General features: G+C 48.2%; 3 protein-coding genes across 11 annotated transcripts in view; 1 reads left to right on the forward strand and 2 right to left on the reverse strand.

Annotated features, from left to right (window-relative positions):
• The window catches only part of RNF123 (ring finger protein 123), a 157493-nt gene extending 143528 nt beyond the window's left edge, over positions 1–13965 (reverse strand). Inside the window, exons 1-3 of one of the 8 annotated variants that reach the window (XM_073352674.1) lie at positions 13042–13172; positions 8413–8530; positions 6671–6755 (exon numbers count right to left, since the gene is read on the reverse strand). In XM_073352674.1, coding sequence (XP_073208775.1) covers positions 6671–6755; positions 8413–8494 — 167 coding nt within the window. In that variant the 5' untranslated portion in view covers positions 8495–8530; positions 13042–13172. Of the gene's footprint in view, positions 1–6670; positions 6756–8412; positions 8554–13041; positions 13187–13873 lie in introns of those variants that run through there. The other 7 variants (XM_073352675.1, XM_073352677.1, XM_073352676.1 and 4 more) reach the window with 7 other exon arrangements.
• Positions 13966–37223: 23258 nt separating this feature from the next.
• On the reverse strand, positions 37224–39151 carry LOC140914580 (probable protein BRICK1). Its single transcript, XM_073352706.1, has 3 exons — positions 38940–39151; positions 38543–38625; positions 37224–37930 (listed from the first exon to the last, which is right to left on the reverse strand). Exons 1-3 carry the CDS (start codon positions 39055–39057, stop codon positions 37904–37906), a joined length of 228 nt encoding a protein of 75 aa, XP_073208807.1. The 5' UTR covers positions 39058–39151; the 3' UTR covers positions 37224–37903.
• Positions 39152–39512: 361 nt separating this feature from the next.
• RHOA (ras homolog family member A) lies at positions 39513–103853 on the forward strand. 2 transcript variants are annotated; one of them, XM_073352704.1, is made up of 5 exons: positions 39513–39635; positions 81714–81871; positions 91373–91493; positions 100799–100929; positions 102583–103853. In XM_073352704.1, exons 2-5 carry the CDS (start codon positions 81716–81718, stop codon positions 102754–102756), a joined length of 582 nt encoding a protein of 193 aa, XP_073208805.1. In that variant the 5' UTR covers positions 39513–39635; positions 81714–81715; the 3' UTR covers positions 102757–103853. The 2 variants fall into 2 exon arrangements, with proteins under 2 accessions (XP_073208805.1, XP_073208806.1); XM_073352705.1 differs by lacking the exon at positions 81714–81871.
• Positions 103854–143251: the final 39398 nt, after the last annotated feature.

Genomic DNA, 143251 nt, shown 5'->3' on the forward strand with positions numbered 1-143251 from the left:
AAGAAGGATGAATTCAAACTGGAACAGGTACAGAGAAGGGCTACTAGGATGATCCGAGGAATGGAAAACTTGTCTTATGAAAGGAGACTCAGGGAGCTTGGCTTGTTTAGCCTAACTAAAAGAAGGTTGAGGGGAGATATGATTGCTCTCTATAAATATATCAGAGGGATAAATACCAGAGAGGGAGAGGAATTATTTAAACTCAATACCAATGTGGACACAAGAACAAATGGATATAAACTGGCCACTAGGAAATTTAGATTAGAAATTAGACGAAGGTTTCTAACCATCAGAGGAGTGAAGTTTTGGAATAGCCTTCCGAGGGAAGTAGTGGGGGCAAAAGATCTATCTTGCTTTAAGATTAAACTCGATAAGTTTATGGAGGAGATGGTATGATGGGATAACATGGTTTTGGTAATTAAATATTCATGGTAAATAGGCCCAATGGCCTGTGATGGGTTTTTAGATGGGGTAAGATCCAAGTTACCCGGGAAAGAATTTTCTGTAGTATCTGGCTGATGAATCTTGCCCATATGCTCAGGGTTTAGCTGATCGCCATATTTGGGGTCGGGAAGGAATTTTCCTCCAGGGCAGATTGGAAGGCCCTGGAGGTTTTTCGCCTTCCTCTGTAGCATGGGGCACGGGTCACTTGCTGGAGGATTCTCTGCTCCTTGAGGTCTTCAAACTACAATTTGAGGACTTCAATAGCACAGATATAGGTGTGAGGTCTTTTTTAGGAGTGGTGGGTGAAATTCTGTGGCCTGCATTGTGCAGGAGGTCAGACTAGATGATCATAATGGTCCCTTCTGACCTAAATATCTATGAATCTATGAATCTATGAATCCATAAACCTAGAAATCCTGGACGGCCCATTATCTCAGGCACTGGCACTCTTACAGCAGGATTATCTGGCCATTTGGACTCTCTCCTCAGACCATACACTACCAGCACTCCTAGCTATCTTCTAGACACCACCGACTTCCTGAGGAAACTACAATACATTGGTGACCTTCCTGAAAACAACATCCTGGCCACCATGGATGTAGAAGTTCTACACACCAATATTCCACACAAGGATGGACTACAAGATGTCAGGAACAGTATCCGTGATGAGGTCATGGCACACCTGGTGGCTGAACTTTGTGACTTTGTCCTCACCCACAACCATTTCAGATTTGGGGACAACTTATACCTTCAAGTCAGCGGCACTGCTATGGGTACCCGCATGGTCCCACAGTATGCCAACATTTTTATGGCTGACTTAGAACAGTGCTTCCTTGGATCTTGTCCCCAAGCGCCCCTCCTCTACTTATGGTACATTGATGACATCTTCATCATATGGACCCACAGGAAGGAGGCCCTTGGAGAATTCCACCTGGATTTCAACAATTTCCACCCCACTATCAACCTCAGCCTGGACCAGTCCACACAAGCGATCCAATTCCTGGACACTACCGTGCAAGTAAGTGATGGTCACATAAATACCACCTTATACCGAAAACCTACTGACCGCTATACTTACCTACATGCCTCCAGCTTCCTTCCAGGACATATCACACGGTCCATTGTCTACAGCCAAGCCCTAAGATACAACCGCATTTGCTCCAATCCCTCAGACAGAGACAAACACCTACAAGATCTCTATCAAGCATTCTTAAAACTATAATACCCACCTGTTAAAGTGAAGAAACAGATTGACTGAGTGAGATGGGTACCCAGAAGTCACCTACTACAGGACAGGCCCAACAAGGAAAATAACAGAACACCAGTGGCCATCACGTACAGTCCCCAGCTAAAACCTCTCCAGAGCATTATCAATGATCGACTTCCTAGCCTGGAAAACGATCCCCCACTCTAACAGGCCTTGGGAGGCAGGCCCATCCTCACTTACAGACAGCCCCCCAACCTGAAGCAAATATTCACCAGCAACTACACATCACACCACATAAACGCTAACCCAAGAACCAATCCCTGTAACAAACCCTGTTGCCTTCTCTGTCTCCATATCTACTCTAGCGACACCGTCACAGGACCCAACAACACCAACCACGCCATCAGAGGCTCATTCACCTGCATATCTACAAATGTGATATATGCCATCATGTGCCAGCAATGCCCCTCTACCATGTACATTGGCCAAACCGGACAGTTATAGAACTGATCAATGAAATTGTTTTTAATTGTTCACTTTACTAATATAACTTCATAAGTAAAGTTTTATGAATGAATCGACATTCATTCATAAAACCAAGTACCCCAATAACTGGCTTACTGAGTTTCACTTTCAATCCTATTGCTGCTTAAATCGCTGAAACTTACACTGTTTCAACAGTTCAGAAGTGTGAGCAACAAGGGTGATGTCGTGGTGGGAGTCTGCTATAGACCAATGGACCAGGGGGATGAGGTGGATGAGGCTTTCTTCCGGCAACTCACATAAGTTACTAGATCGCAGGCCCTGGTTCTCATGGGAGACCTCAATCACCCTGATATCTGCTGGGAGAGCAATACAGCGGTGCACAGGCAATCCAGGAAGTTTTTGGAAAATGTAGGGGACAATTTCCTGGTGCAACTGCTGGAGGAACCAACTAGGGGCAGAGCTCTTCTTGACCTGCTGCTCACAAACTGGGAAGAATTAGTAGGGGAAGCTGAAGTGGATGGGAACCTGGGAGGCAGTGACCATGAGAGGGTCAAGTTCAGGATCCTGACAAAGGGAAGAAAGGAGAGCAGCAGAATATGGACCCTGGACTTCAGAAAAGCAGACTTTGACTCCCTCAGGGAACTGATGGGCAGGATCCCCTGGGAGAATAACATGAGGGGGAAAGGAGTCCAGGAGACCTGGCTGTATTTTAAAGAATCCTTATTGAGGTTACAGGGACAAACCATCCCGATGTGTAGAAACAATAGTAAATATGGCAGGCAACCAGCTTGGCTTAACAGTGAAATCCTTGCAGATCTTAAACACAAAAAAGAAGCTTACAAGAAGTGGAAGATTGGACAAATGACCAGGTAAGAGTATAAAAATATTGCTCGGGGATGCAGGAGTGAAATCAGGAAGGCCAAATCACACCTAGAGTTGCAGCTAACAAGAAATGTTAAGAGTAACGAGAAGGGTTTCTTCAGGTATGTTAGCAACAAGAAGGAAGTCAAAGAAAGTGTGGGCCCCTTACTGAATGAGGGAGGCAATCTACCGACAGAGGATGTGGAAAAAGCTAATGTACTCAATGCTTTTTTTGCCTCTGTCTTCACGAACAAGGTCAGCTCCCAGACTACTGCACTGGGCAGCACAGCATGGGGAGGAAGTGACCAGCTCCCTGTGGAGAAAGAAGTAGTTCGGGACTATTTAGAAAAGCTGGATGAGCACAAGTCCAAGGGGCCGGATGCGCTGCATTCAAGAGTGCTAAAAGAGTTGGCAGATGTGATTGCAGAGCCATTGGCCATGATCTTTGAAAACTCATGGCAATCCGGGGAAGTCCCGGACGACTGGAAAAAGGCTAATGTAGTGCCCATCTTTAAAAAAGGGAAGAAGGAGGATCCTGGGAACTACAGGCCAGTCAACCTCACCTCAGTCCCTGGCAAAATCATGGAGCAGGTCCTGAAGGAATCAATTCTGAAGCACTTAGAGGAGAAGAAAGCGATCAGAAACAGTCAGCATGGAATCACCGAGGGCAAGTCATGCCTGACTAATCTAATTGCCTTCTATGATGAGATAACTGGCTCTGTGGATGAGGGGAAAGTGGTGGACGTGTTGTTCCTTGACTTTAGCAAAGCTTTTGACACAGTCTCCCACAGTATTCTTGTCAGCAAGTTAAAGAAGTATGGGCTGGATGAATGGCCTATAGGGTGGATAGAAAGTTGGCTAGATTGTCGGGCTCAACAGGTAGTGATCAATGGCTCCATGTCTAGTTGGCAGCCGGTATCAAGTGGAGTGCCCCAAGGGTCGGACCTCAGGCCGGTTTTGTTCAATATCTTCATAAATGATCTGGAGAATGGCGTGGATTGCACCCTCAGCAAGTTTGCAGATGACACTAAACTGGGAGGAATGGTAGATACGCTGGAGGGTAGGGATAGGATACAGAAGGACCTAGACAAATTAGAGGATTGGGCCAAAAGAAATCTGATGGTTCAACAAGGACAAGTGCAGAGTTCTGCACTTAGGACGGAAGAATCCTATGCATTGCTACAGACTAGGGACCGAATGGCTAGGAAGCAATTCTGCAGAAAAGGACCTAGGGGTTACAGCGGACGAGAAGCTGGATATGAGTCAACAGTGTGCCGTTGTTGCCAAGAAGGCCAATGGCATTTTGGGATGTATACGTAGGGGTATTGCCAGCAGATCGATGGACGTGATCGTTCCCCTCTATTCGACATTGGTGAGGCCTCATCTGGAGTACTGTGTCCAGTTCTGGGCCCCACACTACAAGAAGGATGTGGAAAAATTGGAAAACATCCAGCGGAGGGCAACAAAAATCATTAAGGGACTGGAACACATGACTTATGAGGAGAGACTGAGGGAACTGGGATTGTTTAGTCTGCGGAAGAGAAGAATGAGGGGGGATTGGATAGCTGCTTTCAACTACCTGAAACTTCCAAAGAGGATGGATCTAGACTGTTCTCAGTGGTAGCTGATGATGGAACAAGGAGTAATGGTCTCAAGTTGCAGTGGGGGAGGTTTAGGTTGGATATTAGGAAAAACTTTTTCACTAGGAGGGTGGTGAAACACTGGAATGCATTACCTAGGGAGGTGGTGGAATCTCCTTCCTTAGATATTTTTAAGGTCAGGCTTGAGAAAGCCCTGGCTGGGATGATTTAGTTGGGGATTGGTCCTGCTTTGAGCAAGGGGTTGGACTAGATGACCTCCTGAGGTCCCTTCCAACCCTGATATTCTATGATTATAACTTCTGCTCACTGTTTGCCATTCCTTACACTTGTCCACATTGTAATTCAAACTCCATTTTAACTTGTCCCAAACTCTATTTTTAAATGCTCACTCCATTTTGTAAAAGCTTGCTGCAACCTTCATTTTTGCAAAACCCTGCTGTAATCTTATTAGTTTAGATGTGTGAATGAGGTATGTATGGATGATGGAATCAACCTCCATCTCCAGCCTTTCCTGATGAAATAAAGTGTAAACACCAACGGCTGAAGATGCAGACAACAGCCCTGACAAAGCAAGAAGAGTCCACCCTAAAAAGAAAAGAACAAAAATACAACTGAAGAAACATCAAAGCCAGGTCCTAGGCTGAAAGTCATGTCCGCTTTTGATGGGTGATCAATCACACCGAACCCAAAGGCAGTGTGACACAGTAAGAGCTATAGACTCTGGATTCAAACTGAAGCCTGCAAAAAAGGATGGAGCAGATATAAGATTTTGGAGGGTAACATTCTGCTGCCAACATGGAAGGGCATCGGTGCATGCCCAACAGAGACCCAGCTCTTCCTTGTGCCCGGCATTCCTGGCCAGTTAGCCGCCACAAGCTACGAACCCAAGCTACATTCAGGACTGGTAACTATACAGCAGGTGCAGAACATTTGGGGGTGTGTGTGGGTGTGTGTGATATTAGTTATTGGTCATAAATCAAATTGTGTTATAATAAACGTGACATTTTGTCTTGGCCCCTGTGTAGTTTTGTCTGTGTAACACAGTCTCTACATAAAAGGATAAATGGACACGAATCAGACATCAGGAATGGTAACATACAAAAGCCAGTAGGAGAACACTTCAACCTCCCTGGACACTCAGCAACAGATTTAAAAATAGCCATTCTTCAACAAAAAAACTCCAAAAACAGACTTCAAAGAGAAACTGCAGAGCTACAATTCATTTGCAAACTTTACACCGTCAATTTGGGCTTGAATAGGGACTTGGAGTGACTGGCTCACTGCAAAAGCAATTTTCCCTCTCTTGGTATTGACACCTCCTCATCAATTATTGGGAGTGGACCACATCCACCCTGACTAAATTGGCCATCAACATTGGTTCTCCACTTGTAAGATAACTCCATTCTCTTCATGTGCCAATATATATTTACGCCTATATCTGTAATTTTCACTCCATTCACTTGAAGAAGTGGGTTTTTTACCCACGAAAGCTTATGCCCAAATAAGTCTGTTAGTCTTTAAGGTGCCACCAGACTCTTCATTGTTTTAGTAATAAAGAGGTCAGCATACAGTGCTCAAGACTGAGACAACAGAAGGGATATTACTGTCATAGGAAGTGTCACTGTATTACATATGACAATAGCAGCATTGTGTCTAGTTTACAGGGCAATGACTGCCCAATTTTCACAAATGCTTACACAACATTTCTGCAGCACTTGTCACTGCATAAGCAAACTGAGCAACAGCGTGTATGACTGATCAGGTAGATGCATAGCTGGCCCTAAGTACATGCAATCACTACATTTACTGTACATCTCCAAGCAAGTGAGGACTACAATTACATGTGCACAATTCTATAAGTCAGGCAAATTGTGATAAGCCATGAAAGAGGAGACTTCTGCAATACAATGCACTTCCAACTGGCTTGTTTTTCCCTAATGCCAGGATCACAGAGAGGCTTTGTTACCGACTGACTCTGGAAATGGTGTCCCGGTCAGACCTGTCATGGCATGTTAGGAGGAAGGTAGGTGCAGCTTCACTCGCCATGTAAGAGTTAGAATGCAACCAGTACCTGTAAGCAGTTGCAGGCTGGATCCCATCAGCACTGGGGAAGATGCGGTGCAGATAGTCATTCAGCAGCTTGCTGTTCACTATCCCTGTAGTGAACAGCAAAAAGAAAGATAAGCAATGGGAAGTCAGGAAGATCACCCCAGAAATATCAACTTCACTTCCTTTGCTATGGGCAAGGTCTCCAACTCGTGGTGAAACAGTGGGGTGTAGGTCTCCAAGTCACTCTACCGTGCAGCAGAAAAGGCAGCTTCAGAAAGACATTAGCCTGCTGACCATCTTTAGTAGGGGCATCAGAAGTTCTCTTCGCAAGTCATGGACTTCACAGCAAGGGCCCATGTCGATCTGAGCAGCCTCACCACCATGAGAAGAGGACATAGTGCCCCATCTATTCTCTTGCAGCTACATTCTGTGGTAAACTGGAATTTCTATACACTCAGAATAGGAGGTTTTACCAAATTCAGTAGGAAAGTGAGTAATCTAATCAGTTGTAACTCCTGATGTCATGTTCATATTTTATTTAATGCTGCCCCTATGTTTTCAGCTTTTACTCCTTTCTGTACTGCAACAGAAGTACAGTGTACAAATTGCTGGGAGGGGAGGGTGCTGGCAACTGCAGCTCCCCCAGTCTAATCAAATCCTTGCCAGATCTCCCTGGAACGCTGAGTTTCAGCTCTTCCTTTAGAGACAAGCTGTCCTCACACCTTCCATTTCCTTCCCAAATCCCCCTAGGGGAATAGGAGTGGAAAGATCTGAAGCCATCCCTAATGAAAGCCCACTCGGCTGAAGCCACAGACTAACCAGCATTGCCAAGAACCAGCAGTGAAACTGACTTAAGGACAGTTTCTTTCTAGAGGAAGATGGAAATGAAGTCTGCCTGGCTCACTTACAATCCCATGGCCCTCCTTGGGCCCACTCAGGCCTTGTCTACATGGAACTTTTTGTGCATGGTAGCAGAGTCCACACAGCAAGTTAGCACATGGCAAACTAATTTGTGCTGTACATTCACAGCCCAGCTTGTTGCACATTAACTTGCCATATAGACAAGCCCTTATACTCTACTTCACCCAAGGAAAATCATCTGCATGACTCTGGCACAGCTTCTTACTTCAAGGCTTCTGAAACACTGGACTTATAAATGGGAAGACTAGTTCCTGGTGGACATTTAAGCTGCCCAGAAAAAGGTTCAGATGCAAACTGTAATCCCCTGCAGCTTCGAAGTACTGCACAAGCAGCTCCCCAAGTCAGAAGGGGTGAAGACAAGGGGTCTGAGGCATCACGCTTTTGCCTGAGGTAGAGGAGCTGCATGCAGAGGAAAACCACTGTAGCAAGGGAGTCTTGGACAGAGACAAGAGGGAGAAGCCCTTAGAGCAGTGAGAAAGGCCCCTCCCACAAGAGACAGAACCCCTCTGGGCTCTTAGGAAGAGTTTAAGTCTTGTCTGCCCTGGAGTCTTGCCCAACTGCAATCCCCAGTGCAGCTGCACTGGGGCAACAAGCAAGTTCACTGCCCTTGGCACCAGGACAGCTTGTCCCTGCCCAAAAGTGGAGTAAGATGCCCCAGTGCAAATTGCAGTTACTCGTGTCACACTGGGGGGTTGGCAGTGGTATGGCAGCACTAAAGGGTGGAAGTGTGGAAAATCCTCAGTGTCAACTAGAAACTGCTAACTGGCTCTTGCAAAGAACTCAGCCGAGGAAACAGGTGTGCCAGCCTACCCCTACATCTACACACTATGCAAGGGCACGTACCTGTGAGCTTGGGCTTCTCAGACTCAGTGCTCAGCCTGTAGTTCCTCCGGGAAAAGGCAGTCCCAGCACCTCTCGACGTCATTCTTCACAGCTGTATGAACCACCACGGAGGCTGAAGCTGAAACAGGAAGGCACACCAGTCTGTCATTAGGAGCAAGGAGACTTGGTGAGAAAGGTCCCTCCCTTAGCTCTTGCCCATCATTATGAATCAGAGGCAAGCACAGAATGTCACTTAGATTTCCCTGGCTTTAGAAGTGCCCAACACGGCACTGAACATGTACATGATGATGTCAGACAATTAACAGGTCCCTACCCCAAGAGCTTGCCATACAACCAGGGAAGTTAACTGGAATAGGCTGCCAGCCCCACTCACAGTCTCAACTGAGGCCTGGGAGAGTGGGAGACAAGGCAATCATAACACATTGTAATTCAGCCATTCCCAGCACCTGACCCAGGTCATGTGACTCAGCGCCTACTTGCACCAGACAGTGCCCTCCACCCCCATGGGCTTTACAGCCGCCGAAGAGCTTAGGCTGTCCCACACCTAGAGCCACTACATAGAAACCGGGCAGCAGCAGTACATCAGTGCCCAGCATAGACACGCCTCATTCAAGAAGGGGCTCAGGGACAGCCATGTGGTACAAATACCAACCTAGCAGTCCTCACACTCATCCTGACAATACCTCACATGCCCACGGATATAGGAATAGACTGACACCTCATTCTTCTATTTGACAGTTTGTACAAGAGGGAACTGCCTTGGTCAGCGATGGGGGAAGGTAGAGAGAGGCCTGAACCAGACAAAAGCAGAACCACATTGCTTACAAAGCAGAGCCATAGAGCATCCAAGGGGTTTTTACAGGGACAGCAACTAATTTGGCTGGAAGTGAATGAGCTACTGGTGAAGCAGTTTGCAAGGTGAAAACCTAGCATTAGCCTAAATATTTCTGATTGTTCCCAATATTACTAGAACTCACAGTACTACCTCAGAGCCACCCCCAGGTACCCAAGTTCTCAGCCGGAGCAGATCACTGGCAGAAAGCAGAGTTCTCTAGACATCACTCATGTTGTTTAAAGGCTGCTGCCATGACAGCAGATGTGTCATTTGCCAGCTGTGTTCTGGCTCACAAGTGCTGTGCATCTACTGTTTGTGAGCAAGCACTCTACTGAAAATCACTACAATCCTCCCACAAGTCCTTTGGAGAACAACTGTCTGATCAACTTCAGTGTGTTCCCTGCTCTGAAGAAAAAGAGCAGACAGGAAGCAGGCAGTGCAAAGCGAGTGCCTGAGCCTAGTGGAAACAGCACCAAGCAAGGTGCAGGGTGGAGACTGTACTTATTTTAACCTGCCAAAACACTTTAAAACAGCTAAAAAAACCCAGCAGAACAGGCACTACTGTATAGCACTTTGGATTTTCTAAAGAATTTTGACAGATTCCCCAACAAGTGTATTAAGGAAAAATGATATCAAGTGTGAAAGGTAAAGCACTGCCACTGCAATTAATTTAACAACCGCTTAAGGCAAAAGGAAACAAAGCACAGAAATAAAGGGCCAATTCTCAGTATGGAAAGACTAGAAGCTGAAGATTTATGGATTAGTGCTTGAGCTGGTGAGGTCCAAGATATTTGATAACTATCTGGGAGAGGATATGGAGTAATTTGTAGCCATCTACCAAAGGCACATGTTGATTTTGGTTAATATACACTAAGAAAACCAGTGAGGAGTGACACAAAGGCCACCAAACAGAATTAGCAGCACAAGAGAAGATGAAGTTCAGTGAAGGCATGTAAAAGGTTATGATGCACATAGGAAACAAACAAGTTCTGTAAAATCTGTAAATTCTGAAAGAAATCGGTGACTAGTGGAGACATCTGTTCAGTACACAACAGCATTCACAATACAGTAAATGTTTAGGCTCTTTTAAGAAATAAAGTATAATGATGCCCAAAGGAGTGTGTTCTTACCACAGCCTCTCTCACTACTATACCCCCCTCTTCTAGTGACCTCCACCGTGTGAGGAATGATCAGCTTGTCTTACCTCTATTTTGTCCCTCACTTCATCAACTAGGTAATCGGAGCAGGCAATTCTGAGATCAGCCCACTCTACTGTCCCTATTGCCACTTCTAATAGCCATAAACAAAAGCTTGTGTTTAAAAGGGACTAAGACATGGTACACATAATATCCGCTCTACCGCAAACCCTAAAAAGCAAGTTATGGAACAGCTCTTATCTGGACCCAACTACCCATGTAGCACCACTTTCAGAGAAAGCAACAGGCTCCACACCACACCGAACCTCCTACTGACGCCAAATAAGGAACCATGCTACACAGCACACTCACCTCCCTCACAGGTTACAGCAAAGCCTGGACTACACGGTCAGCAACAGCAGCAAACATTAAGGGTTGCCGTACTGTGCATTCTGTATTTATGGGGAATGGGAAGGCTGCAATTAAGGTTTTGCTCAATACTATTAGGGGTTCGTATGGGCCACAGGAGGACAGCATTTCTTTTTTCCAGTTCCCTCTTAAAACATGTTTATCTTTTCATACAGTAAGAAAATAGACTTAAAACCAGGTGCTACAGTGAAAAGCCACTCTAATCTACGTTCCAGTGGCTTTATCACACACAGGCTCTCAAGCTCCAAAACTGCCAGAGGCTTTAGGGAAACTGAAGACACTTCTCTTGACAACGGCCTGTAGCTTCAGTCCTCTTGGAAACAAAGGCCCCCACACCAGTTAAACTGCAGCCATTTTTACAAAGGGTATAAGTAATTTTAGTACATTGTAAGTGATACGAACTGACAGCCATTTCAAGGAAGGGAAAATTGTAAGATAATGGGCAAGACAGAAAGACAAACTTTGCTTACCTTACAATCTAACCTTTTCAGCGTATATCTGCATTATAAGCACTACACTGGCACAGCTGCTATTCCGCTGTTGCTCTGTAGACACTTATTACAGTGACTAAAAGGGTTTTTCTGTCCCTGTAGTACAGTCTCTCTCAACCTGGGGACTGCAGGACAGTTTTAGGGGGGTTACCAGCAGGGCCGGAGTTACACTTGTTGGGGATCAGAGCAGAAACTAAAGAGCGTGAGCCCACAAAGAAGGTATGTGCGATGGTCTCTGGGGACAGAACCAGCACTGGATGCGGAAGCATTGACACTGACCCACGGGCTGGGTGGCCCACTGAGGTGAGCCACACCACCCAGGGCCCACGCCCAAGCCTGAGCCCCGCCCAGGGCTGAAGCATGTAACTTAGCTTTGTGGGGCCCTGGCAATTGTCCTGCTTGCCAGCCCTAAGTATTAATCATGATTAACTTAGTGATATTTAAGGGGGAGGGTCACAATTGGGAGAGGGGTCGCCTGCACAAAAAGGTTGAGACACACTGCTGTAGCAGATCCACCCGTGGAGAGGTGTTCATCCATTGCCCTAGCTGCGACTACAGTGGAGGTTACCTCAACCTAAGTGCTGGCGCAAAATTTTTCACAGTCCTGAGTCATAGCTAGTTTGAAGTAAGTTTTAAGGTGTAGACCAGGCCTCAGCACATATTTGAGGAATGCTAGCAAGAAGCTTCAACTATACAGAAAGCCAGCCCTTTGTTAGCAAGAAAGAGAGGAACAACAGGTCAAACACTGGAGAAAGTTCTTAAAGATCCCACTTTTAATTAATTTTCACTAATAAACTCAGATTTAATTAATCTGTCAGAAAATTCATGTTTTACCTAAAGATCAGGTGCTGCACACTGGGGGAAGATATAACACACTTTTCATGCAGAACAATGTGAATGAATGCCTGAAGTGAAAGGGGAACCCCTGAGGTGCTACCACATGCATACTAGAGCCATCTCTTTGGGCCTGCAGCACAGCAACGCTGACTGGCCTTCAAGGCCCACGGGCTGCTTGCACTAGTTGCCAATAGATCTGTCCTAGCCCCCAGGCAAGCAACCCTTCGCCAAGCGCAGTGGGCACTTAGTTCCCATCACCTTGCTGGGCTTCCCTAGGCTTCGGCTGAGTGCAAAATTAACTCACTTGTCTCACTACTTTTATTATGAGGGAGCCCAGGGGCTTTTAGTCTAGGAACACCCACTTCCCATCGGGGCCCCCGCTCCCACCCCAACCAGCCCCAGACCCGTCCAGGGTCCCCCCCACCAGTCCTCGACCCATCCACTCCCATCCAGGGCCCCCTCCCACCAGTCCCAGCTCCCGACCACCCACTCCCGCCCAGGGACACCCCCCCTCACCCCGACCCACCCACTCCTGCCCAGGGACACCCTCCCCACCAGCCCCCCCCGACACGCCCTCTCCCACCAAGCGACACCCCACCAGCTCCAGCCCCAGCCCCTCCCACCGAGCCCACCCCCAACACCCGGACCCGCCCACTCCCACCCAGGGACACCCCACCACCACCAGCCGGCGACCCACCCAGGTTCTCCTCCCACCAGACCCAGCCCCCGACCCAACCGCTCCCGCCCAGGGACACACACGCCCCACCGGTCCCTGACCCCGACCCGACCCCGCCCCACCAGCCCCCGACCCGCCCAGGGGCCGCAGCGCAGCACCCACGGCCCCAGGCGCTCTGGAGCCGCAGCAGGGAGCCCGGATCGAGCAAGGCCCACGGACACTCACCCGCCAGAGCCCCTCAGTCGCAACAACCACCCGGCTACGGACGGAGTCCCAGCAGGGACACTGCGGCCGGGGCGGGGCTGCGCCGATAGCCTGATTGGCGGAACGGGCCGCTCTCCGCGGGCGGAGCGCTAGGCTGGGCTGGCGGCGCAGCGCCACCTGCTGGGGGAGTGCGTCAGTCCGTCCCAGCCCAGCCCTCGTGCCGGGTGTCTCACGCGCGGCTGGGAGCTGCGGGGTCTCGGCTGTGACGTGCCGAGCTCAACCTAGAGGGACCCCGCTCAGTACAGCGCGGAGCGCCCCTGCGGCAGGCCCGGAGCGGGGTCCGTGTCCATGTCCATCTGGGCGGGGCGCGCTGTCAGACCTGCGGGCCAGGGATGTGGAGATTGCAGGGTCCTTCATCTGCATATTGTGTTAGCTCATTTGCATAAAATACAGCCAGCTTTCCTGTGCTCCACCAATATTCAATAACATGGGCCTGGCTCCGCCAATGTTTGGGTTTATATTTAATCAGAGCCATCCCGTCCATAGGATGGACGGGGGCAACTGCCCCAGGAACTGCTCTTTCGGGGGGGGGCCACACCTCAGGGGGACATGGGGTCTAGGGCAGCCTGGGGGCTAGCAGGGGGCCTGACGACAGCAGCAGCAAGGGACCCGGCCCCAGACCGCTCCACCCCTTCCCCCAAGACCCCGACCGTGCCCCACCTCTTTCCGGCTTCTGCCCCCTCCCCCAAGCAACGCAGAGAGCGGGGCGGGCCGGGGCGGATTGCTTGCTGCTGCCAGCAAAAGCGGATAACTACCGCGCTGCAGAAGGGAGGGTAAGTCTGCTTGGGCTGACCTGCTGGCTGGAGCTTTCCCTCTTCCTCTCTGAGCTGTTGCTGCTAGGTAGAGCTCTCTTCTTTCTCGGAGGACTGCTGCTGAATGAGGGGGGCCTTGCTGGCCTGCCCCCCCACCTCTGGAGGAAGAAGCCAGGACCCCACTAATGCCACCTGTGTGGGGTCCTTCCTGCCTGGCCGCCAGCGCTGCTGCTGCATTTGTCCTGGGGAAGTGCTGGAGTAGAAGAGGACTAATAGGACCATCGGCTGCTGGGGAAGCGCACAGAGACTCTGGAGCCCACTCTGGAGGGGGCTATTGAGGACTGAGTGATTATCAAACTGTGCTTTTGTGGTGGGGGTCCTGACTGTGTTTGTGGGGATATGAGCCTGTCCCCTGTCCATCTGTGTCTCCCCCAACCCCCACCATCACCGTTGCCCCCTCCACCACGCCCACCAGCCACATACCATCTACCTCAAGCTCCTGCCTCTAGGACTCAACTGCTTGCCTGGCCTGCCACGCCCATTTCCACCATTTGGGCCTGCAGCAGCAGCCCAGTGACAGTGACTTTTTGCAAGCATACGTGGGTGCACGTGCCCCCTCTCCTATTTTGGACTGCGCCCCCTCCAATTAAAGCCCTTTGACCACCAGCTTTTTTGCCTAAGCCCTTTGCGAGCCCAGTTTGTTTGCCTGCCCTGCCCTTTTCCCTCCGTGGTTTGGTTTGTTTGCCCTGCCCCGGTCCTACAGCTAGCCCCTGGGTTGCCCTGCACCACCACCAGCCTGGTTGCTCCCTTTCCTTTGCGCGCCCCCCCCTTGCCCTAATTGGTCCTCCCTTCGTGTGCCCATACCCCCTCTCATGTGCTTGTGTCCCTCCCCGATTTTGGTTGATCACTGCACCCCCCTGATGTGCTTGTGACCTTCCCTCCCTTAGTGCAGCTAGAGGAGCCGGACTTCCATCCTAGGTCGGTGACTGACCCGACCCCCCACGCCCCCTGTCCTTGATAGCCCCCCTATCTGCCCCCCCCCATTTTGGCACCCTCTTCCCCTGCCTGCAGCCTAGCAGGGAGGAATGGTTGACCTGCTTCCCCTTTCAACCCCTTTCTTTGGTGTTTTTCCCCTTCCTTCCCCTTCTTTGTGGCTCATCATGGCAGGAGACACTGTGGGCGGTATCCCTGGGGCAGACCCCGCCCCCCGACATCCTCCCAGGCCCTACTTCAACCGCCGCTGCCTAACGACCGGCTATTGCCCCTGCTGGGGCGCCAGCAGCAGCGGGCAATGGGGTGACCTCCACTACTGCCACGTCTCTTGCCCCCTCCGATTCTGGGGGAGCTCCCCCTGCCAGTGGGAACGGCCAGGGCAAAAAGAAAGGAAAGAGCCCCACTAAAAAGACTAGGCCCTCCATGGTAGGGGCTGCCCGCACTGCTGCAGCCCCGCCTTTGTCTGCGGCGTCCCTCCCCACTGCTCCCTCCATTAGCACCGCAGGAGCCCCCCCAACGGCCCCCAGAGCGTATACCCCGCCAACTACTACGTCATTTCTCCCAGCCACCGCCGCTGTTACCATCCCTAGCGGCTGGGGCCCTTCCCCACCTTGACCAGGAAGCACGGCGTCCGTTGCCTCCTGGTGCCCGCCTTGTCCCATGTGGAGACCTACGTGGGGGCGTTGGCAAGGGTGGTGGGGCCCACGGCCATCGTGGTGGCCTCCAGAATGTATGGCAAGGTCATCTTTGTCCGCCACCCAGGAGGTGGTGGAGAAGGGCCTGGTGGTGGGGGGCATGTTTGTCCCCATGGAGCCTGTCATAAATATAAAGGGAAGGGTAAACCCCTTTGAAATCCCTCCTGGCCAGAGGAAAGCTCCTCTCACCTGTAAAGGGTTAAGAAGCTAAAGGTAACCTCGCTGGCACCTGACCAAAATGACCAATGAGGAGACAAGATACTTTCAAAAGTTGGGAGGAGGGAGAGAAACAAAGGGTCTCTGTCTGTCTATATGCTGTTTCTGCCGGGGATAGACCAGGAATGGAGTCTTAGAACTTTTAGTAAGTAATCTAGCTAGGTATGTGTTAGATTATGATTTCTTTAAATGGCTGAGAAAAGAATTGTGCTGAATAGAATAACTATTTCTGTCTGTGTATCTTTTTTGTAACTTAAGGTTTTGCCTAGAGGGGTTCTCTATGTTTTGAATCTAATTACCCTGTAAGGTATCTACCATCCTGATTTTACAGAGGTGATTTCTTTACTTCTATTTACTTCTATTTCTTTTAAAAGTCGTCTTGTAAGAAAACTGAATGTTTTTTCATTGTTCTCAGATCCAAGGGTTTGGGTCTGTGGTCACCTATGCAAATTGGTGAGGCTTTTTATCCAACATTTCCCAGGAAAGGGGGGGTGCAAGTGTTGGGAGGATTGTTCATTGTTCTTAAGATCCAAGGGTCTGAGTCTGTAGTCACCTAGGCAAATTGGTGAGGCTTTTTACCAAACCTTGTCCAGGAAGTGGGGTGCAAGGTTTTGAGAAGTATTTTGCGGGGAAAGACGTTTCCAAACAGCTCTTCCCCAGTAACCAGTATTTGTTTGGTGGTGGTAGCGGCCAATCCAAGGACAAAGGGTGGAATATTTTGTACCTTGGGGAAGTTTTGACCTAAGCTGGTAAAGATAAGCTTAGGAGGTTTTTCATGCAGGTCCCCACATCTGTACCCTAGCGTTCAGAGTGGGGAAGGAACCTTGACAGAGCCGCTGGAGGACCTGGGTGCCTGTGTAGTCCTGACCTCCTTTCCTCCCCAATGCTGCCCACCCTCTCGACCCTGGGGAAACCGATCTCTGTCATCAGCCCTCTCCCGCTGGGCTGCAAAGACCCCACCCTCTGTCACATCCTCTCGTTCCGCCAGCAGGTGCAGCTTCAACTGCTGCCAGCGGCGCATGGCGGAGAGGCGCTCGAGGGGTCTTTACTGGTCCCCTACCAGGGGACCCATTACTGGGTGCATTATTCCATGGGGGAGGCCTGGTCCTACCTCTGCCATGCGATGGGGCACATGCGGAGGGACTGCCCCTTGGCCCAGCATGGAGGAGCGCCTGAGACCCCTGAGCCCCAGCAGGGCGCCAGCCCCGTCATTGCCAGCACCCCTGGCTACCTGGCACCTGGAGCTGCCCCTTCTCCTTCTCAGTCCACCACTGCTCCCCCTCAGGCCCAAGGGGTATTCCCCCACAGTGTGCCCAGACAAGCAGGAGAGCCCCGCCTCTGCTGCATGCACTCTGGCGGGGCCTGTAGAGGCGGGTGCGGTGGGGGTATCGCCGGGCATGGGAAAGGGCCCACCCCAGGGGAATCTGCCCTCTCTCGTGCTGCTCCACCGTTGCCTTCCTGAGTCATCTTCCCTGTCCCCAGACCCAATCCCTGTTACTCAGCCTGCAGACAATGCCATGGAGGGCTGGACCCTAGTACAGGGAAAGCGGGGCAAGCGGAAGGCTCGAGTTCCACTCCCGCCATCTGATGCGGAGGACCCCTGGGAAACCAGGAAGGGGGGCACCGCTGCCGAACCTTCCGCCCTGCCCAGGGCTGTGTTCCATCTATGGGTGCCAGCTGGGGAAGACGTGGCAGTACCAGAGAGGAGTGGGGTGGTGTCATAGAGCCCCTCCTGCCTGCTTAACATCTAAAACCCCTGCGAGCCCCAAAGCGAGCATCGCTCCGGAGTCAGACCCAGAGCCTCGATCTCTTCAAATATGGATGTAAATTCTTTCTCAGATTAGACTCCTTCCTAGTCTGGGCCCAATCCTTTTCCTGGTACAGTCCTTGTTAGTTTGAGCAGGCATCTCAGGTGGTAAGCAGGGGCTTTCTCGGGACTGGCAGCCTCCTTTGTCCTGCTCCACCCCCTTTTATAGCTTTGGCACAAGACGGGAATCTTTTGTCTCTCTGGGTCCCCACCCCCACTTCTAAATGGAAAAGTACCAGATTTAAGATGGACTCCATGTCCTGTGAGACCCTAGGCTCCATTCTTCCTGGGCTGGCCCACACGTACACAGGAAGGTTTGCAAGTAAACAGAGCCATTTACAGTTCACAAAAAGAAAAGGAGGACATGTGGCACCTTAGAGACTAACCAATTTATTAGAGCATAAGCTTTCGTGAGCTACAGCTCACTTCATCAGATGCATATCGTGGAAACTGCAGCAGACTTTATATATACAGAGAGAATATGAACCAATACCTCCTCCCACCCCACTGTCCTGCTGGTAATAGCTTATCTAAAGTGATCATCAGGTGAAGCACCCTTAATGGCTTCTACTTAACATGTTTACGTCAGTAATACAAGTTTATATTCTCCTAACTCCAGACATAGAAATAATACATGCAAACAACTAGGATGACTGCAGGATTCATACAAGGTTTATGCGCTTGGCAACATTCAGGGCACACCCGGAGTGTTGTGCTGGACCTGTGCACACACAGCTCCTTTCAAGGGCATCAACCTTGGAATCTCGCCCAGTTGACATGAACCATGGGAAGCCTCCCAGGACTGGGCTCAAGGCCCAAGAGCAAGGAATGTGGTAGATAGAAACTGGTAAATAAGAATGTTAAACAAAGCCAGTGTATTCCTTTTATCTGTTGGAGAATGTAATACGCGGGGGGAGAGAAAAGAAAAAAGGAGAGAGTGGAAAGCTGACAGGCAGAAGCCCGTTAGCAGACCAGCTTGCTTGCTTGCTTAAAGCTCTGTGCTGTCTTGTCATTGAACTGCCACAACTGGCACCCAAACGTGGGGCCCTCAGCACTCACCTCGCCCGGCAAGGGTTTCAGATGCGTCACTCATCTGCTTCGCGGATCCTGGTGAGTATTTTTCATTGTGGTAAGTATGGGAAGCTCCCTCTCTGCTTTGCAAGTGCAACACCACAGTGAGCTACAGTATTTGCTGCGTAAGGCTCAGCATGACTGCCCCACTTGAGAACTCACTCTTCTGCTACAGGAGGTGAGTGCCCAGTGCCCGTGGTACTCTGAAGCTGGAACCCTTAAGCTAGCGGACTGGGAGCGGTTGGGCCAGACATTGCACAAAGAGCCTCGGGCTCCCGTGCAGGCTCTACATGCCTGGCACCTCTGCCATGATGCGATACATCGTGTCGCCTCGGACAGGCCCTCCTTCGTGAGGCTGGTGATCTCGCCACGCCCGTCCGCTCCTGCAGCCATCCCCGCTCCTGGCAATGCGACACAGCGTGTCGCCTCGGAAAGGCCCTCTCCCGCGCCAACAGAGGGGCTGCCGATCTCGCCACCCCCGTCTGCTCCTGCAACCATCCCTCCCCCTGCTTTGCCCCCAGTGCCTCTGTTACCACCGCCTCTCTGGCCTTCCTCACCGGAGCCGGTGTGTGATCACCCTCCCCGCGTGGGGCCCCATGCTCCGGAGCCCCCCGGAGGGTCGTCCGCGTCTGCTCAGCGGCTTTCGCTGGTGCAACAAATGGTTCACGCAGCGAAGACTCACTCAGATATTACAGCAGAGGAGCTGGCTGATCTGGTCTCAGTTTGTTCGGTGACCTGGCAGGATGATGGCCAGGGCAACCAGGTTGCAAACTGGGTCAGTTTGCCCTACTCGGTGATCAGAGACGTAAAGAAAGCGATTCGCGAGTTCGGCCTCACTAGCACGTATGTAAGTGGTCTCATTGAAGGGCTAGGTACTGGGTACACCCTGATCCCTGAAGATTGGAAGGCGCTGTTGCGCATGATGCTGACGCCCAGTCAGTATGTTATTTGGCTTAGTGAGAATTGGCAGATGGCGGAACGCCAAGCCCAGGTATATAGAGAGCAAGGTGTCATTTATGAGCATTTGGCAGGGGAGGGCCTGTTTGTTTCCGTTCAGATGCAGTCTCAATTCCCTCAGGCTGTCTTCCCCATTATTTCCACCTGCGCCCAGCATGCTTTCCGGAAGGTCCCGGATTCAGGCAAGCCTACCAAAAGCTTTGCCAGTATCCATCAGGGTGCATCAGAGTCCTTTGTGGATTTTATCAACAGATTGCAGGAGGCTATCCTCCGGCAGGTGGATAGCCCTGCGGCAGCCCAGGAGATCCTGTTAAAAATGGCCGTTGAAAATGCGAACGAGGATTGCCGCCGTGCTCTCCAGGCTGCACAAGCCTCTGGAATTCTAGAGCTGTCAGACATGCTGCGGGCGTGCCAAAACATCGGAACTCAAGCACATAAAGCTGGGGTTATGGCCGCCGTCCTGCAGAAAAGCGGGAAAGAGGGGAAGCGTTGTTACCACTGTGGTAAGGAGGGTCACTTTCAGCGGGAGTGCCGCTCATCGACGGCGCCCGCCTGCCCCTCAAAGAAGTGCCCCAAGTGTCGGAAGGGCTATCACTGGGCTAATCAGTGTCATAGCGGGTCGGGAAACCGCACGACGGGTTCCCCCCGAACCCAGGGCCAAAAGGGGGTGTTTCCCACTCAGACAACTGTTCCTCTGCCTTAAAATCTATAGACTCCATGAGGGCGGCGACTGCCGGAAGTGCAGGGCTTGATTTGATTATGCAGAAAGACGCTGATTTTCGGTTGCCGGGGGAGGTTTGCGCCATACCTACCCAGGTGATGGGACCTCTCCCTGTCGAGTTTGTGGGTCTGGTTCTCCCTCGCTCACACGCTGGGAAACAGGGTTTTTTTGTTATCCCAGGGGTCATTGACGCCGATTACACCGGCGTTATTAAGGTTCAGGTATGGACCCATCTTGCACAATCGCTCCCGTGTGGACAGTCAATTGAGCAATTGATTTTAGTCCCCTATCAGGTGCCAGCTGCAGAGGATCGAGCCCGGGGCAGAGGCGGCTTTGGATCGACGCTGGCTCAGTCGCCATCTCACAACACGTCCTCTCCACTTGTTGCTCTAACAATGTCGGTCCGCCCCTTGAAACCTCAGTTAACACTTCTTTTAAATAATGTTCCTTTTACAGGGCTGGTGGACACTGGAGCTGACATTACGGTGATTTGTGATCCAGAGTGGCTGGTCGGTTGGCCAACAGTTCCTTCTAAAGAGTTGTGGGGGATCGGGGGTAGCAAACCCGGGCGCCAAAGTTTGTCTTGGGTCACGGTCTCTAAACCAGGAGGCCATGCCCTTGCTACAATACGCCCTTTTGTACTCCCTGTCCACCTCAATATTTGGGGCCGTGACTTACTTGCAAAGCTGGACACCACCCTCGATATTAATATATAATGGCCCAAAATCCTCCCTCACCCATCTTGCCATCCGCGTTACCATTGGTATGGCAATCCTTAGAGCCTGTATGGATTGACCAGTGGCCCCTCCCCCTAGAAAAACTGAAAGCGCTTCATTCACTTGTACAACAATATTTGCATGCACAGCGCTTGGAGAGCTTTACTAGTCCTTGGAACTAGCTGCTGTTATTTTGGCCTTTCAACTTTTTGCTGATTGTCCCTTTAATTTGATCGTGGACACGCATTATGTTTATCAGGTAATTGATCATTTACCCCTTGCCCTTATTACCCCTCAGGTCGATGCGGACCTTCTTCGCCTGTTTTTGTCCTTACAGTATCTCATCACCACTCGTAATTTCCCTTATTTTGTTGCTCATATACCCCTCTGCCTGGGCTACTTACTGAAGGCAATGCGCGCGCATCACGCGTTACGTGGTCAGGAAAATTCCCTTTTTTCTGACCCCGTTGAAAGCCATTCCTTTTTTCATCAGTCTGCCTCTGGTTTGGCCAGACAGTTTTACATTCCTGCTGATCATGCATGTTCTATTATTCGTTCCTGCTCCCACTGTGCCGCTGCTGCCCCTACCTTTTTTTATGCCGTTAACCCCAGAGGTACCGCAGCGAATCAGCTGTGGCAAATGGATGTCACTCACGTGCCACAATTCCGCCCCTATTCGTTTTACTTTTTCTTTAATTAAAATTCTTCTTTTAAGAACCTGATTGCTTTTTTCATTGTTCTTAAGATCCAAGGGTTTGGGTCTGTGTTCACCTATGCAAATTAGTGAGGATTTTTATCAAGCCTTCCCCAGGAAAGGGGGTGTAGTGCTTGGGGGGATATTTTGGGGGGGAAGATGTTTCCAAGGGAGCACTTTCCCTGTTCTTTGTGTAACACTTCGGTGGTGGCAGCTTTTAACCTAAGCTGGTAAGAATAAGCTTAGGGGGTCTTTCATGCAGGTCCCCACATCTGTACCCTAGAGTTCAGAGTGGGGAAGGAACTTTGACATAGGTGTTCCACAGTTCCTTCACTTTGACCCTGCACTGCAATGTGTCCCGGTCATGGCCCTTTTCTGTCATGCATCTAGAAATCTGTCCGTTGGTATCATAATTCCGACGACTGGAGAGCAGCTGTGACTGCACTGTCTCCTTTCCCCAAATGCCAATGAGGTCCAGCAGGTCAGCATTGCTCCAAGCGGGGGATCACCTTGTGTGTGGAGTGGGCATGGCCACCTGGAAAGGTGCACTGAGACCACTGGACGCATCACCAAGCAAACAGGAAGGGGACCTTCAAATCTATAAAGGAATGTATGGGGTGGGACTGACAGTTGGTCACTTGAGGGCAGGGCAGTAGAGTTCAAATCGATGAACTCACCAGAGAGGTGAGAACAGGCATTGTTGGACACCTCCCGGAGGCCAATTGTAGCCCTCTAACCACCACGGTGCTGTAGCCCCGGCCCAGAAAGCTCTACGCCTCTTGTTGAGGTGGGTTTTTTTAGAGCACTGCATCTGTGCAGTTTCTGCACACTAAGCGGCTTGGCAGTGTGAACACCTCTGGACTTACAGCGCTCAAAGCTGCTTTACTGTGCACAAACTTGCCAGTGTAGATGGAACCTAAGAGTCACAGGCACTGTTTAACTTGCCTCTCTCCCCTATTTAAAGATAGATCTTATTAGGCTCCATAGAGAGTCTTTTGTTTTGTTAAGTGACGACTAGAGCTGAAATCACTAACAATCAGGTCTGAGTGCTTAGATCTGCCGCAGGACAGCATTTCTGTGGAAAATACAGCCCAGCCTGCACTCACTGTGAGGTTCCCACACTGAGAACTGAAATCACCGAGAGCTGAGTGGAACCTCAAAAGACCAACTCACAGAGGACCAGGTTCTGGAACAGCCTTCCACTAGTTGTGAGGCCAAACAACTTACTTCGTTTTAAGAGTGAGCTGGACAAATTTATGAGTGAGATTGTACGACAGGTTTGCTTGTGATCATAGGTGCTGACTTCCTTTCTTCTCTGGCAGGTGCTCAACCTGCCACAGGCCCACCCCCACTCTACCCCTGCCCTGCTTGTTCTCACCCTTGCTCTGCCTCTTCCTTCTCTCCCCCTCCCTCCCAGGGCCTCCTGCATGCCGCGGAACATGCAGGAGGCACTGGGAGGAGGGGGAGGAGTTGATCAGTGTGGCCACAAGGGCAGGAGGGGAGCTTGGCTGCCAGTGGGTGCTAAGCACCCACTAACTTTTTTCCTTGGGTGCTCCAGGGTAGGAGTCAGCCCTTATGCTTGTGATGGTAGGGGGCAGGGGTCAGCAGCACTGGAGGGTCCCTTCCAGTTATTATCTTATGTGCCTACAGCTCATGCTTCAGGGTTTCAGCCATCTTCTGGGGTTTTAAGGGGGATGAGGGTTGGTCTCCTTCCTCTGCATCAGGGATGGCCATGGATGGAGAATAGGGCATTGGGCAAGGTGGGCCAGGGCTCTGAGGTAGCACTGGGCATTCTCTTTCAGGTGCTTGGCTGATTGATTCTTGCTCATGTGCTCAGGATCTAAAATGATTACCATATGTAGGGTCAGGAAGAAATTTTCCCCCAGGTCAAATTGGCAAGGATCTTGGGGATTTTTTTGCCTTTCTTTGCAACGTGGGGTATGGGTCACCTGCCAGGATTAGCTGAGTCTCTCTCACTTAATCATTTCCCTGCCACTGCAGGAGCCTTCAGCACCCAGTCCCTCCTGTTCTCTGCCTATGGCACATAATAGTCTTGTCTCCTGTGTGCTGTAATACTTGGGCCTAATTTTGCTTGTTGGGTTTAGTGGGCAGGTGCTGGTGGTCTGTGGACTAGAGCAGCGGATCTCAACCAGGGGTATGCAGAGGTCTTCCAAGGGTACATTAACTCATCGAGATACATGCCTACTTTTACAACTGGCTACATTAAAATGCACTAGCGAAGTCAGTACAAACTAAAATTTCATACAATGACTTGTTTATACTGCTCTTTTTTTCCTAGACACTGAAATTAAGTACAATATTTATATTCCTGTTGATTTAGTTTATGATTATATGGTAAAAATGAGAACCGAAGCAATTTTTCAGTAATAGTGTGCTGTGATACTTTTGTATTTTTATGTCTGATTTTGTAAACAAGTAGTTTTTAAGTGAGGTGAAACTGGGGGTATTGAAGACAAATCAGACAACTGAAAGGGGTACAGTAGTCTGGAAAAGTTGAGAGGCCACTGGACTAGATTAACTGGTCCCTTCTGGCTTTGAACTCTGACTTTGCTGTCACACTTGTATTTCCCAACTGTGGTTCAGGAAGGGCACCCTCTCCCGGGCTTTCAAACTACCCAGCTGTTGCCTTTCTGGTTGGAGACCCATGTCTCTCTCCCTTCTGACTGGGTTACTTCCAGGCTGCCAGCTCTCTGCCTTCACTGTGTTATTCCCAGCAGAGGCTTGCTTTCTATTCAGAGAGGGATAAGAGTGACTGTCAGTAAATTACCCACACTGTCCTACTTATGCAAGCCTATCTTATTCTTAAGGTGAAAGCATTACAGAAAAAACAAAAACAATAAAATAACCTACATGCCTGCTAATACAGTTACCACAAGTCACCCCAGTCCTAACATGGGCTCTGGCAACAGCAGTCTTTCAACATACCATCCATGGGGTCTCCTGTGTGGCCACATGTTCCATCACAGATCAGTTCAGAACAAGCACCCAGTCTTATGGGGCTTCAGCAGGCCCAGTCCTTCCAAGGATGGGAGGGCCTCCATGTACCAGGAGTCCTGTGTTGGCTTGATCAGAAAGAAGGCCCTGGGCCAGTTTAAAACCAGGCTCTTTATCCAAAAATCCTCTTTGTCCATTGGTCCAAGGAGAATCTGGTTTGTACTAGTATACATGCATATCTCCAACGGGTGGCTTCAGAGGGCGGATAATGGAGGAAGTACATTAGCCTCCTCCTCCTACTAGAGAAAATACATACAATGCCACAATAACACATATTTTATTTCATTTTTAATACAATATACTTCAAAGGTATTAACCCTAACTCAGTAAGATTTAACTTAATTTGATAGAGTTTATTTTAATTCCATAAGGTTTGTTCAAGATCAGGTCAGTCTGTCAAGCTGATTTTTTAAAAAGGCTCCAGAGGCAATCCTGGCAATTACAGCCTGTTATGTCTAACTTCAGTACCATGCAAATTGGCTGAAACTATAGTAAAGAACAGAATTATCAGACACATAGATGAACATGATTTGTGGGGAAGAGTCAACATGGCTTTGGAAAGGGAAATCATGCCTCACCAATCTATTAGAATTCTTTTAGGGGGGTCAACAGAACATGTGGACAGGGGTGATCCGGTTGATATAGTGTACTTGGACTTTCAGAAAGCCTTTCACAAGGTCCCACATCAAAGGCTCGTAAGTAAGGAGTCATGGGATAAGAGGGAAGGTCCTCTCATGGATCAGTAACTGGTTAAAAGACAGGAAACAAAGGGTAGGAATAGATTGTCAGTTTTCGGAATGGAGAAAGGTAAATAGTGGTGTCTCTCCAGGATCTGTAATGGGACCAGTACCGTTCAACATATTCATAAATTTATCTGGAAAAATGGGTAAATGGTGAGCTGGCAAAGTTTGCAGATGACGCTAAATTACTCAAGATAGTTAAGTCCAAAGTTGACTGTGAAGAGTTTCAAAGGGCTGTCATATAACTGGGAAAAAAATTAGCAGATTAAATTCAATATTGATAAATGCAAAGTAATACATGTTGGAAAACATAATCCCAATTATGCATATGATATGATGTGGTCTAAATTGGCTGATGCCACTCAAGAAAGCGATCTTGGAGTCATTGTGGATAGTTCCCTGAAAACATCTGCTCAATGTGCAGGGGCAGTTAAAAAAGCTAACAATGTTAGGAACCACTAGGAAAGGGATAGATAATAAGACAGTAAATATCATGATGCCACTATATAACTCCATGGTACTCCGCCACCTTGAATACTGCATGAAGTTCTGGCTACCCCATCTCAAAAAAAATATTAGAATTGGGTAAAAATGTTATGCTTAAACAGAGCACATGAGATCTTTTTATAGGGGAAAAGGCAACACGCCGCATTTATTGAGAATACAGCAAATAGCATATGCTTTTCAGTCACACACACACAACATTCACGGAGTCCTGCCAGTTGATGTTTATAGCTACCAATCCAGCGCCTGGATCAATCTAGTGGCCAGCCAGATTGGTCGCAGAGGGTAGCTGGGCTCTGTCGGTCGCAATCCGATGCTCCTGGAGTAGTGGCAAGACGAACCCAAAGTCCCATGGCAAAGCTCCCTGTTCTTATAGTCTTTTTTCTCCGTTAAAGTCTGGATTTTTCTGTGTCAGTTTGTGACTGGTTACTCCTTAATTGGTGTTATCTTTTGATGGCCCAAAACACTTCCGAGGGGGTCATCCTGTCTGATTTTGATTTAATCAATTATCTTGTGTTTTAAGGGTGCCAGCCTTCACCTCAGGGTCATCAGTCTGCCCCTCCTCAACCATGAATGTGTGTTGATGGTTCTCTGGCGTCTCTGAGTCTCTTCACTCCTCCTCCCTTGGCCATCTGGCTTCAAAAATGGCCTTCACACCTTATCTTTCCCTGATGCATACATTCCTCATTCACACAAACAGTTCTTTGCAGAGACCTTCAAAAGGTAACAAACAGCAGTGTTTTATGTTGAACAAGAAGGGCATCATAAATTAGACCTTACTAAATCTTGTAACTGTCCTTTCCTACATTGGGGCCTGGGCCTCTGAAATTCCTCTAATCTAATTAACATAGACACAGACAAAATCCTGTCTGTTATTTACAAGGCATAAAAAGAAAATGGCTAATACTAGTATCCTAGTACTAATACTAGTATGAAAGACCCCCTAAGCTTATTCTTACCATCTTAGGTTAAAAGCTGCCACCACCGAAGTGTTACACAAAGAACAGGGAAAGTGCCCCCTTGGAAACGTCTTCCCCCCCCCAAATATCCCCCCAAGCACTACACCCACTTTCCTGGGGAAGGCTTGATAAAAATCCTCACCAATTTGCATAGATGAACACAGACCCAAACCCTTGGATCTTAAGAACAATGAAAAAAGCAACAGGATAAGTGCAGGGTCCTGCACTTAGGACGGAAGAACCCAATGCACAGCTACAGACTAGGGACCGAATGGCTAGGCAGCAGTTCTGCGGAAAAGGACCTAGGGGTGACAGTGGACGAGAAGCTGGATATGAGTCAGCAGTGTGCCCTTGTTGCCAAGAAGGCCAATGGCATTTTGGGATGTATAAGTAGGGGCATAGCAAGCAGATCGAGGGACGTCATCGTCCCCCTCTATTCGACATTGGTGAGGCCTCATCTGGAGTACTGTGTCCAGTTTTGGGCCGCACACTACAAGAAGGATGTGGATAAATTGGAGAGAGTCCAGCGAAGGGCAACAAAAATGATTAGGGGTCTGGAACACATGACTTATTAGGAGAGGCTGAGGGAACTGGGATTGTTTAGTCTGCAGAAGAGAAGAATGAGGGGGGATTTGATAGCTGCTTTAAACTACCTGAGAGGTGGTTCCAGAGAGGATGGTTCTAGACTATTCTCAGTGGTAGAAGAGGACAGGACAAGGAGTAATGGTCTCAAGTTGCAGTGGGGGAGGTTTAGGTTAGACATTAGGAAAAACTTTTTCACTAGGAGGGTGGTGAAACACTGGAATGCGTTACCTAGGGAGGTGGTAGAATCTCCTTCCTTAGAAGTTTTTAAGGTCAGGCTTGACAAAGCCCTGGCTGGGATGATTTAATTGGGGATTGGTCCTGCTTTGAGCAGGGGGTTGGACTAGATGACTGTAGCCAGACAGCCAGCCCCCCCCCCTCTCAGACCAGCATTGAATGGAAACCAGACCAGCATGGAAACACAGGAGGAAGCAGGAACAGGGCACTTAACATATATTCCAGCACAGCCTTTGAAGCTGTGAAAGCACAGGTGTGCTGCTACAATGTGCCTCTGGGAACAGATACAACGATTAAGCTCACAGCAGGCAGAGGCCCTGTGACAGACATGGCTGTTAGCCCCTACTAAATAGCGTGATGCACACACACCAACATCCTAGTTGGGAAAATATTTACCCTGATAAAAGAAATGTCCAGTCGTCGACACTTATTGTTTCTCTCCTTTGCAAGTGTAAACTACTCTTGCGAAAGCTGGCGTCACCCCGACAGACCAGCCTCAATTTGGCATAAGAAAGGAGAAAGAGAATAAAGGAGTACAGAGGTATAAGTAGGGGACCTACAGCACCATGATTTTTGAGTGCTTTCACTATCTATCTGCTGGTCAGATAAGTGACAGCCTCCCAAGGCTTCTGCAGCTAAGAGGGTCCCTACGCCTTGTCCCTTATTCGTCTTTCCGCGGAATTGAGTGACCGATCCTGGCTTGGCACCGCTGGAATCGAGAGATGCAAGGAGGGTAAGAAGAACCCACACCTGATCTCCTATCTTTAGTGTACACATATTTTGAAATAGAGCTCTATACTTTGTTTTCTTTCTTTGGGATTGTGGCTTCAGTTTTGTAACTTGTTTGTGTGTGTAACATCTCTACATTTAAATAAGTAGGCACTAGCAATTTTGTAACCACATGATTAGAATCTAGCTTAATAAATTTTTGGTAACCATTTATGCATAAGCCTGACTTGTTTTCTCTGGTTTACTGTAAAGCAGCCAACACAATTAAAGAACCTCAGCCGTTTTGGCTCTAAAGCCTGGCCATTAGGTGAGAGTACTAAGAGCCTAGCGTTGAGTTGTGCCGCCTCCACGGGGCAAACTCTTGGGGCACCTGTCAGTCAGTATTGACTGCCCGCTGCGAAGGAGCTCTGAGCTCTAGCAGTTAAAGTCACGGGTGGTTAGGACCTTGGGGCATCCGTCAGCCTAGCCCGGGCTGCCCGCCGCGAAGGGATAGTGCGTCCTAGCGGTTAAAGTCACGGATGGTATAAACGGGCATAGCTGGCACCTCACCAAACATCCTTGGCCGTCGGCTAACAATGACCTCCTGAGGTCCCCTCCAACCCTGATATTCTATGATTCTATGATTCAATCAGGTTCTTAAAAGAAGAATTTTAATTAAAGAAAAAGTAAAAGAATCACCTCTGTAAAATCAGGATGGTAAATACCTTACAGGGTAATCAGATTCAAAACAGAGAATCCCTCTAGGCAAAACCTTAAGTTACAAAAGGTGTACAAAAACAGGAATACGCATTCCATTCAGCACAACTTATTTTATCAGCCATTTAAACAAAACAGAATCTAACGCATATCTAACTAGATTGCTTACTGACTTTTTACAGGAGTTCTTACCTACATTCCTGCTCTGGTCCCAGCAAAAGCATCACACAGATAAAACCTTTGTTTCTCCCCCACTCCAGCTTTGAAAGTATCTTGTCTCCTCATTGGTCATTTTGGTCAGGTACCAGCAAGGTTATCTTAGCTTCTTAACCCTTTACAGATGAAAGGGTTTTTCCTCTGGCCAGGAGGGATTTAAAGGTGTTTACCCTCCCTTTATATTTATGACACGCCCCCCAAGTCACAGATAGGGTGAAATCACGCTGGCTGTGATTTCTTCCTGGAGCTCTAGGAGAAAATGGAGTTAATAAGACATATGCACCTCTAAATATACTACCAAGTATATAAAGACTAACAATATTTTCCACATCTCAAGGACGATTTTAACCAGTTGATTCTGGGAAACTTTCACGGGAGAGTGCATCAGCCACTTTGTTAGAAGCTCCTGAGATGTGTTGGATGTCAAAATCAAAATCTTGGAGAGCTAAAGTCCACCGAAGAAGTTTTTTGTTATTTCCCGTGGTGGTATGAAGCCACTGTAGCGCAGCATGGTGGGTTTGCAGGTGCAAACGCCGTTCCCAGACATATGGGCGTAGCTTTTCCAGAGTGTAGACAATGGCGTAACATTCTTTTTCACTGACTGACCAGTTGCTTTCCCTCTCAGACAGCTTCTTGCTGAGAAACACGACAGGATGGAATTCTTGATCCGGTCCTTCCTGCATTAAAACTGCTCCCACATCACGCTCGGACGCATCTGTGGTTACTAGGAATGGTTTGTCAAAGTCGGGGCCATTAGCACAGGATCAGACACGAGTATCGCTTTAAGCTGGTTAAAGGCCTTTTGACACTCTTCGGTCCACTGAACGGCATTTGGCTGTTTCTTTTTGGTTAGGTCTGTCAGTGGGGCGGCAATTTGCCTGTATTGCAGTACAAATCGCCTGTAATATCCGGCCAAGCCTAAGAAGGATTGGACCTGTTTCTTTGACTTCGGGACAGGCCACTTTTGGATAGCATCCACTTTGGCTTGTAGTGGGTTGATAGTTCCTTGACCCACCTGGTATCCAAGGTAAGTCACTCTGTTTAGGCCTATTTGACACTTCTTAGCCTTAACAGTTAGTCCTGCCTCCCTTATGCGCTCCAAGACTTTTTGTAGATGTTCCAGGTGTTCTGCCATATCGTGAAGGTAGGCGACTGCATATTCTCCTAATCCTGTTAGGAGACCATCTACAAGTCTTTGGAAGGTGGCAGGTGCATTCCGCAGCCTGAAAGGGAGTACATTAAATTCATACAGCCCGACATGTGTGGTGAAGGCTGACCTTTCCTTGGCGGATTCATCTAGCGGTACCTGCCAGTACCCCTTGGTTAAGTCCAAGGTAGAGAGGAACTGGGCCCATCCCCGTTTCTCTAATAGTTCATCTGTGCGTGGCATTCGATAGTTGTCTGGGTGAGTTACAGCATTTATCTTACGGTAGTCCACACAAAAACTTATCTCCCCATCTGGTTTGGGAACTAGAACCACAACTAGCCCATGAGCTGCCAGTTCTACAAAGAGCTGGACGCTATACTCAGTGGTGACCCCACCTCCACTGCAAAGGCCCCTGTAGATACTTTGTTGGCTCATGTGCCAGTCAAGAGTGGACCAAGCCAGGAGGAGGCTATCTTGGATGAAGAAGGGGAGAGGAAACCGGAGGTAGAGGATGACTCGGAGGCCAGAGGATGCATGCAGTTAGGAGATCTTTTCTACCCCGGAGGAGCCTAGCCAGTCACAGCAGTCAGATCTTGGCGAAGTGGAAACAGGAGAAGAGGCTCCTGGTAAGTGGATCTGATTTTGGGAATTGCTGAACCGAGTTGTTAGGGGCAGAAGGGTTGCAGAAAGCAGGCTTGTCTCCCACCTCATGCCTAGTATAAAAATATTGCTCAGGCATGCAGGAGGGAAACCAGGAAGGCCAAATCACAATTGTAGTTGCAACTAGCAAGGGATCTTAAGAGTAACAAGAAGGGTTTCTACAGGTACGTTAGCAACAAGAAGGTCAGGGAAAGTGTGAGCCCCTTACTGAATGGGGGAGGCAACCTAGCGACAGAAGATGTGGAAAAAGCTAATGAACTCAATGCTTTTTTTGCCTCTGTCTTCACTAACAAGGTCAGCTCCCAGACTACTGCACTGGGAAGCACAGTATGAGGAAGAGGTGACCAGCCCTCTGTGGAGAAAGAAATGGTTCAGGACTATATAGAAAACCTGGACGAGCACAAGTCCATGGGTCCGGATGCACTGCATCCAAGGGTGCTAAAGGAGTCGGTGGATATGATTGCAAAGCCATTGGCAATTATCTTCGAAAACTCATGGCAATCAGGGGAGGTCCCGGATGACTGGAAAAAGGCTAATGTAGTGCCCATCTTTAAAAAAGGGAAGGAGGAGGATCCAGAGAACTACAGGCCAGTCCGCCTTACCTCAGTCCCTGGCAAAATCATGGAGCAGGTCCTCAAAGAATCAATTTTGAAGCACTTTGAGAAGAGGAAAGTGGTCAGGAACAGTCAGCATGAATTCACCAAGGGCAAGTCATACCTCACTAACCTAATTGCCTTCTGTGATGAGATAACTGGCTCTGTGGATGAGGGGAAAGAAGTGGATGTGTTATTCCTTGACTTAAGCAAAACTTCTGATGCGGTCTAGTATTCTTGCCAGCGAGTTAAAGAAGTATGGGCTGGATGAATGGACTATAAGGTGGATAGAAAGCTGGCTAGATCATCTGGCTCAACGAGTAGTTATCAATGGCTCCATGTCTAGTTGGCAGCCGGTATCAAGCGGAGTGCCCCAAGGGTCGGTCCTGGGGCCGGTTTTGTTCAATATCTTCATTAATGATCTGGAGGATTGTGTGGATTGCACCCTCAGCAAGTTTGCAGATGACTCTAAACTGGGAGGAGTGGTAGATACGCTGGAGGGTAGGGACAGGATAAAGAGTGCCCTAGACAAATTAGAGGATTGGGCCAAAAGAAATCTGATGAGGTTCAACAAGGACAAGTGCAGAGTTCTGCACTTAGGACAGAAGAATCCTATGCATTGCTACAGACTAGGGACCGAATGGCTAGGAAGCAATTCTGCAGAAAAGGACCTAGGGGTTACAGTGGATGAGAAGCTGGATATGAGTCAACAGTGTGCCGTTGTTGCCAAGAAGGCCAATGGCATTTTGGATGTATATGTAGGGGCATTGCCAGCAGATCGAGGGACATGATCGTTCCCCTCTATTCGACATTGGTTAGGCCTCATCTGGAGTACTGTGTCTAGTTTTGGGCCCCACACTACAAGAAGGATGTAGAAAAATTGGAAAGAGTCCAGCGGAGGGCAACAAAAATGATTAGGGGACTGGAACACATGACTTATAAGAAGAGACTGAGGGAACTGGGATTGTTTAGTCTGCAGAAGAGAAGAATGAGGGGGGATTGGATAGCTGCTTTCAACTACCTGAAAGGGGGTTCCAAAGAGGATGGATTTAGACTGTTCTCAGTGGTAGCGGATGACACAACGAGGAGTAATGGTCTCAAGTTGCAATGGGGGAGGTTTAGGTTGGATATTAGGAAAAACTTTTTCACTAGGAGGGTGGTGAAACACTGGAATGTGTTACCTAGGGAGGTGGTGGAATCTCCTTCCTTAGAAGTTTTTAAGGTCAGGCTTTACAAAGCCCTGACTGGGATGGTATAGTTGGGGATTGGTCCTGCTTTGACCAGGGTGTTGGACTAGATGATCTCCTGAGGTCCCTTCCAACCCTGGTATTCTATGATTCTATGACACCCATTTGCATTGGTTCATTTATCAGCCATGTATGCACATTTTCTGAGTGTGGTGAGAGAGTTCTTCACTTTTTCAACAGCTGACTCTCACTGTTACAATGCATGTTTTTAACCAGTCAGTTGAGTTTCTTTCAAGGAGATAGTGAGCATTTGCTGGTCTTGGTCCAACTTCAGGATTAACAAATGACAATGCACTTAACATTGGTCTCCAGTTTGTAGCGTGTGGCATCTCTTGCTTAAAGAGAAACTATGATGTGACAGCTATGTTTGTTTGAATAAACTGTGTTGTCTCCAGGATTTTTAACAGCCTCATTAAATACTACTAAAATTGGCTTTGACAATGACTGGCTTATAAGGCTTTCTGCATGTCAATGCAGTCCAGAGGATTGGTGTTTTGCAGCCTTTTCACAGTTTGTCAGCATTGGCTTCGCGGATCGGTCTGGCAAGCCAAGCTCCTCCACTTTTACTATAGAAATCCATGGTATGCTCACTTGAATACTGTGTGCAATTCTGGTCACCCCATCTCAAAAAAGATATAGAAAGGGGCAACTAAAATGATTAGGGGTATAGAACAGCTTCTGTATGAGGAGAGATTTAAAAAACTAACTTTTCAGTTTGGAAAAGAGAGGACTAAGAGGGGATATAATAAAGGTTTATAAAATCTTGACTGGTGTGGAGAAAGTGAATAAGCTCCTTCCTATAACAGAAGAACTAGGGGTCACATGACTTATGAGGAGAGCCTGAGGGAACTGGGATTGTTTAGGTTGCAGAAGAGAAGAATGAGAGGGGATTTGATAGCTGCTTTCAACTACCTGAAAGGGGGTTCCAAAGAGGATGGATCTAGACTGTTCTCAGTAGTAGTAGATGACAGAACAAGGAGTAATGGTCTCAAGTTGCAGTGGAGGAGGTTTAGGTTGGATGTTCGGAAAAACTTTTTCACTCGGAGGGTGGTGAAGCACTGGAATGGGTTACCTAGGGAGGTGGTGGAATCCCTTCCTTTGAGGTTTTTAAGGTCAGGCTTGACCAAGCCCTGGCTGGGATGATTTATTTTGGGGATTGGTCCTACTTTGAGCAGGGGGTTGGACTGGATGACCTCCTGAGGTCTCTTCCAACCCTGGTATTCTATGATAAGTTCATTGAGGATATGTCCATCAATGGCTATTAGCCAGGATGGGCAGGGATGCAACACCATGCTTTGTGAGCCTTTGCTTGCCAGAAGCTGTGAGTGGATGACAGTGGATGGATCTCTCAATAATTTCCCTGTTCTGTTAATTCCCTTTGAAGAAGCTGGCATTGGCCTCTCCCAGAAGACAGGATACTGGGCTAGAAGGACATTGGTCTGACCCAATATGGCCGTTCTTATGTAAAAATTGATTATAATAAAAATGTTTAGTACAGAAACTGCCCAAGGTAACGACCTCTTGAGGTAGTAACAATGTGAGATAATGACCTTGGCATATAATGCGTTTTAAAAAGCTTGGCCTACTAGGAAATGTATATTTATATAAGTTTCTCAGTCACAAATCTAGCATTCTGGAGGAAAGTCACTAAAACATAGTCCAACAAACAAATGTTTCTTTATTGTGCCCCTCCCTTCTCCCTCTATCACAACCCACTCATAGTTGTTGTCCTTGGTCAGCGAAAACTTAGAGTTCAGAGCTGCTTTCACATGAGTTCACCTCCCACCTAGGATGGTGTGGGGGAGAAGGCACCTTGCTCATTCCTCCAGATGCTCACTACTCTCCAGCCACTCACTCTGGCCGCTGTTGTTTGTTGTGCCACCATTCACTCCACCACGGACGGCCCTGCACCATCACCATCTTCTGCCACTGTCTTAAGTTTCCTGTAAGATACACAGCCCTGTAGCAGCCTATTTAGTGCCATGCAGGTGCTTAGGGAACCCACCCGGGGACCTGCCACAGCAGCGGGAAGGGTGCCCCCCCCCAGAGCCCTAACTCACCCTGCCCAGGCATGGGAAAAATCTAAGCAAAAACTGTGTTCCCTGTAACTTGTGCGCTTGAGCAGCTGCACAGGAGAGATTTAAATGCTGCCCAGCTGATTAGGAGGGCATACATAGCTGACAGCATGTGTACAGGTGCCCCTCCCCCCACATTGCTCCACCCTGCAGCTGCTCCCGGCACCATCCTGCTGGCTGTCCAGAGGTGGGAGGAAGATGCTGATATCAGGGTGGCCACCTCCCCCCAGCCCCTGTACCCCATCTCTGCAGATCAGAGGAGAGGCAGGGGACACAGCCTGGCTCAGGACTTGGAGCTGCTGCAGGGAAGGGTGAGGGGCTGAGTGCATTTCTTAAAGAGACAGTTCACTATTTGAGATTTCCCTAGCAGCCAGCTCAGGGCCCCTCTCTGTCTCACACTCTTTCTCCCCCTCCCCCGTACCCTATTTCTGCAGAGCCAGGGAGGGGAAACAACAGGGTTCAGGACAGCTTTCAGTGAGTGCCTTAAAGAGACAGCACAGGGGATCTCTCAGAAACTTTCCCAGCAGCCAGCACAGACGCTCTGTCTCTCTCTCACACACACACTGTTTCTGTGTCACACTCACCTAACACATACTTGTATTATTGTTAGTACTTCTTGGTACTTCCTGCAATGCTCACATATTCTCTGTAATTTTATTCTTTCAAAGTGTATTATTTTAGTATTTTGACTGGTCTATGCATGTCATAATTTTTATTTCTCTTGCTGAAGTAATTATTCCTCTTTAACTTTTTAAAAATATATATCTAGGTTTTTTGTTTCTACTGATGGCACACATCCCTTACTGCATACAAAATTTATTCTGCACATGGATGGAAAAAATTAGATAGAACATTCACCCTGCCAGTTAAAAACCCTTTTTTCATTTCCATCCTGAATTTGTTCATGACTAGTTTATATCCATTTGTTCTTGTACCAACAGTCCTTTAGCTTAACTAGCTCTTCACCCTTCCTGGTGTTTACCCCCTTTGTATTTAGAGAGAGCAATGAGATTCCCCTCTCAGCCACCATTTTGCTAAGCTAAACAAGCTAAGCTCTTCCAGTCTCTTCTCATAAGACAGGCCCCTCCATTTTCCTGATTATCCTACTATTTCTTCTCTGCATCTGTTCCAATTTTATCTTTTTTGAACATGGGTGACCAGTATTCCAGATGAGGTCTTACCAATACCTTGTACAATAGCATTAATACTTCTCCATCTTCCTAGGATGTGTCTGGTGAGGCATTTCCAGTGATCACATTTGCAGCCATGGCTCATAGTCATCCTATGGTTAACCAACCAGGTCTCTCTCCTCTTCTGTCATTTCCAAGTGATGAGGCCCCAGCTTGTAGTAGAAATTCTTACTGTCAGACTAAGTACTTTGCGCACTTTGTGTTACAGAATTTCATGCCATGTTTATTACTCCAGTGTTCAGTCATCCAGATCTTCCTGTATAATATTCCGATCTTCCTCAGTATTCATGATGCCTCCCAACTTTCTATCATCAGCAAATTTCATTAGCACATTCTTACTAACTGAAGAAAAAGACAAACCTGACACTAAGGTTCTGGGAAGTGGGCAGGTACAAGCCCACCCATGGCTAAAGGCCCCTCTCCCAGCCTAAAGGGAGGATCTACTGAACCTGGGACACAAATGAGTACAGGGGACAACAAAAGAAAAAACAGGAATAGGTGTGAGGGTCAAAGATAGGGAACCTGAAGGGAACACTGACCAGAGAACCCCAGACCGCATCCACTGCGCCACGAAGGTGTCAAGGGAGCCAGCAGATGTGGCCCAGAGGAACTCTGCCTTGATACGTGAACAAGGAGAGGAATTGGACGCAGGCCCCACAATTGCAGAGAACCCTTCAGCCAAGAATGTTTTTTTTGTTTATTTTGTTTGTTTTTTTTTAAATCACAGAAAACTAGGATCCCTGATCACTACTAATCATTTTAGGGAAGTAGGAGTGAAGCCCACTGGGGCAGAAATTGGTGGAGGGGGGGGAAGGAAGAGAAGAATAGCAAGAGACAACTGCACCTCTTACAGTAACAGGCCATCTGCACTCCATGGCCATGCTCCCACCCCAGCTTCCCAGCAACCCAGACAATGCACTCCAGCTACAGATCAGCTCAGACAGACCCCATCAGCAGAGGCAGTTTATTGTTGAAACACAAATGAAAGACACCCCCATGTGACACTACAAAATACAAAAGACACAGAAAACTCTGAAACCCACCCTGCCCGAAGAGTTTATCTTGGCACATGACCTATTCCTCTGCCTCCCCCTGCCAAACACACACTGCACATCTACTGCTCTGCTCGCAGACTGGAAGGATGGATATACTGACATTTTTGCTAAGAGATACAAGTTGCAGTGTTTGCTAAAGGAACTGAAACCACCAGAGCAGTGTCCCACGAACAGCAGGGACACCCACTTCCTCAGCCCGTCAGCTCCCAGAGAAGTTTTCTTTCCACAAAGCGACCTTTAGTCAGAGAGATTCTGTAGCTGCAAAATGTAGTTCTACATGCACAGCTGGGAACGAGAGAGAGGTTAAGTGGCACAGGAGTATTTGACAGCTGCATGAATCGGTCTGTACCAAATCACTGAATCCAACATGCTCATTTGCATTTTATCAATTTCCCCTGGAGCTATGCACTGAAGGCAGAGATACTGCATTGCAGGGGGCAGAAACAAGCTGAAGTCCTGTCACCAATAGAAGTAATGAAGAAATCAAAGCCCAACAGTCAACTCTGGCACAGCCGCACAATCTTCTCCAGGTCAGCTCCCCACCAGCCTTCAGCAGTTAGGTGAGAGTTTCGCCCTTTGTTACCTGCCGGAGGAAAGCACAGCCTGCAGTCACCAAGGGCTAGCCAGTCTGCCCACTCAGGGAAAGTTAATGAGAGCTCCCGTACACTGGGAACTAGGTAAAAGTCGTCCCTCGCAGCAAGGCTGGGAGGGGCAGGAGTCCTCCCGAGGCCAGTGTCACCAATTCACCAAGATCTCCGTTCTCTCTCTAGCTCTGTTGGCCAAAACCAATGTCCCAATGTAAGTACTGCTGGGATGCCCACCAGAGCGTACAGAGAGCAGGAGCTCCAGTGCTGCTGTTCGGGAGAAGGGCCTGCAACACCACCCCACAGTAACAACTAGCGCAGCTGGGCTCTGTGTGGGAGTCACGCACGTCCCCCCACTGTGTAAAGAGCAGATTAGCTGGTGGGTGGTGCTGGACACAGCGTTACTGCCTGGCTGGGAAGTGGGGGGGTACAGCAGGGCAATACCCACTGGAGATGGGGTAAAAGCCACAGGGGCGCTTGAACAGCAAGGCCCCGGCTGTCCCTGAGGTGCTAAGCGTGGGCTGAGCCCTGCCTCGAGCTACCCGCAGGCCAGCCCTCCATCCCGTGCCAGGGCTGTCCCCTGGTGTCGCCTCCCCTGCGCTACCCCTCACCCTGGCCTCGATGTACTCGATCCGTCGCTCCAGCGCTGTCAGCTTCTCGTTGAGGGTGGCGAGTCGGGAGCGGCAGGACATGTCTGCGGGAGAAGGGGCGGCTCATCAGGCCCCGCGGTACCCAGCCAGGACAGGTGCGCCCCACCTCCGCCCACCGGGGAGCCCCGACCGCAGAACCCTCCCGCCCGAACAGAGCGCGGCGGCCGGCGGGGCCAGGGTGGGATGGAGCCGGGCCGGGGAAAATGGAGTCTGGAGCCGGGCCGGTGGGTCGAAGTGGGGTGGGTGGCTGGGAAGCGAAGATGGAGCCGGCCCGGACTTGGCTAGGAGGGAGGGAGCTGGAGTCGAGGGTCCAGCCGGGCCGGGGGAACCCGAGGAGCCGGGCCGGGCGCCTACACACCGAAGGAGTTGAGGAAGTCCGCGATCTTCTTGATGGAACTAGTGATCACTTCGATGTACTCGCGATTAGCCCAGTCCTGGTGGATCTCGCGCTGCACCGGATCCTCCTGCAGCGACATGGCCGCCACCGACACCCCGCGCCCAGTCCCCGGTCGCACTGCGCATGTGCGAGGCACGGATCACAAAGAGGCTTGTAGGCGCGGAAAGTGGTTTCCCGAACAGGACGGAGCCCCGCCCCCTGCAGCCCTAACCCCGCCCAAGTTGCCGACCCCAAGTGCTAGGCAACACCAGCCGGTCGTGCGGCGCTCCCGCTTTCCCGTTGCTAGGAGACCCCACTGGCTTCCAGCCCATCCCAGGATCCTGCCCCGCGCGCGGCTCCGTGTATCTAATACCCATCCCTGCGCCCTTCCACCTGTCAGCCTCGATCCTTCTCAGTCCGGGTGCGCAGGCGCGAGAACGGCAGTTAGTACGGGTAGCGTAAATAGCACCCGGGCTTTTATAGCGCCGCTTCCCGGCAGCCCTTTCGCCAACTGCGCTGATTGGCTCAGGTGGTGGCGGCGCGCATGCGCTGTTTTTCTGTGAGCGCGCACGTCCTGCCCCGCCTGTTGCCGTTCGCTGCTGCTGGGACTCGGGGGCCCGTAGAGCAGGAAGCGGCGCGAGCGAGGCGAGACTGAGCCGAGCCGGGCCGGGCCTGCAGGTACCGGGCGTGGTGTGGGTCTGCCTTTCCAACGCGGGCTCCGGGGCTGGCGCCTTTCGGCAGCATCCTGGCGCGCCTCTCCCCCCTTCTGCGGTGCGAGAGTGCACGGCCCTGGGTACAAGACCCCGGGGGTGCCCCACCCTAGTGGGAAACCGTGGGCGAGGAGGTGCTTCCTCATCTCTGAAGGGTGTGAGAGAGACCCGTGGGCGGGGTATGGGGAGTTACAGGGGGCAGAAATCGTGGTCTTGTCTTCCTACGAGCCCAGTGGGTGATACCTCATGGGTCGGATGGTGGATAGGGGTCTTTCTATGCTCTCCGCCTACTGGCTCTGGCATGTGCCAGTGTCACGGGTGAGCGCTGGAGCTGTGGAATCGTGAATAGGAGGGGGAGGTGTCCATGCGACAATTCCCTACTAAAATGCGTGTCCCCTTAAGGGAAAGTTTAAGGGCTCACTAGTCTGACTCTTCTCTGTTCCAGGCTAAACGGCTGTCGTTTCAGTTTTTGCTTTAGGTCCATCTTAATAGTAATCGTATGTTACATTTCTCTGGATACCTGTTTTTGTTAAAGAAAGAGTGACGTCTCTGAAGGGTCTTGATAGTGAAAATATTTTTCAAACATGGATCTTGTGTACGTACAGAAGTTGTACTAGTTTAACTTCATGTGGGGATCAGCCTTTAGTAAAATTCTGAGTGTGTCCTTTACTTAAAGAGAACAGGAACGAAAGCCATAATAGGATACTTTATGAGCACAGGGACATTTAGGTAGTGGTGGTTCTGTTTCCTTGAGTAAATGTTTTTCATGTGGTGGGGTGTATATTTGCTGTAATTACGTAGTGAATTAACTCTGAAAATTGCTATTTCAGTGGGCGTAGGAAGTTGGTTTTGTGTGTTAGTACTGTGTTTGCTACACAGATAATTTTATTTCATAATCTGTATATAACTGGCATATTTTAGGTTTTTGTAGCAGGTCCTAGTTAAGCTCACGAAGACATTTAAGTGTGTATGGCTATCGCAGAGTTCAGTTTTAAATACAATTGAATTTTAAAGGTGCGGGGAAGCACTGTCAGCTGCAAATGGCATAACAGGCTTACATTAAATACAGTTGAAAATTGATTGCTGTTCAATGTGTCTTTGATTAATCATTTCTTCCAGTGCGAGATGAAAGTAAGTGAGAAACTTAAGACTTTAGTACAGTGGCTAGAGCAATGAGTTTTGTCAGGGAAGATATTTGAAAGTACTATTGGTAAGTCAGAGTAAATTTTGATTATAAAGGATCCGATTTACCAACATTTGACACATCTAGAATGTCTTAATATTTTTTCACTCTATCCCCAGCTCTTGTTTTTATTCTAGGACTTCTCTTTCCTGACACCACGACAATAAGTAGATAGATCTGTGGGGAGCGGTGAGGGTCTCTTCAGATCCATTAAGCCTCACCTTCTCATACTGCAAGTCATGAAGGCTTCAGGAAAAACTAGATTACTCACAAAAATCTAGCTATGCGAGAAAAGGCTTATTTTTAATATAGAGCAGATAGAATGTTTTATCTGGTATTTAGATAATCTGAAAGACATAGGTTTCTAAAAGATACATCTGTGTCATTTTACTTTTTGACTCTCAAAACCCCTCAAACTTGAAGATAATACTTAAGATGCGTAACAACTCTATACCCAAGTTTTCCATGTCTCAAATTGCCAGGCTGTGCTTTGGAAGTACTGTGTTTACTTGTTGAGACTAATGTCAAGTCTGTATCTCCCTGGAAGGATCCTGCTTGGAAATTTTTGCCTTTCTTCTGCAGATGAACTGATCTGTTGTAGCAAACTCCACTCCTTTTCTGACAATCACCAGAGCACTAGTATGTTAGATTGAAACTGTTAATTCTGGAGCATAATGACAGTTCTAACTTGGGTTAAGATATAAAAAAATTAGAACAGTCAATATTTCATTTCAGGAAGTTTGCATGGGAATACTTAATAGGGTGTTCAACTAAACAAAATAAATCTTGCATTATCGCCCATAGCTCATCAAACCCAAGCTCGTGCAGATTGCCATAGGGAGTGAGTGCTAAAGGCAGGGACCCTGCTCTGAAGAAACAGATAATTAAAAACACCCCAACTGATTTTAACAATCACCAGGTGTGGGACTAGCAACCACACTTCACATAACCTGGTTTCTGATCATTCCAGGGCTTAAAGGGTGCTTTGTCATCAACTGAAACTAAAAATGACAAAAATGAACTCTTCCCCCTCCCTTCTCAATTGCTCTGGCCTCTGTGTCTGTCTCTCAACCTTTATATCTTCAGCTTTCTGCTTATCTGTTTCCTTAACCCATTTACATGCCTCCAAGTCCTGCCAAGCCCTGACTTTCTCATTTTGACTACTCCAATGTCTTCCTCTCTACCTGGCTGCAAGGAGAGTTGAAACAATTGCAGCAAGCCAGGCATTCCTTGAGAAATAGGTTTTACTGCTTTCTGCATGAAGTCCATCTCTCACTTTTGGATATAAAAACATCTTTGCACTGAGGCAAAATTCAGGATCTGTCAAACCTGTGTACTAACTTTATCACTATACAAGTCGGAAATCTGCACCCTCTGACAGGCAGACTTGGAGCAGCTAGAGACATTGCATATGCGCTGTCAATGCCAAATCCTGAGCCTAAAGTGGTTTGAGAGACAAGAGGGTGATGTAATAATGAGGTGCAGATGGACGCCCTGATCGTCAGAGCCCTGGGCGCCTGGGACCCCTGCAATGAGCGTGTGCTGTGGACCTGTGGGATCGGTCGATGCTACACATGGCTCATGCGGCACCTTATGCTCTCGGACACCATCCGATGGTCCAGGGACATCTACATCAAACACGCCACCGACAATACCAGGAGGCGTGAGCAGGAATGACATCGTGCATCAACTATGAGAAAGGGACCGAGAGACTTTTTCCATTGGACCATATGAACTGGAACCATAAACTCACTGAACATTAAATCTCACCAAATGAGGGTAAATCCATCCTCATCATCGTATCCACTCATTATACTCCATACCTGAACATAGCCATTTTATGAACAACATACCCTCATATCTCAATGTCTGTACTTTGACCCATTAACCTTTTACCCCCAATTAGGGATATTGCAAATTATGTATTTCTTACGCTGTCCGATCCTAAACCGAACTTCACACCCCTTGATAATCTGTACGTTAATCCCTGATAAACAGAAACTTCTATGCTTAAACTCTGTACTATTTTCTTTTTATTTTAACATCATCTTAATACAATTTTTAAATCTTTTATGGGACCGACTCACCAACAGAAGTTGGTCCTATAAATGACATTACTTCATCCACCATGTGTCTTGAATATCCTGGGACCAACACAGCCACAACACTTCATATGTAAGGTGGTTTGATTTTCTACAAAATTTTATAATCTTGCAAAGATCTGGCCTTCCTTCACTCACTCATTATATTCAAAAGTGATGTTGCATGCTCTTTGGCCATGTTGCCAGGATGGAACACTCCAGCTCTCAAAGTCTCTGCCTTTGACTTTGCCGACCACAGGAAGTCCCTCTTTAAACCTTTCAAGCTTTCCTTTACCTTCTATATTAAATTTAAGCATCTTGTTTTCTGCAAAGCTTTATAACAACCTGGATGCTCTTATCTTCCCCATCCATTTGGCCTGAGACATGCTTCTCCATCCCTTTAGGGCTTGTCTAAAATGGTGTGTGTGTTTTTTTTTTAACCTATAGTTAATTATCAGATTATTTGAGGTAGTTAACATATTTGTAAAGGTTAGTCCGGACCCCCTCTAAACCTTTGTCCCAAGATTCAAACATCTGTAGCTAGCTCTAGTCTAGCAGTATGCCTACACTGTCCTCAGGATGCACAATTGCAACACATGTATGCATCTCCAAGCTAGCCAACTTTCTGAAAACAGCAGTGTAGCTATGCAGGCACAAGCTTTTAAGAATGTGTGCCCCCCTCTATTTTCTCTCTTCTCCCCCCCCCCCCCCATCCTCCCTACACACACTCTCTTTAGGTTAAGTTATTTAGGTTTATAAGTAAATTGCTTCTAGACTAAAATGCCACTTTCTTTTATAAGATAAGTCTTTAATGTCCACTTATGCTAGTCTGTGAGCCACTTCATCTGCAGCTCCTTATTCCTAAACACCTCCCCTTTCTTAAGTCAGCCTGCCATGCCTTTTCTCTCCCCTTCCAAGTCCCTCCTTAAAATACACTTTTGAAAAAGGTCTTTTGACCTTCAACTCATTAAAGTAGTACTAACAAAGTAGGTGACTAAAAATCTTTACCAAAAGGATGAAAAAATAAATCTCAGAACCAGTGGCACATTTGGAACTTTTTGTTCTGAGTCATGCTGTTTTCCATTCCATCGTGCTGTTCCCAACCCCTCTTTCTACATTTGTACACTTTTTTTTTTTTTTAGTAAGGCCTGATTTACACACTATTTTTATACCAATGTAATTATTTCAGTTAGAGGGTATTGTTAATAGTTATACTGGTAACCCTTGAGTGGATGCAGTTGTATTAATATAAAGGGGGAAGGGATAGCTCAGTGGTTTGAGCATTGGCCTGCTAAACCTAGGGTTGTGAGTTCAATCTTTGAGCAGGTGGGGTTGGATGGGTCAGGGGTTCTGAGGGGGGCGGTTAGGGGGTGGGAAGTGGGAGGGGGCGGATGGGGGCAGGGGCCAGGCTGTATGGGGAGGCATAGCCTTCCCTACCCGGCCCTACATACCCTTTTACAACCCTGATGTGGCCCTCAGGCCAAAAAGTTTGCCCAACGTGGTCTAGATAAAGGTTGTGAAGTTTGCATTAGAAAGGAATAGCTGTCTTGGCTGGCTGTAGCTGATGAACCGTCCCACATACCATCACTACTATCTGAGGATGCAATAAGACACAGAGCTACAATCAATTTTAGTAAAAGCTAGGCATGCTCCTTCAATAATGGTGCTGACACCACTTCTTCCTGTTCTCTGGTGATCAACAAGTATCACATCAGTCTTATTTGGGTTGAATTGTAGCCTGTTTACTTAAATCTAAACATCTTTCCCAATCAGAAGCAGAGTAATGACATCAAGAATCTGGGTGCAGTGAAATGCCGTCCAAAATGTGCATCTTCTAGCAGTTGCATGTATACATTGAAAAGAGTGGTTGCAAGATGAGACCTTGTAGGGCTCCACATGTTGGAGTGGTTGTGAGATGATCAGTTACCATAACAAGGAGCACTTCATAGATATGAAGACAGATAAATAAGATAACCAGTTGAAATAACGTACCAAGAGTCACGGTGGATTCTCCATCACTGACTATTTTTAAATCAAGATTGGATTTTTTTTTTTTTTAGTGATGTCCTAGGATTTTTTTTTTTTTTTTTTTTGGTGTGGGGGAGTCGTATGGGTTATGTATACAGAAGGTCAGACTAAATGATCACACTGGTCCCTTCTGGCCTTGGAATCTATGAGTCAGTTGCCTAACACTGCCTTCTGGGAACTCTCTGTGGGGAAGGAGCAAACTCATTGAAGAACCATTCAAGATACGCCATCTGAGCCATTTATATACCTCAAAAGCTGCCAATTTCCAAGTATCACTATAAGTGAGATACTTATACCATTGCTAGATGATCAGCCACCTTTTGCCTTGGGTATAGTCTGTATTCCATACTCAGGTTTGAAATCAGACTGAAAAGGATAAAAGAAATCACTAGAACATGTTTTTTTCATTTGGCTTTTTTCCACATACAGAACAGAAGTATTTAGTGAACACTTCACGGATGTCCTCTTCAAGAACTCTTAGCTATCATCTGTTATGAGATTCCTCAAAGGACTGGTTAATGACTTTTCATAGATTAGAAAAGCACTCTTGCTGTGGGATCTCACTGTGGTGCTGACTAAGTTAATTGGTTCATTTTTGAACCTCTGGTTGAAGGCTCTTTATTCTACCTGTTGCTAAAGAGAACTTTTTGAGAGGGGTGAGTGACTTACAGCCTTTCACAACTTATCCTTCTTTCACCATATGTATCACAGGGGTAAAGTTAGAGAGACAAGGTGGGTGAGGTAATATTTTATTGGTCCAACTTTTGTTGGTGAGAGAGACAAGCTTTCAGGCTACACACAGCTCTTCTTCAGCTCTGTATAGCTTGAAGGCTTGTGTCTCTCTCCAACAAAAGTTGGTCCAATAAAAGATATTCCTCCACCCACCTTGACTCTCTAATACAGGGGTGGCCAACCTGTGGCTCTTCAGAAGTTAATGTGCGGCTCCTTGTATAGGCACAGACTCCAGAGCTGGAGCTACAGGTGCTAACTTTCCAATGTGCTGGGGGGTGCTTGCTGCTCAACCCCTGGCTCTGCCACAGGCCCTGTTCCCACTCCACCCTTTCCTGCCCCCTCTCCTGAGCCTGCTGTGCCCTCGCTCCTCCCCCTCCACCCCAGAGCCTTCTGCATGCCACGAAACAGCTGATTGGGTGGTGCGGGGGGGGGGGGCGGAGGCGCTGATCGGCGGGGCTGCAGGCTGGCGGGAGGCACTGGGAGCAAGGGGAGGGAGGGGGAGCTGATGTGGGGGGGGTTAGTGACCTATTAATGTGGCTCTTTGGCAATGTACATTGGTAAATTCTGGCTCCTTCTCTGGCCACCCCTGCTTTAATATCTTGAAGCCAAAGTGTTTATAACACCACTGCATACAACAACGGAAGATATAGGGATGAAGTTGTCTTGCATAGTCATCCAAAATATTTACCTAAAGTAGTGTCAGGGTTTTGTCTAAGCCAGACAGTTCTTGTTCTTGTACAAGTCCTAGTTCTTGTAGTGTCCTCTGCACTATGGGTTGCTCCAGCCAGTGTAGCTTGGGCAGTGGAACCTTAACAAGCAGTGCCCACTGGGGCACTCATGTTCTCCCCTCAGTGTTGGAGCACACGCTGAGGGCAGGATATAATAGAGGGCTTTGTGCTCTGGCTGCCTCAGTCATCCATCCCTGTCCGTCTCTCTCTTCTCCTCCTCCCCCCTTCCCCCCCCCCCCAGCATAGGTCCCAGGAATGGGGGCGGTGGGCAGGGAGTATGAATATGCAGAGTCCACCTTGAAGAACTCTGGTTACGGGTAAGTAACTATCATTTTTTTCCCAAAACCTCTCTTTTATGAGGAAGAGACAAAGCTCCATACCCTAGATTTTAAGTGTGCTTTGAGTTTTTATTGATTAGTGTAAATTACTTCTTGAGAGCCTTAGTCTTAATCCCAAAAGATTACATAAAATGTAAGGGGAATACCATTTCCACGGAAAGTTTATTAAAATGAACTAGGTTATTGGTTTGGTTTTTGGAGATTGTCGGTGCCTGAGTGTTTTTTTGAATTCACGGTTAAGGTGGCATTGATAGCAAGCAACTAATGTTTCCATCATAGAAACCTAGAGAACTGCTATCTGGAGTTCTGTATGCACGTTTATGCAGCACCGTTTTCTCAATTTGGCATCTCAGTCTGATGCTTGCTTTAGGCAAACGGTTCTCTAGTCCTTGTTTAGAATTAGAAATCCTTAGCCCATTTCCCAGGGGATTGTACTGCTAGCTGTACTCCTACAAGAAGAATATTCAGAGGCTGCCTGGAAGGAAGACTAATTACTATGGTAACTAGGTTGAAAGTGTTACCTTTGCATATTCATAATATCCATGCACCTTCCCCTCTTTCACAGACTTCTACCCTTATGGGACTCTGCAGTTTATCAGAAGAATTGGTTTGGGTGAGGGACTTCATGATGTCTTGTAATCTTGCCTCTGAACTTCTAGCGCTATGAGCGGACACTTATGTGGTCCAAACAGGCACTGCTTTTCCAGAAGCTCAATATTGCTGCAGTGGGAAATGTCATTCTACAAATGTAAATACACAAAGGCAATTGTCTCCAAGAACCACGGTGACTATTAAATTGCCATTTCTCTTATGGATCTATCTGCTCTCTTCTCTGCCAGCAAGGGAATATAAGTACCAGAAAGTAGGAGGAGGTCAAAGGAGTTGAGGTGATACATGTAAAAGGTTTATCCTCAAGAGCTTGTAGGAGGGCCAGTCCTTGTCTGTAATGCAGGCGTACTAGAAGACTCAGGGATGAGAGTAACAAGGTGGGTGAGGTGACCTGAAGAAGAGCTATGTGTAGTTTGAAAGCTTATCTCTCTCACCAACAGAAGTTGGTCCAATAAAAGATATTCTTAGTTCATCCACCTTATGTCTCTAATATCCTGGGACTGACACGGCTTCAACTGTACTGCATACAGGGATCAAAGTAGAAAGAAAGAAGGCGTACTTTTTTCTCCTTGTTTGAATACAAATCTAATAAAAGCACTTCACACACACACTAGTGAACGTGCACAACTTCCCTGAAACAAAATTAGGTTAATATTGATGTATGATCTTAGTTTCCATGGTATTACATAAAGTAGCCAGGAAGGACACACGTTATATAGAACTGGTCAACACCAATTTGTTGAATAGTATTATCATTAATCTGATACACAGTCCATGTGTGACACTATGCAAGGCGAGGAAAGGCACAAAACTGGGGGTTCACAGTTTTAAACGGCTTCTGCTAGCGTTTGCAGTGCTTGCCAAGTCACCCAACAGAAGCTTAATCGGCACAATGAAGGATTCTAGGGCTGCCATGAAATCTAGTCCGTTGACACTTGTCTACAACATGCATCATTGACTGATGGAGGCCACGGTGACAGAGTGGGTCTTTGTGTAGAACCCATGTTTAGAGGTTGGCTGTGCATATTCCTTGACCTGTTTGGAGCCTGTTCAGCAGAGTCCAAAGGTGTGGTGGCAGGTCAAATCCAGGAAGTTGAATGGCTGGATCAGCAACAAGGAAACCATTCCAAATGTCTCTAGCCAACCACTCACCATGCCATGGGGTTGCTGCTGACAGATTCAGATCTGGCAGTCAAAACTACAATGGACACCTCAAAGTAAGTTGTGATCTGGACATCTGAAAATGCCCATGTACAGTGGGAGACCTGGATAGGCAAGTAGCTTTTCCACCAATCTGTCACTAGACTCTCTGCGATGAATGTGTGGAGGGGCTGTGTTGTTCAGGACTGGTAGCCATGGGAGAGGAGTGGGGTGCAGGGTGTCTGTGTTGATATACATGCTCAAGTTCAATTTGACCTCGACCAATTTAGTGTTAGGCAAATGATACCACACGGGCACAATATTCCACTGAGGAATAGCACAGCACCAGAGCCAGTGTGCGACTGTACCCCATGTCAAACCAGCTAATTAGTTGATTAGATTACTGCTGGCCTGATTTTTTTTTTTTTTTTTTTATAAGATGGTCATGGAAAGTCAAAGAGCTGTCCAGTGCGACAAGGTAGACTGGTTTTGACTCATTATTCAGTTGTCTTCCATTGAGGAAGATGTTTAACTCACATTTAGTGCTTGCATTGTGGAGATGGAAAACACTCAAAACTGTCTTAGTCACAATTGATTGGCGCCTCCAACCGCTATAGCAGTCTGCCATCTTGACCAAGATGTTCTCCAATTCAGTGAAAGAGCATGACAGGGATGTCATCTGCATAGATAAATTTTCATGACAGTCAGTAGCAGGGCATTTGTGCACAGATTGAACAGGGTGGATGCAAACACAGAGCCTTGGGGTAAGCAGTTGGATTGCCTTCCCCATGCATTGTTCTGTCTCCTATATGTACCTGAAAATATCTGTCACAAAGTAGTTGAGCAAGGTCCACCACCCATGCAGGGAGAGCTCTTGACAGTTTTACCGGAAAACCAGCATGCTATACTTTATCATAGGCTGCTGTCAGGTCCAAGGAAACAGCTCCTGTCTTCAAGTTCCATTGAAACCTGTTTTCTTAAAGTGGGAGAGATGGTATAAACTAGACTTTTGTAATGTCTTGGACTTACTGTGCAGCATTCTGATTTTTAAAAAATAGTGCTGTACAAGATCGATAAAGCACACATTTAAACAGATTAACAACTGGCTAACTGATTCCTCTCAGTCAGTGGGGAATTATAGTTGAAAAGGGAGTTAGTGGCGATCTACAGGGATCAGTTCTTGTTGGGCTGCACTAGTCATTCTTTTTTTTATCAATTATAAGTAAATATAAAATCACTGCTGAAAAAAGTTATGGATGACACAGTGACTGCTCTGTAATGACTGCCCAAAGAGTGCAGGCTATTATTGCAAGAATGGAGCATTGGCTCCAAAACTTTATTGATTCACATATCACCTTCTTAAAAACTTGTTGTGAAGTGAGTAGATGGAACATCAAGCTTATATACCACCAGAGGTACACGTACAGCCTTTTGGGAACCCTTGGGATGGAGTACTGTATCCTGGAAAGAAGTGACCCTGAAAACAGTCCTAATGGACAAACATCTCCATGTGAGCTCTCAATGCGATGCTGTGGCAAAAAGGGCTAATATGATCCTTAGATGCATAAACAAAAGTAGTGAGTGGGAGTAGGGAGGTGATTTTACCTCTCTGAGGCATTGGTGCGATTGATACTGGAATACTGCATTCTGTCCTTGTGTCAACATTTGTAAAAGGGATGTTTGAAAAACTGGAGAGGGTTCAGAGAAGAACCAAAAAAACTATTTGAGGATGGAAAAAGTGATTTACAGTGAGTCTTAAATCTGTTTAGCATATCAGAAAGAGGATCAAGGTGATTTGATTACTGTATAAGTACTTTAACAGACAGAAAATACCGAGAACTAATGGGTTCTTTAACAAAATAGGAAGGGCATGAAAAGAACCAATGGCTGGAAATTAAAGGTAGAAAATTCAAATTAGAAATAAGATGAACATTTTACCAGTGAGTGGGATTTAGCCAATGGAACAGACTACCAAAGGAAGTGGTGGGTTTTCCATGTTGTGAAGTCTTCAAATCAAGACTGGAAGCCTTTCTGGAAGAGATGCTTTAGTCAATCACAAGTTACTGAGCTCAGTACAAGGGTAACTGGTTGCAATTCAGTGGCCCAGTCTGACAATGTACAATACTAATGATCTAAAGGTCTTTTCTTGCTGAAAAATCTATGAATGCTAACACTTAACCAGAGAAGGAATTGAAGTCAGTGCAGACTGTGGAGCATAGGTGTGAAATGTGTTCTGAAAAGCACTACTAAGGAGATGATCCCTTATATTCCGCATTATTTGAAGCTTCCAAATGCTGGTCAGGTATAACCACAAATAGGGTGCATGGTAGTAATGCAGTCTGAAGGAGCTGCCTTGTGAGGTCCATATCCAGAAGGAGAGGTCTCCATCTAGTAACCAGGTGAAGAGGAAAAAGCATTTTGACTGCTGCTGCTTGATCTAAAAGCAGCGGGGATCCAACAGGGACCCTAGGTTGTGCACTTCACTGACAAAAGATGTAAAAACCCTCTGTATGGGGACAGATATCAACTCTTATCTCCTCTGAATGCTTTCCCCAGCTCACCAGTGCTATCTGTATTGAGCCTCAGCTAGCTAGCCCTCATCCAAGCTCTAGTCTCAAACACTGGCATAGCTGAGAATGCACCATCCACATCTGATTTAAAAAGAAAAAAGCATAAATGACATTGATGTCTGTAGCCCATATTACCTCATTATCTTGCCTGACAGCCTCCTATTTTCCTTGTCCTTATAATACAAGCTCAAGGAGATATTAAATTAAATATGTAACTAAACTTTGGAACTCACTGCCACAAGTGAAAAATTGGGAAGAGTCCAGCCGAGGGCAACAAAAATGATTAGGGGACTGGAACACATGACTTATGAGGAGAGGCTGAGGGAACTGGGATTGTTTAGTCTGTGGAAGAAAAGAATGAGGGGGGATTTGATAGCTGCTTTCAACTACCGGAAAGGGGGTTCCAAAGAGGATGGATCTAGACTGTTCTCAGTGGTAGCAGATGACAGAACAAAGAGTAATGGTCTCAAGTTGCAGTGCGGGAGGTTTAGGTTGGATATTAGGAAAAACTTTTTCACTAGGAGGGTGGTGAAACACTGGAATGCGTTACCTAGGGAGGTGGTGGAATCTCCTTCCTTAGAGGTTTTTAAGGTCAGGCTTGACAAAGGCCTGGCTGGGATGATTTAGTTGGGGATTGGTCCTGCTTTGAGCGGGGGGTTGGACTGGATGACCTCCTGAGGTCCCTTCCAACCCTGAGATTCTATGATTCTATTCCAAGTGGTTTTTAAAGCCAAAAATTTAGCATGATTCAAAGAAGGATTGGACATATATGTATATGATAACAAAAATGTCCAGAGTTGTTGCAAAGAGAAATTTTGGAAGAGATAAAACCCTCATTTATGAGCTTCAAAGCTTAAACAAACCTCTTCCTATATGGGTTGGTTGGGGGAAACTTTCGGGAGGTGGCACAGTATCTCATAAATACGTTCTGTGGAGTATGTTCACTATCTTCTGAAGCATCAGGTACTGGTCACTGTCAGAGATGGGATACTGTACTAGATGGACCATGGGTCTGACCCAGTCTGGAGATTCCTGTTACATATGCACTGAATGGGAAGGGTTACAAAATAAAACTTCGGGTGTCCTCTACAAGAAAAAAGAGGAGCAAATGCTCAGCACAACATCCTGGGTTCGTTCTTGCCGCCCTGTAGTGGTGAGAGCAGGAATCTAGAGTGACATGAGTAAGATGCTAACAAATAGGCAAATTCATTAAAATCTGCTTCGATACTTGAGCATAGCAGGTGATATACCCATCTTTATAAAAAGCCCTATTGTTGGTCTAGTTGTCAAGATGATTTAAAAATAGAATAATACACCTACATAGGAACAAACCAGCAAAACATCTATAAAGGAAAATAGTGCCTCTTTAGTCTACTACAGATCTTTGAACTTGTCCAAAAAAAGTGGATAAAGGATAACTGGTTGTTCTAACTTACTTGGACTTTCACAAAGCCTTTGATGAAGTTCCTCACAAGAGGCTAGTCAGCTCATAAGCACGTTCTGTTATGGATTAGAAACTGGCCAAGAGACAGAAAACAAAGAACCAGAATAGTCAATTTTCAATATGGTCAAAGGCTAACAGCAGGGAGCTGCAAGGTTCTGTACTAGGACTGCTGTTGACTGTTTGCTTTTTCCAGAGACAAAGTGGCTGAGGCAATATTTTATTGGAAGAAGAGCTCTGTGTAAGCCTCTCTCTCTCCCCAACAGAAGTGGGTCCAAGAAAAGATTTTACCTCACCCACCTTCTCTCTCTCTCCCATCCTGGGAGCGACACAGCTACAGCACCACTGCATACGCCTTTCCAGATCATTTAATATATTAAAGTGGCAAAATTTGCAGATGGTAAAGACTAGAGAAAACTTCAGGTAGAAAGAACTGAACAAAGGTATCTGGGACACAGAATGAAAAATGAAGTTAACTGTGGACAAATGCACAGTAATACCTGATGGAAGGAATAATTTGATCTACTCAGATGCCACACTGGCTTCTAAATGAACTCTCATTTGGGCCACGAGTTATTGTAGTCAACTCAACAAAAACATTTGACCAATTTGCAGCAGTGGTCAGGAAAAATACACCCCAATGCTTTTTTTTTTCTATCTAATTCTATATACTATAAATATTTTAATGCTAACATATAAATTGATGGTACACCATCAAATGGAATATATTTTTTCAGTTGTCATCCCCTGTCTCAAAAAGACTATAGAAGATATTGAGGCGCTCAGATAGGCAACAAAAATTATTAGAGGCATGATAAGACAAAATCCTTATGAAGAGACTGGAAATTTGTATTGTTAAGTTTACAGAAGAAGCAAATGACTGGGATAGATACAAAATAATGAATAGTATAGAGAAGATAAATTGTGTGCCATGTATTCCCCCGCCCATAATACCACAATAAAGGGATACTCAATTTTCATTTGAAAGGTAGCAAATTTAATCAATTTTACATCAATGATTAACCTGTGGAACAGGTTGCAAGTTGGGGTATGTCTACACAGCAATTTGAGCGTGGGCTCAAGTGTAACTCCCCCTTGTGTCCACGCACCCATTGTGTTAATCTAGGGTCCGAGACTGTGTTAAGCTGGGATGTAAGGTCTGAGCCTATAGCCTTCGTGTGTGCACACAGCCTTGGCTGGACTCTGGTCCTGAAAATCCTCCAGGTGTATTCCGGAGTTCCTAGGGGCAGAGGAACAACACTGCAGGTAGCCAGCGGCTAGAGGTGCCAATACTGTCTTGCCAAGGGTGCTCCCTATTCCTGCTCCTCTTGTGGAGATGGCAGCTCCTGTTCCATCTCCTCTTTGCTGTTGTGTGGAGCTTGGCTGGAGCAGGGAGCGAAGCTGGCAGGCAGGAGGTGGCTCCCTGCTGCTGGGATGTTGGGGGTCATCCTTCCCTCAGCAGCACTGAGCTGGGAGCTCTGCTGCTACCCCTCCCTGCAGGACAGTCCTTGGTCACCGTCCTGCTCTCTGGCCCTTACTCCTGGGCCGCCCTTCCTCTCCCTGGGGCTGCATGTGCAGGGATGCCTGGGCTGTGTGCACTGTCAAGACAGTGAGTGGGAGCCAGCCCCAAAACTTCCCCACAGCCCCAATGGATCTCTTATGCCTACCTCATGGGGTGTGACAGGGAAGAGATAAGGGATTCCAAGGGGTGCTGGAACACACTGCACCCCACACCCTGGGGAGGCACTTCAGTGCTCCGCAGCCAGCAGCAGCCAGGCTGGAGGTGTGTGAGTGCGCTTTTTTTCCTCTGAAACCTGTATTTTATGTCAAACTTCAAAACAGATAAAAATAAAAAAACAAACCACTTCCATTCAATGTCCCATTTTAAAAATTAAGAATCACAAAAAGTGTAATTTTCATAGTTTGACAGCCTTGGAATCTGATGCCTAGTTACCCTCACATGGGCATTTTCCTGCAAATGTGACTCAGCCTAGAGGGGGATAACCCAATTCTCCGATTAGATGGTACTTCAGTATAAAGCCTTCTCAAACTGTAGTCATTCTACTGGGACAGCTATCAAAGGAGCTCATTATGCAGTTTGTGTCCCCCTTATGGGCACCTGAGTCCCATCACTAGCACCATCACGGTTAGGAAAAAGGGTGGGCAGTAGAGTTTTCCTTCAGTGCAATACGTTCATAGGGCTAGAGTGTCGATGCTGGGGGTGTGCTAGGTACTCTGGGATACGGTTACTTTTACCTGGGTCTGTGCAACACAGTGTGGATGCTAGAGCCCTAGGTTCAAGCATAGTTCAGAAAATCCTTAACTTAGGGTTAAAATGTAGCGTAGACGCTCATGCCCAGTGTTTTCTGATGCAGGTCAGCTGACTTGTGTCCCTCAACCCTACGTTGCATTGCTGTGTAGACCTACCCTTGATGTCACTGGGATCAAGAGCTTAGCGGGATTCAGAGATTGGCTAGGTTTCAGAGTGGTAGCCGTGTTAGTCTGAATCAGCAAAAACAACGAGAAGTCCTTGTGGCACCTTATAGACTAACAAATTTATTTGGGCATAAGCTTTCACGGGCTAAAACCCACTTCATCAGATGCATGGAGTGGAAAATACAGCAGAGAGGTATCAATAGACAGCATATGAAAAGATGGGAGTTGCCTTACCAAGTGGGGGGGGTCAGTGTTAATTAGCCAATTCAATTAAGGTGGAAATGGGCTGTGTATTTATACCTCTACTATATTTTCCTCTCCATGCATCTGATGAAGTGGGTTTTAGCCCACGAAAGCTTATGCCCAAATAAATTTTAGTCTTTAAGGTGCCACAAGGACTCCAGAAATTGGCTAGGAACATACATTGGCAATGAGAATATCCACAGTTCAATTTGCTTGGATTAAAAATAAACTGAAAGAGATATAAACTTGTAGTTTGTAAGCCAACTTTCATCAGTTAAGAAATTTTCCCAACAGGGAGTTTATTCCATTATTGTCCAGTATGTTGCACCTTCCTCTAAAGCATCTGGTGCAGGGCACCGTGAGAGACAGGACACTATACTGAATGTACTTTGTCTGTAATCTGGTTTGGCAATTCCTGTGTTCCCAGCCTCCTTTGCTAGTGTTATGCTTCCAATATAACTGCTATGCAAGCTGCAATGCAGTTTAATTGGAAAGCTGCTCCTCAGTTTTTACTTTCTTCATTCATATTTACCCTACTCTTGTTATCACTTCCCTAATATTGAGTAAAATTGTATGGTCAAGTATTGAAAATCAGGCAAGAAATCTTTAAGTTCTGAAAAACAAAGTGTCTTGCTGCTGCCATAGTATGTTGCCCTTTTAAAAATGGTTGTTGGTCCAATATTATTGTGGTGTTCCAGCGTGTCTTTGGGTTGTTGGTATTGGAAAGTACCTATTCTTCCTAAAAATCTGCTGGGCAGTGCATGTAATTTCTATTTCTGCAAATGGGCCCAAAATCAGACCCTGCAAAGGGTCTATTGAAACATTCACTGCAGGATCACAAACCAGTTTCCTGTATAACTTGGCTGCATGTCTTTCTAACATGGAGATTAACAAAGAGAGGGTTTTTAGGAGAGGATTTCCTACCTGTACGTATTATAGTTTAGCTTCTAACCATTCATTTTGTTTTTAAAAGTTTAAAAAAGGAAACTTCTGAAACTGCTTTTTGTTTGAAAACATTAAGATGGATCTTTGATTAATTTTGAAAACCTCCGTGAACCCTTATTAATATTTCATTGAACTTGCCACAGAGACACTTTCAGCAGTAGAAGTGGAGAAGGCAGGATATGCATTGATTCATGAAGTTTCTGGTAATGGTTGATGACATTCAAAGCAGAGTGTCTGGAGGTGTTGGCTGCAAAATGGATTAGTTAGTGAAAGGAAAGCAGAGTGAGCTGTCCCACACTCATTACTGTAATAGTTGAGAAGCCAAGCGAATTCTCTGTGTCCTAAAGTAGCATGCTGCTCTGGGTGCTAGCTGAATTGTATATTGCAACTCAGGATTTCCCTACTGAGAAATTATTATTGTGTGGGGCTCAGGGTAAGTTAAAATGTGTTAGCTAACCCAACCTAACCTTTATCATTTCCCCCAGTCTAGACAAACTGAGTGGAAAGTCTCAACCATCTCACTGACTAATGTCAGAAACATCCAGAATATTATTTTTTACCCTATTGCTTTAAAGAAGAATGTATTTTTAAAAAAGCCTCCGAATCAGTAGTGAAAAGATGACAGCTTATTTATTCAATAAGCATTATGCGTTATCAAAAGTGTATATGTTAAGATATTTAAAAGCCCATATATTTTATCCAAACAATGAGAAATTAGCAAGTATTGTGCCTTAATGTTGTGATTGAGTATCTGTTTGAAATGAAAGCTGAGACCGCAGGGTTTCTAGCCACTGTCTGTGGAAAAACTATATCAGAAGGTTTGTACACATTGTATAGGAGTAGGAAATATCACCAAATTGAAACTAACTTTGAAATAATTGCATTTGGTTGGCAAATGTGTCTTCTAGGACCAGACTTGATTCTTAACTTCTAAATCCAGTTTCTAAAAACTATATTTGGAGAAGCAATCTTGTTTATTTAGATGTATTCAAGTAGCATGTTTGAGGGAGGCAAGGGAAGAAAAAATAGGAAGAACTTATTTTTATAAACAATGTCTCAATATTCACTTTATGATATGCCCGTTAAACAGCAGGAGATTTAATCATAATTTTCTGATATTGTAGTTTGATTTTTATTCTGATGTGTAGCTTCAGAGGAGCAGCCCAACCCAGGAAGTGATGAGATGAGTCAGTCATCCTGTGGCCCCTGCTAGTTCAGAAAAGAAGCTGTTCTCAAGGGCCCTGCATCCCCTGAGGCATAGAGGAGGTGGTCACGTTCTTGCTCAGGGTGGACTGATTTAAATTTTTCTAAATCTGATTCTAATAATTTAAATCAGTGAGTGGAAAATTTGGATTTAAAAAAGCTTAATTCTTTTGTTTGCACTTCATTACCTTCCTAAAGAAAGGCTCATTCTCATAAATTGATATAACACGTTGATTTGATTTACCACAAAATATAGCCTTTATACTAGATCTAGTAAGCCTTTATGCTAACCAGAAGAAGACACTGTAACTATACACATTTATTTATGTAATTACAGTGTTAGAGAGATTAAAACATGTTCAGATTCTTAATGATAAATTTTTAGTAGGTTAGAAAATGGTGACTGTTGTACAGTATTTCCTATTTAATAGGTTGCACATAAAGCATTCTGCTAAAAGAATACAACTTAAAAATTAGGAAATGCAAGATTGCCTGGGCAGCTGAAAACCTTATTTCTGCAAACTTGCATGTCCAACCTGTGCACTTACTGAGGCCAGGGTCCTGTGGAAAAAACAGAATGTGATTCTGTAATTAAAGACTATATTGTAATGGGTCAGAATTAAAGTTGTGCAGGCAGCCATAAATTTTTCGTTTTCCAACTTCTGAGAGTATGACTTGGTAGCCAAGAGCTATTTTAGCATAGTTTGTGCATGTAAAGTCTGGGGTTTTTTTAAAAAAAGAAAAAGGTATAAAACTGTGGTGCAACTGTAACAACCACCTTCCTCCACATCCTGAATCACCATCCAGGATTGAACCCAAACCTGTCAGCTCCACAGTACAGGGTGCTGCTTCTTGAGCTACAGGATTTCATTATATTAGCTGGCAGCAGGGAAAGGGTATTTCCCCAGAAGAGGGGATGAGCTGTCCCCCCTGACCTGGCTGTCCCTCTCCTGCCTCCAAAATGGGAGGAGCTCCTGCCCAAGAGCAGGATTGGTGACCTGAGTCCAAGGAGTATTTAGGAGGAGCCAGACCTTCAGCATATCTCTCACTGCATGGGAGTTTTCCAGATGTGGTGCTCCCAAGGAGATAGAGGGTAAATGTGCCACTGAAGCAGTGTGCTGGATCAGGAGGCTAACAGGGTGAGGGGCTCCCCCCTGCTACAATTCCTGTCAGCTCCCATGTTTTCCCAATGTAGTACAGTGTGTGTTGCTGCTGCTGGTCTGGTGACAGGCCTCAGAATGTTCATTTTTTTGCTCAGATTTTTTTCTGAGGAACAGAAGTGAAAGAATGCCGATGACATTTTTTTAGCCCTTCATGTGTCAGCCAAATCCTAAAATTTCATGAGGCAAAGAAAAGACACTTTTGTAGTCTGAAGGTGTTCCCTCTGTCTAATATCAAAAGCCTGCTGCAAACAATATTGTTGTGAGAGCTTTTTAAAGGAAAATGTAGCAAGAATCCTTTGTAATGGAAAATATTAGGCAACCTAAATAGAGTGGCTGATACCAGCTCCCCCTGCAATAAAAGGTTTACTTATCTTTTGTGACAACCTGAATTTGATTGAAAGTTGAATTCAGTCTAGCACAAACATTTTAAGAAATGTTGTTACCTTAAATGTGTGGATACATTTAAAAAAGTTTATCAAAACATGTTTCATATCTACAATTAACAGATTTATTAAACAAAGGAAGCTTTGTGTAATCATTGAATTCATAGATTCTGTTTTGATAATCTAGTCTGACCTCCTATGTAGCACAGACTACAGACCTTCCTGAAAATTATAACTAAAGCATATCTTTTATAATAACATCCTATCTTGATTTAAAAATTCAGTGGTGGAGAATCCACAACAATGCTTGGTAAATTGTTCCAGTGGTTAATTATTCTCACTGTTAAAAATGTAGGCCTTATTTTTGGTCTGAATTTGTCTAGCTTTAACTTCTAGCCATTGGATTTTAATTCCTTTCTCTGCCAGATTGAAGAGCCTATTGTTAAATATTTATACCTCATGTAGGTACTGATAGACTAATCAAGTCCAGCTTTAACCTTCTCTTTGTTAAGATAAATAAATTGAGCTCCGGGAGTCTCTCACTATAAAGTATTTCTAATCCTTTAATCATTCTCATGGCTCTTCTCTGAAACCTTCCAATTTATCAACATCCTTGAATGGTGAACACCAGAACTGGACCCAGTAGAGTGGTTTCACCTATGCCAAGTATAAAGGAAAACAACCTCTCTATCCTACTGTTTTTGCATCCCACGATTGCATTAGCTCTTTTGTCCATAGTATCACACTGGGAGCTCCATGTTCATGGATAATCCACCATGATCCCCAAAACTCTTTCAAAGTCACTGCTTCCCAGGATAGAGTCCCCTACCCTGTAAGTACAGCCTGAGTTCTTTGTTCCCAGATATACACATGTACGTTTGGTTGAATTAAAACACACATTGTTTGCTTGTGTCTAGTTTATCAAGCAAGCTAGATAGTTCTGAATCAGTGACCTGTCTTCTGTTATTTACCACTCCCCAATTTTTGTGTCATCTGCAAACTTGATCAGTGGTGGTTTTGTGTTTTCTTCTGGGTTATTGATAAAAATGTTAAATATCGTAGGGCCAAAAACTGATCTCTGTGGGACTTCACTTGAAACAGGCCTGCTTGATGGCAATTCCCCGTTTACAGTTGCATTTTATGATCTCTCAGCCAGTTTTTAATCAATTTAAAGAGTATCATGTTCACTTTATTTCATTCTATTTTTAATCAAAATGCCATGCAGTACCAAGTCAAACAGAAGTCGAAATATATTACATCAACACTATTACCTTTGTCAGCCAAATTTATAATCTCATTAAAAACAACTTAGTTTGACATAAACTTGTGCTGATTTGCATTATTTATATTACCCTCCTATCACTCTTTATTAATTGAGTCTCACATCAGCTGCTCCATTATCATGCTTGGGGTTGATGTCAGGCTCACAGGCCTACAATTACCCAGATCATCCTGTTTACCTTTGTTAATAATTGGGACAACAGTAGCTTTCTTCCAGTCTTCTTGAATGTTCCTGGTGCTTCAGGACTTCTTGAAAAATAACACTAACAGTCCAACAACCTCCTCATGCAGCTCTCTTAGAACTCTTGGGTGCAAGTTATCCAGACAAGTTGATTTTAAAATGTCTAACTTTAGTGTCTCTGGAGGGTGTTAAACAGCAGCTACTAATGTAATCATCACCACATGAGATTATAACATTTTTTCCCCAGATACAAAACAGAAATATTTATTGAACTCTTCTGCATTATTATTTATAAATTTACCATTTCCATCTAATAATGGATAAGTACCATTATCAGGATTCTGGTTGTTCAGGATATATTTTAAAAACTTTGTCCTTAACTCTGCTGGACATAGATTTCTCTTTGTGTCCTTTGCTTCCCTTATCAATTTTCTACAATTCCTAGCTTCTGGGTTATATGCATTTGTGGTGTGTGTGTGGGTGGTGGTTTGTTTGTGTGGTTTTTGGTTTGTTTTTTTTTTTTTTTACTGCTGCCTTTACTTCACCTCTAAAGCAGGTGGCTGTGTGTGTTTTGTTTTTGTTTTTTTTTAGCCAGCACAGACTTCTTAATTGTTGGATTGTGGCTTTTGGGGCATCTAGTAAGATGTTTTCAACCATTCTAAATTTTCATTCACATTTTTTTCTGATTTAAATGCTTTCTCCCAGCTGATTTGGCTCATAATTTTTTTCAGCTTTGTGAAATTGTCCCTATTAAAGCACCAAGTATATATATTACTGGTCTGGACTTTATTCTGTTTGCACATTATAAATGTGGACAAATCGTGAACACTTTTCCTAAGCGACCATTAACTTCTGGGATCAGTCCCTCTTCATCTGTTAGGAAATTGTCAACTATAATGTGCTGCCAGCTCTAAAATATTATAGTTTTCTAAACAAGACTTCCATAATATGTCACTCAAATTGAAGTCCCCTGTGATCATGCAGTATTTTTCTGTGCATTATAAATAGGTGTGTAGATCTCCATGTGTTTCAAGTTCTAGAACTAGTAGCTATTATCTCCTACCTCTTTTTTATTTATAAAGTAGAAGATGAAGACGCACTGTCCTGCTTTTTCAATATCCTGTCAGGTTCTAAACTTTGAATAAGTTAGTCCAACTGAAGAAATTATTTTTCATCTCAAAAGATGGTATTGCTGTTAAAAGCCATTCAGCACTTTAGCAAACTCTGGCTCCAGGTGTCTTGCTGGTGACTTTCACCATTTTAGCAGTTTGGCTTTCTTTACGGCTTTGGCAGCAAATATGTACAGTGCACCTCTAGCCCCGAAATAGATTATGATCGGCATGATTGATAGTCTATTAGGGGCTCATGTCACAGCAGCATATTCTTTGTCAGTTAGACTATCCTGGTACTTTACGTTGCAAGAAAATGAGGTGGAGTGCTGGATCTATCACTTCTTCGCTACCTGGAATTTTTCTGTAGTTTTGTTGAAGTTGTTTCCAGATTTCAACAGTATTTGCAATAGAGAAGGTCACTTTGGAAATAGGTTTCAGTAAATACAGGATATTTTCTACATCTTTATTCTGATTTTGACTGCTTTGGCTCTAATAGTTCCATCTGTTTTTGTCATGACTTTCTTCACAAATTGTAGCAGGATTGGTCCATTCTTAATAAATAGTTCAACACTATCAACAATGTAGACTGCAGACAATGGATTAGATTTTGTAAAATAAAGGACTGTTTTGCCAACTGTCATGATACTGTTGCGAGTCTCACAATAACTGGTATTTTTATTAGAGCCCAAGTGTATAGAGTCACATGAGTATGGGACAATCTCTGTTTTCAGTTAAAAAAAAAAACAAAAACAAAGTTCGTACCTTCCTGACTGCAACAAAACGCCTGGAAATCTGACCCCAATGTATCCTAAAGGTTCCCATCCTAGAAGGCAAATAAGCCAAAAGTATATATTTTTAGATCTTGTGAACTTTTTGTGCCTCAATCATGAGTTTTTTAATTCAAGCAGTGGGTGGATGGTATGGATGTATGTCCATTGCACCTGGGAGCCCCAGTCAAGCTCCCTCCTCCATAGCCCTGTACAAAAACAAAAAAGCGATCCATGCCCCAAAGAACTTGAAATCTATGTATAAGACAAAATAGAAGGATACAGACAGAAGGGAGTATAAGGCAACAGTGTGATGTACTGGTCAGCATGATAGGCAGTGGCCTCAGTACACCAATGGCCTGTTAAGATTTTTTTTTGGTAGGCCTTGCCACAAAGGAGAGTGTTAATGAAGTGTAATAGGGTGGCACCCACCTCTCACAAGTGCCCCCGGTCATGCGTGCGCGTGCCTGCAGTTTTCTCAATTTTTTGGTTCACAGTGCCCCCTGTTGGCTGCTGCTCTTGTCAGGCAGGTCTTCAGTGAGTCACCCGCAATTTGTGTGCAAACAAACAAAACAAACCCCTACGCTGTCCAACTGGGCCTATCTCAACATCTCAGTAGTGACCTGTGGCCCTCCCCGGGCTCAGTCCAACCAACAGGACCTATCTCAGTACCCTAGTTGGCCAGCTTGCACGCAAAGGTTCCTGCTCTGGGGTGGAGCAGCTCACTTCTGGGGCTTCCTCCCTGGAGTTTCTTTACCTGCCCTTTAGTCCTACCCTAACTTTCCAGCTGGTCTATCTCCATTCAGCCCTCTTCCAGGGGGTAACAGGTCCATGTACAGTTCTTCCCTAGGCCTGTCTAAATTCTCTTCTCTCAGGGCACAGCCACTTCCCCAATCCCTATTAAGAGGGAGGGGGACAGAGGACCCAGGCCCACCCACTACTCCAGGTCTCAGTCCATGGACTCTCTGAGTAGCAGCTGCATCCCTTTAACTAACTGCTTTTCTTTGGGCCTGTTCCCAATAGCCTGTCTTAATTGAGTCCTGGCAGCCAGCCAGAAGCTATTCTCTTGCTTCCTCAGTTCCTGCCAGCAACAAACTGCCTGAGCCCTTGCAGCCAGCCAGGAGCACCTCTTGCTCCCGGTCCCTGGTATTGGACTGAACTCACTCTGGCTGTGCAGCTTCTTTTATATAAGCCTGCTGGGCCCTCATTGGCTGCTCCCTGCAGCCTCTCTGATTGGCTGCTTGCCCTGCAGTGACTGCAGTGCTTGGAGGACCTCCCCACTGCTCCTTTCCTGTTATGGGTGTGGCAGCACCCTAAGGCCTCCAACAGGGGCCTTTGGGCCTCATTACAGGAAGGATTTAAGGAAGATAATGCTGTAACTTTGTGGATGTGTATAAGGAGCTCCTCCCAAGCATGAGGGGCAGTGAAGATTGCTTGTTTGCAAACTTAGCAGGTGGGTGGGCGATGGAGGCTAGCATCCTGGACAAGATTGTAGATAGGAGTTGATCCTTCAGTAAGGAATGAGATGACAGATAAGGTGGGGGTTGGGCTTGGAAAGTGAAGATAGGCAGCTTATGTTTGATGTAATAGGAAGGGGGAAAACCAGTGGAGGGATTCATAGGAAGGGGGTGACATGGTCAAAGCAATAGGCTAGGAGAGTGATCTTTGTAGAAGCATTGTGAATGGATATGAACAGGGCAACATTGCATTTGTCAAGGCCAAAGAAAGGAACGTGTGACAAGGGCACTCCCTAGCCTAGATCCTAAGTGGTCAAAGCAGCAGCCAGTTAACCCTGACCTACTAGAGAGAGCAAGGGTAATATAATGGGCCACCGGAGAGTTAGCAGTGGGAAACAGCTGGGTGTGAGCTGTCGCTGTGCCCCCAAGTCTGTATATGGAAACGGCTGCTTGTTGCTGTTTGTATTTGTTACTACTGGTTTTTGTTCTGCTTGGACTCTTTATAAGTTTTCATAAACATGTCCCATGGAAGAAGGGATGACAATTAACTGAAAACTGCTTGACTGCTTTATTTTATGGGCTGGGAAATCAGGGTGATGTTGCAGTTCTTGAGATATGGTATAAGAGCTTAGATGAGAATGTTTGTTGTGTGGATGGATAGGAAAGACTTAACTTAAAGATATTGTGTGGAAAGAATCTGCAAGATTTAGATGTAGCTTGAATATGAGGACTTAAAGGTCCAAATCAAAGATGACTCCCTGATTAGGGACCTGAGTTACAGGCAGGAGATGATGTTGTCCACAGTGATTGAGAAAGGAGCAGGGGGAGAACTTGGTCTGGCAGGGGGTGGGAAGGGGGAGGAGGGAGAGCCTGTCATAGCCATGTTAAGTGTGAGCTGACAGACATCTGCACAGAGATAGCTGAGATTTTGGTTTGGACAGAAGGAATAGAAGGGTAGATCTGTGAGTCTTCAGCATAAAGCTAATTGAATTGTTTGCAAATGAAATTACCCCAAGATTGTGGCAGTGAAGAAAAGTAATAGGTAGTTATTGCTGGAAGCAGGACTGGGAGTCCCATGGTCCTGTTGGAGCAAAAAAGAGAGCTGCTGCTCACACTAAATGGTATTAGAATTGAAGTCTGCCTGAAAAAGTTGGAGGAAATCCTAGTATCCACAAACTTTAGTTGAGGGGTAGTTAAATTTGAGCTCTGTGGAAGAGGTGACACAAGGCCTATAGATTTCATGAAGTTTCATCACTGTTGTCAAAATGAATTTACTATGAAAAAGGCTAGAGAACATTTCAGAATTTATACTCCAAAGCCACAAGCTCAAGTTTGTCCAAAACCATCTCTCTCCTCTTTAAAAAAGAGATTAGAGCTGGGTGAAAGATTAGCAACACTTAATAGGTCAGGAATTCATTATATGTGGGGGGTTTCCATTTGACTTCTAATTAAGCTTTCAGTATCACTCACATAGACTCTAAAGAAGGGAATACCACACTCCAGTTGCTTGCTATAGAGATCTAAAACTCCAATATACAAGAAGATTCTGCAGAGGTAGAACTGACAAAAAATCATGACAGATGGTGAAACCCAAGAAAGAGGGTAGGAAAAGAGACCCTCTACAGGAAAGACTGTCAGTGACAGATGTGGTATTGTGAAACAGGAGAGCTCAGATACCTGAAGATTAAGCAGAAGGGACTTACTGGGCATCATCCAAAATGAGGAGTTGAATAATAACTATATTAATAAGGAAATACAGTTCCGTTTTGATTGGTGTAAACATGCATGTGTAATAGCTGAGCTTAATGTTTAAAATATAGAGTAAATTAATGATTGGGGGCATGGAGTAGAGTTGTGGAGTGAGTGATCTTGAGAAATTCAAGAATGGATGCAGAGGAATCTCCATGGATTCTGTGTAAATCTTCCTCACGTAACTCAAAATGTAATAGGTCAGAGTTGAGTTGCCATGTGTGGAGTAGTATGTCTCTGGGCCTGCAAAAGGTAAGTATTTCCAAATATTTGGGAAGGGAGAATACAGGGGGTTGAGGTTCAGCAATCAGATCAGTCATTTCGAGACTGACGTGATTTTTTTTTTTTTTTTTACTTTGGGGTTTAAGATTGGCAATACAAATGGAAATGATACAGAAAGGAGAATGTGGGTGAGTGGAAGCAAAATGGCTGAGGATGGGAAATTGAGTTTTTTTAAAAAAGGAAAAAGATGGAAGTTTCTAAGAAAAAAAAATTATGCTAAATCCCGGCATACAGAATTGTGCGAACAATATACTTCGCAATGGACATTTGCCAAACAGAGGGGCAGCATGTAGATGGCCTCTTCAGAGATATACAGTTTCCTGCAAAAAACCCTTCCAAAACAACAACAAACATTATGGTGGTTTTTTTTTTGTAGTACACCTCTACCCCGATATGATGCTGTCCTTGGGAGCCAAAAAATCTTACTGCGTTATAGGTGAAACCACGTTATATCGAACTTGCTTTGATCCACCGGAGCATGCAACCCCACCCCCGCGGAGCACTGCTTTACCGCGTTATATCTGAATTCGTGTTATATCTGGTCGCGTTATATCGGGGTAGAGGTGTAATAGTAAGTTTTGACAGACTTCTTCTCTGGGTTTGTAAACATCAATAAAGACAATTTTCTTTCTTTCGGTGTAAGAAAATTCTCAAGCAGTACATTTTGGGTAGTATAAATGTTTCTCTAAACTAAGTGATAAGCTCATTTTGTAATGGTTAATATTTTCTTCCTTGCAAGGAAATGAGTTATACATTTTGTTAAAACACCTAAATAAAACTTTAATTCAAGAATCCTATTTATAGTTGTGTACAGTATACTGGTAATGAGATGGAACTACATGTTAGAGCTCAGTAGCTCTAATCTTAGGGCTGGTCTACAGTGAACATTTAAATTGGTGTATCTACATCTCACAGGACTTGAGAGACTGCACCACTGGATCGCTTCAATGAAGACACTACCGACACCAATGAGTGGGGTTTTCCCACCCGCATAGGTACTCCACCTCGACCTACCACTGCCTACACTGGAGATTAGGTGGGTTTAACTGCATTGTTTGGCGGTGTGAATTTTTGACACCCCGAACAGTATAGGTATACTGACCTAATTTCCTAGTGTAGACCCGATTCTGCCATCACTGTAGTTAATTCACCTCTCTGGGAGGCAGTAGCTAGGTCAGTGGAAGAATTCTTCTGTTGACCTAGCACTGTCTATCCCAGGTGTTAGGTCAGCATTGCTATGTTTCTCAGGTGTGGATTTTTCACACCCCTGAGAGACGTAGCTGTATCGATGTAAGTTTTCAGTGTAGATCAGTCCTAAAACTAGAGGTTCTCTCACTGCTACAAAAAAGTGCTGCAGAGGAGGCTCTTAATATGTTCAAGAGGGAAGGATTCTACCAAGGTGCTTTCTAATCCCCCCCACAAAAGTTGGGGGGGGGGTGCCTGCCCAATATTGGCCATCAAGAAGCAGAATTCCTTCAGAAAATTTGCACTTTTACATACTCTCTCTGGATTCAGTAATTCCTTCCCTTACCCAAAAGGACACATTTCCAGCTCTTGATTTAAAAGGACATTTATTTTCACATATCCAGAAGGCCACCTCGCCTCAAATACCACTTTGACATATGGAAAGGTTTTTGGTACAGGATCCTCCCCCTTTGACCTGTCTGTGGCCCCAGTGCTTTTTACAAAATGCATGTCTGTGGTTGGCACTTACCTATGGTGACAGAGTATTTTTCTAATCTTATTTGAATGATTGGCTTGTCAGCTCTCCCTTGAAGGAGCAGCTCTGTATAGCCATGTTCCACCTCTGTTCTCTAAGTTCATTTCATGGACTAAAACTAGACCAATGTATAGTGTTTGGTGATATAAGTGCTTTCATCTTCTAAAGCTGAAGCTGAGTCTTTATAAAGCAGATACCTAAGACATCCAGAGCTATGTTCTATGATTTACCTTAATTAGACTGGTCAGTTGGGCCTTTTATGGTTATTCATGGGGGAATTCTGTGCCACAAAATTAAAAATTCTGCACACATTATTTTAAAATTCTGCAAATGTTATTTGACAAAATAACACTATATAATCACACCAGTTTAAATTTAAATTATTTTGGTAATTTATTTCAAAATACCTGTCTGTCTGTCTCTCCCACTCCGGAGTAGAGAGTTAAAGAAACCCCTATAATAACCCAGTTCCTGTTTCTCTGCCACCCCCCTGAGCCCAGCCAAAGGACCAGACGCTCAACCTCCCCCCCCCCCCCAGACCCAATCTCCATGGCTCCCCCAGCCCAGACACTCACACCCCCCTACCCCCCAGAGGCCAGCTGCATGGACCCCTGGCAGAGACACTCACCCCCTTCCCCACAGAGCCCAGCCATGGCCCACCTCTGGCCCAGGCACTCTTCTCTCTCCCCTCCCTCCCCCCCCACTCCCCCGAGCCCAGCAGCAGGGCTCCCCCAGCCCAGACATAGCCTTTACCCCCCAGAGGCCAGCTGCATGGACCTCTGGACCAGAAACCCACACCTCCTACCTCTCAGAGCCTAGCCACATCTTCCCCCAAGCCCAGACACTCACACCCTCTACCCCCCAGAAGCCAGCTGTGGGGGCCCCTAGCCCAGACACTCACCCCCCTCCCCTTCTAGAGTCCAGGGATCCAGAGGGAGAAACAGGCTGATACTGGGTCCTTGGCTTGCACAGAGTTTCCCACGCACTGCCACCTCCTTCCTTCAGAGCATGCTGGGAACTGCAGCTTCTGGGAAGGCTCCAGATCCCTCCTCCTGCCTTGTCTCTTATTTATGAGCTGGGCTCTGCTGGGTCTAGCAGCCCCTAGTGGCAACCAACATCTCCGCAGCCCATTTCTGGGGTGGGGGAAGGAAATTCTGCTCACCCAACTGGCTTTTGTGCCAGTGGCTAGAGCTGGAAAGTTAATTTGGCTTGGAGTTAGCTTTCATGGAGAAGTGCTTTGAGTTCTGCAAGAAACACAGGTTTGGATGTGGCAGTGGAGCCTTTGAAAACAACCTAATTTTTCACATGTGTAGTACAAATTAGCAGGGTGGATTTGATTTAAATCACTAGTCAGGAAGACTCGATTTAATCATGGTCTTCTACATAAAAGTGCATTCTTTTTGGTTGTTATAACCTTAATACATATTCGTCACAACTCAGAGATAGATGTAGGTTTCATTTTTAGAAGGTACACCCTATAGATTTTTAAAGTGATTTATTTTGAAAACTTTTCAGATTAGTTTTACCGCTGTATCAAAAAACAAATGATTGTTTGGTTATTTCATTTACCAAAGGTAATTGAAGCAGATATTTTTGAAGTCACTGGAAGGTGAACTATCTCAAGTTCAACCGGTTAATCATCAATATTTGGAGGATTTTCTTGTCATGCTGTATTAGGAGAAGAACATTACCAGACAGACATTTAAATTTTTATTTAACTAAAACAACATTATGTATTCTGGATTTTTTTCTTCAAGAGCAAACATACTATATTTTAACAAAACAAGCATATGAATTTTTGAATTTAGTTAAACATTCGAGTTTTTTAAAATTGTTAACTAAAATATTTAAATAAAATATTTTAAAACAATAGACTGTCAGCCAGGTCAACATGAGAAACTTAAAATATTGGCTTCTTCAGCTAACTCAGGTATCTTCACCTTCCTGTTTTGTTCATAATTGGAAAAGGAAAAACAAGCTTTCCTGCTTTTTCGGGTCCCAAATGATTTCTCAATTTGGAATGAATTAGTCCAAAGGAAGAAAATATTCATTCTACACTGGCAAAAGAAACTACTGCAGTTAAAAGTGAGATTCCCTTCAGCAGTCTCTGAATCCAAGTGCTTAAGTGACTTTCTTTAAAACCTCATCAACAAACATATATTTCTTGAACGGTTCACCCTTAGCTCTGAAGTTTATTATAGTTGGTATTATGGAGGGATGATTACTGGATGTCCATGTCATAGGCAACTCCTCTTCTTCAGCAATTAAGGTTTGACCCTGGTAGCGAATATTGAGAATATTTGCAAGAAAATGAGCTGGAGCTAGTGCTTCCCCCCCCCCCCCTTTTTTTTAAATGCTTGTAATTTAACTCCGTCATTGCATATTTCTCTCTTTAAGATCTCACTCAGTTACTTCCAAATTTCAACAGCATCAGCAGTAAAACAGCTATTTCCCTGCATTTTGTTCAATGCTACAGGAATAGGCTTCAGGGTACTCAGCACGTGTTCAACATTTCTCTTAAGCCCAATGCTGAGAACTGTGGCTGTGACAGTCTCATCTATTTTTTCACGATTTTGTTCACAAACTGTCGTCACATTAGGCCAGTTCTTGATATAGTGCTCAAAACAGTCCACTACTGAGTTCCATTGCATGTCTTCTGGGAGAGTTAGCTTGGTTCCTCCCATTTTTTTTCAGAGCAGCTGCTGCAAAGTGGTTGTTATGGAAGTATTTTGCAATTTCAACAACATTAGCCTTTATTTCTGGAACACTGAAGTCTTTAGCTAAGAGGTGCATCAAATGAGCACTGCAACCGTATGTTACTAGCTTGCGACTCTCTTCTAAATAATTTCTTCTTATCTTGGTTACATTTGCAACTTGTCTGTGACCAAGCTGTGTACTAGACATTTGCATTTTTTTTCAGTTTGTTATAGCTTTTACTGCTACTTCTTGTAAGTATTCTGCTGTGTGTGCATTTCCTGATGTATCAATTGTTTCTGTAACGAAGACATTCCCTTCTTCTGTTGTCACACGGGCACATACAACAGGATCATTGTGGACATTGCTCTGCTCATCAAGACTCAAGTTAACAGTTTCACCCTCTAGACCTTTTGCGCACTGCTCAATTTCTTTTTCATACACTTTTTACCCAGCAATTTGCCTGCAACATCTGCTCTGTTGTGTGGATTGTATCCTGGTCTTAATGACTGAACCATGTTAATGAAGTGTGGGTTCTCAATCAGATAGAAAGGAGAGTTTATTGCATAAACAAACTGGGCAATTTTTTCATCAATTACCTCTTTTTGTAATCTGCTGGTTCTGATCACAAATTTATCTATGGTGGTTTTTGGATGATTGAGATTTTTTTTTTTTTATTTTGTTACAGTTGATATACTGTAGCTCTGTGACATACATGATGTGTCTGTAACACTATAATTGGCAGATAACTCTGAAACTATAGAAAATGATGGTGATCTTGAAGGTGGAATCCTGTATGTTGAGGATGGATTCTCCTAAACAAAGTAAGTCAATGCAGTTATTTAATTACCATACTGCTCATTTAGTATTACTCATTGCATTCACTTACACTCAGTACTACTTTCAAGGTGAAATTGTAAATGGAAAATCTGCCTATTTCAGCTATTTTTTTATCACAACTGCATCTAAAATGATAGTACCATAGCGTAACAACTACATTTTTTTGTTCAAACATGAAAATTCAAGAAAAGTCTAGAAGGAAGACAGGCAGTCCTTAAAAAAAAGTATGAAATAAAAAAGTTTACCATCCTGAAGATCCTGCATGTTCAGATACGTTCCTTCCATCATCTTCAACGCAGCTTCCTCCTGAGAAGTAACACTTCTCATGATGTTGTTTCGTTCGGGCAAGCAGGCCTTGCATTTCTTTGTTGCACTGTTTGCACTTTGCACGCATGCCTGGGGGATAGCTCTGACGAAGTGGATATTCACCCACGAAAGCTTATGCTCCAATACGTGTTAGTCTATAAGGTGCCACAGGACTCTTCGCCGCTTTTACAGATCCAGACTAACACGGCTACCCTTCTGAGCATTGGCCTGCTAAACCCAGGGTTGTGAGTTCAATCCTTGAGGGGGCCATTTAGGGATCTGGGACAAAAATTGGGGATTGGTCCTGTTTTGAGCCAGGGGTTGGAGTAGATGACCTCCTGAGGTCCCTTCCAACCCTGATATTTTATGATTCACTGAAGAGAGCAGGTGCATCCAAATGAATTCTCCTCCGAGATGTAGGATGGAATTCAGGTTGACTATTTTGAGTTATTTATTAAGAACTGGCCTTTCCAGTTTCCATCACAAAATGGATGAAACTCTCACAGCCAAAATAGTCAACATCTGACTAAAAGGAATTGGAGAAGATGTGCTGAATATACTGAAACGTATTTCCGTGGTCTTGAACAAACTGCAGAAAGATTGATTCTGTATTGCTGATGGACGTATTGGAGCATAAGCTTTCATGGGTGAATATCCACTTCGTCAGATGCATGTCATGAATCCGTCGAAGTGGGTATTCACCCACAAAAGCTTATGCTCCAATACGTGTTAGTCTATAAGGTGCCACAGGACTCTTTGCCGCTTTTACAGATCCAGACTAACACGGCTACCCTTCTGATATATTGCTGATGTCTCTCTTGAAGTTCTTTGCCAAGTTCAAGAGCAATGAAGAAGAATACTCAATGACAAAGTTAAATTGCAGGCAATAAAGAAGTGGATGGATCAAGCACTTAACTGCACTTTCTTGACAATATTCTCAACCCAAAGTACCAAGGTAGATGCTTAAATGCTGAAGAAGGTGCCCCATTGTATTTTCCACTGCATGCATCCAGTGAAGTGAGCTGCAGCTCACAAAAGCTTATGCTCAAATGAATTTGTTAGTCTCTAAGGTGCCACAAGTACTTTTCTTTTTGCGGATACAGACTAACATGGCTACTACTCTGAAACCTGCTTTGACATCGACATCTAATAATCATCCATCAGTCATGCCAACCATACTAAATTTCAGGGCTGGAGGTGAACCATTCAAGCATTACATGTGTGCTGATGATGTTTTAAAGAAATTCACAGTACTGAACTGATGGAAGTCATTAGCTAAAGCTCCTAGACCCAGAGTTTATTAAAGTGATAAACTATCTTTTGACTACAGTTGTCTCTTCTGCAGGCATAGAGAGAATGTTTTCTTCATTTGGACTAACTGGATAAATCAATTTGGATTGAAAAAGCAAGAAAACTTTTCTCCCTTCCAGTCTGTGAATAAAAATGAGGGAGGGGTGAGATCTTACTAATTTTATAAGTTTGAAGGACAGTCTAAATAATTTAGGAGACTGGCTCATTTTCAAGAGACTAAGGTGAGTAAGAACTTACGCTCCAGTCACTTTCATTTAGGCATATTTGAAAACTTTCCCAGGCTGACCTGAAATCCGTTTAATTCACTGACTACAGTTAATCCTTCTGTTTAATAAATCACTTATTAAATTGCCATCAAATGAGCACAGGCAGCCAGACATCCAAGGCTGAGCCTCAGCCATGAAGGGTCTCCAGAGGATGTGGAGAGCAAAAGAAAGTGAAATTATATACAAAAATACAGATTTATCAAACCTGTGTACTTCCAATCCTCTTATATGGATCAGAAACATGGATGTTGCTTAAACAAGACATCAGGATGCTGGAGGCAGTTCATATGCCTTGCCAGCAGTGACTGCTGGGCATAAAGTGGTTTGATTTTAATTGGGATGAATTACTAAGAACTGACCTTGAGAGGATTGTCATCATCAATCACTGCTTGTTGGCACCTTTTTAGTCATATAACCTGCATCGGAGATAAAGTCCCACACACATGGAACCCTGAAGATAAGGGTTGAGGTCAGAAAGGGACGTTGCCTGGCCGTGGACTGGTGGCAGCCACATGGCCATCCATGATTAGCCTGGCTGTACCAGATCAGTAATAACCCTGTGGAGCTTTTAGTTGCTTTAAAATAAAGCCATACAAGGTGGCCATGGACATTCAGCAGTATGGACTCTTGCTGTCCGAGGGTGGTGGTGGTGGTGAATAAATCATATAGTTGTTCTTGTGAAGCACTCTTTTGATAGAGAAGTTTATGTATCCAAAACATTTAAACAAAACAACCCAAATAAAAATAATTTTTTATTTGTTGGGGGTGTGTGTGTGTGTGTGTGTGTGTGTGTTTAAATTCAGGTTGCCATTCTAATGCAGCTTGACATGAATCACAAGCAAAAAAAAAAGTTAACTAGTAAATACGATATCATTCACCATTTTCTAATGTACTAAAAATGTACAATTAATAAGAATCTGTAAATATTAAGCTATATAACTGCTTAAATAAATGGAGGATAGGTCCATCAGTGGCTATTAGCCAGGATGGGCACGAATGGTGTCCCTAGCCTCTGTTTGCCAGAAGCTGGAAATGAGTGACACGGGATGGATCACTTGATGATTACCTGTTCTGTTCATTCCCTCTGGGGCACCTGGCACTGGCCACTCTTGGAAGATAGCATATTGGGCTAGATAGACCTTTGGTCTGACCCAGTAGGGCCATTCTTATGTTCTTACCTTTTCTTTCCATTTTACTCAACTTTTCCATTTTGTACTTGTAATTTTCTGTTTTGTTTAAATCAAAGCTTTCCACTAGATGATTTCAGTCAATCCACCCTGACTCTGGGGGGAATGCTTTTGTGCTACTTTGGACAGATCAGTTCAGCTATTCCTTCCCTCACATCGTACTACTGCCTTGGGTTCTATGGAAGATGCAGTTGGATGATAGGGCATGAGTCATCCTTATCACCCCCAAATGGCCCAGACAGTTCTGGTTTCCAGCTTTCCTACAGATGTCATCCCCTCCACCTTTAAACAGTAAGTTCTTCCCTGATCTCTTGACTCGGCAGAATGGCATAGTCCGGCATCCCAACCCAAATGTGCTTCATCTCACGGCTTGGTTCCTATTCTGAAGCCATGCAAACCATTCTTAATATCACAGAAGACTCCAACAAGAAATGTTACTTAGCCAAGTAGAAAGGTTTCTATGTCTGGGTCCAGCCAATTCAGATCTTAGACAGTGGATATTTCTACTATTGTAGACTGTCTTCTTACTCTAAAGACGATGGGCCTTTCCCTTAGCTGGCTACAGGTTCACCTGGTGGCCATCAGTGTATGTCACCTGCCATCAGACAGTTACTCCATCTTTAATGCCAGAAGTTTGTGAAGGGACTGGAGATCAAGCCTGCCCTGTCCTGTTGATGGCCTTCTGTGACAAGATAACTGGTTCTGTGGATGTGTTGTTCCTTGACTTTAGCAAAGCTTTTGACACGGTCTCCCACAGTATTCTTGCCAGCAAGTTAAAGAAGTATGGGCTAGATGAATGGACTATAAGGTGGATAGAAAGCTGGCTAGATTTTCAGGCTCAACGGGTAGTGATCAATGGCTCCATGTCTAGTTGGCAGCCGGTATCAAGTGGAGTGCCCCAAAGGTCAGTCCTGGGGCTGGTTTTGTTCAATATCTTCATAAATGATCTGGAGGATTGTGTGGATTGCACCCTCAGCAAGTTTGCAGATGACGCTAAACTGGGAGGAGAGGTAGATACGCTGGAGGGTAGGGATAGGATACAGAGGGACCTAGACAAATTGGAGGATTGGGCCAAAAGAAATCTGATGAGGTTCAACAAGGACAAGTGCAGAGTCCTGCACTTAGGACGGAAGAATCCAATGCACCGCTACAGACTAAGGACCGAATGGCTCGGCAGCAGTTCTGCAGAAAAGGATCTAGGGGTTACAGTGGACGAGAAGCTGGATATGAGTCAACAGTGTGCCCTTGTTGCCAAGAAGGCCAATGGCATTTTGGGATGTATACGTAGGGGCATTGCCAGCAGATCGAGGGACGTGATCATTCCCCTCTATTCGACACTGGTGAGGCCTCATCTGGAGTACTGTGTCCAGTTTTGGGCCCCACACTACAAGAAGGATGTGGAAAAATTGGAAAGAGTCCAGTGGAGGGCAACAAAAATGATTAGGGGACTGGAACACATGACTTATGAGGAGAGGCTGAGGGAACTGGGATTGTTTAGTCTGCGGAAGAGAAGAATGAGGGGGATTTGATAGCTGCTTTCAACTACCTGAAAGGGGGTTCCAAAGAGGATGGCTCTAGACTGTTCTAAGTGGTAGCAGATGACAGAACGAGGAGTAATGGTCTCAAGCTGCAGTGGGGGAGATTTAGGTTGGATATTAGGAAAAACTTTTTCACTAGGAGGGTGGTGAAACACTGGAATGCGTTACCTAGGGAGATGGTGGAATCTCCTTCCCTAGAAGTTTTTAAGGTCAGGCTTGACAAAGCCCTGGCTGGGATGATTTAATTGGGGATCAGTCCTGCTTTGAGCAGGGGGTTGGACTAGCTGACCTCCTGAGGTCCCTTCCAACCCTGATAATCTATGATTCTATGGGGCTGGAGATCAAGTCAACCGTGGTGAGAGGGGCAGGAGCTGGAGAGCGAGGCCACCCCACACAGAAGTGGCTCCTGTCCTGGGGGCTGGGCCTAGCTCTCTGCTCTTGGCATTGTGACCTTGGGGTCTCATTGTCTCAGGGTTCTTTGTTTAGTCTCCTCTGTGTGAACAAGCATCAGAGGAAGGATGAGGCTCATGAATCTCCATTCTAGGTTCTGGAAGGAAGTGTGCTCTAGTGGTCACAGTTCTCCCTCCCCCTTCCCCCCCTTTCCCTCCAGACTTTTCCAGTTTTCCCCTCAACTCTTCCCCTACGCTTCTAGTTTCAGTCTCCAACCCCTGGGCTCCTCATTCAGTCTCTTCCCCCTACCTATCACCTTTCTCTCCTCTCTTCCCCCCCCCCCCCCACACGTCTTGTCCTCTCTATATCTTAGTGAGGCCACTTCCTGCTCCATGCTGCTTGGGAGCCTGCAGAGAGCTTTGAGAGCACAGAAAAAGTAGTCTCCTTGCTCTCAGTTCTGGCATCCAGCAGGGTGTAGGAGCTGGGAAAAGCAATTGCAGGGAAAGTCCTGCTGGGCCCCTGCATGCTTGGGCTGGAGCATGCTCCATGAACTCTTGGGAGAATTTAGCTGCCAAACTCTAACAAAAGTCTCCAAGGAGGTGGGACCTCAGATTTTTCAAAGGTTTATAATTTGGCAAAATTTGCTTCTTTTTTCTTCCTTTTCCCCCTTCCCATGGGCACAGCAAAAGGCACAATGGCTATCCCCACAAGCAAAATACCAAGTCCCTGTTCCAAAGCTTCTCAACAAAATGATTGTCAGAATTTTTGGGTGATTTTTTTTTTCCTCCCCCGATTTCAGAAACAGCTGAAACATTTTGTGGAAATTTTTCCCAAAAATCAATCTGAGGCAGACAGCTGGTGTGGAAAAACTTCAGCCTAGAAGGTTAAAATATGGCAAAGTTATAAGCAACTAAAACCAAGGTCTTACAATGGGAAATGTTGGGCAACCTTAAGTCTAAGTAGTACTACCTGTTCCACCTACAAATAAATGTCCCTGTTTTGGGGTAACTGCATCTCTGATCTTTAGACATGACAAATCCTGCATCTTGGCATGGGATTAGACTAGATGACCTTTGCAGTCCCTTCTAACCCTCTGATTCTATGACCCACTCCATGGTCTGCTCAAGAGAGACCCCCTTTGGTTTCAGGCCTCTGGCTGTCACCTGTCAGTCACCGGGGACACAGATCCTCTTCCCCCAGACCGAGGATTTAAGCTGCAGTCTCCCTGCAATTCCCAGAAGTTCAAGAAGCAAGTACAGTACTATGTTAAATGTAAACTACCAAAAAAAATCAAGGGAAATCAGGATTTTTCTTCTGCATGGTAGTTTCAAAACTGTATTAAGTCAATGTTAACTTTTGAAAGAACATAACGGTTTGCTGAGCGTTACAAATATTTCAGAGTTATGAGCAACCTCCCTTCCCAAGGAGTTCGTAACTCTGGGGTACATTTTACATTATCTCTGATTTTTTTTTTTTTTTGGGTCCTATTTTAAAACAATCCAAGGTCTAAACACATACTGAGCTTACCTTGAGCCCTTCAGACCCTTCGAGTTGGGTTTGCCCCCTTGGTTACAGGTTCAAGTTGGGTTTTTTAATCAAACCTGAGGTGCTGTAGTCAGCTTATGCTGACACTTTATACAGTTGTGGAGCCTTTGTTTCCCGGGCTTCCTGAAGCAGGTAAAAGAAGTCAATACTCCTTTGATGGAGGAGGAGCAGGGGGCCAAAATTCTGATGGTGGGTGTCTGTATGGCCAGTTTTGGTATTTTGTGTGAATCACGCCCTTGTGATTCCAGGTTCTCCAGGAAGTCCAGCCAGTGAGCCAGGAACACACACATGCATATATAATTTATTGATTGAAAGGTCTGTGGATAGTCTGTGGGTCCATGTCGACTAGTATGTCTCAGTACACTAATCTTTCAAGTTTTCAGGCTTCCAAGGTCTGGCTTACAAAAATGCAGGTAACCTCTATAATGTGGATGCAGTAGTCTCAAAGATATATGCCTTTGTTCATCATGTCTGTCACAAAATGGTCAGAGGATGTGTCCAGTGCCAAGGCTCCTTATGTGGGTGCTGTAATAATGCCATCACTGCTAGAGAAGCTGGCCTTGGCAGTGTGGAAGCAACAGGAGCTGGACCAATACCAGTAAGGGCTGAAAAAAGATTTTTACAGCTGAGTGCTTCCAATTTTAATAAACATCCATCCTAAGGCCTATCCGTTGTCTGCACAAAGAGCAAAGACCAGGTGTACTCCTATCCCATCCCCTGGCCGTAGGTGGGTGAGAGATTCCTGTTCTCTGGGGTACCATTAAGTGCAGCACCATCTTTGTCATTTTGTTAGCAAACAACACAGTTTCATCCTGTTGCCTGGCTGGGGAAACTCTCTCTCTCTCTCTCTCTCTCCCCATTGTGCATGTGTTCTCCAGTGCTGTAAACAGGGACTGATGCAGCTCTGTGACTTGGGTCTTGTCCCACTCACTGTTAGACCTCCACCCCCGAAGCATCGTGAAGCCACATCATGGGCTGGGTTAACTGCCATTAGGAATTGAAATCCATTAGGGCTCTCCATGCCATAGTGGAATTCTATTCCCACAACTGACTGTCCAGGATCAGCTCTAATGCCTCTGCTATATTACAGATACAGCTAACAAATTCCATCCAAAGGTCTCCACAAAGGGTTCAGAAATTGTCCACAATCTTTCCAGAATCTTGAAACTTGCATGTTAAGGACAGGCCTAAAACATGGCTCATCTGGAAACTGAATTAGGGGGATGGCGAGGAAAAGCAAACACACTGTTCTGAGACATATGTTTAGGATGGGAAATGTCAGTTTTTTCCATTCTCCTAGCATATTCACTTTGCTTTTTTTACAAGCATGTTTTGAGTAGGCATGGTCTTGGGAATGCCTCCGTGCACACAAGAAATACCCTCCAGCTAAGCAGAGATATTGGTGTGGTAACTTTCAGCTAACAGGAACCACTTTGTTGTATCCTCCTGTGACTTTAGGGAGTTATTGAGCAAATTGTGTCTTAAAGCTCGTGTGATAACTTCTAAAGACCTTGGACTGAGTTAAGGAAATGTCATCATTGAATCCCTTCCATGGAAACTAATCATCTGATTCATGCTTTGCAGGGTGAGCCTGGTGTGGGTTTCCTTTCCACTAGCTGAAGCTGCCAAGCTAGCTTATTTTAAAAGAACCCTATGTAATTGCAGAGGGGAGAGGGAGAGTGACTCATTATAAAAATGGAACAAAATAGTAAGCCTGTTATGCTCCATTGCTGTAGAAAATCTTTTCTAAGAAATGCATAGGTTCCATATAAAGCCCCAGAAAAACCAGTCTTTTAATTCACAGAATGTTTTTCACAGAATGTTCTATCCCAGTTGCTGTAAAAACCCCTCAAAGTGCAAGCCATAGGTGACATCGTTCTGGATGCTTTGCTTCAGGATTTGTTGGCCTTAGTTAATAAAAAAGTATCCAGCACATTTAAGGTAGTTTTTATATATATGTACATTTATTAAAACATGTTTTGCAGTTAAAGCTAAGGAAGTATTAAATTTAGTTGTTAATGTAGTGTGAATTGTACTCATTGTTTCTGGTCATCTGTCTTTCAAGTTTTTCAAATGCATAGATCACCTTCTCTCCCACTTCATTTTTATGCATAGATTAGAAAAAGAAAATAAGCTCTTTCTTTTTCAACTCCCAATTGATATCTCACCTGTGAACAAGCTAGTCATTGAACTGAACTAGTTGAATAAACTGGAATAAAGGAATATCATCTCTGCACCTGCAGAAGAGGCTACTGTTGGTCATACTTCAAAAAGCTTTGGTTCCAAGCGGTTAGCCAGTTACTTCTACTAGTTCAGTGGTTTGAATTTCTTTAAATCTTTGGCAGTAAACCTATAAACCTGGCCAGGCGCCTTCGCACCATAACGGATCTTGTGATCATTGGGCGGTTCACTCAAGGTCTGCTGTGCCAAAAATAAAAAACAAAAGGGTTAAACATTTTTAAATAAACAAGTTGTTACCTTTTTATTTAAAATTTTTACTAAAAATTTGCCTTATTATGGTTTTCTGTCATGTTAGATCATGATTCCTACAGAGGACAGCTTCCTTATTTACCAGATCAGTAGTCGGGGTCACCAGTGTTAAGTGTTTGGCTGCGTGTGTGTGTTCTCCCTGTGTGCTGTCCCAGCTCTGCGCAGACAGCCAGCACAGCAGATCTCGAGTGAGCCACCCAATGACCACAAGATCCTTTAAGGTGCAAAGGCACCCAGCCAGGTTTATTGTCGTCAAAGCACAGTAATAGTACCTGGTAGACTACGAGGATACTAACGCATGTATGCCTGTGACAATGGATGCAGCTCAGTGAATGGTGGGACCTTTTTATTCCTCCCTCAGCTGGACAAAGATACTCCCTCTGAGATACGTCTTTATACCCTGATATAAACAAGTTAGTAGTGCCTCTGACAGAGTTACTGCCACCTGATGTGGCTAGTTATAACCCATTACCTTGTACATGTTGGTTTGATCAAAACATCTCTATTACGTATGGTCATCCTGACTTTAACCCCTTTTAAAAGAGAATGTGTTCCTGTTACCTTTAGGGACTGTTTGTATACCATTCTTGGTATGGGGTGTTCTGGTACCACCCTTTGGAAATGTGTTTTTGTGCGTAGCACTTCTTAGGAATGTGTGTGTTTGCAATATCAGCCCTGTTCTTGCCAGATTCGGTAAGCAGGGCCTGCCTGATACCAGGCCTCTAATACAAGGGCTTCTGTCTCTGACGGTCTTGCTACTACAGGGATGAGTGTCCTTGAAACTGGCTGTGCAAGGAGATGATTGCTTTCAAGAGCCCATATAGCATATTAATGGAGCTTACTGCTTTAGGAATCTGTCCACTGCACTGTGATCATTCCATCAGTTCTCTTCCTGCATATCAGGAAAGTACTCAATCTACATGGGTAGTCCTGGATGTCAGGAAGGAGTGGAAAGCCTCTGGTACTTTTATAGTTAAAAATACATATTCTGTTGGCTCAGCATGGCAGGGGTATAGCTCTGGCCATCACTTTAACAGAATATTTGTGTAGACATTGATTGGCATTCCCAAAGAGGAACTTTCTCGGAGAAAGCAAAAGATTTAGAAAGGAGCCAGAGGATACTACTTGCGCTCTTTTGCTTCCCCTGTCTTGAGTCTACAAGACACACAAAGAACTATTAAGCACTGCTGCATGAAACTATTGGTCTCCCCTCCTCCTTTACCCTGTGATTTACTATGGGAAACAGACAATCACATGTGTTCTTGGGTACCAGATATCCCAGGAGAATTGTCCTGTTCCTCTGGATTCAGTAGGCTTCCAAGCATTTTCCTTAGTTTTTCAGCCACTTTCTACATTAGAAATGTATCCACTTGTGTTCTAACAATGATTTGATTTGTTTATCTGGCCTAGATACCTGATTCCCCACTTCACATCTGGTTCTGTTTCTCCCTCTTCCAAGTCCACGTAGTCCTTTGCCCCACCGTGCAGCATGTATCCTTAGGGTTGTGAGGTTTTAAGAGGAAGGTGAATTGGTCAAAACTGATGCCATACACAGCAGTCTTAACAAACAAGTGTACCACTTTTCAAAGTTCTTGCTGATTGGGGACATCGAGATAATCGGTCACTCAGTTTCTAGCATCTGTATTATATAATAGACAAACATTTCTGTTATATTTGTCAAGCCCCGTTTGTTTGTTTGTTTTCTAGCTATGGCAGCCATTCGGAAAAAGCTGGTTATAGTGGGTGATGGTGCCTGTGGAAAGACCTGTCTGCTGATTGTATTTAGCAAAGACCAGTTCCCTGAAGTTTATGTTCCCACAGTGTTTGAAAATTATGTAGCAGATATTGAAGTGGATGGAAAGCAGGTAGGTACACATTTCTGCAACAGTTAAACATCACCTGTGTATGTGAAACCTCTAGAGAGATGTATGTCCTTATAGGACCTAAAACGTGTTTGCAACACGTTTGGGGAGAAAGATGTCTTATGAGTGGTGGTGTGCCTAGAGCTGGCTTTTCTTTAAATGTCAGCAAAATCCCACCAGCTGTCTTTGAGTTGAGAAGGTTATAAAAAATGCAGTTGTCCAGGGTATGATCTTGTTGCAGTAACTTATTTTTCTGGCAGTGGTGGGTGGAATAATGCAAGGATGTCGTCTTGTGAAGAGAAGAGAGTGGGTGGCAGCATTTCTGGATAGGTTAGCTGGTTCATTATTTTAGCAGTTCCACTGGTCATAATTTTGCAAACATTATGGTTCCTCTTCATGGGCCTCTATATATATTTCCACTTGTGGGAGTTACCTTTTGGGGTAAGTTTGCAAAACAATGTCTGGGGTTTAGCATGCGAGTGCCTTCTGGCAGCACTGACATCAGCCACCCTAGTCTCCATCAAACAGAATGCATCCTCTAGCTGCCTCTGCTCCTTCTCCATCACCACCAGTAGTGAGAGGGGCCCTCTCTGGTGTCCAAGTTGACTAAGACAACTTTGATAAATAGCTAATAAGGATAGTCTAATTAAGAAGCTCAGAAAATAATTTTAAGTATGCCTCCCGAGCTTTTACCTCTGGGCCCTAAGGCTCTCCCAAGCAAGGGCAAACGTGCCTGGCCCTGATCCCAAAATGGGGTTTCAAAAGGTGTGCCTCTTTCCAGACCACAATCTGATATGCATGTACATTGCCATCTGTGTCTGGGCAACACATCTCAGTGTGTGATAAGTGGCACTTTCACTTCTGGAACCAACAGGGGTAGATCTCAGGCCCACCTGGCTGCCTAAAGCCTTCAACCAAAGCAACATAGGGCCCTGTTCTGGCACTTAGACCAGACAGAACCAGATTCAGTGCCGAGGTCTTTACCTGTGTCACCCAAGAACACTATTTCCTCAGCTCCAGAACCACCCACCATAAAGGTCTTGACACAGGATCCCTCTAGCCCCAGTGGCTGCAGTCAAAGCCATCAAGCCTCAGCTGGCACCAACACAGGAGGCTTCCTCCTGCACACCAAGCATTCAGTAATCTAAGCTGGTTATGCTGCCAGCGGCACCAACTACACGGAACCCCTTCTCCAGCTCAGGCAGATTTCTGCTCCAGGCTCATGCACAGACCATCTCTGCATTGGAAAAGGAGTGCCACCAGTGCAAAAGGACAGAGAAAACACGTTATCGAGGAGGGAGGACATAGAAAGAACAAATAGCACCTTCTGTTCTAACACAGGTCCCCAGTGAGAGAGCGTGTGCAAAAGAACAGCCCCCAGCATCAGCCAGAACAGCAAGGCCATCTTCCAGCGCCAGATACATTCATGCCTGTGCCCTGAAGAATATTGCTACTGAGGATTCCTTGAATGCTGTCAATACTTGCTAGTCAGAGATCTGGCCCACCAGTTAGAATCCTAGCCTCTCCAATGCATTATTCCTCATCCAGCCCAAAATCTTCAGCTAGCCCCTGGCTGGGTTTATTCCACTCTAAGGTTGACATGGAGCACCTTTGAATTGAAGAGTCCCTTTTGGCAACCTCGCACTGGGACTCGTGACCATTCACTTCCCCACAGGCATGGGGTCCTGAAAAGACTTTATACAAGGCTTGCTTCAGTTAATAATGTGGCCCTCTATGCAGGATTCAGTGAAGACCTTGTTGAATGAAGCAATATTTCCACTTTCCAGGTCACTATAGTATACAACTCCAGAAGGGTTTCCATTGATTCCAGCAACAATGGCCATCACCAGCACTAATGCTATCAGCACCAGGTCCTTGGCATCTATCTGACTACCACTCCCTGATGCTCAAGATCATAAGATGGGCCAGTTGATTGGGATGGCGATGATCCACAGGAACCAGATAAGTCCCCTATTGGGAATATTACAGATGCCACTTCCCTAGACAATCGGATTGGAACAGCCACGTGCCCACTGACAAATACAAACAGTTCCTGAAACTTTTAGGTATGATGGTTTGTATGCTTCAGTTATAGCCTGGGATCACAGCACCAGAAACATTCCTTATTTGACATTTTACAAAGAGATAACTGCCTGACTTCCCAATAGTGGTCTGTTGAACACAGTCAAGGATATGGCTTTCATCTGTCTCCTCTGCCACCTGTTGTAAAGAAAGTAGATAGGATGTACCCCATCCCCTCCAAAGGTCACCAGTTTCTGCAGCAGCACTTGCTTGCCAACTCCCTGGTAGTGTCTGCTGCTCAGGAAAGATGTTGAGGGGCTAGAGCTGCTCATTCAGTCCACATGAGTACAAAAGGATCCTTTTGGATGAAGGTCCTATTCGTTGGGAATCTCTGGGCCTCAGAGTGGTGAATTACCAACCCATAATGGTGGGGTACAGCTACACCATATGGTATACAATGAACCCCATTTTGGACTCTCCCCAAAGAACAAAAAGAAGCAGACAGAATCCTGGTCAAGTGAGGGCTGGATGTTGGCTCTGCATTCTTTGGGGGCAGCATATTATGCTACAGATACAGGTGCCAGGAAAATGGAGATTTCTGTGAGTGTGAGTGAGTGCATGTGTCCTAGCTTAGATATTCAGGGCTAATGCTGTAGTCTAAGTAAAATTGAGGATCTGCCCTTCAAGAAAAGCTGCATATTTTTAGTGACAAATGGATTAGATACTAGGGAAGATCAAGACAACCATAGCCATAGCTCATTCACTAGGTGTCTTCCAAAGAAGGTTCTCATGCCATGCTTTCTGTGACTAGAGACCGATCCCAGCTTATCCTCAAGATATGTAGCACCAAAGACGATACCAGCCACCTTCCAAACCAAATACTGAGAAATTCCAGTAACACAGTACCAGGATTTCTCATCATACCCCTTTGCAGCATGTAGCATCTGCCTCAAAACAGTGGATCTGAGGGTAGTTTCAAGAGACAAATACCACTCTAACAGCATCTCTTCAGATCTCTGTACCCATCTCCTCTCTTTGGAACTTGTCTCCTCCTCCTGTAGTGGTTGCTACTCCCTTACTTTTGGTCATTGGGTATTGGACACCAATCTGCAATCTTGGCAGTCTATCCAGTTCTGCACTTCATCCCTTCACCATTGTCTCCTTCCTTCCTCTTTTGGGACCAGTCTCATGAGGGAATCTTCTTATATGAACTGGTATCCCTCCTTGCAAAGGGAGAATAAAATCCCACTTGAATATCGAGGGAATGGATACTATTCTTATTGCATGATATCCAAGAAGGCAGGTAATCTTAAATCCATCCTAGTATGAAGGAACCTGAACAAGTACACTCGCACCTTCAAGTTCAGGATACCCATCTTGAGAGAGAGCGCATCTCATCCCTATCCCATGGAGACTGGTACATAACCCTTGATTTAAAGGAGACATGATACGTGATTCTAGATACTTTCACGTTTCATCAGGAAGAGCCACATCAAATACCTGAGGGGTTCTACATGGGAATTAACTATCCAGTTCAAAATTTTCTCTTTCGGCCTGTCTATAAGCCCCTGGTTATTCGTGTCTAGCAGTGCTGGCCGCCTATCTCAGATGAAGGGGTGTTTATGTATACCAGCACCTGAATGATTGACTAGTAAATGCAAAACCACAGCAAGAACTGGCATTTTGAATATACATGCAACTTGCTCTCTTCTCTAGTACCCCAAATAATCCATGAGAAATTCACAGTCCAACCCATCCATCTTATTGGGGCATTCCTGGATTCAATCCAGGCCAGAGCTTTCCTCTGAGGACAGGTTCCTCAAGATCCAGCAAGCCCTGATCACACTCAGTGCCCAGCCAAATCAGTTGACACAGTTCATTTGAGCCTTTTAAGCCCTATGGCCTCTTTAGCATACGTGACCCCTCAAGCTCACTTTCATATGAGACCCCTGCAATATTGGGTCATAGAACACCACATTCTAAACGTGCAGTTTACAGAGGAAACTTCAGAGGGGTAGCCGTGTTAGTTTGTATCAGTAAAAACGAGGAGTCCTTGTGGCACCTTAGAGACTAACACATTTATTTGAGCATAAGCTTTTGTGGGATATAACCCATTTCATCTGATTGCTTCTGATGAAGTGGGTTATATCCCACAAAAGCTTATGCCCAAATAAATGTGTTAGTCTCTAAGGTGCCACAAGGACTCCTCATTGTTTTTAGAGGAAACTTGTGATCACTCCTGAAGTCCTGCAATAGCTTTCCTGGTTGGGGCCAGGAAAAAAAATCTTTGTAGGGTGTACAGTCCATCACTTCTGCTCTCACATCCACATTCACCACTGACCCCTCCGCCTCATCCCCGATGGAAGTCTTGGTTGTGCCCAAAGTTCATGACTTGTGGTATGCCTGAGAATCCAAATGCCACACCAGTGTTTTCAGGCCAGTGTGATGGGCCCTTAGGGAAACTGATATTGGTTAATAATGGACAACAGCACAACCAGGTTCTCCATCATTAAGTAGAGCAAAGAAACTAGATGTGGTGTACAAAGCACCAGATCCATCTGGTTGGTTGAGGAAGAAAATGTGCAAGCAGACTTGTTGAGCAGCAAGATGCCGAATCTATATGAATGATCTCTAAAAATGTCAGTGGTCAGAAAATTTTATCAAATGGGGCCACCCAAAAATTATACCGTTTCACATCAAGGCAAAATACCACGCATCAATTCTGCTGCACCAGAGCAGGAAGAGGCAATACCTCTCTCAGATAAATTTCTTCTGAAGTGGGACCTGTCTCTCCCCTGCACCTGTGATCCCGGGGTCATTAGAATCACAGTGACTGTCTGCTTTTGATTTTTCCTAACCTGTGACCATCCCAATGCTGGTACACCAATTCCTGGACCTCTCTAGGTAGCCACCCTAACCTGCTTGTCTCTGTCTCTAAACCACTTGTCTCAGTGTAGAATACTGCACCCAAATCCCGAGATGCTACATCTCACAGCATGGAGGACAGCCTGGTTAACTAGGGTGGATCACACCTGTTCTTAAATTGCAATCCATCATTCTCATGTCTAGAAAGAGCTCCACTCTCAAATACTACAAACAAAAATGAAAAGATTTTGCATCTAGACCAATGACAAGATTATGCCTCCATCCCAAGTTGGGGTTTTTGCAGATCTGGGTTACTTATTGCATCTTGTAACCCAAGGTCTGGCCTGTTGGGTGCATTTCTTAAGGTTCATGTGGCAGCCATTTCTGCTATTAGCACCATGTCAGAGGCAGACCAATTTTTCCCTCCACCCCAGTCTCCAGATTTCTAAAGGCTTGACTAATGCTTTTCCCCCAACCAAGGAGTGTCCTTCCTCTTGGGATTTAAATCGTGTACTAATTCCTCCTCTTTTCTCCTCCCCCCCTCCCCTCCCCCATTTTTGAACTTCCTAGATCAGCTTCTTTAAAACATCTTATTTCTAAATACAGCTTTCCTTATTGCCTTCACCTCTGCAAGGAGGGTAAGTGTACTCCAGGCACAGTGACTACACCACCTTACACCATGGCTCAAAGATGGTTATAAGGCCCCATCACGCCTAAGGCGATGGCCAGTTACCGGTAGATCAGCGCTGTTGTGATCAATGCACTGGCATCGATTTAGTAGGTCTGGCAAAGACCCGTTACATCGATGGCAGAGCGATATCCTGTCAACTCTGGTACTCCAGTTCCCCGAGAAGAGTAAGGCAAGTAGATGGGGTTGTCAACTTTCTAATCGCACAAAACCGAATACCCTTGCCCCACCCCCTGCTCACTACATTTCCCCTCCCTCAGTGGCTTGCTGTCCCCTACCCTCACTCACTTTCACTGGGCTGGGGTTGGGGAGTGGGAGGGGGTGAAGGCTCTAACTGGAGGATGCTGGCTCCGGGGTGGGACTGGCGATGAGGGGTTCAGGGTGTGGGAGGGGGCTCTGCTGGGGTAGAGGATTGAGGTGTGTGTGTGTGTGGGGGGCCTCCATGTGGGGATGCAGGCTCTGGGGGGGGCCTGGGGACAAGGGGTTTGGGGTGCAGCAGGGGCTCTGGGTTTGGCGGGCTCAGTGTTGGGGTTCAGGCTTACCTCAGGCAGCTTACCCAGCAGGGCTAAGGTAAGCTCCCTGCCTGTCCTGGCACCACACTGCACCCCAAAGTGGCCAGCAGATCCCGCTCCTAGGCGATGGGGCTAGGAGGCTCTGTGTGCTGCCTCCCCCCACACAGGTGCCACCCCCCACCTTCTGCCCGCAGGCACCCCCCTACCCCCCGCAGCTCCCATTGTCCACGTTTTCTGGCCAGTGGGAGTGTGGAGCAGGTGCTTGGGGCAGGCGCAGCACACAGAGCCCCATGGCCCCCCTACCTAGAACCTGGACCTGCTGGCTGCTTCCAGGGCACAGCATGGTGCCAGGACAGGTAGGGACTAGCCTGCCTTAGACCTGCAACACTGGCGACCAGACTTTTAATGGCCCGATCGGCAGTGCTGACCGGAGCTGTCAGGGTCCCTTTTTTCAACCAGATGTTTCGGTCGAAAACTGCGTGCCTGGCAACCCTAAAATTAGGTGGGCGGCGTCTCCCATTGACACAGCACTGGGTAGACACCGCGGTGAGTCAGCCTAAGTTGTGTCAACTTCAGTTACATTTATTCATGTAACTGAAGTAGTATAACTTAGGTCAACTTACTGTGGTAGTGTAGATAAGGCCTAAGCTGGTGTCTGACTTGCACCTCAATCAATACATTTCCCTTGCTGTCTTCTTCCTAAAATGCCATTCCCATCCCACGGAAACACACTTGCACACTGTGTTAAAAGAACTCCTTGGGTTTACCTCAACAGTACAAAATCTATTAAGACAAACTCTGTTTATAGTTCATGAGGGAGACTCCCCTTGGCATCTACCTCTAGACAGATTGTCCCAGTGAATTAAGAGATGCATAGAATTGTTAAATCATAACTAAAGTACCTGTATCTACAGTCTTAAGAAATTCTGCTGGAGCCACTGCTACAGCTATCGCTTCTTTCAGGCACATTCTTGTTGGAGAGAAAGAGAGGAGCAGCATGGAGTTCAGTGCATACTTTAACCAGGCATTTTTCTTTTGAAATTAAACTGCAATGCGAAATTGGGTAGGACAGTGCTACAGTCCACGTTTATTAGAGCGCTCCTCGCCTGCCTTCTTCCTAAGGGAATGTGACGCTCTGTACCTCGGGGGAACACCTAGCACCCTCATGTTCATCCTTGTGAAATGATTGTGTAGTATCCAATGCAAAGTCTGTCATGTCTGGTATCTTCGGAAGGCTCATGATGCACTGAGCATTGTTGTTACATGAAATTATAACCTATAACTACACACAGTAATGTTATGAGGCTGAAAATGTATCCTCATGGCTTAAAATAAGCCTAGGCAAAAACTCTCCAAGAGCAGAGAGGCAGTTCACACCTCATCAGGGCAGGTATGGGACAAGCCCAGCCTCACAGGAACAAAGGATGCTGGCCTATGAAGTAACAAAAGGATCTGTTGAACTCTCGAGTGAGTTATCTCCCTCCTTTCGCCAGTTTGGGATTGCGATGAAGTAATGCTCACCTGACTCTGAAGGGGGGCGCAAAGCCAAGAGGGAAGAAAGAATATGATAAAAGGGAGAGACGTTTGCCATGCTCTTCCTCTCTCTTCCACCTACATCTACAGACACCACACCAAGTGACTGAAACACTGATCAAAGGGGAGAGCCTGGCTGATGAGCAACCAGCCAGCCTGTGGTGAGAAGCATCTAAGTTTGTAAGGGCATTGAGAGTGTTAAGATCAGCTTAGAATGCATTTTGCTTTTATTTCATTTGACCAAATCTGACTTGTTATGCTTTGACTTATAATCACTTAAAATTTATATTTGCAGTTAATAAATGTTTGTTTTTTTACCTGAAGCAGTGCGTTTGGTTTGAAGCATGTCAGAAACTCCCCTTGGGATAACAAGCCTGGATGAATTTCTTTGTTAAATTGACAAACTCATATAAGCTTGCAGCATCCAGCGGGCATAACTGGACACTGCAAGATGGAGGTTCCTAGGGTTGTGTCTGGGACTGGAGATATTGGCTAGTGTCATTCGGTTGCACAATCCAGGGAGCAGCTTACGTGTCAGAGGCTGTTCGTGAACAGCCCAGGAGTGGAGGTTCTCACAGCAGAGCAAAGTAAGGCTGGCTCACAGAGGCAGGGTTTGGAGCGACCTAGCAGATTACCGGTCCAGATAATACCAGAGGGGAACGTCACAGGGAACACTACTCACTAGTGTCCCACAGGTGGGAATGCACAGATGCCCTCAAAGGAGAGAAGGAGCTGAGGTAGCAAAAAGGGATGCACTGTTATATAGACTAGAGCGGCTCCTTCAGCACCACACAAAGGCACTCATGCACCCACCCCCCCAGCAGACGCTGCTTTAGAAGAGGGTTCCGGGTGTTGTCCACCAGGAGCCTGCTCCCACAAATGTGAATGCACAAAGGGGACACACAGAACAAGTTACTGGTAAGTAACTTCTCATTTTGAACCCAGTTCTGCCCTCTGTTACATTAGTGCAAACTTCCTGGAAATCTATGGCAGATGCACCCTATAATTGAGAGTAGCATTTGAGCTGTTTTCATAAGTTAAACAATTGACAGTTGCTTGGCATTCAAGCATATTGATGTTTGGAGTCCAGTTGCTGCCTGTCTCACTTAATCAGAGCTGCTTGAAAAGTTTCTCAATGTTTTTTTTTGTATGTTTTGGGTTCATCCATTTAGTATTTGCCATTTTTACAAATTTATTATTGTAGGTACTTAGTATAGCTTGTAGTTTTCTAGTTTTTTTTTTTTCCCCCAAAAAAATTCTGTGGTGTAGTTCTCCTAGTTCTGCCCCAAATTGAGATCTTAAAAGATGACCTCATTTATTCATCCCTTAGGAATAATGGGTGTTGCACACAAGAAAGATCAGCAAATTACAGGTTTAAGTTTCTACTATCGTGGTGGAAGTTCAGTAAAACTACACGGAAATGAGTGGCCCTGTGACATTTTTCTCTCTTAGTTGGGGTGTGGGGTGAATTTTTTAATCTGACCAAGTTTCTGAATAGCAAGTGCATGTATATTCCTGTTTTACTGAAAATGTGACCTCTTAGATCGTTTACAGAGTAGTTTCCCAGCCTCAGAGAACTATTTTTAGGCTATTATATCCCTTCAGTTGATCCATCTTGCTTTTCTTTCTGGTAGCTCCCACTCTTCAGAAGTGTAGGGATGACCACTGATTATAATGGAAAATCTTGTCGATGTGTTAAATTGATTTTTGGACGCAGGGAATAGACAACACCTCATTTTCCATTTGTGAAAGTGGAGTACACTCTGTTCCCTCCTGTTGAGTCATGTTCACTGAAATCCACTCTCTAGTTTGCTTGGACTACTCACACTTGAATCAGATTTCCCCTTCATGATTTTAGCTAACTGCCTTAATTCTTTTCCGTAGGTTGAGTTGGCCCTGTGGGATACTGCAGGACAAGAAGATTATGATCGACTTAGGCCTCTGTCATATCCAGACACCGATGTTATACTTATGTGTTTTTCAATTGATAGTCCTGATAGTTTAGGTAAGTGAGACTTGAATCCAAACCATGTTTCCTGTATCCCTAGGAGACTGTGTTGTGGAGCCTTTAATTCATTTATCCATGGTTTAATATTGAGTGGCAATTCTGGTTTCTACTAACCACACTTTTATATACATTGCAATGGTAGCGTCAATATTTTGTGTAATGAATCTTTGTTCTTCGAGTAGTGTCCCTGTGGGTGCTCCACTTCTGGTGCATGTGCACCCCATTTGCCTTTGATCAGAGACTTTCAGTAGCAGTGCCCATTCAACCAATGCATGCGCCCTACACCTCCTTGTGCTTCCTGCTGAGGATATATAGGGTTGTGCAGGCAAACTGCCCTCAATGCCTTCTCAATCGCCTCCAACTGAGACGGAACATCTAGCATGCCTACTTTATTGTTTGGTTAAGTTTGCCATTTTTATTTCTAGTTTAGCCTTTTATTGAAGTTTAGCTTATTTAGTATCAGAGGGGTAGCCATGTTTTTGTAAGGTGACTCCCTTCTGTTCATGTGTCAGTATTTTTATGCCTGTATCTGTAATTTTCACTCCATGCATCTGAAGAAGTGGGGTTTTTTACCCACGAAAGCTTATGCCCAAATAAATCTATTAGTCTTTAAGGTGTCACCAGACTCCTCGTAGTTTAATTAGTGTAGTTTTCCATTTCTATTTCATTTATTTTTGAGGGTCTTTATTTCCCTCACACACCCCCTAGGAGTCCTTTTCCTCCATTGTGGGGGTACGCCAGGATAACCAAACGCTGCCTCACTTGCTGGGACGCTATTCCCGTTAAAAATGGACATTCCAAGTGCAGTCACTGCTCAGAGGAAATGTGCATCCCTGAGAATTGCAATTTTTGTGCAACCTTTAAGAGCAAGGGTAGAAAAAACAGGAGATAAAACTTGAACTCCTCATAGAATCATAGAATATTAGGGTTGGAAGGGACCTCAGGAGGTCATCTAGTCCAACCCCCTGCTCAAAGCAGGACCGATCCCCAATTAAATCATCCCAGCTCGGGCTTTGTCAAGCCTGACCTTAAAAACTTCTAGGGAAGGAGATTCCACCATCTCCCTAGGTAACGCATTCCAGTGTTTCACCACCCTCCTAGTGAAAAAGTTTTTCCTAATATCCAACCTAAATCTCCCCCACTGCAGCTTGAGACCATTACTCCTTGTTCTGTCACCTGCTACCACTGAGAACAGTCTAGAGCCATCCTCTTTGGAACCCCCTTTCAGGTAGTTGAAAGCAGCTATCAAATCCCCCCTCATTCTTCTCTTCTGCAGACTAAACAATCCCAGTTCCCTCAGCCTCTCCTCATAAGTCATGTGTTCCAGACCCCTAATCATTTTTGTTGCCCTTCACTGGACTCTCTTCAATTTATCCACATCCTTCTTGTAGTGTGGGGCCCAAAACTGGACACAGTACTCCAGATGAGGCCTCACCAATGTCGAATAGAGGGGGACGATCACGTCCCTCGATCTGCTGGCAATGCCCCTTCTTATACATCCCAAAATGCCATTGGCCTTCTTGGCAATAACGGCACACTGTTGACTCATATCCAACTTCTCGTTCACTGTAACCCCTAGGTCCTTTTCTGCAGAACTGCTGCTGAGCCATTCGGTCCCTAGTCTGTAGCGGTGCATGGGATTCTTCTGTCCTAAGTGCGGGACTCTGCACTTGTCCTTGTTGAACCTCATCAGATTTCTTTTGGCCCAATCCTCCAATTTGTCTAGGTCCCTCTGTATCCTATCCCTACCCTCCAGCTTATCTACCACTCCTCCCAGTTTAGTGTCCTCTGCAAACTTGCTGAGGGTGCAATCCACGCCATCCTCCAGGTCATTTATGAAGATATTGAACAAAACCGACCCCGGGGCACTCCACTTGATACCGGCTGCCAACTAGACATGGAGCCATTGATCACTACCCGTTGAGCCCGACAATCTAGCCAGCTTTCTATCCACCTTTATAGTCCATTCATCCAGCCCATACTTCTTTAACTTGCTGGCAAGAATACTGTGGGAGACAGTGTCAAAAGCTTTGCTAAAGTCAAGGAACAACATGTCCACTGCTTTCCCTTCATCCACAGAGCCAGTTATCTCGTCATAGAAGGCAATTAGATTAGTCAGGCTTGACTTGCCCTTTTGAATCCACGCTGACTGTTCCTGATCACTTCCTCTCCTCTAGGTGCTTCAGAATTGATTCCTTGAGGACCTGCTCCATGATTTTTCCAGGGACTGAGGTGAGGCTGACTGGCCTGTAGTTCCCAGGATCCTCCTCCTTCCCTTTTTTAAAGATGGGCACTACATTAGCCTTTTTCCAGTCATCTGGGACCTCCCCTGATCGCCATGAGTTTTCAAAGATAATGGCCAATGGCTCTGCAATCACATCCGCCAACTCCTTTAGCACTCTCGGATGCAACACGTCCGGCCCCATGGACTTGTGCACGTCCAGCTTTTCTGAATAGTCCCGCACCACTTCTTTCTCCACAGAGGGCTGGTTACCTTCTCCCCATGCTGTGCTGCCCAGTGCAGGAGTCTGGGAGCTGACCTTGTTCGTGAAGACGGAGGCAAAAGAAGCATCAAGTACATTAGTTTTTTTCACATCCTCTGTCACTAGGTTGCCTCCCTCAATCAGGGGCTCATGCTTTCCTTGACTTTCTTGTTGCTAACATACCTGAAGAAACCCTTCTTGTTACTCTTAACATCTCTTGCTAGCTGCAACTCCAGGTGTGATTTGGCCTTCCTGATTTCACTCCTGCATCCCCGAGCAATATTTTTATACTCTTCCCTGGTCATTTGTCCAATCTTCCACTTCTTGTAAGCTTCTTTTTTGTATTTAAGAGCAGCAAGGATTTCACTGTTAAGCCAAGATGATTGCCTGCCATATTTACTGTTCTTTCTACACATCGGGATGGTTTGTCCCTGTAACCTCAATAAGGGTTCTTTAAACTACAGCCAGATCTCCTGGACTCCTTTCCCCCTCATGTTATTCTCCCAGGGGATCTTGCCCATCAGTTCCCTCAGGGAGTCAAAGTCTGCTTTTCTGAAGTCCAGGGTCTGTATTCTGCTGCTTTCCTTTCTTCCTTGTGTTAAGATCCTGAACTCGACCATTTCATGGTCACTGCCTCCCAGGTTCCCATCCACTTTTGCTTCCCCTACTAATTCTTCCTGGTTTGTGAGTAGCAGGTCAAGAAGAGCTTGGTTCCTCCAGCACTTGCACCAGGAAATTGTCCCCTACATTTTCCAAAAACTTCCTGGATTGCCTGTGTACCGCTGTATTGCTCTCCCAGCAGATATCAGGGTGATTGAAGTCTCCCATGAGAACCAGGGCCTGCGATCTAGTAACTTCTGCGAGTTGCCGGAAGAAAGCCTCATCCACCTCATCTCCCTGGTCTGGTGGTCTATAGTAGACTCCCACCACGACATCACCCTTGTTGCTCACACTTCTAAACTTAATCCAGAGACACTCAGGTTTTTCTGCAGTTTCATACTTGAGCTCTGAGCAGTCATACTGCTCTCTTACATACAGTGCAACTCCCCCACCTTTTCTGCCCTTCCTATCCTTCCTGAACAGCTTATATCCATCCATGACAGTACTCCAGTCATGTGAGTTATCCCACCAAGTCTCTGTTATTCCAATCACATCATAATTCCTTGACTGTGTCAGGACTTCCAGTTCTCCCTACTTGTTTCCCAGGCTTCGTGCATTTGTATATAGGCACTTGAGATAACCTGCTGATCGCTCCTCTTTCTCAGTATGAGGCAGGAGCCCTCCCCTCTTGCGCTCTCCTGCTCGTGCCTCCTCCCGGTATCCCACTTCCCCACTTACCTCAGGGCTTAGGTCTCCTTCCCCCGGTGAACCTAGTTTAAAGCCCTCCTCACTAGGTTAGCCAGCCTGCTTGCGAAGATGCTCTTCCCTCTCTTCGTTAGGTGGAGCCCGTCTCTGCCTAGCACTCCTTCTTGGAACACCATCCCATGGTCAAAGAATCCAAAGCCTTCTCTCCAACACCACCTGCGTAGCCATTCGTTGACTTCCACGATTCGACGGTCTCTACCCAGGCCTTTTCCTTCCACGGGGAGGATGGACGAGAACACCATTTGCACCTCAAACTCCTTTATCCTTCTTCCCAGAGCCACGTAGTCCAAGTGATCCGCTCAAGGTCATTCTTGGCAGTATCATTGGTGCTCACGTGAAGAAGCAGGAAGGGTTAGCGATCTGAGGGCTTGATGAGTCTCGGCAGTCTCTCAGTCACATCACGAATCTTAGCTCCTGGCAAGCAGCAGACTTCTCGGTTTTCCCGTCGGGGCGGCAGATAGATGACTCAGTCCCCCTGAGGAGAGAGTCCCCGACCACCACCACCCGCCTCCTTCTCTTGGGAGCGGTGGTTGTGGAACCCCCAACCTTAGGACAGTGCATCCCATGCCTTCCAATCGACAGAGTCTCCTTCTGCTCCCTTCCCTCAGGCGTATCATCTGGTCCACTCTCCACATTAGTACCTGTGGAGAGAACATGAAAATGGTTACTTACTTGTATCTGCCCTGCTGGTACATGGACGTTCCCCTTTTTTCTTCTGGAGGTCACATGATGCCAAATTTCTTCACCATCCTTCTGTCCCTGATGTGCAGCCTGCTCTGAATCTTCAGAACCTTGTGCCCGTAGAAGCCTATCCTGACATCAGTCCAGGAAATCTTCAGTTTCTCTTATGCAACGTAGGGTCAATACCTGTTGCTCCAGACCTTGAACCTTCTCTTCCAGTATGGAGACCAGCTTGCACGTTGTACAGACAATGTCGCATCTGTCCTGTGGAAGAAAGACAAACATAGCACATCCAGTGCATGATGGAGTGCTGTCTTCTTCCTGCCCTGGATCCAGGTCAGTGCAACCCCTATACATCAGCCTGCAAGTGAGTATAGTGCTTTGTCTACTCAGCACCACTTTCACCCAGATCTGCAAAAAAAAATGTCAGAAGGTACTGGGAAAGCCTATAAGACAAGGAGTTCCAGTTCTCCCACAACAAGCTTGTCTCAAAAAGATCTCAGTCTCGGCAGATTTCACCCATTTCTGAACCCTCAAGTCCTGGGCTGGGTACTGCTGAGGCTTCAGGCTCTTCTAGTACCAATAGTGCTTCCAAGGCCCTGAGTTCATTTAGGAAGCCCCGGTTCCAAATGGGCTTTGGAACGTAAACTGACTCCGCTACCATCCATAGCTCTCTTGTGGGCAGTTTTCTCTGCTTCCACCCTGGATTTTTCTGCCTCCATCTCCAAGCACCTTAAGGCCATCTGTCTATCATGCTCTTTTTGTTTCTCTTCAGCTTCGAATCTGGCCAGCTCTAGTTTATTAGCTGCTTCACTGCTGGTCATTTTCCTGCTTTCTTGTGCTTAACTCTAGCTATACCCGAGAGTTAGGGAAAAACAAACAAACAAAGAAACCAACTTGTGAATTTCCCTGCTGGAGGTTAACTACCCTGCCTTTAGGTAGAGAAAACTCCAGCTCAAAAAAGAAAAATTCCTTTGTAAAAAAAAAAAAAAAAAACCAAAAAACGAACACCTCTGTCTCCAGGCAAATAGACAGAAAACCCTCTAGCTGCTCTCAGCTTAAAAAAATAAAAACCTCTTCAGGTCTGTGTTTTTGGTTCAAAATGATCCCACCGCTCTGCCACCATGTCAGGATTCTTTCCCTACTCTGAACTCTAGGGTACAGATGTGGGGACCCGCATGAAAGACCCCCTAAGCTTATTCGTACCAGCTTAAGTTAAAAACTTCCCCAAGGTACAAACTTTGCCTTGTCCTTGAACAGTATGCTGCTACCACCAAGTGTCTTAAACAAAGAACAGGGAAAGAGACCACTTGGAGACGTCTTTCTGCAAAATATCCCCCCCAAGCCCTACACCCCCCCTTTCCTGGGTAGGCTTGAGAATAATATCCTAACCAATTGGTTACAAAATCATCAAAAACCTAAACCCCTAGATCTTGGAACAATGGAAAAATGAGTCAGGTTCTTAAAAGAAGGATTTTATTGGGAAAAAAAAAAAGAGAGGTAAAAATCATCTCTGTAAAATCAGAATGGAAAATACTTTACAGGGTATTCAGAATCAAATCATAGAGTATCCCCCTCTGGGCAAAACCTTAAAGTTACAGAAAACAGGAATAAACCTCACTCTTAACACAGGGAAAATTCACATAAAACAAAAGATAAACTAATGGGCCTGTCCTGGCTTTCCTATACTGGTTGCAATATTGGAGACTTGGATTAGGATGGGTTGAAGAAGATGGATTTCTGTCTGGCCTCTCTCAGTCCGAAGAGAGAACAAACACTTAAAGAGCGCAAACAAAAGCCTTTTCCCCCCAAGATTTGAAAGTATCTTGTTCCCTTATTGGCCCTTTGGGTCAGGTGCCAGCCAGGTTAGCTGAGCTTCTTAACCCTTTACAGGTAACAGGATGTTGCCTCTGGCCAGGAGGGATTTTATAGCACTGTATACAGAAAGGTGGTTACCCTACCCTACCAACTCAACTTGCCCCAATTCCCCTGACACTATTGCAAGGCGTATTCACATATGGCAAATGATGTGACTGAACAAGTGATTGCCAAAATCAAGCAAAGTCCTTTTTTGTCATTCAGCTTGACAAAACGATGGATGTGTCTGGTGCTGTTCAGATACTGACCTATACAAAATTTGAGAATGATGGAAAAACTCCAAGAGGAATTGCTGTTCTACTAGCCATTACCATAGAATGCTACCGGAGAACAGCTCTTTGCACTTTTGGATGCTTTTGTCTCTGATTCTGGCTTGAAATAACCATGCTGTGTAGGAATTTGCCAGGACGGTGCTTGTGCAGAGACTGGAAATACACGACTCAGGGCTCAGAAGTGGGACGGAGCTGCTGGTGGTGGTGCTGCTGTGTCTGAACAAGCAGCCTTCAGACTAGTAAATGCTGATCTACTTAAAGGGGCAGCATGTGTCTGTCTCACTCTCACACTCTGTCTCTCTCTCACCCACCTCCCAATACGTACTTGTATTATTGTTATTGTTACTTCTTGGTATTTCCTGCAATGCACATATATTCTCTTAAAGTGCTGTTTTTTGACTGGTCTGTGCATTTCATATTTTTTATTTCTCTCTTACACGTAAATGTAATTCTTTTGAGTAGTGAGTTCTAAAAATGCCTAACCTGTCCTGGTTGGAGTAATTATCCCTATGGTAACTTTTTAAAAATATATATTATAGCTAGGTTTTTAGTTTCTACTGGTTGCGCACATCTGCATATTACCTCAATATTGGTGCACAAAGCAAAATTCATTCTGCACATGGATGGAAAAAAAATTAGAGGGAACGTTTGAGGCACTCTCCCTTCTGTCTGTGGAGCTGCCCATTAGTTCATAGAATCATAGAATCATAGAATATCAGGGTTGGAAGGGACCCCAGAAGGTCATCTAGTCCAACCCCCTGCTCAAAGCAGGACCAATTCCCAGTTAAATCATCCCAGCCAGGGCTTTGTCAAGCCTGACCTTAAAAACCTCTAAGGAAGGAGATTCTACCACCTCCCTAGGTAACGCATTCCAGTGTTTCACCACCCTCTTAGTGAAAAAGTTTTTCCTAATATCCAATCTAAACCTCCCCCACTGCAACTTGAGACCATTACTCCTCGTTCTGTCATCTGCTACCATTGAGAACAGCCTAGAGCCATCCTCTTTGGAACCCCCTTTCAGGTAGTTGAAAGCAGCTATCAAATCCCCCCTCATTCTTCTCTTCTGCAGGCTAAACAATCCCAGCTCCCTCAGCCTCTCCTCATAACTCATGTGTTCCAGTCCCCTAATCATTTTTGTTGCCCTTCGCTGGACTCTCTCCAATTTATCCACATCCTTCTTGTAGTGTGGGGCCCAAAACTGGACACAGTACTCCAGATGAGGCCTCACCAATGTCGAATAGAGGGGAACGATCACGTCCCTCGATCTGCTCGCTATGCCCCTACTTATACATCCCAAAATGCCATTGGCCTTCTTGGCAACAAGGGCACACTGCTGACTCATATCCAGCTTCTCGTCCACTGTCACCCCTAGGTCCTTTTCTGCAGAACTGCTGCCTAGCCATTCGGTCCCTAGTCTGTAGCTGTGCATTGGGTTCTTCCGTCCTAAGTGCAGGACCCTGCACTTATCCTTATTGAACCTCATCAGATTTCTTTTGGCCCAATCCTCCAATTTGTCTAGGTCCTTCTGTATCCTATCCCTCCCCTCCAGCATATCTACCACTCCTCCCAGTTTAGTTGCACTGAGCTAAAACAGCAAGCTTGATGGGACAGTCTTGAAAGATACTACTTTCATCTGTCTGTCTCATTGAATATACCAGGTTTGTGTAGGGTAAGAGCTTTGCTCCTAACACTGTAGCCTGCTGTTTGGCCTTTCTGTGTGCCAGGGGTTTTCCCCCAAATGCCTGGCTGTTAAGCTATGTTTGAGTTTTGTTGAGGTGGATGTGATGCCATCTCTACTTCCCGTGCTCTAATGCACAGGTTTCCTAGCCTTCACTCACGGTGCAGTTGAACAAGTTTATGAAAGGATTGCTCTACCCGCTATTGGGGTTGCTTATGGGGAATAGCATTTCCTTGATAGTTGTGGCAAAGGAGACTAAATTCTCCTTGAGCATGTATGGGTTGTGCTCTGGAGACCATGGTGGGACAGGTTTGTTTGAGCTACACTTGAGGTTTGGTGTAGGAATTTCCTCTGCTGTGGTGTTGAAGTCTTCTTCTCTCAAAGCTTCTCTCAAAGTCAACAATTCAAACATTTGTCAGACCATTCCCTCTGTGTGGCTGCACACAGCAATCATGAAATATCTGTTTCATTTGGACCGTCTCAACGCTGAGACAGACAGATTACCAGTCTTACCTTCATGTGCACCAAAAGTCTAAAACTTGTGGGTAGGTTTGGTCTCAGAGAAATGATTATTTAAGACCTGTGGACATGCAGAGTATAGATCCTGACTTTCTGGATATGAATGGGGCTTGGAGAAATGGACATGCTAGTGACCAGAAAGATGGAAATCAGAGACAATTTCAAACAGGAATTTGGGAAGATCACAGACAGGCCCTGGCTTCAGAATGTTTGTGTATTTGGTGGTAGTTGCAACAGGAGGGAGGAAATGTGATGTTTAGTGGTTTATATCTCACCAGAAGCTGAATGAAATGTCATGGGATAAAGTAGCATAGTTCCAGTCAGAAAGCAGAGATGATCTTAAAAAGAAAACCACCCCAAACACTTTTCTTTAGCCTTGTATGTGGATTACGAGACGCTTCTGCTTTTTTCTCCCCCTCCCTCCAGAAAACATCCCAGAGAAGTGGACCCCAGAGGTGAAACATTTCTGCCCCAATGTGCCTATCATACTGGTAGGAAACAAGAAGGACTTAAGAAATGATGAGCACACACGACGGGAGCTGGCCAAAATGAAGCAGGCAAGTTTCTTTCTGCCCTTCTTACAATAAAACATGACAGTTTTTTTGTAATATGGCTAACAAGCACATTAACTCAGTGTCTGCACTGATTGGCAGCTTTCCCTGGACACCATCCCCACAGCACCACAGTCTGGAACAAAGCCACTTGTCTCTTCATCCTTCTCTAGTGTAGTTTGGCTCCACTAGGTAGAGGAAGAAGCGTTAGATTCCTTTAACGCATTCCGTCTCCTCCACCCCTCTTCTCTGTGCTCCTGTTTTCTTGCTAAGCTGATCTAGAGCCGGTCACCCTGGGTGTGTTTTGACTCAGCCCTGCAATGAAGTATCAGGAACAAGGTGATGATCTGTGGGAAATAGCTAAGTGGAGCTTGTATTGAAATTGGAAAATGTTCAGAGCAATATAGATCTTGGAGAACGGGCTGGAAATGACAGTTATTCAGGACAAAAAATTGAAAGCCTCTTTTAGATGAAAAATAAACACAATATCTGTTACTTAAGTGTTATGGTTGCATAGTTTAAATCAGAACTAAGTTGTTAAATACAGACGTTGAAGGGCCAAACAATGCTCAGTTGCAGTTGGATATTTTCTTTAGTAGCCTCTTATGAAGGATTTTGTCAGAGGCACCAAATAATGCTTTCCTAACCTTGGGGCTTCCCAGCAGAAAAGGTCACTCTCAAAGAAATGAAGAATTTCTCTCTCATCAGTTAGACTATTGGTAGATGAAGGCCCCAAATTGGAGGAGTAGTTCTAGAAGAGTTGGGAGGTCAGTGATAAGGCAAAATCAACACAAAGCACATGCGCAACAAAATAGATGCTTAGATTACCATGTAAGATACCATTTATCCAGTACTCAGAGTACACTCTCCCACAAAGAAACCATTGCACTGGACATGGTTTTAAATATTAACAACTCAAACAGCCTTGCTTTGGTTTGTTCATGAGTAAAGACAAAATGTGGTTCATTTTGAAACAATCCCCAACAGTAGCATACCAGGTCTAGTAAAAGTAGTCATCCTTCAGCATGAGAATACCCTGCCCAAATAGGCAAACTTGACTGTCCTGGCATAATGTTTCTTTTAAACAAAAAGTGACAAGGCAATTTTTGTAGCTGTTAATAATGCTGTGGGGGTTGGTACTGCTATGGTAATGACTTGTAAAATTGCTTTTACTTCCCAAGTATCATTGTCACTGGTTCCATGACTTTTAAATTGCCAATGGCAACAGTTTGTTTGGCAACATATATTCTTCTGAAGCGTTTGCAACACAAATATTGAAGCTTTTATACTATGGCATGAGAATTGGACGCTGAATAAATGGACTATAAATAATTGACACTGACCCAAACTGGGCTATCATTTTCATTGTCCAAAACGTAAATAAATGAAGTGATGAGGTAAATGAGATTTTAAAAATTCTTCAGTAATGTGAGGTGTTGATATGTTACAACCTGTGGGAAGGAAAAAATTTTTTTAACATTATTCTTAATTAAACTGGGTTTTAATCCAGAAAATAAGCTAGCATTTTAGATTCGAGATGGGATCTAAACAGAGTATGTATTTTGCACTTCTGGCAAACCTGGAAGGTGATGAAAGGAATGATCTATTCAGGTACATTGTTGGACCCTATTAATTTGCTTTTACTATTGTATTGCACAGGAGCCGGTCAAACCTGAAGAAGGCAGAGACATGGCAAACCGCATTGGTGCATTCGGGTACATGGAGTGCTCTGCAAAGACCAAAGACGGCGTGAGGGAGGTTTTTGAAATGGCCACTAGAGCTGCTTTGCAAGCCCGGCGTGGCAAGAAAAAATCTGGCTGCCTTCTCTTGTAAAGCATGGCCAAGGGAAGACGGCTCAGACAGCACCCTGCACTTGATTAATTTTGAAGTGCTGTTTATTAATCTTAGTGTATGATTACTGGCCTTTTTCATTTATCTATAATAATTTACTTAAGAGATTTAAAAATCATCTTGCTACCAATATTTAGAAGCCAACTATGATTTTTATAACAGTCTGCATCAAATTCATCTGTGCACACAAGTAACATCAGCATTCCTTTAATAAATGTCTGCACATGCAGTATGTGCCAGGCGCTAATTGAAGACAATTCTCCAACTTGCTTCTTTCTAGAAAGAGGGAAAAGCTGGTAACACTGAGAATTGGGCTGTAACTACTTTATAACTAGTGTCCCATTCAAATGGGTACAAGAGCTACATGGCTGTATGTGGAGTCCAGAATAACGCCAGTGCTTTCACATTTTAGGGAGATTTCATTTTTCATGGCTGCGTAGGGTGTAAAACCATAGTTTGAAACTGTGACCACCCTGAAATAAGAGTCCCATCAAAAAAGTGACAGTCCTGTAGTTTCATGTTGGTTACCTTTTAGTTACCATGTAATTAGTGCCACTTAAATGTATGGTACCAAAAATAAATCTATATGCCCCAGCCGCAATGTAGTATTTTTTGTATAATTGGATTTCCTAATACTCTTAAACTTGTAATCCCTGCATAAGGTGTTCTGGGTTTGTTTGTTTTTAAGAAAGTTTATTTGAAAATAAAGTCCCGTTGAAAGCAGCTGATTCATCTCCCACCTCCCTGTTTGTTTGTAAGTGTCTGACCCATTTGTATGGTATAATTTCTAATATCTGCACCCAGGAAGAGGATTTTTTCTGTGATCTTCCGGCACCTGCCTTAGGAGCCAGGGAAAGGCAGCCTGTTCACACTCAAGGCAACTGAACATTTCAGAAGCTTTAAGTTAACCTGCTGGACTCAGCTCAAGGCTATAAAAATGCCAGTTCTCTATGTATTGCTTGGTTACCACCTGGTGGCCAAACTCCCATCTGTGAACTTCTTGCTGATCTGCAGCCAGCTAAACTCTTCTGTATTATTTCCTTTTTCCAACTACTAATAGAATAAAGGCAGTTTTCTAAGCTCCCGGTATCCTGGTATTTGTGTTCCTCTTTGCACAGTATTTGTTATGCAGGTGCCCTGAGGCCCTGCATTTTACAGGCTCAGACAAAAATCTCATTTTGATAGAACTATGTTAGAAATTCACCCGGCACGTCCAGGCACTTGAATACTTTTAGCAGCAATGGATTCCATGCTGGTGCCTGCAGCAAATTCAGAGAGTGGCAGAACCCAACCATTGAATTCCAGCATCTTTTCCCTGCTCTCCAGTGCCCAAAAATGAACTCTTTCCCCTTGAGGAATCTCTTGTGAAAGACCCTTCAAACTAGACCATCAGCTCCCAGACACTTGGCTGCTGCAACAGTTGAAGTTGACTTGCTGAGCCATGTTTCCCTGGTTGGTAATGGTATGTGTGAGCTGTGTGCCCTGTGCCACAAAGGAGAGTGGATACAGAACTTGTGCCATGCTCTTTGTATTCCTATATGGACATGAGAGAGGTGGTATGTTAAAACTGAACTCTAACCCAGTGTTAACAGGCATTTTAAACCTTTAAAGTGTAAAAATCTCATTGAAAGAGCAAAACCCAAAGCAGAATGCAAACTTTAAACAATGCTAACAGCACTCGTGGTGGTTTTATGAAAAATATATTGATAATGAGAATCAAAAATAACCAATTTTTTGTGTGGATTGTCTCATTTTTTCATTGTACCCCTCTTGCAACAAACCTAAAACACGTCTGGGCCTGGCCTTTGGCCATATTGCTGCTCCTCATGTGAGGATGCCTAGATATCAGTTATACTGTGAGAGTATTTGTTGATGGAGCATTGTATAACTTTTCTCTGATGGAAAACAGGCACCAAGTTAAACCTGCCGAACTCTAATTTGAGACAGACCGACTCTAACTCCTTCACCATCCATCCCTGTAGCCTAAGGAAAAGTTTCCTAAGCCAGGATAGAGGAGAGCAGGAGTTCAAATCTAATCTTTTAGTGCTGTTTAAATTCCCATGCAATTTAGTAAAGCAATAACCCCCCATGTAGAAGACAGGGAAGACAGCCTGACAGCAATTCTGGGTAAAATAATGGAAGAATTAATTTGTCTTTATTTTTAACCTCTAATTCTTTGTTGATAATGCCGGTCAGCTTGGTTTCATGGAAGATAAGGCTTGTCAAAGAAATCTTTTGTTCTTTTTGATAGAATTACAGATCTGATTGATAAGGGCAACTGCGATGATACAAAAAGAAAAGGAGTACTTGTGGCACCTTAGAGACTAACCAATTTATTTGAGCATGAGCTTTCGTGAGCTACAGCTCACTTCATCAGATGCGATGATACAATATACTTGGGTTTCTCCAAGGCATTTGACTTGGTACCACATAACACTTTGATTTAAAAAACTTGTATTTTTGGAATTAACAAGGCATTAAAAACTGGCTCTCAGCTCTCAAAATGACAGGTTTCAGCTCTCAAAATGTAGTTAGTAATGGGGGGTATCAATAAGTGGAGCTTTTTCTAGCAGAATTCTGTAGGGATTAGTTCAATACTATTTAATTTTTATTAAAGATCTAGATGCTGATTGTGACTGAATGCACCCATGTATTCACACCCTACAGACCACTTTGTACAAAATGCTCTTTGTACAAAATATGCCTTGTGAGGTATCATTTGAAAACTAATAACTCGCTGATCAATAATGTGGTGAAATGTGTATAACAACATAAAGCTATGAACATATGCTGAAATTATGACTGAAATGTGTTTACGAGACAAGTCTGGGAAGGAGGTAAACCTGTTCCTCAAGGACTAGCTGTTGCCTCAAGCCAGGTGTCATCAAAGTTGATTGGTAATCACTAGTCAAGTGGCTGTTCTTCATCAATGGCAGGAGTAGGAACAGCTCAATCTGCATTTTAGCAAACACCAACAGGGAATCTCCATCATGAGGCTCCACATCTCTGCCATCACAGTGAAAAGGAACTTAAATAGGGTGACCCTCAGGAAAATGCATTTCGAAGCGTGGCTGGACTATAAAAGTGAGGAGCAAAAATGCCCTAGGTATTTTCTTTCTCTCCTTATTGCTCTCCCCTTCTCTCTCTTTCATCTAAGAAAACACAGGAACCAGCCTTTGGATTTTGGAAGGGGTTTTGATGTGAGAATTTTGTCTGCCCTGTTGCTGGGAATATGTGGTGAGGATTTTAACCTTGAACCAAGTCTAGTTACATTTTAGCTGCTAGAATGTGTTTTAGCTTTATTTCATTTTGTAACCATTTCTGACTTGCAAAAAGAAAAGGAGTACTAGTGGCACCTTAGAGACTAACCAATTTATGCAATTCATCAGATGCATCCGATGAAGTGAGCTGTAGCTCACGAAAGCTTATGCTCAAATAAATTGGTTAGTCTCTAAGGTGCCACTAGTACTCCTTTTCTTTTTGCGAATACAGACTAACGCGGCTGCTACTCTGAAACCTGTCATTTCTGACTTGAATACCTTATTTATACTTATTAAAAATCTCTCTTGTTGTAGTTTAAATAAACTTACTTAAGCCAGTGCTATCTTTAAACTGAAACTGTTGGGGTTACTCTAGTTAAAGTAGCAAACTCTTTTGTATATTATCATAGAATATCAGGGTTGGAGGGGACCTTAGGAGGTCATCTAGTCCAACGCCCTGGTCAAAGCAGGACCAACATGAAGTAAATCATCCCAGCCAGGGCTTTGTCAAGCCTGATCTTTAAAAACCTCAAAGGAAGGAGATTTCACCACCTCCCTAGGTATTTTATGCTGGAAATGGCCCACCTTGATTATCATGCACATTGTAGGTGGTCACTTTGGATAAGTTATTACCAGCAGGAGATTGAGTTTGTGTGTGTGTGGTTTTTGGAGGGGGGTGAGGGGGTGAGAGAACCTGGATTTGTGCAGGAAATGGTCCTCCTTGATTATCATACACATTGTGAAGAGAGTGGTCACTTTGGATGGGCTATTACCAGCAGGAGAGTGAGTTTGTGTGGGGGGCGGGGAGGGGGCGGAGGGTGAGAAAACCTGGATTTGTGCTGGAAATGGCCCAACTTGATGATCGCTTTAGATAAGCTATTACCAGCAGGACAGTGGGGTGGGAGGGGGTATTGTTTCATGGTCTCTGTGTGTATATAATGTCTTCTGCAGTTTCCACTGTATGCATCCAATGAAGTGAGCTGTAGCTCACGAAAGCTCATGCTCAAATAAATTGGTTAGTCTCTAAGGTGCCACAAGTACTCCTTTTTGCAAAGACAGACTAACACAGCTGTTACTCTGAAACCTCCCTAGGTAATGCATTCCTGTGTTTCACCACCCTCCTAGTGGAAAAAGTTTTTCCTAATCTGCAACCTAAACCTCCCCCACTGCAATTTGAGATCATTACTCCGTGTTCTGTCATCTGCTACCACTGAGAACAGTCTAGATCCATCCTCTTTGGAACCCTCTTTCAGGTAGTTGAGAGTAGATATCAAATCCCCCCCTCATTCTTCTCTTCTGCAGACTAAATAATCCCAGTTTCCTCAGCCTCTCCTCATAAATCAGGTGCTCCAACCTTCTAATAATTTTGGTTGCCCTCTGCTGGATTCTTTCCAATTTTTCCGCATCATTCTTGTAGTGTGGGGCCCAAAACTGGACACAGTATTCCAGATGAGGCCTCACCAATGCCAAATAGAGGGGAATAATCATGTTCCTCAATCTGTTGGCAATGGCCTTACTTATACAGGCCAAAATGCTGTTAGCCTTCTTGGCAACAAGGGCACACTGCTGACTCATATCCAGCTTCTCATCCACTGTAACCCCTTGGTCCTTTTCTGCAGAACTGCTGCCTAGTCCCATGGTCCCTAGTCTGTAGCAGTGCATGGGATTCTTCCGTCCTAAATGCGGGACCCTGCACTTGTCCTTGTTGAACCTCATCAGATTTCTTTTGGCCCAATCCTCCAATTTGTCTAGGTCCCTCTGTATCCTATCCCCACCCTCCAGTGTATTTACCATTCCTCCCAGTTTAGTTCATCTGCAAACTTGCTGAGGATGCAATCCACGCCATCCTTCAGATCATTAATGAAGATATTGAACTGACCAATCTTTGGGGGGCACTCTGCTTGATACCGTCTGACAACTAGACATGGAACCATTGATCACCCCTTACAGGGCAATGGCCCTATAATATCTGAATAGGCCAGGAGAGGGCTGGGCTATGCAGAACGCATGTTTTGGAGATTATTCGGGACTGGGAGTGTGGTGGGGTCACCACTATGCAAGTATTAATCCCAGATGGGACATGAGCTCGGGAGGATCAGTAATCTGAAGTTGTACAGAGAATCCTCTGTCTAAATGACTGGTGGTGGGTCTTGCTCATATGCTCAGTGTCTCACTGACTGCCAGAGTTGGCGTTGGGAAGGAATTTTTCCCCAGGCACAATTCAGGCTCCTGAGGTCAGAAATGTTTTATTCTAACTGAAGTGTCTGGACTCAGTACAGGGGTAACTGGTGACATGTAATAGTCTGTGACAAACAGAAAACCAGACTAGATGAGCTAATGGTCTTTTCTGGCTTTCAGTTCTATGAAACTATAAGGGGTGCGAGTTTTTCTGTTACAGGACCATAAGTGCCATGGAAAATCACTAAGGGGCTTTGGAAAGCCTCACTCTGAAAATAGCCCCAGTTAATACAAACCCTCCTACTTCAAGATGTAAACCTGTCTCTCTAACAGGATTCATAATCATGACTGTGAGCAGGACAATCACCTCAGAGCACGTGGGGTAGAGTCTTCACCTCATGTCTTGAGTTCTACAACCAAAAGTTCCTTTTCTGTGCCTCTCTGCTCCCTCACCACACCCCACTCAGAGTGGCTGTCCTTGGTCAGAGAGGACCCAGGGTTCAGAGGTGCATCAGTGTGAGTTCACCTCCCACTGGGGGAAGAAGGCACCTAGTTACTCCACCATCTGAGCACTTGCTCTGGCTGACCACCCCGCCAGCCGCAATTTCTCTCTACTGGCCACCTCACCAGCCACTCGTTACTCTGGTGCTGTTCCTCACTGCTGGCTGCCCTGCCAGCTGTTCTCGTCAGCTGCCTGTCAGTCACCTTTTGCTGCCACCTGCCTCTTTGCTGTGACCTCTTGAGATCGGTTTCTTACTGATTTTCAGCTCTTAGGAGGCTGGACAGAAATGTTGTCCCACCACAAGTGATTCCAGATGTTAGTAAAGCACTTATTATTTAACATAACAAAAGACTCCTCATGGAAACTGTTTAGCTCTATCTTTGAACAGTGGGGAGGAACAGGTTAAAACAGACTAAGGACCCCTAGGGAGAGTCCACATCTCATAGATTCATAGATATTTAGGTCAGAAGGGACCATTATGATCATCTAGTCTGACCTCCTGCACAATGCAGGCCACAGAATTTCACCCACCACTCCTAAAAAAGACCTCACACCTATATCTGTGTTATTGAAGTCCTCAAATTGTAGTTTGAAGACCTCAAGGAGCAGAGAATCCTCCAGCAAGTGACCCGTGCCCCATGCTACAGAGGAAGGTGAAAAACCTCCAGGGCCTTCCAATCTGCCCTGGAGGAAAATTCCTTCCCGACCCCAAATATGGCGATCAGCTAAACCCTGAGCATATGGGCAAGATTCATCAGCCAGATACTACAGAAAATTCTTTCCCGGGTAACTTGGATCTTACCCCATCTAAAAACCCATCACAGGCCATTGGGCCTATTTACCATGAATATTTAATTACCAAAACCATGTTATCCCATCATACCATCTCCTCCATAAACTTATCGAGTTTAATCTTAAAGCAAGATAGATCTTTTGCCCCCACTACTTCCCTCGGAAGGCTATTCCAAAACTTCACTCCTCTGATGGTTAGAAACCTTCGTCTAATTTCTAATCTAAATTTCCTAGTGGCCAGTTTATATCCATTTGTTCTTGTGTCCACATTGGTACTGAGTTTAAATAATTCCTCTCCCTCTCTGGTATTTATCCCTCTGATATATTTATAGAGAGCAATCATATCTCCCCTTAACCTTCTTTTAGTTAGGCTAAACAAGCCAAGCTCCCTGAGTCTCCTTTCATAAGACAAGTTTTCCATTCCTCGGATCATCCTAGTAGCCCTTCTCTGTACCTGTTCCAGTTTGAATTCATCCTTCTTAAGGATGGGAGACCAGAACTGCACACACTATTCCAGGTGAGGTCTCACCAGTGCCTTATATAACGGTACTAAAACCTCCTTATCCCTACTGGAAATACCTCTCCTGATGCATCCCAAGACGACATTAGCTTTTTTCACAGCCATATCACATTGGCAGCTCATAGTCATCCTATGATCAACCAATACTCCAAGGTCCTTTTCCTCCTCCGTTACTTCTAGTTGATGCATCCCTAGCTTATAACTAAAATTCTTGTTATTAATCCCTAAATGCATGACCTTACACTTCTCACTATTAAATTTCATCCTATTCCTATTACTCCAGTTTACAAGGTCATCCAGATCCTCCTGTAGGGTATCCCTGTCCTTCTCTAAATTAGCAATACCTCCCAGCTTTGTATCATCTGCAAACTTAACATCTCCTGGCTGGGGTGCCTGTCCTCACCCCTCTCTGCTTTCACAGGGGTCTGGTATTTGAGCCCCTGGCTTAATGAGGTCCTCAGAGCCCCCTACATCCCAACCCCCTGCCCTAGCCCAGAGCCCTCTCCTACCCTCCAAATCCCTCATCCCTGGCCCTACGTCACAGCCCTCACTCCCCCAGCACCCAAATCCACTGCCTCAGCCCAGAGCCCCCTCTTGCACTCTGAAGCCCTCATTTCCGGCATCACCCCCAGAGCCTGCACCCCCAGCTAGAATCCTCACCCACTCCCGTGAGAAACGGGGAGGAGTGGAGTGAGCAGGGGTGGGGCCTCAGAGGAGGGGCATGGCAAGGGCCAGGGCAAGGATGTTCAGTTTTGTGCGAGTAGAAAGTTGGCAACCCTCCCCTCTCCCCAGCTAGCTGTCAGAGGAGAGTTCGCTCAGACCCTGCGTACATGCACATAGGCATGAGTCCTTGAAGTCCACTTGAAGAATCTTTGAGATCATTTGTCTGTCCTCTCACTGAGGGCTACATTCACAAAATGCCTACCTGTTTAGGCCTCCACGTCCAACATTTGGGCCCCGTAACAGTCACAACTCCCCTGCTCAGCTGCTCCCTAACCCTGGAGGTAGCTACGTCCCCATGGTACTTGTTTTCCACTGGTCGGCAGGCATGAAACTGCCTAAACCCTGGCACTGCCCACAGCCAACAAGCTGCTTCGAGCCCTGGCTCATGCCTTAGCCCCAGCCAGATTCTCCAGCTAGGTGATCCCCTGCCTCTCTTGCCAGTGGGGCCTGGTCTGGTAGACGTGCTGTGAACCCATACAGTGCGTGGGGTCCCAGAATCCCCCATGGTCTAGTGGTTACAGCACTCACCTGGCAGGTGGGCAATGTGGGTTTGCATCCTCACGCTACCTACTTTGGAGCAGGGACTTGCAGCCTTCTTGGGTCACCCATGTTTTGGGGGCGTGGCCTGATCCCTGGGCATTCTGGGGTGCAGCTTTCTCTGTCTGTCTCTCCCACTTCGAATAAATACTTCAATATTGCTGAAGCAGGGACTCAAATCTCTCTCCCCACAGCCTGAGTAAGTGCCATGCCACGGGGCTAACGCATCAGCATCTTGCCCATGCGCACACTCTCCTTCGCTCTGCCCCAAGGAATACTAAACTATTTAGACAAAGCTTTAACAGGCACCACAGAATGCCCTGCAGCCTGGTGGTCAGGGTATTCCCAGAAGTTGGGAGGCCCAGGTTCAAGTCCCTGTTCCAGATCAGGCAATGTAGGGGGTTGAAAACAAATCTCCCACTTCCCAGGTGCGTGCCCTGGGATACTGGCTGGAATGAGGTCAGGTCTCTCTCTCTGGTGTTTCATGAGAAAGGGCTGAGCCTGCTTAAGTGCAATTCACTCCTGACGTTTTTCGGTGGCTCCCCGCTCAGCATGCTGGTTTCTGAGGATCCCTTTCTTAGGTGCTTGTGTCTCCCCATGCAATGCAGGGTGTGCTCAGGCACCTGACTTATGGCTGAGAATTCCAGTGAGGGACAGGATGCCGAAGAGTTACAGACTGTAACACCAGTGCCCCATGCTGACTCTAGTTTGCAGTTCCCGCAGTGATGAATGGCCATAGCAAAGCCAGCAGGGAAATGAAAGTGACTGTATTCCATGCAGGATCTGAATGGTGGCAGTAAATAAGGCAGGGGGCCACACATTCAGTGCTACGCATTCCTTGACCCCGCCCAGACTGTGCACTGGATGAGACACAAATCCCGCAGCAATAGGATGTGCAATCCTGTAGCCATCATCATCAGCTTATCACAAAGAATATGCCCCCAAGGGATCTGTGCAGACAACCTTAAAATCTGGCATTTCTTAACTTTAAAGCATTGGACTTTGCAAACTGAGCTGTTTCTTGTGCCCCAGTGTTTGTGTGTAATTACACAGAGCTCTCTCACAGCTGCTCTGTGGTTTGCGCATTGGCCTGCTAAACCCAGGGTTGTGAGTTCAATCCTTGAGGAGGCCTGAAGGGTTCATGTTTAGTTATTCCACCTGGAAGCAGGCAGGGCACACCCTGACTGTTTTGTAGAAGCAATGCACACATTGCTCTATCCAAGGACAAGGGCTAGATATGAACCATGAGAACTTGATTAAGGGACAGTGACTGTGGGAAGCTTTCTTAGCCTGGGCTCAAGGCCTGAGAACCAGGATTGTAGTAGATAAAAGATGGTAAATAAGTATATTAATCAATGTCATACATTCCTTTGTGTATCTTTTTGCGGTAGAAGTGTGTAATGCATAGGGGGGAGAAATATAATAAAAGGAGAAGGTGGAAGGCGGGGGGCAGAACAGCCCATCTCAGCTGACCAGCCTGCTTGCTTGCATAAAACTGTGTTCTGTCTCATCATTGAACTGCCACAACTGGCGCCCAAACGTGGGGCCCTCAGCACTCACCTCGCCCGGCAAGGGTTTCAGACGCGTCACTCATCCGCTTCGTGGATCCCGGTGAGTATTTTTCATTGTGGTAAGTATGGGAAGCTCCCTCTCTGCTTTGCAAGTGCAACACCGCAATGAGCTGCAGTATTTACTGTGTAAGGCTCAGCATGACTGCCCCGCTCGAGCACTTACTCTCCTGCTACAGGAGGTGCATGCCCAGTGCCCGTGGTATCCTGAAGCCGGAAGCCTTAAGCTAGCGGACTGGGAGCGATTGGGCCAGACATTGCACGAAGAGCCTCGGGCGCCCGTGCAGGCTTTACATGCCTGGCACCTCTGTCGCGATGCGATACTGCGTGTCGCCTCGGATAGGCCCTCTCTGACGAGGCTGGTGATCTCGCCACGCCCGTCGGCTCCTGTAGCCATCCCCGTTGCAGCTATCCCCCCTTCTACCGATGCAACACAGCGTGTCGCTTCGGAAAGACCCTCTCCCACACCCACAGCCCCCCCTCTCCCTGCTTCTGAGCAGATGCGGATGAGGGTCATCTGCATCTGCTCAGAAGCTTTCGCTGGTGTAACAAATGGTTCACGCAGCGAAAGCTCGCTCAGATCTTACAGCGGAGGAGCTGGCTGATCTGGTCTCAGTTTGACCTGGCAGAATGATGACCAGGGCAACCCTGCGGGCACCTGGACCACTTTGCCATACTCGGTGGTTAGAAAGGTAAAGAAAGCAATTCGTGAGTTTGGCCTGACTAGCACCTTTGTACGTGGTCTCATTGAAGGGATAGGTACTGGGTACTCCCTAATCCCTGAGGATTGGAAAACGCTGTTGCGCATGATGTTATCACCCAATCAGTATGTTATTTGGATTAGTGAGTATCGGCAGATGGCGGAATGCCAAGCCCAGGTACATAGAGAGCAAGGTATCGTTTATAAGCATTTGGCAGGGGAGGGCCCGTTTGCTACTATTGAGATGCAGTCTCAACTCCCTCAGGCCGTCTTCCCCATTATTTCCACCTGTGCCCAGCATGCTTTCAAGAAGGTCCTGGATTCAGGCAAGCCTACCAAAAGCTTTGTCAGTATCCGTCAGGGTGCCTCAGAGTCCTTTTTGGATTTTACCAACAGATTGCATGAGGCTATCCTCCGACAGGTGGATAACACTGAGGCAGCTCACGAGCTCCTGTTAAAATTGGCAGTTGAAAACGCAAATGAGGATTGCCGCCGTGCTCTCCAGGTGGCGCAAGCCTCTGGTATTTTAGAGCTCTCAGACATGCTGCGGGCGTGCCAGAACATAGGCACACAAGCCCACAAGGCTGGAGTTCTGGCTGCCGTCCTGAGAAAAACCGGGAAGGAGGGGAAGCGTTGTTACCGCTGTGGTAAGGAGGGTCACTTTCAGCGGGAGTGCCGCTCATCGAAGGCACCAGCCCGACCCTCAAAGAAGTGCCCCAAGTGTGGGAAGGGTTATCACTGGGCTAATCAGTGTCGTAGCAGGTTGGGAAACCGTGCGACAGGTCCCCCCTGAACCCAGGGCCAAACGGGGGTGTTTCCCACTCAGACAACCGCTCCTCTGCCTTAAAATCCGTAGACTCTATGAGGGCGGCAACTGCTGGAAGTGCAGGGCTTGATTTGATCATGCAGGAGGAAACCAACTTTCGGCTGCCAGGGGAGGTCTGCGCCATACCTACATAGGTATCGGGACCTCTCCCTGCCGGCTTTGTGGGTCTTGTTCTCCCTCGCTCACATGCTGGGAAACAGGGCTTTTTTGTCATTCCAGGCGTCATTGATGCTGATTACACTGGCATTATTAAGGTTCAAGTGTGGACTCATCTTCCACAGTCGCTCCCGCGTGGACGGTCAATTGCACAATTGATTTTAGTCCCCTATCAGGTGCCAGCTGCCGAGGATCGAACTCGGGGCGGAGGCGGCTTTGGATCGACGTTGTCTCACTCACCGTCTCACAGCGCGTCTTCTCCACTTGTTCCTCTGACAATGTCAGTCCGCCCCTCGAAACCTCAGTTAACACTTCTCTTAAATGATGTTCCTTTTACAGGGCTGGTGGACACTGGAGCTGACGTTACGGTGATTCGTGATCTGGAGTGGCGGTCAGTTGGCCTACGGTTCCTTCTAAAGAATTGTGGGGGATCAGGGGTAGTAAACCCGGGGGCTTTGTGGCGTCCTTCCGGGAGTTCTGGTTGGCCTGGAGAGGGCAGCGGCATGCCTTTCCCTCGGCGCGGCGGTGGTGGGACTTAGGGAAGGTGCACGCCCGGCTCTTCTGCCGCGACTACACCCGGGGCGCCAGCCGACAGAGGGATGCAGCGATGGGGCAGCTGGAACGGGAGGTCTTCGAGCTGGAGAGGCGTCTGACCGCCAGCCCTGAGGATCCATTCCTCTGCGGAGCGTGCCGGGAGAAGCGGGAGGAGCTCCGGGCCCTCGAGGACCATCGGACCCGGGGCGCTTTTGTTCGATCCCGCATCCGCCTCCTTCGGGAGATGGATCGCGGCTCCCGCTTCTTCTATGCCCTGGAGAAAAAGAGGGGGGCCAAGAAGCACATCACTTGCCTCCTCGCAGAGGACGGCAGCCCCCTCACGGATCCGGTGGAGATGTGCGGGAGGGCCAGGGCCTTCTACGCAGACCTTTTCTCCCCGGGTCCGACCGATCCTAACGCTTGCAGAGTGCTCTGGGACGAACTCCCGACAGTCAGCGCGGGCGACCGAGACCGGCTAGAGCTGCCTCTCACTCTGGCCGAGTTCTCGGAAGCCCTCCGCCGCATGCCCACCAATAAATCTCCGGGCATGGATGGGCTGACCGTGGAGTTCTACCGCGCGTTCTGGGACGTCCTCGGCCCAGACTTAGTTACTGTCTGGGCCGAGTATTTGCAGGGCGGGGTCCTCCCTCTTTCGTGCGGGCGAGCTGTGCTCGCCTTATTGCCAAAGAAGGGGGACCTCCGTGATTTACGGAATTGGCGTCCCGTCTCGCTCCTCAGCACGGACTACAAGGTCGTAGTGAAAGCCATCTCGCTGCGGCTGGGGTCCGTGCTGGCGGACGTGATCCACCCAGACCAGACCTACACCGTCCCGGGCCGCACCATCTTCGACAACCTCTATCTGGTCCGGGACCTTTTGGAACTCGGGTGTAGGGACGGTCTGTCGTTCGCCCTCCTGTCCCTGGATCAGGAGAAGGCGTTCGACAGGGTGGATCACGGGTATCTCCTGGGCACTCTGCGAGCGTTTGGCTTGGGTCCCCAGTTTGTGGGCTTTCTCCAGGTGCTGTACGCCTCCGTGGAGTGTCTGGTCAGGCTCAACTGGACCCTGACCGAACCGGTCAGCTTCGGGCGGGGAGTACGGCAGGGGTGCCCCCTCTCAGGCCAGCTGTATGCTCTGGCGATCGAGCCCTTCCTCTGTCTCCTCCGCAGGAGGTTGACGGGGATGGCGCTACGGGAGCCGGAGCTGCGGCTGGTCCTGTCGGCATACGCCGACGATGTACTCCTCGTGGTCCAGGACCCGGGCGACTTGGCGCGGGTGGAGGCTTGCCAGGCTGTGTACTCGGCAGCCTCCTCTGCCCGGGTCAACTGGATCAAGAGCTCTGGCTTGGTGGTAGGGGACTGGCGGCAGGCGAGCTCCCTCCCACCCGCGCTTCAAGCCATCCGGTGGAGCGTGGGTCCACTGCTCTATCTCGGCGTTTACCTTTCTGCCACGCATCCATCTCCGCCGGAGAACTGGCACGGTTTAGAGGGCAGGGTGGTAGAGCGGCTCCGGAGATGGACAGGACTGCTCCGGTGTCTGTCCTTTCGAGGGCGGGCACTGGTGCTCAACCAACTGGTCCTGTCCATGCTCTGGTACTGGCTCAACACCCTGGTTCCGGCCCCGGATTTCCTGGCCAACCTCCAGAAATTGATTCTGGAGTTCTTCTGGTCAGGACTGCTCTGGGTCTCTGCAGGGGTTCTCCATCTGCCCCTGGAGGAGGGAGGGCAGGGCCTGAAGTGTCTCCGCACTCAGGTCCATGTCTTCCGCCTCCAGGCCCTGCAGAGGCTCCTTTATGGTGCAGGTAGTCCGGCGTGGAGCGCATTAGTGGACGCCTTCCTGCGCCGCCTCCGAGGGCTCCGATATGACCGGCAGCTCCTTTATCTCCACCCGAGGGGTCTTCCCTCCGGACCTGGAAACTGTTCGCAGCGACCAGGTCCGTGGCGGCCTCCGTGGGGGCAGACCTCCTCGCGGAGCCCCTGCTACACAACCCCCAGCTCCGTGTGCAGGCGGCGGAGTCCCCCTCGGTGCGCCAGAGATTGGTCCTGGCAGAAGTCACCAAAGTCAGAGACCTCCTGTACTATGACCGGGGAGACTGGTTGGATTTCCCTGATGCTCGCTCAGCGCATGGGGCTCTCCAGACCTCATGCTGCCCTGCACGTACTTCAGGAGGTGAGGGCCGCTTTGCCGCCCGCTGCTCAGGTTTACCTCGACCAGGTCCTGTGAGAGGGCGCGCCCCGCCCACCCTCCACCCCAGGTCCTCCGGACCTTTTCATCGGGCCCCTGCCCCGTGGACCCGACCGACCCCCCCACCCCCGCCCCTTCACCGTGAGCCGGCTGCGCAAGCTGCAGCCGGTCCGGTTCCAGACCACGCCAAAACGACATCTCTACACGCTCGTGCTCCACACCCTTCATGTCCTCACCCTCGCGTCCCGCCCTGACACAAAGTGGCAGGACCTCCTGCCACCTCTAGAGGGTGAGGAGCCCCGGTGGGCCAGCCTCTATTCCACCTTAGTCCCGAGGCCCACCGGGGATATCAGTTGGCGGCTCCTTCACGGGGCCGTGAGCACGGGCGTGTACTTGGCGCGGTTCACCCCAATCCCGGACACCTGCCCCTTTTGCAGCGTGAGGGAAACCCTAGCGCACGTCTATCTGGAGTGTGCCAGGTTGCAGCCCCTATTCCGGATCCTCACGAATATTTTGTTAAGGTTTTGGTTGCACTTTCCCCCTCACCTCCTTATCTAAGCACTCCGTATCCGTGGCCCCACAAAGTCACAGGACCTCCTGATCAACCTCCTCCTGGCCCTGGCTAAAGTGGCCTTCTATAAAACCAGTGTGAGGAGGTTGGCCGGTGGAGTCTCCTGGGACTGTGGGCAGGGGCACAAGCGCATGGGAGGTGGCATGGGTGCATGGAGCGAGGGGCTAAGCAGGCTGGAGGTAGGACAGGGAAGCCATGGAGCTAGCTTCAGAGGCTGGGGCGGGGCAAACAAACAAAAGCTGCTGCAGGAACAGGGCAGGGCAGGCAAACAAACTGAAGCTTCTAAGGGGGGCTGGGGCAAAAGGCTGCAAGGAGCAAATGGGGCAGATAGCAAGAGGCAAAGCTGTGGGGTGTGCAGTCCAAATGGGGGGGAGGCACGTACTTGCACAAAAGAGTCCTTGTTTGGGCTGGCTGCTGCTTCTGGCCCAAGTGATGGTTGCACTTTTCTCCTCACCTCCTTATCTACGCACTCCCTGTCCGTGGCCCCACTAAGTCGTGGGACCTCCTGGTCAACCTCCTCCTGGCCCTGGCTAAAGCGGCCATCTATAAAACCAGGGTGAGGAGGTTGGCCGAGGGAGTCTCCTGCGACTGCGGGGCCTATTTCCGATCCTCTGTCCGTTCGCGCCTCCGAGCGGAGTTCCTCTGGGCGGCGTCCACCGACTCCCTTGACGCCTTTGAGGAGCGGTGGGCGCTGTCCTGGGTTCTCTGCTCGGTGTCCCCGTCCGGTTCCCTTCGTTTGACCCTTTGACCGCACTCCTGTCCCTGTTTTTCATTAGTTGTCCCCCGTAATTAGTTGGCTCTCCAGGCCCTGTGGATCTCCCCCTTAGGCTGGGGTGGGCTCCTTTCATAGTGGACGAGCTCCGCCCGCCCACTTCCTGGATCCCAATAGACCAGACTCCTGTACCCCACTAGTCTGGAGGGAGGAGGGAGACTGCTGCTCCTGCTGCTGCGGGGCCTTGGGCCCTTACTGCTGCCGCCATTGCCCCTGCTCCAGCTGCTCCCCTGGCCGGGCTGGACGCCATCTCCCCTACCTGGTTGCTGGCCAGCTGCTGGACCCCCCCACCCTTGGGTGCTGCTGCTACTGTTCCAACTACAGCCCCTCGGGGGGGGGGCTGCTGGCCCGCTCCCCGGGGGGGGGGAAGTGAGGGACCCCTACCCCAGCCGTTGCCGCTACCGCTGCTGTGAATAATACCACTAACACCACCTGTGAGGGGTCCACCGGGCTGCTGCCTGGAGCTGCTGCCTGAGAGCTGCCGGCCCCCGAAGGAGGAGGGGACGAGACCATCTGCTGCTGGGGGAGCACACAAGGACTCTGTAGACCACTGTGGAGGGGGCCAGAAAGCTGAGTAACTTTCGGACTGTGCTCTTGTGGTGGGGGTTTTGACTGTGTTCGTCGGGACACGGGGTGTGGTGTGGAGCCTGCCCCCTAGTCCATCAGTGTGTCCCCCCACCACCACCACCATCGGCGCTGCCCCCTCCACCACCCCCAGTGGACACTCACCATCTGCCTCAAGCTCCTGCTTCTGGGACTCTGCTGCTTGCTCGGCCTGCTGCCCCCTTTCACCACCTTTGGGGCCTGCAGCAACAGCCAGCCCACACTGACTTTTTTTGCAAGCGCACGTGGGTGCACGTGCTCCCCGCCCCATCCTGGACTGACCCCCTACAGCACTCCCCAGCTTTGTCCCTGGCTCCCTGCCCCACTTTTCCCCTTGCAGCCTTTTTGCCCTTCCCCTTTACCCCAGCACCTCGCTGGCTTCAGTTTGTTTGCCTGCCCCACCCTTTTCCCTCTGCAGCCTTTGCTTGTTTGCCCCGCCCTTGCCTCTAAAGTCAGCCCCTAGGTTCCCTGTCCTGCCTCCAGCCTGGTTCTCCCCCCTTCCCCATGTGATAGCCCTGCCCTGCTTGGCCCCTTATTCATTGCGCCCATGCCCCCTCCTGTGCGCTTGTGCCCTTCCCCTGTTTGGGTTTGCCCCGATCTCACTGCACTCCCCGAATGTTGTTATGACCCCCCCTCCCCTAGTGCAGCTAGAGGAGCCGGTTTTCTACCCTGAGTCGGTGACTGTCCCCAACAAGCCCTTGAAAGCCCCCCTGTCCAGACCATCCCCTTCGGCGCCCTCCTCCCCTGCCTGCAGCCTAGCAGGGAGGAGTGGTTGACCTGCCTCCCCTTTCCCCTCCTCTTTCTGGTGTCCTTCCCTCCCTCCCTGCTCATTATGGCGGGGGATACGATGGGTGGGGCCCCTCCAGCAGCCCTAGGTACCCCTCCCCCACCTGCCCCTCTGTCACCGCCCTGAGCCTCTACCTCAGCCGCTGCTGCCAAACCACCTGTCCCCGCTCCTGCCAGGGCACCTGCAGCGGCGGACACCGGGGTGACCTCCGTTGCTGCCACGTCCCTCCCCCCCTTAGATTCTGGGGGAGCCCCCCCAGCCGGCGGGAAGGACCAGGGTAGGAAGAAGGGGAAGGGCCCTGCCAAAAAGTCCAGGCCCTCCATGCAGGGACTGCCCTCACTGGCGCGGCCCCACTACCGGCCACGGCCTCCCACCCCGCTGCTCCTTCCTCCAGCTCTGCGGGTGTCCCTCCCCCGGGCCCCAGGGCGTACGCCCAGGTGGCGGCAGCCCCCCCGCCTACCATTACATCATCTCTCCCGCACGCCGCCTCCGCTACCAGCTATAGCGGCCGGGGCCCCTTTCCCACCATGACCAGGAAGCACGGCGTCCGTTGCCTCCTGGTGCCCGCCTCGCCCCACGTGGAGACCTACGTGCGGGCGTTGGCGAGGACGGTGGGGCCCACGGCCATTGTGGTGGCCTCCGAAATGTACGGGAAGGTAGTCTTCTTCCTGGCATCGGAGGCCGCCGCCCAGGAGGCGGTGGAGAAGGGCCTGTCAGTGGAGGGAGTGTTCGTCCCCCTTGAGCCACTGGACAACCTGGGCAGCCGCCTAGTTCTGACTTCCGTCCCTCCCTTCCTTCCAAATGCCGCCCTGTTACCTGCCCTCTCTACCCTGGGGAAGCCCATCTCTGTTTTGAGCCCTCTCTCCTTGGGCTGCAAGGACCCCGCCCTCCGTCACATCCTCTCGTTCCGCCGGCAAGTGCAGCTGCAACTGCCGCCTGCGGCGCGCGACAGAGAGGCGCTTGAGGGGTCCTTTTTGATCCCCTACCAGGGGGCCCACTACCGGGTGCATTATTCCATGGGGGAGGCCCGGTGCTACCTCTGCCGGGCGATGGGGCACGTCCAGAGGGACTGCCCCTTGGCCCGGCAAGGAGAGGCATCCGGGACCCCCGAGCCCCGGCAGGGCACTGGCCCCATCATCGCCGGCACCCCTGGCTGCCTGGCGCCCGAAACCGCCCCTCCTCCCACTCAGTCCATCACTGCTCCCGCTCGGGACCGAGGGGCACTCCCCGCAGCACACAGAGACAAGCGGGAGAGCCCCGCCTCTGCTGCCTCGGTGGGGCCCCCAGAGGAGGGTGCAGCAGGGATACCGCCAAGCGTGGAAGAGGGCCTGCCCCAGGGGGACTCTTCCCTCCCTTATTCTGCCCCACCGCTGCCTCCCACGGTCCCTGAGCCATCATCCTTGCCCCCTGACCCGACCCCTGTTAGCCGGCCCCCCGATGATGCCATGGAGGGCTGGGCCCTAGTCCAGGGGAAGCGGGGCAAATGGAAGGCTCAAGCTCCGCCCCTTTCTACCGATGCGGAAGCCACCCGGAAGACCAGAAAGGGGGGCGCTGAGGCCGAGCCCTCTGCCTTGCCTGCGGGCACATACCATCCCCTGGTGCCGGCAGGGGAAAACGTGGCAGCACGGGAGGGCAGTGCCGTGCCTCCCTTGGAGTCCCTTCCCTCCAAGGACCCCAATGGAGCCCCACCTGCCTCGTTACCATCCACAATCCCTGTGAGCCTCGGGGCAAGTGTTGCTCCGGGCACTAGCGGGGAGACCTCCGGGGTGGCGGACGGAGAGCTCTCCTCCATATACGAGGAGATCAAGGCCCTGGGTCTGACCCCAGTCACCCGGGGGGAGGACGACCCTCTGGTAGCGGGCCTCGATCTGCGTGACCTCACCCCGGCCCCGCCTGTCCCACGTCCCCTTCCCCTAACCGCTACCTTTGCTCCCGCCTCCGAGGGTTCCCAGGGCTCCTCCATCTGCCCGGGTGTGGGTGGCACCCTGCGGTTTGCCGCTGAGCCCACCGAGGTGACCGCTGGTGCACTGCGGCTGGGACTCGAGCCGCATGGGTGGCCTCTCGAGGGTGTGGGGCGACTGACCTCCTTCCCGGGCAGGGACCCCACTGACGGTGCTGTGGCACCCCTGTCGGCCGTGGTGCCAGAGCCCGGCATCCTGGAGGGCCCCCTGCCCCATCCCCACCACCCAGGGCCTGATCGAGAGGGGCCATTTTCCACCGGCTTGGCTCCTGGGGCCCAGGATCCTACCTTTGCCCCTCTCCCTGGCTCTGCACCCAACCCCTGCCTTGCCCTTCCTCAGGATCCCTGCCCTGCCCCTAATGCCAACCCCGCCCCCGCTCCCCCCCATGTCCCGTGCTGTCATTGCCGCCCCTGGGGCTGTCATCTCCTCGCTCCAAGAGGATAGCCCCCAGGGAGCGGCTCCTGTTTTCCCTAGTCCCGACTCGCTAGGGGCTGCTACCTTCCCTCTGCCACCCCCACTCAAGCCAGGGGTTAAAGAGGGCCGCGTGGCGCCAGTCCAACAGGCGCCACGTTGGGGGTCTGCCCCTTGCCTGCCCGTTTCGGTGGGCCACGGGGCTGCGTCAGTAGTCCCTCCGGAGGACAGCCAGGGGCTAGTGGCCCCGGCCCCCCATGCGCTGCGGGAGGAGCTGCGGGAGTTCCTTGAGGACGTCCGGGGCTCCCGTAACAAGGTGCAGCTCGCCCTGCAGCGCTGGGGGGATTTCCATCTTATCCTCCGGGCCGCAAGGGCCCTCATGGGGAGGGTAAAAGGACCGGGAAGCAGGCTGCCACAATGTACCAGCGGGTCCGCCTCTTCCGTGACTCCCTCATAACCTACGGGGTAGGTCACGGATTGTTGCGCGGCCCGTTGGGAACCGCGAGCATCCCTGCCAGTGAGGATCCCCCCCAGCCCTCCTCATGGCACCTCTTACCATCATCACGTTGAACACCCGGGGCTGTAGGATGGGTCTCCGCAGGTGCCAGGTGCTCTCCTTCCTTCGGGAGGGGGGGTACTCTGTGATTTTCCTGCAGGAGACCCATACGGATCCGGCCGCCGAAGCTAGCTGGCGGCTGGAATGGGGGGACAGGGTCTACTTTAGCCATTTCACAATTCGTACGGCTGGAGTGGCGACCCTGTTCTCCCCCGACCTACGGCCCGAGGTGCTGGGGGTCGCCGAGGCTGTGCCGGGCCGCCTGCTGCACCTCCGGGTCCGTTTGGAGGGGCTTGTGGTCAATCTCGTCAACATCTATGCCCCGACATCGGGCCCGGAGCGGCTACGCTTCTTTCAGCAGGCGTCCGCCTTCCTTGGCACTTTGGATCCTCACGAGTGCCTGGTCCTGGGCGGGGACTTCAATACGACCCTCGAGGAGAGGGACTGCTCGGGGACCGAGCAGTGCCCGGCCGCCGCGGACGTCCTCCGGGAGATAGTCGACCATCACTTCCTGGTGGACGTCTGGCGCGACCACCACCCGGACGACACCTCGACGTTCACCTTTGTCCGGGTGGAGGCCCGTCGGGCGCGCCACTCCCGGTTGGACCGTATCTATTTGTCACGCTTCCATCTCTCCCAGGCCCACTCCTCCAGCATCCGGCCGGCCCCGTTTTCCGATCATCACCTGGCCACCGTGACGGTCTCTCTCTGTGTGGAGAGGCCGGGGCTGGCCTATTGGCATTTTAATAACAGCTTGCTGGAGGACGTGGGCTTCGTGGCGTCCTTCTGGGAGTTCTGGTTGGCCTGGCGAGGGCAGCGGCATGCCTTTCCCTCGGCGCGGCGGTGGTGGGACTTAGGGAAGGTGCACGCCCGGCTCTTCTGCCGCGACTACACCCGGGGCGCCAGCCGACGGAGGAATGCGGCGATGGGGCAGCTGGAACGGGAGGTCTTCGAGCTGGAGAGGCGTCTGGCCGCCAGCCCTGAGGATCCATCCCTCTGTGGAGCATGCCGGGAGAAGCGGGAGGAGCTCCGGGCCCTCGAGGACCATCGGGCCTGGGGCGCTTTTGTTCGATCCCGCATCCGCCTCCTTCGGGAGATGAATCGCGGCTCCCGCTTCTTCTACGCCCTGGAGAAAAAGAGGGGGGCCAAGAAGCACATCACTTGCCTCCTCGCAGAGGACGGCAGCCCCCTCACGGATCCGGTGGAGATGTGCGGGAGGGCCAGGGCCTTCTACGCAGACCTTTTCTCCCCGGGTCCGACCGATCCTAACGCTTGCAGAGTGCTCTGGGACGAACTCCCGACGGTCAGCGCAGGCGACCGAGACCGGCTACAGCTGCCTCTCACTCTGGCCGAGTTCTCAGAAGCCCTCCGCCGCATGCCCACCAATAAATCTCCGGGCATGGACGGGCTGACCATGGAGTTCTACCGCGCGTTCTGGGACGTCCTCGGCCCAGACTTAGTTACTCTCTGGGCCGAGTCTTTGCAGGGCGGGGTCCTCCCTCTTTCGTGCAGGCGAGCCGTGCTCGCCTTATTGCCAAAGAAGGGGGACCTCCGCGATTTACGGAATTGGCGTCCCGTCTCGCTCCTCAGCACGGACTACAAGGTCGTAGCGAAAGCCATCTCGCTGCGGCTGGGGTCCGTGCTGGTGGACGTGATCCACCCAGACCAGACCTACACCGTCCCGGGCCGCACCATCTTCGACAACCTCTATCTGGTCCGGGACCTTTTGGAACTCGGGTGTAGGGACGGTCTGTCGTTCGCCCTCCTGTCCCTGGATCAGGAGAAGGCGTTCGACAGGGTGGATCACGGGTATCTCCTGGGCACTCTGCGAGCGTTCGGCTTGGGTCCCCAGTTTGTGGGCTTTCTCCAGGTGCTGTACGCCTCTGCGGAGTGTCTGGTCAGGCTCAACTGGACCCTAACCAAACCGGTCAGCTTCGGGCAGGGAGTACGGCAGGGGTGCCCCCTCTTGGGCCAGTTGTACGCTCTGGCGATCGAGCCCTTCCTCTGTCTCCTCCGCAGGAGGCTGACGGGGTTGGTGCTGCGGGAAGCGGAGTGGCAGCTGGTTCTGTCGGTGTACGCTGATGATGTGCTCCTCGTGGTTCAGGACTCGGATGACTTGCTGCGGGTGGAGGCTTGCCAGACCATCTATTCGGCAGCCTCCTCCCCCCGGGTCAACTGGGTCAAGAGCTCTGGCTTGGTGGTAGGGGACTGGCGGCAGGCGAGCTCCCTCCCACCCGCGCTTCAAGCCATCCGGTGGAGCGTGGGTCCACTGCTCTATCTCGGCGTTTACCTTTCTGCCACGCATCCATCTCCGCCGGAGAACTGGCACCGTTTAGAGGGCAGGGTGGTAGAGCAGCTCCGGAGATGGACAGGACTGCTCCGGTGTCTGTCCTTTCGAGGGCGGGCACTGGTGCTCAACCAACTGGTCCTGTCCATGCTCTGGTACTGGCTCAACACCCTGGTTCCGGCCCCGGATTTCCTGGCCAACCTCCAGAAATTGATTCTGGAGTTCTTCTGGTCAGGACTGCTCTGGGTCTCTGCAGGGGTTCTCCATCTGCCCCTGGAGGAGGGAGGGCAGGGCCTGAAGTGTCTCCGCACTCAGGTCCATGTCTTCCGCCTCCAGGCCCTGCAGAGGCTCCTTTATGGTGCAGGTAGTCCGGCGTGGAGCGCATTAGTGGACGCCTTCCTGCGCCGCCTCCGAGGGCTCCGATATGACCGGCAGCTCCTTTATCTCCACCCGAGGGGTCTTCCCTCCGGACCTGGAAACTGTTCGCAGCGACCAGGTCCGTGGCGGCCTCCGTGGGGGCAGACCTCCTCGCGGAGCCCCTGCTACACAACCCCCAGCTCCGTGTGCAGGCGGCGGAGTCCCCCTCGGTGCGCCAGAGATTGGTCCTGGCAGAAGTCACCAAAGTCAGAGACCTCCTGTACTATGACCGGGGAGACTGGTTGGATTTCCCTGATGCTCGCTCAGCGCATGGGGCTCTCCAGACCTCATGCTGCCCTGCACGTACTTCAGGAGGTGAGGGCCGCTTTGCCGCCCGCTGCTCGGGTTTTCCTCGACCAGGTCCTGCGAGAGGGCACGCCCCGCCCACCCTCCACCCCAGGTCCTCCGGACCTTTTCATCGGGCCCCTGCCCCGTGGACCCGACCGACCCCCCCACCCCCGCCCTTTCACCGTGAGCCGGCTGCGCGAGCTGCAGCCGGTCCGGTTCCAGACCGCGCCAAAACAACATCTCTACACACTCGTGCTCCACACCCTTCATGTCCTCACCCTCGCGTCCCGCCCTGACACAAAGTGGCAGGACCTCCTGCCACCTCTAGAGGGTGAGGAGCCCTGGTGGGCCAGCCTCTATTCCATCTTAGTCCCGAGGCCCGCCGGGGATATCAGTTGGCGGCTCCTTCACGGGGCCGTGAGCACGGGCGTGTACTTGGCGCGGTTCACCCCAATCCTGGACACCTGCCCCTTTTACAGCATGAGGGAAACCCTAGCGCACATCTATCTGGAGTGCGCCAGGTTGCAGCCCCTATTCCGGATCCTCACGAATATTTTGTTAAGGTTTTGGTTGCACTTTTTTCCTCACCTTCTTATCTACGCACTCCCTGTCCGTGGCCCCACTAAGTCTCGGGACCTCCTGGTCAACCTCCTCCTGGCCCTGGCTAAAGTGGCCATCTATAAAACCAAGTTGGGGAAGTTAGCCGATGGAGTCTCCTGCGACTGCGGGGCCTATTTCCAATCCTCTGTCTGTTCACGCCTCCGGGCGGAGTTCCTCTGGGCAGCGTCCACTGACTCCCTTGACGCCTTTGAGGAGTGGTGGGCGCTGTCCGGGGTTCTCTGCTCGGTGTCCCCGTCTGGTTCCCTTCGTTTGACCCTTTGACCGCACTCCCGTCCCTGTTCTTCATTACTTGTCCCCCGTAATTATTTGGCTTCCCAGGTCCTGTGGATCCCCCCCTTAGGCTGGGGGGGGATCCTTTAGCAGTGGGCGAGCTTTGCCCGCCCACTTCCTGGATCCCAATAAGACCAGACTCCTGTACCCCACTGGTCTGGAGGGAGGGAGAGGGCTGCTGCTGCTAGGCCATGGGCTCTTGCTGCTGCTGTTCCAGCTGCTCCCCTGGCTGAGCCGAACACCACCCTCTCCTTCTCGGCTGGCTGGCTGGCTGGCTACTGCCCCCCCTCCTCAGTTGCTGCTGCTACAGCCCCTTGGGGGGGCCTGCTGGCCCGCTCCCCAGAGGAGGGGAGTGAGAGGCCCCAGCTGTTACTGCTGCAGACACCACCACCATCACCTGAGAGGGGTCCTTTCTGTCTGCCTGGACCTGCCTGCTGGAGCTGCTGCTGTGGAGCTTGCTGCTTGGAGCTGCTGGAGCCCTGAGGAGGAGAAGAAGAGGACCATCTACCAGTGGGGGAGCACCTAGCGACTCTGCAGACCACCGTGGAGGGGGCCTTTCAGACTGAGTAACTTTCAAACTGTGCTCTTGTGGTGGGGGTTTTGACTGTGTTTGTGGGGACACAAGGTGTGGTGTGGAGCCTGCCCCCCAATCCATCTGTGTCCCCCTCCCCAACCCCCACCACCACCACTGCCCCCTCCATCATCCCCACTGGCTGTTTACCATCTGCCTCAGGTCCTGCCTCTGGACTCAGCTGCTTGCTTGGCTTGCCATGCCCTGCTTCCATCACTTGGGCCAGAAGCAGCAGCCAGCCCAAACAAGGACTCTTTTGTGCAAGTACGTGCCTCCCCCCCATTTGGACTGCACACCCCACAGCTTTGCCTCTTGCTATCTGCCCCATTTGCTCCTTGCAGCCTTTTGCCCCAGCCCCCCTTAGAAGCTTCAGTTTGTTTGCCTGCCCTGCCCTGTTCCTGCAGCAGCTTTTGTTTGTTTGCCCCGCCCCAGCCTCTGAAGCTAGCTCCATGGCTTCCCTGTCCTACCTCCAGCCTGCTTAGCCCCTCGCTCCATGCACCCATGCCACCTCCCATGCGCTTGTGCCCCTGCCCACAGTCCCAGGAGACTCCACCGGCCAACCTCCTCACACTGGTTTTATAGAAGGCCACTTTAGCCAGGGCCAGGAGGAGGTTGATCAGGAGGTCCTGTGACTTTGTGGGGCCACGGATACGGAGTGCATAGATAAGGAGGTGAGGGGAAAAGTGCAACCAAAACCTTAACAAAATATTCGTGAGGATCCGGAATAGGGGCTGCAACCTGGCACACTCCAGATAGACGTGCGCTAGGGTTTCCCTCACGTCGCAAAAGGGGCAGGTGTCCAGGATTGGGGTGAACCGCGCCAAGTACACGCCCGTGCTCACGGCCCCGTGAAGGAGCCGCCAACTGATATCCCCGGTGGGCCTCGGGACTAAGGTGGAATAGAGGCTGGCCCACCGGGGCTCCTCACCCTCTAGAGGTGGCAGGAGGTCCCGCCACTTTGTGTCAGGACAGGACACGAGGGTTAGGACATGAAGGGTGTGGAGCATGAGCTGTGTAGATGCTTTCTTGGTGCGGTCTGGAAGCAGACCTGCTGCAAATCATGCAGCCAGCTCACAGTGAAGGCGCAGAGGGGCCGGTTGGGTCCACGGGGCAGTGGCCCAGTGAAAAGGTCCAGCGGGCCTGGGGTGGAGGGTGGTCAGGGCGTGCCCTCATGCAGGACCCGGTTGAGGTAGGCCCGAGCAGCAGGTGGTAAAGTGGCCCTCACCTCCTGAAGTACGTGATGGAGAGTACGAGGTCTGGAGAGCCCTATGCGCTGAGAGAGTATCAGGGGATCCAGCCCGTCTCCCCAGTCGTAGTCCAGGAGGTCTCAGACTCTGGTGACTTCTGCCAGGACCAACCTGTGGTGCACCAACAGGAACTCCTCCACCTACACACAGAGCTGGGGGTTGTGTAGCTGGTGCTCTGTGAGGAGATCTGCCCTCACGGTGGTTGCCACGGACCTGGTAGCTGAGAACAGTTTCCAGGTCCGGAGAAGTTCCTGGTAGAAGACCGGCAGCCCAGAGAGGTCTCGCAGAAGATCTCTCAGATGGACATAAAGGACCTGCCAGTCATATAGGAACCCTTGGAAGTGGTGCAGGAAGGCATGTACCAGTATGCTCCATGCCGGACTACCTGCACCGTAAATGAGCCTCTGCAGGGCCTGGAGGCGGAAGACATGGATCTGAGTGTGCAGACACTTCAGGCCCTGCCTTCCCTCCTCCAGGGGTAGATGGAGAACCCCCGCAGAGACGCAGTGCAGTCCTGACCAGAAGAACTCCAGAATCGATGTCCGGAGGTTGGCCAGGAAACCCGGGGCTGGGATCAGGGTGTTGAGCCGGTACCAGAGCATGGACAGGACCAGTTGATTAAGCACCATCGCTGTTCCTCGAAGGGAAAGGCACTGGAGTAGTCCTGTCCATTTCTGGAGCCGCTCTATCACCCTGCCCTCTAAATCGTGCCAGTTCTCCGGCAGAGAGGGTTGTGTGGCAGAAAGGTAAACGCCGAGATAGAGCAGCGGATCTGCGCTCCACAAGATGGTCTGAAGCGCTTGTGGGAGGGAGCTTGCCAGCCAGCCGTCCCCGACCACCAGGCCAGAGCTCTTGACCCAGTTGACCCGGGGGGAGGAGGCTGCCGAATAGATGGTCTGGCAAGCCTCCACCCGCAGCAAGTCATCCGAGTCCTGAACCACGAGGAGCACATCATCAGCGTACACCGACAGAACCAGCTGTCACTCCGCTTCCCGCAGCACCAACCCCGTCAGCCTCCTACAGAGGTGAAGAAGGAAGGGCTCGATCACCAGAGCATATAGCTGGCCTGAGAGGGGACACCCCTGCCGTACTCCTCGCCTGAAGCTGACTGGTTCAGTCGGGGTCCAGTTGAGCCTGATCAGACACTCTGTGGAAGCATACAGCACCTGGAGAAAACCCACAAACTGGGGTCTGAAGCTAAACACTCGCAGAGTGCTTAGGAGATACCCATGGTCCACCATGTTGAACGCCTTCTCCTGATCCAAGGACAGGAGGGCGAATGACAGACCATCCCTACACCCGAGTTCCAAGAGGTCCCAGACCAGATACAGGTTCTCAAAGATGGTACAGCCTGGGACGGTGTAGGTCTGGTCTGGGTGAACCATGTCCGCCAGCACAGACCCCAGCCGCAGTGAGATGGCTTTGGTATGACTTTGTAGTCCGTGCTGAGGAGCGAGATGGGACGCCAATTTCATAAGTCGCGGATGTCCCCCTTCTTCGGCAATAAGGCGAGCATGGCTCGCCTGCATGAAAGAGGGAGGACCCCGTTTTGTAATGACTCAGCCCAGACGGTGACTAGGTCTGGGCCGAGGACATCCCAGAACACGCGGTAGAACTCCATGGTCAGCCCGTCCACACCCGGAGATTTATTGGTGGGCATGCAGTGGAGGGCTTCCAAGAACTCAGCCAGAGTGAGAGGCAGCTCTAGCTGGTCTCCTTGGTGGGGGGAGCAGAAGCAATGGTTAGGGGGAGGGAGCACGGGGAGAGGGGGGCTGGGGCGAGGTCACTCAGCTTGAGGCCCGCTGGCAGAGGGTCTTCCTCCCCCTGTGTGACTGGGGTCAGACCCAGGGCCTCTATCACCTCTTAAATGGAAGGGAGATTGCCTTCCACCACCCCAGAATTCTCCCCCCCCCAGCGCCCGAAACGACGCTCACCTCGGGGCTCTCAGGGGCTTCAGATATTAACGGGGCAAGAGGGGCTCCATTGGAGGGGCAGCGCTTCTCTCTGGTGCTGCCACATCTTCCCCAGCTTGCACCGGTGGATGGAACGCACCCGTGGGCAAAGCGGAAGGCTCGGCATTGGTGACCCCCTTCCTGGTTTTCAGGGGGCCTCCACATCGGATGGAAGAAACGGAGCTCGAGCCTTCCGTTTGCCTCGCTTCCCCTGAACTAGGGCCCAGCCCTCCATGGCATCATCTGGGGGCTGGCTAGCAGGGTTCGGGGCAGGGGCGATGACTCAGGGACTTGGGGAGGTAACAGTGGGGCAGCACAAGGGAGGGAAGATTCCCCCTGGGGGGGCTCTCTCCTATGCTCGGCAGTGTCCCTGCCACACCCTCCTCCACAGGCCCCGCCAGATTGCAGGCAGCGGAGGTGGGGCTCTCCTGCTCGTCTGGGCACACTGGGGGAGATGCCCCTCGGGCCCAAGCAGGAGCAGTGGTGGGCTGGGAAGGAGGAGGGGTGGCACCGGGCAGCCAGGGGTGCCAGCAATGACAGGGCCAGCACCTTGCCGGGGCTCAGGGGTCCCAGACACTCCTCCTTGCCGGCCCAAGGGGCAGTCCCTCCCGACATGCCCCATCACCTGGCAGAGGTAGCACTGGGCCTCCCCCCTGGAATAATGCACCCGGTAGCAGGCCCTCTGGTAGGGGACCAGGAAGGACCCCTCAAGCGCCTCTCCACCACGTGCCGCTGGCAGCAGTTGAAGCTGCACCTGCTGGCGGAACAAGAGGACGTGACGGAGGGTGGGGTCTTTGCAGCCCAGAGGGAGAGGGCTAACAATGGAGATGTGTTTCCCTAGAGTAGAGAAGGCAGGTAACAGGATGGCATTGGGAAGGAAGGGAGGGACGGCAGTCAGGACCATGTGGACACCCAGGTCCTCTAGCGGCTCCAGGGGGACGAATACGCCCCCTCACCACCAGGCCCTTCTCCACCACCTCCTAGGTGGTGGTCTCTGATGCTAGGAAGAACATGACCTTTCCTTACATTTTGGAGTCCACCACAATGGCCGTGGGCCCCACCACCCTCGCCAATGCCCACACGTAGGTCTCCACATGAGGCGAGGTGGGTATCAGGAAGCAACGGACGCTGTGCTGCCTGGTCAAGGTGGGGAAGGGGCCCCAGCTGCTATAGATGGTAGCAGAGGTGGGGGTCAGAGGAGGTGACGTAGTGGCAGGCGGGGGGGGGCTGCCGCAACCTGGGCGTACGCCCTGGGAGGTGGGGCACCCGCAGAGCTGGTGGAGGGAGGAGCGGGGAGCGACACCATGGCCGGTGGCGGGGCCACGGCAATGGGGGCAGCCCCTGCCATGGAGGGCCTGGTCTTTTCTGGCTCCCCCAGAATCAGAGAGGGAAGGGACGTGGCAGCAGCGGAGGTCACCCCGTTGCCTGCCGGTGCCCCAGTGGGGGCAGTAGCACGTGGTTCAGTGGCGGTTGAGGCTAGTGGGGGTGATGGGGGCAGGTGGGGGAGGGGCATTAGGGTCTACCCAAGGGGTCCCACCCGCCATGTCCCCTGCCATAATGAGCAGGGAAGGAGACGAAGGGAGTAGAGAAAATACCAGAGAGAGGAGGGGAAGGGAAAGCAGGATGACCACTCCTCCCCACTAGCCTGCAGGCAGGGGAGGAGGGTGCTGGAAGGGGAGGGCTTGATGCGGGGGGCTATCAAGGACTTGGGGGGGGGTGTCAGTCACCAACTCAGGATAGGATTCCGGCTGCACTAGGGGATGGGGGGGATATAACACCATGGAAGGGGGTGCAGTGAGATGGGGTCAAATTCAAACAGGGGAGGGGCACAAGCGCATGGGAGGGGGCATGGGCGCATGAGGGGAGGGGCTAATCAGGGCAAGGGGGGCCGCAGGGGGAGGGAGACAACCAGGCTGGGAGTGGGGCAGAGAAACCAAGGGGCTAGCTTCAGGACTGGGGCAGGGCAAACAAACAAAGGCTGCAGAGGGAAAAGGGCGAGGCAGGCAAACAAACTGGAGCTAGCGAGGGGCTGGGGCAAAAAAAAGGGGGGGGAGCAAAGGGCTGCAAGGGGAGAGGGGGAGACTGCTGCAGGGGTGGGATGGGCAGCCCAAGGGAAGCGGGGGCACATGTGCGCCGATGTGCACTTGCACAAAAGAGTCTGTTTAGGCTGCCTGTTGTTTCTGGCCGAAATGGTGGAAGTAGGGCGTGGCAAGCCAAGCAAGCAGCTGAGTCCCAGAGACAGGAACCGAGGCAGATGGTAAGCAGCCAATGGGGGTAGTGGAGGGGGCAGCAGTGGTGGTGGGAGTTGGGGGGACACAGATGGACCGGGGCAGGCTCCACACCACACCCCCTATGTCCCTACAAACACAGTCAAAACCCCCACCACAAGAGCACAATTTGGAAGTTACTCAGTCCGTGATAGCCCCCTCCACAATGGTCTGTAGAGTCTCTGCGCGCATCCCCAGCGGCAAATGGTCCTCTTTGTCTTCCTCCTCGAGGCTCTAGCAGCTCTAGGCATCAAACACAGCCGCAGCTCCAGCAACTCCAGGTGGCAGTCCAGTGGCCAGACAGGCAGAAAGGACCCCTCACAGGTGGCGGTGGTGGTGGTGGTGTCCATGGCTGGGGTAGGGGTCCCTCACGCCCCTCCTCTGGGGAGCAGGCCAGCAGGCCCCCCAAGGGGCTGTAGCTGGAGCAGCAGCAACCAAGGTTTGGGGAGGGTCCACCAGCCAGCCAGCAACCAGGTAGCAGAGAAGGGGGTGGGGGGTGGCCTATTTCCGATCCTCTGTCCATTCATGTATCCAGGCAGAGTTCCTCTGGGTGGTGTCCACTGAAACTCTTGAAGCTTTGAGGAGCAGTGCGTGCTGTCCAGGGTTCTCTGCTTGGTGTCCTCATCTGGTTCCCTTCGTTGACCCTTTGACCACACTCCTGTCCCTGTTATTTCATTAGTTATCCCCTCAGATTTCAGCTCAATGGGGGCTGGCAGAGGGAGAACAGCAGCCCCTAGTGGGTCAGGACAGGTAAACACAAAGGCCACTCCCTGGGGCAGCAATAACATCACGGGAGGTGGAAGGAATAGGGACAGGGTTGGTATCCGGGGCAGGGACAGGGGCAAGATTCTGGGCTCCAGAAGCCGAGCCACTGCGGGGTGGCACCTCTCGGTCAGGCTCAGGAATTTGGGGGGTGGGAAGGAGGCCTTCAGCAATGCTGGGCACAGGTTCCATGGTGGGTATGGCAGCCATGGCATCAGGAGGTGGACTATCTTTCCTAGGGCCCCCACCCGGGAAGGAGGTCAATTGCTCCACACCAATGAGGGGTGCCCCTGGTGGCTCAGGTCCTGGCCGCGTGGCACTGGCCATCACCTCAACAGGCAGCCAGGTCGGTGGAAGAGTCCAGGGGCTCCTCGGAGGTGGAAGCAGAAGCAACGGTTAGGGGAAGGGAGCACGGGGATGGGGGCTGAGGCGAAGTTGCTCAGCTCGAGGCCCGCTGGCAGAGGGTTGTCCTCCCGCTATGTGACTGGGGTCAGACCCAAGGCCTCGATCTCCTCATAGATGGAAGGGAGATCACCTTCCACCACCCAAGGATTCTCCCTGCCCACGCCCAAAGCGATGCTCGCCTCGGGGCTCGCAGGGGCTTCAGATGTTAACGGAGTGGGAGGGGCTCCATTGGGAGCCCGTGGGAAGGGGGCAGCCCGTGCCATGGAAGGCCTAGTCTTTTTGGCAGGGCCCATACCCTTCTTCTTGCCCTGGCCCTTCCCGCTGGCTGGGGGGGCTCCCCCAGAATTGAAGGGGGCGAGGGACGTGGCGCGACTACCACCCGGACATCATGTCGACGTTCACCTTTGTCCGGGTGGAGGCCCATCTGTCGCACCTCTCCCGGTTGGACTGCATCTATGTGTCACACTTTCACCTTTCATCGGCCCACTCCTCCAGGATCTAGCCCGCCCCATTTTCGGATCACCATCTAGCCACCGTGACAGTCTCTCTCTGCGTGGAGAGGCCAGGCCCAGCCTATTGGCATTTCAGCAACAGCTTGTTGGAGGAAGTGGGCTTCGTGGCATCCTTCCGGGAGTTCTGGCTGGCCTGGCGGGGGCAGAGGCATGCCTTTCCCTCAGCACGGCGGTGGTGGGATGTGGGGAAGGTGCGCGCCCGGCTCTTCTGCCACGATTACACCCGGGGTGCCAGCCGACCGAGGGATGCAATGATAGAGTAGTTGGAACAGGAGGTCTTAGAGCTGGAGAGCTGCCTGGCTGCCAGCCCTGAGGATCCATCCATCTGCGGAGCGTGCCGGGAGAAGCGGGAGGAGCTTCGGGCCCTTGAAGACCATTGGGCTTGGTATGCCTTTGTTTGATCCTGCATCTGCCCCCTTCGGGAGATGGATCGCAGCTCCCGCTTCTTCTACACACGGGAGAAAAGGAGGGGGGCCAAGAAGCACATCACCTGCCTTCTGGCAAAGGACGGCACCACCCTCACGGATCCGGTGGAGATGCACGGGAGGGTGAGAGCCTTCTATGCAAGCCTTTTCTCCCCAGATCCAACCTATCCTAACACTTGCAGAGTGCTCTGGGATGGACTCCCGATGGTCAGCACGGGCGACCGAGACCGCATAGAGCTGCTTCTCACTCTTGCCGAGTTCTCGGAAGCCCTCCACCGCATGCCCACCAATAAATCTCCAGGCATGGACGGGCAGACCATGGAGTTCTACTGCGTATTCTGGGATGTCCTCGACCCGGACCTAATCACCTCTGGGCCAAGTTCTTGAAGAGCGGAGTCCTCCCTCTCTCGTGCAGGCGAGCTGTGCTCACCTTATTGCAACTTATGGAATTGGCGTCCTGTCTCGCTCCTCAGCATGGACTACAAAGTGATAGCGAAGGCCATCTCACTGCGGCTGGGGTCCATGGTCCACCACCGACACTGTCCCAGACCGTACCATCTTTGATAACCTGCATCTGGTCCGGGATCTCTTGGAGCTTGGGTGTAGGGATGGTCTGTCGTTCACTCTCCTATCCCTGGATCAGGAGAAGGTGTTCGACAGGGTGGACCATGGATATCTCCTGGGCACTCTGCGAGCATTAGGCTTCGGACCCCAGTTTGTGGGTTTTGTCCAAGTCCTGTACACCTCTGCAGAGTATCTGGTCTGGCTCAACTGGACCCTGACCGAGCCGGTTAGCTTCGGGTGGGGAGTGTGGCAGGAGTGCCCCCTCTTGGGCCAGCTATATGCTCTGGCAATTGAGCCCTTCCTTCGTCACCTCCACCAGAGGCAGACGGGGTTGGTGCTGCAGGAACTGGAGCTGTGGCTGGTTCTGTCGGCGTAGACTGACGACGTGCTCCTTGTAGTCCAGGACCCGGGTGACTTGGTGTGGGTGGAGGCTTGTCTACTCAGCAGCCTCCTCTGCCTGGGTCAACTGGGTCAAGAGCTCTGGCCTGGTGGTCGGGGACAGCTGGCAGGCAAGTTCCCTCCCACCAGCGCTTCAGGCCATCCGGTGGAGCACGGGTCCGCTGCTTTATCTCAGTGTTTACGTTTCTGCCACGCATCCATCTCTGCCGGAGAACTGGTATGGTTTAGAGGGCACGGTGACAGAGCGGCTCCGGAAATGGACAGGACTATTCTCGTGCCTCTCCCTTTAAGGGCGGGCATTGGTGCTCAATCAACTAGTCCTGTCCATGCTCTGGTACCGGCTCAACGTCCTGGTCCTGGTCCTGGGTTTCCCGGCCAACCTCCGGAGGGCGATTCTGGAGTTCTTTTGGCCAGGAGTGCACTGGGTCTCTGCAGGGGTCCTCCACCTGCCCTGGAGGAGGGAGGGCAGGGCCTGAAGTGCCTACGCAGTCAGGTTCATGTCTTCCACCTCCAGGCCCTGCAGAGGTTCATTTATGGCGCAGGTAGTCTGGCGTGGAGAGTACTGGTGCAGGCCTTCCTGCGCCACTTCCAAGGGCTCCGATGTGACCAGCAGGTCCTTTATGTCGATCCGAGAGGTCTTTCGCGAGATCCCCCCGGGCCTCTGGTCTTCTACCAGGACCTCCTCCAGACCTGGAAACTGTTCTCAGCGACCAGGTCCGTGGCGGCCACCGAGGGGGCAGATCTCCTCGTAGAGCCCCTGCTACACAACCCCCAGCTCCGTGTACAGGTGGCAGAGTCCCACTCGGTGCGCCAGAGGTTGGTCCTGGCAGAAGTCACCAGAGTCGGAGACCTTCTGGACTATGACTGGGGAGACTGGCTGGATCCCCTGACGCTCTCTCAGCACATGGGACTCTCCAGACCTCGTACTCTCCATCACGCACTTCAGGAGGTGAGGGCCACTTTACCACCTGCTGCTCGGGGCTACCTCGACCAGGTCCTGTGAGAGGGCACACCCCGCCCACCCTCCACCCCAGGCCCTCCGGACATTTTCATCGGGCCCTTGCCCCATGGACCCAACCGGCCCTCCGCCCCTTCACTGTGAGCCAGCTGCACAACTTGCAGCCGGTTCATTTCCAGACTGCACCAAGGAAACATCTATACATGCTCGTGCTCCACACCCTTCACTTCCTCATCCTCGCATCCTGCCCTGCCACAAAGTGGCGGGACCTCCTGCCATCTCTAGAGAGTGAGGAGCCCCAGTGGGCCAGCCTATATTCCACCCTGGTCCCAAGGTCTGCCAGGGATATCAGTTGTTGGCTCCTTCATGGAGCCGTGAGCACGGGTGTGTACTTGGCGTGGTTCACCCTCCGTCCCGGACACCTGCCCCTTCTGCGGCATGAGGGAGACCCTGGTGCACATTTACCTGGAGTGTGCCAGGTTGCAGCCCCTGTTCTGGCTCCTCTTAGACATCCTGCTATGTTTCTTGTTGTACTTTTCCCCTCACCTTCTTATCTATGCACTCCCTATCCATGGCCCCACAAAGTCACGGGACCTCCTGGTCAACCTCCTCCTAGCCCTGGCTAAAATGGCCATCTATAAAACCAGGGAGAGGAGGTTGGCCAAAGGGATCTCCTGTGACTGTGGGGCCTATTTCCGATCCTCCGTCTGTTCATGCATCCAGGCAGAGTTCCTCTGGGCGGCATCCGCTGGCTCCCTTGATGCCTTCGAGGAGCAGTGGGCGCTGTCTGGGGTTCTCTGCTTGGTGTCCCTATCAGGTTCCCTTTGTTTGACCCTTTGACCTCACTCCTGTCCCTGTTATCTCATTTTGTTGTTCCCCAGAATCATTTGGCTTCCAGGTCCTGTGGATCCTCCCTTTAGGCTGGTGGGAGGTCCTTTAGCAGTGGGCAGGTCTGAGAATAAATAAATATGCACTGTGACAGACCCAGACCAGTGGGGTACAGGAGACTGGTCCTACTGGGATCCAGGAAGTCTGTCACAGTGCATATTTATTTATTTTTCCTAAGTTAATTAACTATTTTCGGAAAACTTGTCAGAGCAGCTACTAGCAAGAGTTGGTGGCTGCACTCTGAGGCCACCAAAAAATTTCTCATGAGAACCCCTAGTTCCTGGCACATATCTAGGCTCATGAACAAGGACTCCCAGACATGTCACTATAAGAAGTAGATCTAGTCCTCTTTGCTTTCATAACTCTCTGCAGTTAGACATCCAGTCGAGCCCTTTCCCATGTGATGAAGATGCCTGGTCTCTGGAGCCTCCACGCTCCCTGGATAAGGTGTCCTGGTTTCCATAGCCATGTCACCCAGCAGGCATGGGCAGGTTTAAAATGCCTGTGATGTGGTTTGCAGGTCAGAGTGCTCACACCACTTTTTGGCCAACTGAAAGCTGTGAGCTGTAGCTCACCTCCGTTTCCTGTCTCTCTATTGTGGGGATTGTGATAAACATTGAATTGTTTGCACCTTCGGACTTCGGGTATTGTTGCTCTCTGTTCATGCGAGAAGAACCAGGGAAGTGGGAGAGTGAAGGAATAAGCTCTCTAACATCTTGGAAGGCTGACAGAGGAGGTGCTGTCATCATCATGAATAGATCGGAATATGAACAAGAGGCTTCTAGGCAGCTCTTCAACACCACATTCTACAAGCCATTACCCTCTGATCCCACTGAGGGTTACCAAAAGAAACTACACCATCTGCTCAAGAAACTCCCTGAAAAAGCACAAGAGAAAATCCGCACAGACACACCCCTAGAACCCCGACCAGGGGTATTCTATCTATTACCCAAGATCCATAAACCTGGAAATCATCTCAGGCACTGGCACCCTGACAGCAGGATTGTCTGGCTACGAAGACTCCCTCCTCAGGCCCTAAGCTACCAGCACTCCTAGCTATCTTCGAGACACCACTGATTTCCTGAGGAAACTACAATCCTTTGGTGATCTTCCTGAAAACACCATCCTGGCCACTATGGATGTAGAAGCCCTCTACACCAACATTCCACACAAAGATGGACTACAAGCCGTCAGGAACACTATCCCCAATAATGTCACAGCAAACCTGGTGACTGAACTTTGTGACTTTGTCCTCACCCATAACTATTTCACATTTGGGGACAATGTATACCTTCAAATCAGCGGCACTACTATGGGTACCACATGGCCCCACAGTATGTCAACATTTTTATGGCTGACGTAGAACAACGCTTCCTCAGCTCTCGTCCCCTAATACCCCTACTCTACTTGCGCTACACTGATGCCATCTTCATCATCTGGACCCATGGAAAAGAAGCCCTTGAGGAATTCCACCATGATTTCAACAATTTCCATCCCACCATCAACCTCAGCCTGGATCAGTCCACACAAGAGATCCACTTCCTGGACACTACAGTGCTAATAAGCGATGGTCACATAAACACCACCCTATACCAGAAACCTACTGACCGCTATATTTACCTACATGCCTCCAGCTTTCATCCAGACCACACCACATGATCCATTGTCTACAGCCAAGATCTACGATACAACCACATCTACTCCAACCCCTCAGGCAGAGACAAACACCTACAAGAGCTATATCAAGCTTTTTTAAAATTACAGTACCCACCTGCTGAAGTAAAGAAACAGATTGACAGAGCCAGAAGCATACCCAGAAGTCACCTACTACAGGACAGGCCCAACAAAGAAAGTAACAGAACACCATTAGCCATCACCTTCAGCCCCCAACTAAAACCTCTCCAGCGCATCATCAGGGATCTACAACCTATCCTGAAGGACGACCCATCACTCTCACAGATCTTGGGAGTCAGGCCAGTCCTTGCTTACAGACAGCCCCCCAAACTGAAGCAAATACTCACCAGCAACCACACATCACACATCAAAAACACTAACCCAGGAACCTATCCTTGCAACAAAGCCCGTTGCCAACTGTGTCCACATATCTATTCAGGGGACTCCATCATAGGGCCTAATCATATCAGCCACACTATCAGAGGTTTGTTCACCTGCACATCTACCAATGTGATATATGCCATCATGTGCCAATAATGCCCCTCTGCCAAACCAGACAGTCTCTACGTAAAAGAATAAATGGACACAAATCAGACGTCAAGAATTATAACATTCAAAAATCAGTTGGAGAACACTTCAATCTCTCTAGTCACTCGGTTACAGACCTAAAAGTGGCAATTCTTCAACAAAAAACCTTCAGAAACAGACTCCAACTAGAGCCTGCTGAATTGGAATTAATTTACAAACTGGACACCATTAAATTAAGCTTGAATAAAGACTGGGAGTGGATGTGTCATTACCCAAAGTAAAACTATTTTCCCATGTTTATTTTTCCTCTCTACTGTTCCTCACACGTTCTTGTCAACTGCTGGAAATGGCCCATCTTGATAAACTCTACAAAAGGGTTTTTTTTCTCTCCTGCTGGTAATAGCTCACCTTAACTGATCACTCTCTTTATAGTGTGCTTGGTAACATCCATTGTTTCATGTTCTCTGTGTATATAAAATCATCCTACTGTATTTTCCACTGCATGCATCCGATGAAGTGGGCTGTAGCCCATGAAAGTTTAAGCTCAAATAAATTTGTTAGTCTCTAAGGTGCCACAAGTACTCCTGTTCTTTTGGCAAATACACACTAACATAGCTGCTACTCTGAAACCTGTCTTTTGGGATGGTGATCAAAATTCTTTTCGTACAAAAGAGGTAAAATCCAGTGTGGTCTCAGAAGCTGGAAAATTCTACAATCCAAAAGAAAATGAGGTAGAATAAATAAAATAAATGCTCCAGATTTACCTGGGCAAATATATAGATGTCCAGGATCTTTTCCATATTTCCCTTTAAGGACAAGCAGTGTCCATGGGGTGGAATCGTAACTGACTATACGCCTTTCATCAATGAAGATTTGATAACTCATTCAAATATGGTTCAAAAACATGAGCCTTCTTCAAAGTAGGAAACTTAGAATAATGAATCATAGCCAGTGCTTCTTGTTGAGTAATATCTGTCCCTCTCTGTTTCAGTAGTTGATAAAAAGATATCAACAATAAGTGAGTAATAGAAAAATCCAAACTAGCTATAATAAATTAAAGGGTCTTACGCCATGGAAGTAAGGAGGACACAGGTTGTTCCTCCATCTCCTGAAGGCAAAATCTGGAAGAATACAGATCTTAGACCAAAATTTAAGAAAAGCAATACAAGCTCTACTACTTACGAAAGGAACATCCACCTTGGCACATAAAAATGAGGCCAGGGTAGATTCTGGGAGCACTAGAAGTCTCCAACAAAATTATTTTGAATGATCTCTAAGGCTGAAATTTGGCCCCTAACCCAAATTTCAACCCCATAGAACAGCTGTGATATTATTTTAGCATAAAAAATTCTTAGTGCTGGGCAACGCTGTTCCCACTATATAAGCAGGTAAAACAGAGCACAGCAAAGGGCTTTTTGTTTTTAGTCTTTATGATAAGGGGACCTGTGGGCTGAGTGATGAAACTTTATCCCTAAATCAAGAAAAGCAGAGACTACTCCTATAGGGTGGCCATCTATCTTCTGCTCAACTTGTGGTAGGTTCTGCCCCAAAATTATACCCTTGAGCTTATTATAGTTGAGAACCAGGTCTTGAAAGTTACAGTAAGAGGAAAAATGAGATGATAACTGGTGGAGGCCACTTGAAATTTGCAATAGAACAACCATATTATTGGCATATAACAACACTGTGATGGATCTACCCTTAATTTTTCTCTGCTTCAAATTATCTTCCTTTAAAGCACCCACCACATTGTTAATATATACATTAAAAGGAAGAGGTGCTAGAAGTTATCCTGGAGGGGAGGGATAGCTCAGTGGTTTGAGCATTGGCCTGCTAAACCCAGGGTTGTGAGTTCAATCCTTGAGGGGGCCATTTAGGGATCTGGGGCAAAAATTGGGGATTGGTCCTGCTTTGAGCAGGGGGTTGGGCTAGATGACCTCCTGAGGTCCCTTCCAACCCTGATATTCTATGATTCTATGATTCTATGATCCCTGGTGTATGGCCCTAGAAATAGGGAAAATGTTAGTACATTCTCCATTGACTGTAGTTCTTACCCTAGCTAGTCATATTGCCCTAGTGTACAGCCTTCACAACAGGCAAAAGTCTTGAGACCCATCCTTCGTTTCCCAAAGTTTGTCTCAGTTAATAGACTCAAGGCCATTTTTAGATCTATGAAAGCAGCATACATTCTACTACCCTTACATTCTAATACCCATACTACTATGCCCTTAACCACAGCATATTTATAAATGGCCTATTCGAGCATTAAGATCTCCCAAAATATTTAGACAGGCCAGTGGGAATTGAAGACCTTCCATATCGGTTTGCTTGTCCAGGCATTCCCACAATGACTCAGAATAAAACCGGGAAGATATCGGGGGGCGTGTGTGTGTATGGGAGGGGCGGGAATAAATACTTCATATTAACATTTGGAGATCAGGAAAAAATAAATATAGCCTCAATGACCTGACATGTTCATTCCAAAGGTAAAATCTGGGCTTCTAGGCATAAGGGTGGCAAGTCCTCCTGATATACAGCCCATTTTAGACAATCAACTTCCACCTTGAAGAAAGGCTTCTAAACCAGGAAACAGAATGATTTCTGACCCAGCAAAACATTTTTCTTGTAAAAACAAAACGAAAACAAAAATCAAGTGTTTCCAAACATTTTAAAATTGCATCTCATGCATCTTATTTTTATACCCAGATAAATTCCAGGATAAAATATGTATTCTGGCAAAAGCTCTCCCTAGGCAGAAGGAAAGAAATCAGAGAATGTAGTTAAATATGATAAATGGCCCCAACAGCCTGACTGTAAAAATTTGCTTCAGCTCCAAATATCACATTATTCTGACAATCAATCTGCATGAAAGGTTGTAAACATAAGGGGAGGGAGCGATCTTCTTGGAATTCTATCTAAACACTCGCATAACAAATAGGGGGAGGGGGAATGGTAAAACTAGAGGGCCGAGAAGAAGAGACCTGAAGTTCTAACTTAGAAGACCCAGGTAAATCAATAGTGCACAAAGTTCTAGAATGTACCTGAGGAAGAGTCGCCGTAAAATCCTGAGATGCAGTCTCTTAACATAAATGCTAAGAACTAGCCTCTTCCTGTAGATGCTAAGTATTATACCGTCTATTAGTTGGGAATGTCCCACAGAGTACGGATTTCACAAGAATGTTTGTATGTACATGCAAGGAGAGCTGTGGGTATGGTGGATACAAAAGGTGGGGCTGGGATGGAGCCCTGGTTCTAGTGCAGCCAAGCTGCTGGCAGAACTGTCCTCCTAGGACAGGGTGGGCA

The sequence above is a fragment of the Lepidochelys kempii genome, chromosome 7 (genome assembly GCF_965140265.1).
Source record: "Lepidochelys kempii isolate rLepKem1 chromosome 7, rLepKem1.hap2, whole genome shotgun sequence".
Taxonomy (NCBI): Eukaryota; Metazoa; Chordata; order Testudines; family Cheloniidae; genus Lepidochelys; species Lepidochelys kempii.

Excerpts from the sequence above, each read along its gene's own strand:
- LOC140914580 (XM_073352706.1), bottom strand. The coding sequence starts at position 39,057 with ATGTCGCTGCAGGAGGATCCGGTGCAGCGCGAGATCCACCAGGACTGG. Across the intron at positions 38,626-38,939 it reads GGACTTCCTCAACTCCTTCG|ACATGTCCTGCCGCTCCCGA; the intron begins GTGTGTAGGCGC and ends CTTCTCCCGCAG. Across the intron at positions 37,931-38,542 it reads TCGAGTACATCGAGGCCAGG|GTAACAAAGGGCGAAACTCT; the intron begins GTGAGGGGTAGC and ends TTCCTCCGGCAG.
- RHOA (XM_073352704.1), top strand. The coding sequence starts at position 81,716 with ATGGCAGCCATTCGGAAAAAGCTGGTTATAGTGGGTGATGGTGCCTGT. Across the intron at positions 91,494-100,798 it reads TGATAGTCCTGATAGTTTAG|AAAACATCCCAGAGAAGTGG; the intron begins GTAAGTGAGACT and ends CCCTCCCTCCAG. Across the intron at positions 100,930-102,582 it reads AGCTGGCCAAAATGAAGCAG|GAGCCGGTCAAACCTGAAGA; the intron begins GCAAGTTTCTTT and ends TGTATTGCACAG.